This window comes from Toxotes jaculatrix, chromosome 6 (assembly GCF_017976425.1).
Source record: "Toxotes jaculatrix isolate fToxJac2 chromosome 6, fToxJac2.pri, whole genome shotgun sequence".
NCBI lineage: Eukaryota > Metazoa > Chordata > Actinopteri > Toxotidae > Toxotes > Toxotes jaculatrix.
Genome location: NC_054399.1, coordinates 23,885,081 through 24,027,920, shown reverse-complemented (window position 1 = coordinate 24,027,920; position 142,840 = coordinate 23,885,081). Strand labels below are relative to the sequence as shown.

At 42.8% G+C, this 142,840-nt stretch overlaps 1 protein-coding gene across 3 annotated transcripts; it reads left to right on the top strand.

Moving 5' to 3' along the window:
* Positions 1-29,728: 29,728 nt before the first annotated feature.
* Positions 29,729-142,143, top strand: mast2 (microtubule associated serine/threonine kinase 2). 3 transcript variants are annotated; one of them, XM_041039619.1, is made up of 32 exons: positions 29,729-29,834; positions 30,377-30,567; positions 83,852-83,883; positions 91,533-91,745; positions 101,417-101,508; positions 108,591-108,666; positions 110,291-110,311; positions 110,663-110,741; positions 111,682-111,818; positions 118,359-118,434; positions 119,007-119,216; positions 125,035-125,136; positions 126,927-127,059; positions 127,270-127,337; positions 127,657-127,760; positions 127,937-128,145; positions 128,234-128,372; positions 128,501-128,633; positions 128,930-129,095; positions 130,025-130,126; positions 130,665-130,787; positions 130,872-130,981; positions 131,350-131,504; positions 131,750-131,898; positions 132,230-132,409; positions 132,766-133,017; positions 133,211-133,437; positions 133,919-134,041; positions 134,311-134,447; positions 134,552-134,739; positions 134,863-135,416; positions 135,739-142,143. In XM_041039619.1, exons 1-32 carry the CDS (start codon positions 29,822-29,824, stop codon positions 137,299-137,301), a joined length of 6,057 nt encoding a protein of 2,018 aa, XP_040895553.1. In that variant the 5' UTR covers positions 29,729-29,821; the 3' UTR covers positions 137,302-142,143. The 3 variants fall into 3 exon arrangements, with proteins under 3 accessions (XP_040895553.1, XP_040895554.1, XP_040895555.1); XM_041039620.1 differs by lacking the exon at positions 110,291-110,311 and having other exon boundaries at positions 111,664-111,818; XM_041039621.1 differs by lacking the exons at positions 29,729-29,834; positions 30,377-30,567; positions 83,852-83,883 and adding an exon at positions 87,407-88,211 and having other exon boundaries at positions 111,664-111,818.
* The last annotated feature ends 697 nt before the right edge of the window (positions 142,144-142,840 follow it).

The window sequence follows — 142,840 nt, the reverse complement described above, 5'->3', positions numbered from 1 at the left end:
AGAAAATGTCACATTAAATAAATTACTTAGGTATAGAGCGTTGTTCAGGATATAGTACTATATTATAAAATATATAGTATCATCTTTACATATTCTGTGCTATATACAAAGTAAAATGTCTGTGGATAAATTAATTTCTTGTAAATCATTGGTTAATTACTCTTTGGCTGGTTGTATCATTCTCCCATCATAATAACAAATGTTACAAATACTCTGATTGGAAAAACAAAATGAAACAAACAAACAGTCACACTGAGAAAATAAGAATGAAATTAAAAAACAAAGCGTTGAAGGCATTTTTGTTACTGGTCAGCAGGTGGCACCAGAGTCCAACAAAACTGATTATTGTCATCGCTGGCACCTTCTCCCGCACAGACACACACAACAACCACACACAAGAACGTATTCAAAATAAACCCAAATAACGTTTTTTTTTTTTTTATTATATTTCATTTGTTTATTTATTTCTTATTTTTTCTTACAGGCCTCTGTCATGTTATGAGTGTGTGTGGAATTTAACATGAAGGAATCATATAGCACGCTGTGTCAGTAGATGAAGCTGAGAGCAGAGGGAGGAACAAGATTGGTGTGGTTTCAAAATAAAACGCTTGAAGATTGGAAATACCTGAGTATCGCTGAATGTCGATATTATCTGATGACGTCTCGGGGATCTCTGCTAATATTTTTAGAATAAATCTACCGTTTGTCAGTTTTTCTTTTTTCTGTCTGTCTTTCTTTCTTTCTGGTATCATGTAAGACACGGTACATCTGAATACAGTTGTTACATACTTGTTACTCCAGGACCCACCACGTATATTAAATTACTGCTTACACTGATAACATTTTTTTTAACCACTGACTTGCTTTCTGTGGTGTTCTGTACCATACGCTGTAGTTCCACATTTAACATTTAAATTATATTTCATAAACATCTCACAAAAGACTAAATAGATACATATATAATTTTAGTTGTGCTTTTATTCTGGTAAAGCTCGACAGGACGTGGCACCCTCGCTCTCGCTAACTTGACACCACAGTCAGCGAGTCAGAGTCAGGAAACAAGCTGCGCCGTGCCGTGCCGCGGCTGCAGTTTAACCCGGAGCTCGACCCGGTGTGTGCACACAGATCTCAGCCTTTATCAGATGATGGGAGAACACCTGAAGAGGACATTCACGGCCTGATTAATCACCAACACGGATAAAACGCCGAGGACTGCAGACGGGAGTCATCTGAAGCCGTCCGTTAGGAGTGACCTGTCATGGGTGTCACGGTGTTTCAGGGCAGGTAGCCCGGCTAGCCGCTCAGCTAGTCACGCAGCGGGAAGCTAGCTTAGGTAGCTAGCAGCTGCCTCTGCTCACTCACTCACTCACTAACAAGTTGTTTTGGATGAAACTGCACCAAGAACACAGCTCAGCATGGATCATTCTCACTGTTAAACTGTCCTTGTGAACGATCGTAAACCGCCTTTGTCATTAATTGTCTCCGAGAAGAAACCAGCCCTGCAAGGTTGATTGACAGCTTGTCACAACGGGTTTTCCAGATGTGGAACCAGCATGAAAAGTGCTGCTAGGCTCTGAGTTCGCCATCCACAGCCGCAGGACTGGCCGCTGACGGGGAATGGCTGGCTGGAACGAGCCCCTGAGTGGATTCTCAACTCAGCAAACTGCATCGACAAGCGATGAATTTCATTTTGGCAGCGAGGTGTCTCTGAGGTCGACGCCAGGCGAGCTGACACGTTGAGCCAGCCAGCTAACTGAAGTTACCGAGAGGATTCAGCCGCAGCGAAACGGGGGCTGTGAGCCGGGCCGAACCCACACACACCAGGAGGGGGTTCAGCGGCAAAGAGAGAGATGAAGAGGTCAGAGAATAAAAACAAAAGGAAACTCTGCAACATGGAGCAGCAGGAGAGCGGGGGAGAGGAGAAGGATACGGTGAGTAGAGGAGTCAGTCAGACACTGTGTCACTGTGTTTTGAAATCAGGTTTGGGCTGAAAACTGGGCGAGTGTGTGTCCTTGAGCTGCGATAAGCCTGTCAGCCCACGCACAGGGAATATGAATGATGATGATGAGCTGATATCTCATACACATACCAATAATCACATAGCAGATCTTAATCTAATTTAGGCTTGCTGATGTGCTGCAGCTAACCGTCGTTTTCATTGATCTGCAGAGTATTTACTGGATTCAGTGTTTTGTCTATGAAACGTCAATTAAAATAAATACATAAAAATAAAGACTGGAAAATGCTTGTCCTAATTTCTCACAGGCCAGAGTGAAAATGACCATAGAAAACGACACAGTCAGTAATTGAACAACTTCTTCATCAACATCTACCTGGAGACTGTTTTCCTTTCTGAAAGACATTAGTCTGTAAAACCAGTTTGTGTCTCACTGGGGACTCTGCCTCCTCCATCCTCTGCTGGTGCAGCCCTGCATATTCAGTTTATGAGCCCAGGGTGTTTTTTTTTTCTGCTGATGAACAAATCTTCAGTATTAAAACTGTTATTGACAGACTGAAAGTATCACAGTTAAATTAAACTATGTTTTTGCTCAGTCATTGTGGATGGGTAACGTAGTCAGCTGAAAGTGTGTGTGTGTGCATCCTCATTGATACTTTTGCCCTGTTTGTTTGTTGTAATATGTAGCTGGCATGGCTCGTTCGTTAGTATCATAGTGCTGCGGTACTGTAAAGAATGTATTTGAACTTGGCTTGACTGTTTACAAACAGATTTATCCTGATGATGTGTGTACAGAGCAGCTGCTTTGAAAAGGAAAACATCGAAAGTACAACATAAACACAAACTACCTCCAACATAGAAACAATTTCTATAAAGAAAACTACAAGTGCTCCACAGGCGGTGGAATATACACCAGTCGTGATTCATAATTTTGTTTACATACATCTGCTTCACTCTGGTTCCAGTTTTATCTACACACATTTAGCCGTGACCTTTTGAGTTTTGGCAGTTCAAAGAGCTGGATATCTTGCAAGATTTTAATTAAATATTTGGTGAGGAGGTGGGTTAAGGAACAGGTTATTAGTTTTTGGTGTGTCGTGGATCCAGGAACATACTACATAGATTTCTTAACCTTTTTACGTAAAAAAAATGTATGTAACAGCAGCTGGATTCTCTCTCTCTTCTCTTTCATTCTTTTCACTATCACCATGAAAATCAACTTGGAGATACTTCAGACTTGACATGGACAATCCATCACAGCGGACATCACGTCTGCTCTTGCATTTCATCAAATATAGCTCATGGTTGTGTAGTAATTCAGAGCAGACCTTTAGAATTATTTGGTGATTTAAGTCTCTGAAAGTTGATTTTCAGAGCGACTGTCGGGCATCTAATGCTACTCAGGACTCTCAAACACTGCAGCAGATGATTAGCATTAAAGAAACGCTTCGGTTCTGTGTAACTGAAAAGATTTAGGTTTTACTAGGCTCAGTTTGCAATAAACATGCTCGTGTTCCTTTAATAACAAGAGCTGCTTCCAAGGATGAAGTCAGTGCTGTAGCTCATAATGTCACATTTCTGCATGAAGTCATGTTCCCTGGTCTCAGGAAGTTTGATATGACTGACTCTGTCAGACAGTATTACCACACCACCCTGCCGCTTGGGATATTATGAGAATAATATCATAAAATGTGTGGAGTTAATAAGATTTGGCCTTAGCTGTCTTGTTTTATAACCTCTCCGGTTATTTTAGTATCAACACTTTGTCCTGAGATTAGTTTAAGAGGTGAAATTACTTTTTTTTTTTTTTTTTCAGTCAGTGTTGAGTCAGGGGAGGGAGGTGCTGAGTTTGAGGGAGTGAACTTTGTGGTATCATGGGAAGTCAGACAGATGTTTTTGTGCTGCTGCTGCTGCTTTATGTGTTTTTGTGTGAAACAGAGTAAAATGGAGGACCAGACTGGGCGTCTTCATCCAGGGTGACTTATCTACCTGTTGCTTACACTTTGCTGCGCTGAGTAATGAATCATGACCCTGTTATGGTGCTGTAATACTGTCTGTTGGGGGTTTTGCTGTAAATTTGTCCAGCTGAGTTTTCTATGTATTGTGTAACAGTGGAGTTAAGGCTACAGCTAACAATTACTTTCATTATTGATTAATCATTTGATTCTGTTTTTGATGAAACTGTCCAAAGAAACGTCCTCAGATGTCTTATTCTGTCCAGCCTTTGGTAGAGTCAGAGTATGTTTGGCATTTTTTTCTGATGACTTAAAAAAAACTAATCATAAAACCTTAAGTTGTTTTTGATCAATTTTGTGTCTATTGATAAATTGTTATGGCACTAAAGAGGATTCAGAAAAATGTGTTTAATATTGGTGGAGTTTGCAGACCAGGCACTAAAATCCCAGCAGCGACAGCAAGTCGCTTCCCTGTAAACAGAACTTGTATAAACATCTGCTGTCTAATTCAACTTTAATTGCAGTTTCATTTTTACCATATCTGGACCTGAAGGTTCACACACCATCACGTCTGACTCGTCCAACACATGTCGCACACACAGTTTTTCCTACAGGATCCGCTGGTGTAGCAGCTGTGATCAGAGCTCGTCTTCTGGGACCTCCTCAGGTTCTGTTTCAGACCACTTTCAGAATAAGTCAGCTGTTTGTGTCCAGGGACCCTTTGTCCCTGAAAGTTGCAGAACATTGCGTGTAGCCTGTTTGCAGTCAGCTGATTGATCCAAGCAGAGGAGGACAGTGTCGGATGTTTTAATAGAGTGATTTAATCTGATTCAGGGTCCCCGTGTATGTGTCAAAAATACTGTGTTTTTGTTTTTAGTGTTTAAAAAATATTTGTGAAAAATGTTTTATTTTTGTCCACTGTTTTTATTATTATTTGTTATTTATGATTTCTTTTTTTTTTTTACTTATTCTTTATTATCATCATTATCATTCAGTTTTAACAGCTCATACAAAATAGATATGTGCTTACACATTCACAGTGTGCTTCTGCGCATGCGTGTTCCTACATATCTTGTGTTATGTTAGTGTTTAGTTCAATCTCCCATCTTGTCTTAATTTTGGATGTATCATCAGTAATTTGGTGCAGGAATGCTTTGTAAAGGAGGAACATAAAATTCTGAATCTTTTCCCCCAGTTGAATTTTTATTAAAAAAAAAACTGCTCAACTGGTGAGAGCTCCAGGACTTTGTTCCAGTCTTCATGTTTGGTTAAGAAGCTCCTCAATTGCAAATACCTAAAGAAATCTGTGTCAGGAAGTATTCCTCTCTCAATTGGTCAAATGACATCAAGCATCCTTTTTCACCGAGACTATGTGTATGTTGACCAGTTCTCAAAGCCTGCATCTATAGAAGAGGGTACAAAACCTTGCATGAAGCCAATATTTGTCAATGCACAATATTCCTTAGGAATATTAAAAGAAAATTTTACTCCAAATTTTGAGTGTGACTTTTGTCCATTTGCTCATTTGGGTGTCACTTATTGGAAAATCTGAGAAGTGCTGGGCCCTCAGGGGTTTTCCACACAGATATTTTTCAGTATTGAGCCATCGCGTATGAGAAAGGTCTTGTGTCCAAGCCGCCAGGGGTCTGAGCTGTGCAGCCCGGTAATAGAATTTAAGACTTGGGACTTTGAGGCCCCCTAGTGATTTGGGCAGCTGTAATGTTTTTAGCCTGATGCGTGGCCGTTTTCCTTGCCATATAAATTGTAATTGAGATAAGCTTATCTAATTTATTAAATGTGGACATGGGAATTTCAACAAGTATCATTTGGAATAAACAGAGAAGCCTTGGCAACACATTCATACGTATATTTTCCACTCTTCCTAGTAGAGACGGGGGAGTGTTATCCATCGATTCAGATCCTGACTGTGTTTTTATAATTAATGCTATATACATTTTTTAATAATGGGGGGTTGTAATGCCCAGGTATGTAATACCATCTGCAGGCCATCTAAACCCAGTCTGAGTTTTAATGGATTGGGAGATCCCTGCTCCTATGTCCATAGCCAATGTTTTATCCATATTTAACTTATAATCAGAGAAATGTCCATATCTAGTAATAAGCTCCTTTAAATGTGGGATTGTTGTTGCAGGTTCAGATAAGTATAACAGCACATTGTCGGCATATATTGAAAGTTTGTGTTGTTAGCCATTTATTGTTAATTCCTGTATATTCTTGTCATCTCTCATTAATTGAGCTAATGGCTCAATGCTGATGTCAGTCGCTTCAGTGTGTGAAACAAATATTGCCAGGAGACCTGGTCAAATGCGTTTTGGGCATCGAGAGAGGATCATTACATGTTTGTTTTTGACTTCTGGGCGTGTCATTAAATTCAGCAGTCTCCTAACGTTGTCCCCATAATGACGACCCTTTATAAACCCCGTCTGATCGGGGTGGAGTTGTCTATGAATGTTTTGAATAAACTTGAAGTTTTAGCCATAAGAGTTATATCTGAAAGTGTAAAAGTAAAACTGAACTCACCTTAGAATTATGTGTGGCCTCGGAAAGTTGCTCTAATAGTTATGTATTTTGCTGTTACTGAGCACAACCTGTTGAAGTAACATACTCAGAGCTGTCTGTTTTAGCGTCTCCTGAAGAAAACTTCTTCTTCTCCTCTACCTGAAAGTTGCACTTGCTTGTTAAAAACGTCTCGTCTTCCCTCCGTAGGGCCCTTCACAGGTTCCTACCAGCTGATTGGCTAATACAGCTATTCTTCCTGTCCCCCAGGGACAGTTTCAGACTTGTATTTCTCTGGTCCTGACCCATCCCTGTTTTACAGGTCACACGTGTTCCCTGACATGGTTAAATGGGAGCAATAAAAGCAGTGCAGTCCTCTACACACAGTAAACTCTATCAGACAGTGTTTCTGCAGAGCAGTGACGGGCATTTATTGCAGCTGTATGGACAGAAAGTCTGCTTCCTGTTCCTTAATGTTTACTTAAAAAAACACCCTGTGATTTCTACGTTGAACTATGTTTTTTGATCAATGGGGATAGGAGGATAATCTGTTACATCGCAACATGTTGGAGAGAGGTGGTTCCCAGTTGAAGCCCCCCGCCCCCCAACAGGATCAGGCTAATTAGGGCAGACTGGAAGTAGACTGAACTCTTCAGTGGATTAACAATGTACTGTACACCACAGTGTTAATGGGGGTGGAAGAGAGGAGGGAGGGCTGTTGTGCTAAACACTCAGAGGATTTTCACTGTAAGCTACAGGCTGCATGGTGTTGTTATACTGTTGGAAACAGGTTCAGGTTCTGTGCCGTCCCACAGTACAGTTGTGAGGTGATGATGATAAGATTGGAATTATGTATGGCTCAGGTGTTGTGAGTAACGGCTTTCTGTGTGTAAAATATTGACAGTATTCCTGATTTTCTTGATTTAAAAAAAAACATGGAATGTATTAGAAAGAGTGGACTAAAAGATTAAACAACAAACAGCAAACTAAGAGTTTTTGCTAATCAGCTGTCCATGTCATTTAAAGTTGGATGTGGCTCGGGGGGCTGCAGCTCAAACACTTACTCTGCTCTTGGCTTGGCAAAGCAAATGCTCGAGACGTACTCTGGTTCCAGCTTCTCACGAGAGAATTTGCTGGTTTCTTGGACAAAACAATAATACAACTGTTTTTGTGTGTGTGTGTGTTTCATAGATTAAAACATTAATTGGAAAATAATCTGTACAGCTATTAGTTGCAGCCCTAAAATTCACCTTGATCAAGAATAGCAGTTAGTGTTTTGGTTGAAAGCAATTAAGTAAAATTAAATGAGGTTTAATTGTGCCCAGGACCAGAAGAGAAGTGTTGCTGTGTCAACACTAACACTAACATCACATTTTAAGGTGATATTATTAGCAACCAGTTTACACATGTAACAGATAAGAAGCAACATTAGCTTTCATATGGAGTCATGTGCTTTTCCACATGATGAGCACTGGTACACAATTCACTGTCTTTTAGATCTGGTTTTGCTCTCCACCTACTCCTGAGAGAAATACATGGCTGTTTGGTGCTGAGCAGGTAGTGTAGAGTGTTTTTTTTTTTTGTTGTTGTTGTTGTTAAATACAGCTCTCTGTCTGAAAGCAGCTGCAGCTGAGAGCAACGCTACGAGAGCGCTGAGAGTGAACCAGTTGTGGTCTGTGAAACGAGAACACTGGGCTAAGAGACGCTGTGAAGCTCAGGAAATTTAATTCCGTCCACACACAGTCAGTCATGTGATCCACTGTTAAAATAAAGATGCTGATCCTGGCAGGTTTAGGTAAAAAGATTTGACCTTTTTCGGGGGGACATTGTGATGAGGAGTGTATCATTGATGCTTGAGCTCGGTTACATCAGTGTGGCAAACAAAAGGAGGAAAACGGCTGAGTGGATGAAAAAAGATGAGACAGAAACTGAAATGGTTTCTTTTCTGCTTGGATGTTCCTGTCACAGAAACCTAAGACGCTTTTATGGAATGATAAGCGACAGGACTATAACACTCACACTGACAGAGCAGATGGCTTGAACAGCCCTCCAACTGGCCTGAACAGTGTTATCTAAACATTTCATATTTCCTACATCAGCTCTCACATTTATTTGGCTTTACAGTTTATGTGATCAGCGTTCCCTCCTGCATTCGTTGGATTCCAGCCGAAGCTCAGAGGGGTTTTGGGTAACAGCAAAGGAGGCCCTGTCACAGCAGATTCAGTGCGCGTTCCACTGTACAGATCACATCCTCTGCAGTCATTGATAAGTCACGCTCGCTATCATGATAGACAAATTAATCACAGGTTGTGTGCAGCTTTGTGTGCTTATGTCGACCAAGCAATTAAAGTAAAAACAGGACAGACAGGATTTGGGTTTAAGTCTTACATATGTTTTATGTTGCTGACTCGTGACATCCAGGAAGTGAGTTAGGAGACTTCCTTGAGATGCCAGTTTTGTTTTAAATAATTCATTTTAATCCTAGAAAAGGATTCAGTTTACCCCAGCGCAGGTTTTTTAAGACACTTCCTCAAGGCGGCAACACAGTTGTGTAATTAAATGAGCGTTGATAATACATCTGTGTAATGATGTTTTAAGTATTGTCTCTGTTAAACACGTTATGACTGGAATCAGTATCACTTACATCACGTGTGAGCAGGAAAAATGACAGAACCATATTGTAAAACAAACCGTCACTAACTGAAAGCTGGTCTGTGGGGAGAAGTATTTTATTATCCAGTCCATAATATTTCAGTTCACCTCAGCTGATGTTAATCTCAGTCTGATTTTATAGATTTTATGTCTGTAAACTGTCTCCCCATGATCAGTGTCTGTTACAGAGGATTTCAGTTGTAGTCTATTGACACATCTCTAATCAGTCTAATCAGTCTAGTTCAGGGTATTAACCCTTTTATGTACTCTCAGTATGTCACCCAACATGTGCTCCCTCTTGACCATCAGGACAGAAACTGTCTGTGTGCGTAGGTGGAGACAGTTGTGATGTATGTGATCTCCGGTCTTTAAGGCGGCATGGTTTTGGGTGTGTGCACCTCAGGACTCACTGAAAGCTGGCATCTAATGTTGTTCACATTTGCATTCTTGCTCGTTCTTCTCACTCATACTTTGTCATTTAAGTCATAAAAACATAGGTATAGTACTCAGTGTGAAGTCAGTAAGTGAAAGGATTGTTTTGATGACAGCACTGAACCCAGCCAGATTTTGTTTCATGCTCTTAAAATCTGTTTCCAACAGTAGCCTTGGCTCTTTGCTCTTTCTTGCTCATTAAATCTCTCTTAGGTTAACCAATAAACCTGCTCCCCTCCCTCGCAGTGATATGGGAGAGTGATTTCCTCTCCATGCCATGAACCAGCTCTGCGGTGATCAGAGTGCGGCTGTGGAGGCGCTGAGCCAGAACGACCTCTGGGACTCCCGGCTGATGTTTGTCCCAGCAAAGCACAGACCAAAGGGCTGATTGATGGAGCCCAAATGGCTAATAGGTGCCATTTTATGGTGACTAGAGGGGCTGTAATGGGGAGGCACAGATGCAGGAGGGTGAATGATATTAATTATAAAACTCACATTAAGCAGAATTATAATCTAGATGGGTCCTATATATCAGTCCATGGAAATGGCATATATTACTGTGCAGCCTCCGATCAATCTGTGTCGAGTGATCGAGGCAGGAGAAATTAAATCTCACACATGATGACAAAGGATTAAACCGTGTTCCTGAGCAAACAAACAAAGCTGTGCTCATGTGTTGTCTGGTGGTTTTCAGCTCACCTTTGTCACCAGCTTTAGTTTGAAAGAAGCTCCAGAGGTGAGGTAAGGTGAGACGTATATTTGTCCCCAACCTTTGTGGCCTCTGTTTTCTTTTTCAGGCCTTGATGTGGTTTCGTAACCAACATCTTTTCACTCAAAGCTTTCAAATGAAGCTTTGGTCTGTTAAATGCTGAATAAGTGAGATTCAGAGTCTCAGCTTCCAACACAACATCCTTAATGAACAAGATCCATCACCCTGCCCCCGCTCAGTGCCACATTATGCCTCCCTGTTTCACCTCTCCCTTCCCCCAGTCATTAGAAGTGATATGCTGATTTCACACTGAGCTGGATGCCACATTACTCTGCTGATCGCTGAGAGGACCTTTACTAGATGCTCCTTGCCCGCCCCCTCTCTATTGTCTTTTCCTCCTCTCTCCTACCTTCATTTCTCTGTATCTTATTTTCTCTTCCCACCTGCTGTTCTGGAGTCCTAGTCTGACACACCGTCCTTTTTGTCCTCATGTAACAATAAAATTTGGTTGTCCACCAACTTCAGTTAAACACCAAAGTTAAATCCTTGTGTCTGTTGCTACTCGCACACTGAAGACATCATTCTCTGTGGTGAAACCACATCACTTCTGTAACCCTTCATTTGTAATCTTGTTAATGTAGGGGCGTGTGGAGTTTGAAAGCTGAGATTAAACTAATAAACATGACACTGTACAGGATCCAGTAAGTTTATGTCCTGTAGGCTCAGTGCTAATGTTGAACCCTGGTGTGTGTGTGTGTGTGTCTGTTGACTCTGCTGAAAAGCTGACCATTAGAGGCTGTTGATGGTTTTATTTGTCCCCCCCCCCCCCCCCCCCCCCCCCGCATTAGTGACTGAGGAAATTGAGATCAGTCACTCTGCCTGTGTATATTTACTGCAGTGTGCTGGTTGTCTTGTTTTTTTCTGTGGGTGTTAGCTGACAGGGTCAACATCAGGGTGCAGGGTCAGGACAGATGCAGAGACACTGACTTCTGCTGCTAATCCAGCAGGGCGCACACTGATGGTCATGGAAAGAAAAAAAGATTGTGAATGAATGGTCTTTAAGGAACAGGGTTCCTGTTTGACCTGATACATGTGACTGATTTAATCTGTGGCTGAAAAAAGAGAGAAAAGCTGAAGTGTTCTGTGAGGATCTCTAACTCTGATGGAGAGAGAGACACAATAATGAAATCCACCGTCAGCCACTTTCACTACTTCTTTCAGTCAGTGAAATGAGGTCGACCAATCAGCAGCCACAGTCTGCTCAGCGTTTGGCAGGTGTTTGTCACTCGCCTGATTTCCTTCACAACATGTGTGAGCGGTCTTGTGTGTGTGCACGTTGTGTGTCTTGTGTGTGTGTGTATGGGTGTTGTGTGTCTTGTGTGTGTGTGTATGGGTGTTGTGTTTGTGGAAGTCACCACGGCCGTTCCCTCCCTGTCCTGATTGGGGGTTATTAACCTTTGGGCTGTGGCCAGCAAAGGAGCTTCCATCAAAACATCCTGCTTCCTCCAGCTCAGCAGCTAACTATAGGAGCACAAACACAACACTCAGAGTCTGAAACAATCACAAAACATGGACGCTTATCCACCTAAATCCTTTCAGAACACACTACTTTGTTACTTTGAACATTTCAAAGTAGTATTTTATCTGGCTCAGTTTAAAGTAGACTTGGTTCTTATTGTTAAACCAGAATCCAGAACCAGTTTAACTCTGTGATGAGTGAGATGCTGAGTTGCAGAGCAGGTATGATGAATGAGGTCCCTGTAAAAAGCAAAAAAACAAAAAAACTTGACATCACCCAGTTTCCCTTTGAAGTTATTCAAATAATAATGAAAGCCCACATTTGAGAAGATAGTGACGCTAACTTGACCTCATTTCTCACATTCTCTCCTCAGTGCTTTCAATGTAAACGCACCCTGGCCTTCTTGGTTTTTTTTTTTTTTTTTTTTTCACCAGAAGCAATCTGGGCTTACAGATGTGACAGAGCTGAAACGTGTGATTATGACACACACACTCATACACCCACGGCAGGAACACACCCGGGATTAAAGCTTTCAAGTTCAGATATCCGTTTAATCCGCAGGGAATTAAACAGACGAGCAGTGAGGAGTAGACCAGCGAGTCACAGTACCGAGTGTTTCTCTGAGAGATTTTGTTTGGTTCAAACCTGCTACATGCTAAGACCTGTTACTGACATGTTACAGTGTTAGATGGATGGCAGGTGTAGCTGCAGAAATGACTCACATAAACCACTGTAGACTCACACACTCACTGCAGTTAAATGTTATGATATTTTAGAGGTAGGTGTGTGTGTGTGTGTGTGTGTGTGTGTAGGATTCACTAATGTCTATGTGTGCTAAGCCTGCTAAATCTAAAAACGTGTAAAAATCACATGCAACCACAGAAAAATGTACATCCCAGCCAACACGTGTCCATCAGTGGGGAAAGCAGTTCAGTTCCTCTGCTACATCTCAGCTGGTTAAACGTCCATTGTGTCCCCTCCTGTCTCTCTTATCAGCAGATTGTGATTGCAGCTCATAAAAGCTACCTGTTACCCAGGTAAACTGTGTCTACTTCACTGCTTTACTGACATGTCAGTCAGATCACTGATGGCAGCACCTGTGTCGTCATCTACGTTGGCATTTTCCGTGAGTGATCAGAGGAGACAGAAAGTTGGCCTCGTAACTTTGCTGACACACAACCCATGAACATGTTTGAGCAGGCTTAGTTGATTGTTTTCCAAAAGCTTAGTTTTGATATTTTGATTCATGTTCTGTGCAGCCAGTATGTGTGTGTGTGTGTGTGCTGCAGGGAGGCAGCCTGCTTGTAAACATTTGAGCGCCAAGGCATTAAAAAAAACTGGCAGCGCTGCAGAATGCATATTGTTTTATTGATTTACTGAAATGATCTCATAAAATCATATCAAAGAGGCGTCCAGCTGAGAAAGCATGCAGTTGAATGTGGAAGCTGTGATCATAACTTTTGTGAGTTCAGCTTTTGTACACCATTACTGTGGTTCATTTTTTTTTCTGTCAGAGTGGATCAGAGAGGTCTCTGAGTGTCTGTTTCAGAGACTGTGACAGACACTGATTTTCAGGAAGGTTAGAGCTGAGATCCTGTGGGTTGATTTGAAGGCCACTGAACTTCTTGTTTGAAGCTTTAAGAGGTTTCGCTTCTCATCCGAGATGCTTCTTCACAGACTGATTAGAGAGACCGGACATTTAAACCCATTCTCTTAGACCTGAGAGCCTGCCACACACACACGCACGTACACAGCCACATGTACATGAACTCACATGAAACAATGGGCTGACACACACACACACACACACGCGAATACACAACCCTCAGAGTGCAGCACGCAGCTTTGGAGGTCGTTCCATGGCTCAGGTGGTGGTTTTGGCGGTGCTGCTGCAGCTCAGGTGGGATTATGCTGCAGACATGTAGTGGCATTGCTTCCTGTGGCATTGCTTGTGTGTGTGTCTGCAGCTGAATTATAAAGGAAAAATAAATACCAGATCAGACTCTGTAGCAGTTAGTCACTATTAAAAGACTTGGTTTGGGATCAGGGATACATGATCAGGATGTCCTGTTTTGGAGGAAATGTCATGCTGCCAAATGTTTACTGGACACCTCTGATCATGTTCAGTGACGATGATGAAAGCCAATGAAAGAAGCATTGTCTCAGTCTGTGTGTAGCAGAAAGTGTGTGACATTTGACTTTGACACCCATGGACACCGTGTTCATAGTGTCTCTCCAGAGCCCAGCAGGTGTTAGGATTAAAGTGTAGAGTTAGACGAACAACAGAGTTGTTGTTATTCAGGTCAGTTAGGAAGGTGAGCAGCTATGTTTGGCCATCGATGTGACTACAAATACTGAATTCATTCACTGCGTGCATGCTATTTCAGCAGTGTTGGCCAGCTTTAGCTGCTGTCTCTTAGGTGCACATATACCACTGTGTAGCCTAATGAAGGACAACATAGTTGCACCATTTTATCATGTCATATATTTAATGAGTGCAGCTATTGTTTAGATCATCATCTACTCACTAAATAGCTCATGAGGTGGATCCATCAGGATGTGGGTGGCTTACCACCTTAGCTAAACACTTTCCTGGGGGAAACCATGGAATCATTTTCTCCCCCTGAACTTACTGGGCTCTGCATGTCTCATACTGTTTGACAGCGATGACAGCAACCACAGAGGCGCTCTCCAACCTTAAAATCATGGTTTTAGTTTCCAAACTTGAACCATACTCCTGTTGTCACATGTATGTTGAAGAAATATCCGACTGAAAAATACTGGCAGTGAATATCTTGCAGCAGCATTACATGTCCTCCAAAACACAATCACCGATTCAAAATGGTTTCATTAGGAATGTCCCCTCAGGGGTAATTGCACTTTTATTGTACCTTAATTACAGCAATCTCAGAATTAGGACCAAACTCCTACATACCCTTTGTGTGTGTGTGTGTGTGTCTACACCTGTGTGGATTGTGGTGTGTGTGTTCGTGTTTGTTTTCAGACTGCTCCACACACTTTGCTGACACTGTTACAGTTTATGCTAATAACCTCCATGTTTGTGTTCTGGCTTTGCTCTCCATCATTTTGTTGGCTCGCCTCCCACCAGCCTCCTCCTCCTCCTCCTCACCATCCCTTCTTCTCTCTTGCTTCTCTCAGCTTCTGTTTTTCCATCAGTTTATCCTGAGTCACAGCAGAGCTGTTTGGGAACTGTATGTGAACTGTAAAAAAAAAGCACTGATTGGATTTCAGGTAGTAGACCACATTGTTTTCATTAAAAAAATAGATTTTCATTTTAGGTTTATCTTGATGTCCAATATAATCAGACATCCTGCATTTTCATTTTGTGAGGAATTTGGTTTACGTAGACTGTGGCCGAGGGCTGTTTCGCTTTGCTTTGTCCCGGGGTGATTGTGTCAGACGATGAATAATCACTGTTATTGTTGCATTATTTATGAAAAGACTAATGTTTCATTAAAAATTTCACCAGCAGTATTTCCTCTTGAATAATATTATCAGATCCTTGTAAAGGACGAATCTGCTTTTTTCTTACAGCCAGGACATGAAAAGACCCCAAACAGCAGAGCTTTAGTTCATCTCTCAGCAACTTCACTATTCAGTCTGTGGCTCTCAGCTCCAAGTCCATTGGCTCCTACTGAAGACTTAGGTCTTCATAGTCACAGACAAACATCTTTGTTTGAAAACCCACTCCCACAGTACTTTTCTAAAACTGTGCATTTGTCTGGGACTATTTTCAGTGGTGGATTAATCCACATTTGGTGCTGTGGTGAGTATTTGAGTCAAAATAAATGACAGTGTGTGTGCGTCTTAGTGAAGGAACATGTCTCAGTTCAACGGTGATGCGTTTTGAATAGTCTTTGGAAAACAATGGAGCTCTGTGCCTCAGAGTAATAAGATATATCAGGCTGTGATACACTGAACCAGCAGGACCAATTCATTTTTTGTTTTGGTCTTTTCATGGGATTTGTTGACAAGAAGAAAAATATGTCACCAGACTTAACCTTTAACCTTTAAAAAGCTTTCATTTCAGTTTCATGTGAGGAACGGAACTGAAAGAACAACATTTTTGACCCGAAGTTCAGAAATTTGTAAAAAAAAAAAAAAAAAGAAAAAAGCCTGACATTAGCTTGCTGAAATGCTGAGCAGTTTTAAAAACAAATGGAAAACTTAAAATATATGAATATGGCCAGAAAGGTGTAACAATCTCCACTAAAATAACATAAAGGAAATAAAAAGAAAACTCTCTACGTATAAACTAAAGTGAAATCAGGTTGATATCTTAATGCTATTGCTTGCTCATTAATGCAAGTTTTATTTGGCATAACTTGAAAACCACCGCTGCTTACCCTTCTTCACATCTAACAATGATCTGGTGGATGAGGGGATGGTAGGGGATGAGGGTCACATCACCTCAGGACCTGTGAAAACACTCCGTTAGCCGCATGCTCACTGATGTTTGACAGACAGCCTGGGCCAAGAATGAAAACAGAGAGCGCTTGGTTAACCGCGCCAACCCAGCGGCCAAACCACACATTTCTACTGGCAGTCAGTGCAGCAGGACCCCCATGGGAATAATGCAGCATGCTAGCTTTGTATTACGTAGCCGGAGAGAGGCTGACTGTGCTTTGGAAAAGTAATAGCTTGCCATGGCAAATTTTGAAGATGGATTCCATTCCAGCAGTCTGCTGGATACAGTAGTGGAGCTTTTATGAAAGGACTTGATTGTTGTTCCTCTGAGTAGCGTGAGAGGCCAGTGTCATCAGACCCAAAGCCAGACCTCTTGTGTAAGTTTCTGAATATGATGATTAAAACGTGGAATTCTTCATTGATCTCATCATACATGCGCCGGTTTTTCTTTGTCCTCTTTTTATCTGCTGAGACAGATCAGGTTCAGGTTCAGGTTCAGGTGCAGGTGCAGGTGCAGGTGCACCACAGCGGAGTTCAAATTCTGGATCATCAGACAGAGTTTGTTACTGATTTTGGTTGGAGGTTTGAAGTCTTGTTCTCATGATTTGATGCAGCTACTAGAGAACAGCACCCCCCTCCTGCTTGACTTGTTGTTGAATCCACGAGCTTTATGTTTCCAGTTATAATGCTGTGTAATCCTCAGAGTCCTGGCAAATGAAAGCCTGAGTTAACGACCTGGAACTCGGCCCTGAATCCGCCGATCGCTCTCGTCCAGGCTGCAGCAGTCTCTGCGTACCTCTCTGTCATTTTTAAAGGCTGTCTCTCTGACCTGCTGTGCTGCCAAAGTCCATGTTGTTTCTCTTGTTGAAGTTCACATCTCACAGCACGCTCAGATCTCTAGAGGTTGTTCTGTATTTCTGCATAAGATTTAAAAAAAAAAAAAAGTTGTTTCATTTGGATCAAATGATGCGTTTCACATCCAGCTTCTTCACTCATCAAGGTACCAGCATGTCCCAGAAGGAATACATGTGGACACAATGTAATCTCATGACCAGTAAATTAGCTATAATTGTTATAATTGTGTAGCACCTTTCATACACAGACAATTTGGAATGCTTTACATAAGGGAAAGAAATGCATTGGAACAACATCAATGAAAAACACAATGAAAGAAAATGAAATAAACCAAAAATACAGTTCAAGTGCAGTTACACTGTAGCCGCAGATTTAATGAACAGATTTATTTTAATTAGCAAATTTGATTCAGATCTATCTTTGCCTCTTTTTGAAACCAGTTGTACATTTACTCTGTCCAATATCTGTATGAATTTCAAGTGTTTTGTTGCCAAAATATTTTGTATATTTTACACATAAACACAAAAGCAACAGAGACTGCTTGCTAATTACATTCTGTGAGTGAAAGAACGGTTCAGCTTAGTGGTTCAAGTTTTGTGCAGGAAGAAAAGAAAATCAAAATGTGGTGGTATTTAAACAGAACCACTGGTTCAAGAAGTAACAACATACCAAAACACAGCACACGGCTATAATTTCGTAGTTCTGGTAGAGCCATTATAAAAAATGTTACACTGGGACAATCAAACAGGCAATTTGCCTTTTAGTTGTATAAATAAACTATGAAGTGTTTTCAGCGTCTCCACCACTTCCTCCAAAATCCTCCTTTTATCTACGGCAGAAAGCCTTAACGAGGCTACAGCTCCGGGCCAGAAAAGCACCCTCTGCCCCAGTTGTGTGTCTTTGAAATCCCAAGCAGACAAATTGCATCATGAATAGGAAGTAGCATGGAGTTTATGCTAAGCAGAGTGGAGCTGTGAAAATCCAATTTGCTGGTTCCTCATCCTCTAAACAAGGAGCTGCAGCTGAAGGTGTCTGAGTCTGAGTGCTACACACACGGGGGGGGTTGTGATGACCAGTTCAGTGTTTGGTGGCAGTGTTGTCTCTGTTTGCTAATTCCCCTGATAGACAACCCACCCGTCCTGCTGCTGAAGGTGGAGGTGGGCAGGGGAAAAAAAAGAGCTGGTAAACTCAGACCTGAGCTACAGAACATTACAATATTAAGAAAATTCCAGACATTATTTCCTCTGGCAGTGAATCTCATAGACAGGTAGACACCCCTTCCAGGTGTCTCTTGGCATGAAGACTGTCTCCAGCTGTTGACTAAGTCATTCTGTTCCTCTGCTGCAGACAGTCAAAACACCACACTCATATGAACCTGCACGATTACACACTAATTTCCTCATCGCCCATTTTCTTTTGGGTCAGTGCCAAACATTTAATGAGCTTTATCTCTGTGGCAGAGCAGCTGTATGAAAAGCCATTTAACTTCTCAACCCACTTTATTATTCTCTGGTCTAAATGCTAATGGACGTGTAGTGTGTGCGTGCCTGTGTGTGTGAATGTGTTTTGTGTTGAAGGGTTTTCTTGAGGGACTGTGGGATTTTCAAGCTCACTGTGTAACTAAAACACAAAAACGAACTCAAACCATATTTGATGTTGATTATGTTTTGTTTGTGTTGCACATGATTCGTCTGTGTTTATGAGTAACAAAGCTACTGTCTGACAGGAGCTTTTGTTTAGACCGAGACTGGATACTGGCTCTGATCTTCTGGTTCCATTCACTTTCAGTCCACAAAATCCCAATTTGATTAGATTTGATTGGATTCTTGAAGATTAAATTAAATCAGCAAACACCAAAGCTACATAAATATAAAAGAGCTTTGCAGAATTTATGTTCTTTTCTGTTTATTTTTATTCTACAGGCAAGCGACACTGATGTTTTCTTGTGAATATGAAATTACGTATTGCCCTAAATTTACTCATGATTGTACTCACATTTTCCTGTGATATTTTACAGCATTAAAAAAAAAAAAGGAAACTGTCTTAGCCTCCACACAACATTTTGCACAAATGTGCCCATGTTCAAGGTATGACGTGCAGATGCAAAGATTAAGTTTAAGAATTTGAGTGTAAGAATAGATATTTCATGATTCGGCTGAAAAGTCCCAGTCTACACATGAATTCTTCATGAAGCAGTGCTGTCTTTTGAGAAGGGCTCTGGACTCTGATCCATCTCTGATCCTCTCTCTTCAAAAATAATGGAATTCTTTAAACAAACTGATGTGTGGAAACTGAAATGACCGATCGGCTTTTCTCCGTGTTCTCATACACCAGCTCTGGCCCTTGTTGTTATTTTCCTTCTCCCACAACAATATGTGTTTGTATTTGAGGGCAGAAAAGGCAAAGTCCAACCTTTGTGAGCCTCTCTTGCGTCCTGGCACAGACGATTTGCTGAGTGCAGACATAGGGAGGAGGATGAGGATGAAGAAGGAGGCGTGACATTTCACAGAGTGACATTTTCTGAATGCGACCCACTGTTCACAAAGAAGCCTCCCTCCCCGTAACATTTCCACCCCTCATTTCTGTCTCCTCTCACTGTACTCAGCTCTCACTCACTGCGGCTGCCTCCAAACCTTTTTTTCTTTTTTTAATGAAGAGATCCACAGCAACCATGTTGTTATCTGGACTGTGGCTCAGCAGTGGTTTATTTACCTCGTGTCCCCTGGTGGGACTGAGCTGGCCAGTGAAGGTCACCTCACACTGGGAGACGGGGCATTAAAGGAGACAGGCTGCAGATGACCTGCTGTGTCTTCTTTATTTTTTTTTCCTTTTGTTGTTTGTCTTTATTTCTGCATGTCTTAAATTTTTGTTCAGTCTTTGCCTTAGTCTCTGTCTGTAGCCCAGTATATCAGGCTTCAGAGTTTTGTTTCACCCCAGCTTCCTGTCCTTACTTGCATCTACCATATAGCAGCCTGACTGAAGGTGGCTAAATGACACTGTGACCGCACCATACTGTAGCTGCTTGAGCTTAAGGCTGCGATTTTGAGCTTTCACCCCTTTGGAACAAGTCGATGAACTTCCCATCAATAAACAGGCCGACAGGTTCATCAAAATGTAAACATGTACAGCCTGAAGACTTGGGGCTGAAGACTTGGGGCTCAGGTGTAATGAAAACCGAGAACACTGACACCCTCCTTCATTCATTCATATTCATATAGTTACCATGTCTTGGAGACCTGCAGACACATGCAAGAAATGCAAATAATTTCAAGTTTTGTAAAACTTTTCATACATATTCTACCAGAGCATATGTAGTACCACTTGTTTGAAGTTTAATTGTCTGGCCACTTGTCATTTGCACACGGTTGTTGCTTAGCAAACTACCTGGAAAGTAATGTGACACAGTCAGGCAAATTCGGTCCAGCCTACATAGTCCAGACACTGTCATGTGGATGGGACACTAAACAGACAATGGTCTCCTCTTTCATCTGTTCTTTACCCAGCTATGGAATTAACACTAATTAGCTGCAGCTGAAAAATGACACCAGCAGTTGTTGTTATTGCAGTAACATATTCATGGTTTCTGGCAAAAAATAAAAAGCAGACAAAAAGAATAAAAGCCACACAAACTGCAGTGGCTGTGGAAAATCAACACACTTGATGCAGTGGACACCATGTTTGACTACAGAGCAGCATACATGGACCTTCACTGTCCTTCACCGTTGTTGGAAGCAGTGGTGGAGCTCAGGCCTCTCTCAGCTCCTCTTTATGGGTTTCATAACATGACACAGTCAGATCGCAGAGCCCAGTTTGAAAGGTTGTAGATATGGAAAGTTTAAGGTTGGCGTTTTGCCCTCACCCACCCTCTGTGTGTTTGGGAGGGCACACGTGACCTCATGGTGACCCAGTGGTGGAGTCTCCCCAGAAGGTCTCTTATCTCTGCCAGCCGTTCCTCGGTATCAGCTGACTGTGGGCGTGTCTCTGCACCGACTTTTTAACTTGTGGCTGTTTTCTGTAGCTGTTGTTGTTGCTGTAGCTGATGGACTCACATTTGTCTGTTTGCAGTTTCACACAAAGGCCAGAGAGCCTGTTGGTCCTCGGAGCACTCCTCGGCAGGGTGGGTGCCTGCTGTGGAGTTTCACTTTAAAGGTGACATTGCTGCCTGCCATAATGTGATCTCTGCTCTGACAGCTGCCGCACACAGATAGAGACAAAATATTAGCTGCAGTCAACCCACTGAAAAATGCATAAAGGACATACATATCAGGACTTCAGCTGCATTTGTGTGCGTTGAAACACCTCACAAAGCCGGCTGATAATGTTTTGCTGTAGTCACTGTGGTCTGGCAATGGCTCGTTGGGTATTTGTTTGGACTGTCGTTTCAATTTTTCAGACAGAAAAATCCTGGCAGCTGTTCTGCAAAAGCCAGATTTCTCCTTCAATTTTCAGCCAAACAAGTTTATGAAAATTAAGAAACAGGCCTTGTAGTAATAGAGTTAAAGACTCTTATTTAATTTTATGTAATCATGGCTTATTTGATGTGGCAGCAAATCCTTTCATCTTCTAAGCAGTTAACATAGTTTGCAGATTGTCTGGGGTTTATTGATTGGGACATTTTTTTTTAGACTAAAATGTTAAATAAAATAAAATAAAATAAAAAAATCCAGAGAATTTCTTTAAAGCTTTAGCAAACCTGAAACAGCTGAGATATCTTCAAGGCCACAGTTAGGATGTTTTCTAACATACAGAAAACATTCAACCTTATTAGACTATTTTAATTCATTGAGTCCCTAATTAACCACTGCTAACACCTAACCTTGATTTTAATCAGGCCCAGAGTTAATTCCCAGACTCTGACCTTTTCCTCTCTCCTCCTCCTTATTGAACGTTGAGTAGACAAAAGCTGATCACAGGCCGATGACTCCTGCCTGTGTTCTCTCTCAGCACAGTAGCACTGGTGCTCTCTGCCTCCATAAGATCCAAGTCTGTTCTTATATCTATAAAATGTGGTGCATTTTATGGATTAAATATCTGCACAAGAAAAATATGAGTCATTAAGACCTTGTGTTTTTCATAGTCACTGTGGTGATAGAGAAGGATGTGATGAGCAACACGGGCCTTGACATGAACCAGAGATATTGTCGCTTTATAGAACCATGAAATCAAAACCTGTCATTCTTTGTTTTTGTCCAGTGCAGACCTGTAACAGTGAGTGGCAGCATGACATCAATGCTTTGTCTACAGCAGATGACTAAGATGCAGGTACCACATTAAAAAAAAAACTTGTTTCTCTCAGCTCTTTTGCATTTTCTTCTTTGACTAAGCTCAGGTTTTTTTTAATTTTAATTATGTTTTTTTTTGTTCTGGTTTTTATAATGTGAAACCTGAACACAGTGTGTCCTGTTCTCTGAATTATACCTCCAGGGGAGTTGTCAGTTCTCAAATATCTCCCGGTCTCAGTTTGAGGATGATCAGTCTGAAGGTTTTCCTAGTGGTGTCTGCAGTGTTTTGTCAGAGTTTCTAACCTGTGAAGTTCACAGTTGGCTGATACAGTGTTGGGCTGGACTGTACACTGGGTCCAGTGAATGGTTCCACTGTTTTCCCTCCTCGTTGTGTGTTTCTGTCTGACGGAGTGTGAATGAACATGCGGTCGATTCAGAGGTTATAATGTGGTCAGACGTCACTGTGTTTGTACAGTTGCCGTTAACAACAGTGCCTGAGCTGTTACCGATTAACCTTAAGACGGTGATTCTCTGCACAGAAACCATCAGTCTGCCTCCTGTAGTGGTTCCAGATCCAAGTCACTGACGAAACAATAATAATCTGTCATCTGAAATCTGGAGCCGGTTTTACCGTGTGCCTTACCAGCTTCCCCAAACAAAACGCTGCACGCTGAGATCATTTTAATGTACTTGAAGGAATTTGAAGGAACATTTAGCCCACTTAAAGTGTCATTAAGAAAAACTGGTTGCTTATATTGGAGTGAACAGACTTAAAGCTCGCGTTGCCGAGAGCCAAGTGCAGTTTTGGAGCTGTTTTCTTTAGACGGATTTGAATTTGACCTGTGGTTGTTTAATGGAAACACACAAAACAGCACAATAACATTCCTCACAGTTTTCTTTCATGTCACATGTTCATGTGAATGAACCACACTAAGTCTTCTGATTGTGCTTTTCAGCTCATTAAAGCAATTTATCCTCCTTGGTGTTATTTGAGGGACTGTGGATTTTGTTTTTCTGTTCTTTCTTTGCGTGTAGACGAACAGTTTTCCTCAAACCACAGCTGAGGATAGGCAGCATTTGTCCTGGCTCACTTCACACTCCTCCCTGCATTCTCCCTCCATCATTCACATCCATCTGTCAGACCACTTTGCTCCTTTTTTCTCCTTCTTTTCCTTACATTTGTCTCTCTGTCATATCCCTCCCTCCTTTTTTTTCTCCCAAAGCACCTTGTTCCAGCTTGAACACAGCTGGAACACATCAGCACATGTATCAACTCTGATTAACAGCCATATACTCTCTCACACACACACACACACACACACACACACACACACACACACACACACACACACACACCTCTGACGCAGCATGACAGGAAGCAAGTATGATGCAATGTAATCCTGCTCAGACACACATGTGATTAATCTCATGATGTAACAGGCTGAATTCTCTCAGATTGCTCTGAGACTGTTAACCTGTTCACCTCTGACAACGGCTCCAACATCAGCAGGGTCAGGTTCACTCGTGTTTCTGGGTCCGTCTCTACATTTCCCAGAACACCTTTGACTTCTAGGCCTGGGTATCAAACGGTTTTGGTGTTGTATTAGTACAAGTGTCGAAACATTTCAAACAATGCCCAGACAGTCTTGACACACAGAAATAATCTTTTTCATTTATTTGAGTGGAGAGTGAATGTTTGTCAGCTCACCTGAGAAGCTGGAATCACTGAATGTTCAGTGTTTTCTGCTTGATAAAAGAATATATAAGTATACCCTTAATTATCAAAAGTGCTTTTGGTTAAATTTATTTCGGTTGTTGAACCTCAGTGATTTTTTTGGTACTGACTGAAATGTGTCGGTACCAAATATAACATGTCTACAGAACTTTGAACTGTGAGCAGGTGACGCATGTAGATTGTTCCTTAGTGCAGGACTGGTGAAGCAGTGGGTAGAGTGTGTACTCTGAGCGTGCTGTCTCCTCGTCACTGTGCTGACAGCGAACACCGGCCAGTTCAGTAGCTGGAGGCCAAACAGCAGCAGAACCAGGTCTGTAAGCAGCAGGTTGAGACACTAACAAGGATCCACCGTGCAGATCTTTTTAATGGAATTCTTTCCTAAGCACATGGCTGAGACATGAGAGGTTGACAAAAGAGACACACAAAGGTAAACAGTGCTATAGGTACGTAATGTACCTTTAGTCTGCTGACACCGTAGGGTGACTGAGACATGAGACAGGCTTGAAGGAACACATGATGATGATTCCCAGAGCAGAAGCTGCTGCCACCAGGGTGTAAATTACATTTGACACATATGCACCATATACTGTCTTTGAATAGTATTGTAGTGTGTAGTCCAGTGACCTGCTGGGGAATGAGAAATCAGCTGTGGTGATGGAAAATTAAACTTAGAAAACAAACAAACAAGTCACGGATGTTAAGAAAATTGTGAATTTGGTTATTTGTAACTGTACAGTAGCTCATAGGACTCATTCCAAAACAGTTCCTGTTTGCAACTGCACTGCCACATGACTAACATACTGGAAGTAAGTAAATTTGACAAAAATAAAATACACAAAGTGTTCACTGTAGTTTTTCTTCTGTGTGTCAGGTGTTTCAGTCAGTTTCTGGCTCCGTCGAACTTTATTTTGGTAATGCCTTAATGTTCCTGGATTTTATTCACCAGATACTGTTGTTTTGTTTTGTTTTTAACCCATAGAAATGATATGAAAACCTACAAAAATAAGGTCCAGGTTTTATGAAAGCAAACAGTGAAGAGCTCCAGGAACATCTTTCTACTAAAGCTCATCATTTTTTGTGTTTTTAGTGAAAAATACATAGATTTAAATGTTTGTGTGTAGACGTCTTAAATTTCCTCTTTCCACACATGAACGGAGTACTCTGTTAGCAAGAGACAGAACCGCTGAATGTGGAAATCTGCCTTCCACTCTCTCTAGTGGTCAGCCTGCACACCCGACGTGTGACTGTTTCCTCACAGCACCGGCTAACCAAAACAAGGATAACCCCAACAACAACAAACCTCATTCCTTCATCCCACATGGTGCACTTTGCTGTGTAATGTCGAACCATCTGTCTCCCTGTGCTGTGCATTTGCATCCGCTGCATTAAAGTTCACTTGCAAGCCAAAGGGGTGATTTTGCAGCACTTCTTCATCCGTCAGCTCATTGGATCAACAGTCAACACACTCTGGAGCCAAGAGAGTTTTTAAATCATGTTTTGGATCGTCAGGCCTCTTCTGCTGCCAGAAAAACAATACACAAGATTGACTGAGGCTCTTTTCTTGCTGTGTGGGCCTGAGCTGCAGTGAAATGATAAGACTGTGGGAGAGCTGCTGTGCTGACGAGCAGGTCTGTCTGTCCACTGCCTGTCTGTCTGTACCGTCAGAGACAGAATTCAACCTGATGCTCCAAACGGCCACTGACGAGATCTGTGTCCATTGACTCCATTAGTGCTTCTGTGAGAGAACCTGAGCTCAGCTGGGAGCTTGGGTTCAGCTCCATGCAGTGACAGATGTGATAGATTGTACATGTGCATGTTACATTAAAGTGGTGTGGCTCTCCACAGGACGTGACAAAAGATGAATGTCGGTCCACATGTGATGAGGGGGTGAGGAAGAGGGAAGGGAGAGGGAGAGGAAAGGAGAAGAGGATTATGAAAACCTGGTTTTACTTCCCTCAGAGTGTTAGAGCAGAGATGACTTGCTCTGCATGTTTACATGACTTTCTGTCCTTTCATTGTGTTCTGCTTGTTAGTTTGGTTAACTGACGGTAGCCTTTGTCATAACTTTTTAATCAAATCCCTTTGTGAAAGTTGATGTAGCCTGATCTATTTTTGTTGGATCAGAAAGCTGAATTGCTGTTCTGATCTTCATCTTGGTCCAGTTAAAAAACTGCTGGGTCCAGATTTTCTATCTAAATCATATTATTTAGGAAATCAGAATTTCTTTTCTTTTTTTTTTGGCTAGAAGAAGAAGAAGTCAGTTTTTACAGTTGAATGATCTAATTAACCTTTCAACAGCTTTGACTTTGAGGATGACCAGTGCACAGTCACTGTGTGTTTGTCCTATTTTTAATCACATAGCCATGGTAACAGCAGTGCAGCAGGGTTCACTGGCCATTGAATTAAGTTCATTAAATGAAAACCTGTCTCGCAGGGAGGAAAAGCAAAGCTGCATCAATGTCTGCGGATTGAAAATCTGTTGAACGTTTGACCACATGGAACATGACCAGATTAATCTGCAGTGCGAGCAGGATTATGAGACTGCAGTTACTCTTTAAGGGCTGTCTGTGAATGTTCTCATTCATCCAGGTCATTCTTCTCTCTCTCTCAAATTGAATCGAAGGCAACTGGACTTGTATTTGCCTGGGAAGACGTTTCGCCTCTTATCCAAGGGGCTTCATCAGTTCGTATGCATCGGTCTTTCTAGTCCGCACTAGTCCTCTTTAAGGGCCTTTTTTAAGGTTCTCATTTTCATATGAGTCTGTGGGAAACACTGAAAAGCCAGCCAGAGATAGAACTAAGAAAGTTAATGTTAATTAGCCACAGCTAATATGTTCTGACAGCTAATGTTGTCACTTCAGTGGAGTTTACAGTCATCAGTCCGTCTGAAATCATGGACCCATTGCTTCAACGATGATGACATTTAAATAGTGGATTAACTGATAAGTTCAGCAGAAACAGTTGATTAATTAAGTCATTCTTCAAGAAATAATGGTTCCAGGTCCTCAAATGTGAAATGTGCTGCTTTTTCTCGTCTTACATCAATATAAATATACTGATGTGTACTTACTGTTGTGTGTTATGAAACACAGTGCACTCCTGTCACCCTGTCTGTGCTGTGGAGATTGTGTTGTAGACTTCAGGTGTGTTTGCTCGTCCCTCCTCTGTGGGACCAAGAGGAAATAAGATGACTGAACACACACATCACAGTGTGTGTTCTAAGTTACTAAATTTGTGTGTCTGTCTGCCTGTGTAGAACTAGAAAGACGATGTTTGGATGTGTGTGTGTGAACATGTTCTGCTGAGTGTGAATAATGTTTGAGGTGTAACGGGAGTGTTGTTTACTTCCCACTGTCACTTCTCTGCTTCTATGCTCTCAGTTGCACAGTGTGTGTTGATAGCAGCAGTCTTGTAAAGCTGACTCGTTGACAGTGTGTGTCTGTGGTGACAGCTGTGATACATCACAGCCCAGTGCACGCACACACATACGCTGGTCTTTATATACTTGTGTGGACATTGACTTAATGCACTCCCTATTCTCTTACGCTAAACCTAGTCAGAATGTATTCAGTCTGTAAGGTCTGTAACTCAAACTGGTCCTCACAAAAACAGAACACGCACACACACACACACACACCCACACACACACAGGCACGCACACACATCTCTCAGCCATCTTCTGTGTTAGTACATTTCATTTTCATTGCCTGCTGGAGAAGCTCAGATCAGCAGATTGTTGGTGATCACACACTCCCTCCACAGATTGTTGTCAGTTTGCCACCTGCTGGTAAAACATGGAGCTGCAGCAGGCAGACAGGCTGCTGCAGCACTCAGCATATATCACACTGAGCTTGCTTCCTCCAGAGACATCCCATCATTTGCTGCACTCAGTTTAAATGGATCAATCAACAATAACTCAAGCCAATGTTAAAGCTGTTAAGTTGTTATGTGTGTAAGGTTTATACTGTGATGTTTTCCATAACCTTGTTTATTATTATATATTAAATGAACTTTTATATTGTGATTGCTGTATTTTGTCACTGTAGTATTCTGAGAATAGATCAGTGAATGACACTGAAGCTGAAGTGTGGGTTTGGTGGGCTTTAGGCAAAATAACTTCATATACACTGAGGTGTTTTTCCCTTTGATGTCTCCTGTTGTATTAGAGCAGTGCAGACACTCAGGCCGTGGTCGTAGACGAGTAGCTGCTCTGACATGATGAGAAGCAACACATGCCCACTGGCTTCATATGTTGATGTGATGTACTCACTGAGGTCCTGTGGTGGCTCATTTACTCCAGCCTGAGTTAGTGGATGCAGGTTGCACATGATTGCACTGCCTGTGTGTGTTTATGGGTGTTTATCACTGTGTTTCAGCGGCTCTGAGAGGAGCGGTTGGTTCTGGTTTTGCTGGCGAAGAGTAACGGAAGCTTTCACTAAAGTTCTTTCATACGTGCAGCCATCTGGGAGCTTTGTGTGTGTGTGTGTGTGTGTGTGTTAATGTGAGCTGTCCAGATGTTTCTGGAAAAGTCTGGTCAAATGCTGGGAGGAGAGAGGAGAGGAGGATATGAGCCCGGCCAGGCCTTGTTTCCATGACAACAGCAGATGTTTCCAAAATCGTTTGAACCAGAATCCCACACGCATGCCTTCTGTGTGTGTGTGTTGGCTGTACTGTTTTCTCTTAGGAAAGCTCTGAGACTTTTCCTTTATCACTGGCAAACTGAATAATAAATCAGACTCTCCACTCGCTCTGCAGCTGTTTGATGACGGAGCTTTCGGAAGAGAGAGTCAGTTAATGACAGAGAGAGCAGGCATCGCCCTGCTGAGTGCCTCTTACACTGCTAACTGCCGTCGTTGCATACCTTGAACAGGTGTGTGTAGGTTTTACTGTTCAGACAAATGTGTGTGTCCTATTAGAGTGTGTGTGTCTGTGTGCAGTGACCATGTGAGAAGGAGATGTGGTGTCAGTGAGTGGTTAGCGTTGTGTTTTATGACTTTGTTTTGGCTCTCAGCCCGCTCACAGGGACCCTACGCAGTCTGACTGCAGTTCCTCACATTTCTCTGCGTTACTTGAAACCAGGTGCAGAGCCTACAGTACATTTTGTTTCATACAGTCAGGACCGACTCTCTTAATGTGTCAGTATTTAATTACATCAGTGAGAGGAACAGCAAATCCTCACAACATCCTTGTTTGTAGCACTGATCATATGATAGGAAACAAAAGGCTGCATTCTTGTACCTGACACAGGAAGTCCTGAGATCACTTTCCTTGCATCAGATTATTCTCACACAGTGTTTACATTTCGCAGTGTCACCACTGCTCTGATCTGACATGTTGTAAATGCCACAATAAACCGTGTGATGTTGGAAGAAGATCAGCTTTTCCAGGATGCAGCACAGAACATGTGTTCAGGAGGTGATGGGCAGTTTTCATATGTCTGGAACCGCTTGTCATTGTCCAGCCCTACTGTCAATCATGTTTAGGGGCTTCAGACTTATTGCAGCATGAAATTATGGCTAAGGAGACACTTGTCAGGTCACCTGTACACCTGTCCATTCAGGTTCTTGCTCTATTTTTTTTGCACCTGTTGGTTTTGATGTCCTGCCTTGATGACATATCGTTTGTGAGTAAAATATGATTTAAAGCATTATATCAGAACAAAGTTTGACGAGTCTTCTTCTTCTTTCTATTTATGTCTCCAGAAGGACTTTGCAGCTCCCCCGCCTCTCCTCTTCAGGAAGCTGAGTAATCCCGACCTGTCGCCCGCAGCAACCGCTGCTACAAAATCCAAACTTCACCGGCAGCTTAGCCAGGACGAGAGCCGGGCCCGACGCAGCAGCATGGCCATGACCGGTAACACATACGGTTGTTCACATATCTACACACTGGGATGGGGAAAAATACAAATAAGCTGCTAAATCTTTGACCTCATCATGGCGTAAATGTGATCCTCCCCAGTCTGAAGAATTCACACCCTCAGTTTAGTTGTGTTGAGCTTTATTCACACAGGACTGGTTGTGCTGGCTGAGGTCGGGATAGCTGCTCAGATCTTTTATGTTCCTAATCCTTTGCCAATCTGCCAAGTCCACAATCTGTAAAGTGAAAATTCCACCTCAGATTAACTGCCATATTTCACCAAACAGAGGCCATTTGATAATATTAATCCTGTGTGAAACAGCAGCTCAGAAATGTGGGATTGGTTGTATTTTTCTTTATTGTAAACACCGGGTAATGCTTTGTGTTTGTGGACATGATTCACTAGACTTTAGAGAAACACAGACAGGTGATTCTGGTGCAGTGTGAACAGAACTGAGCTGTGTTTCCATGTGTAACTGAAAAGCAGGTTGGTTGGGTTTGTGTTTAGTCTCTCCACGTTCTCCTCCCTCCCTCCACAGGTAAGCAGCTGCTGCCTCTGTCCAGCAGTCTGCACGCCGGGGTGAGTCAGCTGGCCTGGCAGGGGCCCTCTGGAGGCTTTGGAGGGCCCGGGGCCATTGGGGGAGCATCCGCAGGAGGAGGAGAAGTCAACAACCTGGTCCGTATGAGGAGCCAGACCCTTGGACAGTCTGCCCCATCGCTCACCGGACTGGTCAGTTCACAAACCCAACACACACACACACACACACACCACACACTCACAGATTGCAGAAGTCCTCAAGATTTTAACAAGTCATTTCCTCTCAGATTCAGATCTGAAGACTTGATTTTCTTAAACAAATAATGCAGGGGTGACATGTTGTGTTTATCCACATGGGTTGTGTGTCGTCCTGTGTTTTGGTTTAGCCCAGGATTATATCATTTATTATATTATATACCCAATTTGTTATTAGAGATTTTATCTCTGAAAACTCCAGTGGACTAAAACAAAGTTCTGACCCGTCTGGTTCTTTTTACCAGGTAAATGTCTCACTTGACAAAAGGTACAAAATCACTTACATCATGGTCGTATAAAAAAAATTCCTTGAATTCGCCCCACATCTGCCACCTTATGTTTGAAGCTCTCCAGCATGATTCGGCAAGAATCAGGCTTAAATGAGGCTTCAGGTTTGTTTGAAAAGTATTTAATGTCGTCTGATAGTCTGATACCTGCAGACTCACAGGGAATCAGTCTGACTCCATATGGATCCTGTCTGTTAGCCTGAACTGCTGCCAGCTGAATGCAGGGAGGCAGACTGAGGATGACTCAGGCTTTTACAGCCACACACACACACACACACACACACACACGCACACACGCACACACAGAAGCACTTAATGTCCACAGAACCACTTGTTTACTCACAGCTGAGAGGAAGTAACGAAGCAGAAATTACAGTTTGTGTGATGTGTGTAGTGTGTGTAGTTTGGTATGTGTGTGTGTGTGTGTGCGTGTGTGTGTTTGCTGGAGAGTATAATGGGTCAAGACGCAGCACAGTGCAGTGCTGACCCCATATGACTGTAGTGTAGATGGATGCTGCTGCAGTGTGAGTGCAGCTCCTTGTGTTTGCTCTACGCTGCCTCCTGCTGGTTGTTCAGGGGATTGCAGAGAGAATCTAATCTGCTCCAACCTTTTTTTTTCCAGTCACTCTGACAGAAAACTAAACTTTTAGTTCCCCTTTTTATTATTCAGAGTTTGGAGGTTAGTACTTTCTATCTTTCTTTCTCTCTTTGAAACAGTTTCCATGAACTAGATCTAAGCTGTGTTTTTATCCGGGCTTTATAATCATTTTTTTAAATTGTCATTTCATGTTGATTGTTATGCACTTAAGGATTTAGTTTATAAAATGATGTCAGATGTCTGTGAGCTCGCAAAATTACTGATCTGCAATAAAAAAAACTGAAATAAATTGAAAAGGGAAAGGCAAATCTTCACATCTGAGAAGCTGATTTTGTTCTTTAAATTACTTAAATGATGAATGAAATGTAAAGATATTTATGTAGTTCTTTTATTTTAATATAGTTTCATTTCAGTTCCACTGGACCCACTACCAATTTCAAGTTCAGTCAGTTTAGTTGTAGTTATTGGCACCTACTGATGTCACCCAAAAAACCTGAACTCAGGTACCACTCAGGTGTAAATGATGTATTTTTTGAGTATGTTATATGATTGAAAATATCAACATATGTGATTCTTTGTCACATCGAGTGACTTTGCCCGTAAACCTTCAAATAATGGGAGTGAAAACCAAGTAAAAGCAGTCTGAGGTTAAAAGGGTTAAGAAATAAAAATAAAACCTGATAAAACAGAAGAATGAAATCCAGCTCAGAGCTCCGTTAGAACTCCCCCTGCTGAGTCCTGATCAGGTTCAGGATGAGAATAATCTGGATTACCTGGTCCAAGACTGAGACACCTGATAAACATGAACTGCAGCTGAAAGCTACCAGCAGGTGGCAGCTGTGTTTAACTAGAGGATCTTTACTGAGTGCTGTGTCTCATATCTGCAGTGTGCTACAGCAGCTGTGTGTGTGTGTGTGTGTGTGTTATGAATGTATGTTATGGTACAACACACTACCAGTGCTGTCGTTCATCTCACAGTTTACTCATATAATCAAACTCACATCCTGAACATTTCAATTGTTCCTTTAAGTTGCTCTGGATGTCTCCAGCCTGTAAAGCTCTAAACTCTATAAACCACATAGAAATGAGCAGCTGTCCATAGACTCAGCACAGAGTCACACAGAGTCCGTAAATATTGTTCCAGGGATAAAAACATGTCTTTTTCTGGGTGTCTGTGGTAGGGCTGGTTAAAGGACCACCGTCTGTGGTGAGTGTCAGTTGGACAAAAACCCATGAAGCTAAAATGAATTGTGTCTGCAGTTTGTTTTGGCCGGTTTGAACGGTTTCATAATTAGCTTTTTCTTCCTTCGGAGTCCCTGAGAGGGGTGGATGCAGCCAGCAGGAAATTGTAGCCTGGATTTAAAACGGAAAATATGATCTGCAGAGTTATTCTACCCGAGCATATAATCACAGGTTATTATATTTCTCAAGGGCGAGTTTATTAATGTGTTCCTTTTCTTTGGCAGACTCTTCCCTCTCTCCTGTTCACGGTTACTGTCTGTGTTTCAGTCACTCTCATTCTGTTTCTTAGTAAACAGCAGTTCATACACATCATATTTCAGTCCAGTGTTGTTCTCCTCAGGGTCACAGCTGTCAGAGTTTTTATATTACAGGGCTTAAAGCTCCATCTCCTGGTTTGAATTAACTTACATTAGGGTTTAGGAAGAACACCTGAGCCCCTGTGATTCTCTTCTCTGTTTTTCATTCATTTCATCTCTTCTGCTTGTCTTCTTACCTTTTGTGTCATATTTTGTGAAAACAAGAACATACAGTATGTTGTAGACGGAGGTTTCTATCAGGTTGTTTTATTGTCAATTATTCCTTTAATTGATCTTTGTAATGGAGTTTATGAGGAAAGTCAGTGTTGTCCAGGGATTATGTGTATTGATTATAGTGACAGTTATATTACATGTTGATATTATGGTTATATGATAAGGAGAGAAACATACATGTTGCTGAACAGTAAAATATCACTCATTACTTGGTCCTGGTTGACATGACATCACTTATAAAATCTCTTTAAGGCTGCTGTAGTCAGAGGATTAGTAGCTTAATTTATTTGTCTCTGTGGTGTTTGAATTAAAAAGTGTGTCAGTCCACCCAGGATGTTAATGGACAGAAAATGTCCTCCCTTGGGGTCTCTGTGTGTACGCGTGTGTTTTTAACACCTGTGTTGTTGATGTGTCCCTGTGTGTGTGTGTGTGTGTGTGTGTGGTGTGACTAAGTGAATTGAATGGAGCCCATGGAGCATGTGTGTGTGTGTTGGGGAAAACATTTGTGGACATCCAGATGGTGTTTACCTCTTGACTAATGGACAAGGTCTGCTAGCTCCTGCTTCCCTTCTCTCTGACACACTTCTGTTTAAATGCATGCGTGTGTGTTTTCCTCGGGTAACAACCAAGCATTGCCTGGTAACCCCTTCAAGTGGCAGGTGGTGTGTGTGTGTGTGTGTGTGTGTGTGTGTGTGTGTGTGCTTTTGTGTTTCCAGTAAAATCGCCCCTAAGTGCTCTGCACCTGGACAGTATATGGACACATAGAATATTTGAAGAAGAAAGAACATCATCTTTTTCTGTCTCGAGTCTCTTTGAGAGCTCAGTTCTTTCACCGGGCAGCTTCATTCACTGAAGGGGTGAAACTTCACAATAACACACAATCAGATTAGCATATTATTAGCATTTGTTTTGGTGGAAAAAGAAATGGACGACAGTGTTGGAATACAGGGCTGAACATGAAAGAGCAGTGCTGCTGTATTGTTGCAGCCTGTGTTTCGGCACATCATCATTAAACACAGTGAGACTCTGCTGGGACGGAGGCAGATTCATGAGAGCTTGAACCAAGCAGATCTCAACCAGGTCCAGGTAAATAAAAAAAAAAGTCTCTATTGGCTTGTTGTTTATCTGTTTACTCCACTGAAACTGACCCTCAGACAGTAAACTGAAGTTTTCCTCCATGCTCGCTGTCCGGACACTGACTCTGAGCACCAGATGCTTTACTCTGTTTTCACATTGAAAGAATTTGAGTTTAACTTTTTGAGAAAGAAAGAAATTTTCACTTTCTTTTTGAGATGAGAGGATCAATATTAATCATGGAATTTCTGGTTTCTATTGTCGCTCTCTTTTGCTCTTTTTTTCCCCATAAATGTTTTCACATCTTTGTGAAATAGCTTAAACTGGCTTCTCATTCCCATCATGCTTTAAGCAGGACATGTAATGAGCTCTTTGCATTTGTTTGACATATTTTTTCACTTTATTCTTCCGTGTTGTAAATTGTTGTGTCTTGTTTAGCCTGTAAGCTACTTTCATCTTGGAAACATGAGATGAACTGTCCTCTGTAAGATGTTCATCAGTGCAAACAGAGATGAATAGAACCTGGACCAGTCGGAGCAGCGTTCAGACACACAGCTCTTTGTGAAGATCACTTACTGTCTGCAGACGTCAGGCCTCGGCCTCAGTGACCCCGTCCCCCATGCTGCTGTGCTGGAACTGCAGAGGAACAGGCTGATGCAGCTGCCGCTTAAATATACATGAGAACATGTTGAATAATTACTGCGCCCGTGCATAGTCTCCTCCGCCTTTACTGACAGAGACAGTGTTGGAGACGGTCAGTTTAATGGCTGGAGAGCCTTTGATATCCAAACATTTTTCCACTGGTTGGACTGAGCACTGATAACACTGGGATTTGGACGCTTTTGTCTGTCTGTTGTTGACATGTTGGGATCTGTGATAACTGATCCCAGTTGTTTCCATTAGGATGATTCTGGCAGGTGGAGGTTTGTGTGACAGTAGACTGTAAATGTTGTCGCACCAGTAATTTATTAGTAAAACCACCAAGTGTAGAATTTGAAAAGTTCAGACTTTTGAGATCCCCGGCGGCAGATTCAGAAAAGACACAGAAACAGGGATGAGTGGGATGGAGCCACACACACAGTCGTTTTCAGGGAGATTGCCTCATTTTCTGCAAACAGAAACATATGGCAGCAAAATGTGATCCTATAATCCTTCAGAAATCCTGCACAAAGTGTTTTTAAGCTGCTGCTTTCATTTGACACCGCTGACAATCTTCTTGTTTCTCTTTCTTGTTTTGTAAATGAAAGTGTATTTATTTCTCAATAACACACAGCAAAAGTTACTAACACTCCATTGTGTCATATCCTTTTGAATAATGTTTTTTTTTTTTTAAGAAATTTCAGAAATTCATGTAAAAGTTCTGCAATAGTTTAATGGAAACAGCAACACTGTGGTGTTTTCATGTGCTTTCAGATGCCTCCTTGTTGTTTCGGGTGCACACAGCAGCTGCTGCTGTTCTCTAGAATTAAAATGCAAAGATAAAGTTTCCTGTGCAGCTGTGGTGCTGACGTGGTGCTGTTGTTAATTCTGGAGCAAATGGGGCCAAATGAAACCAGTAAACTCAGCACAGGTTTCATTCTGACTGAGAGAGACTCAGAGATTTCTCCTGGTAGAAAACACAGGAAAACCAAGACTGTAAAGTGCTGTGAGGGTAGATACTGTGCTGATGACTCATGCTGAAGGCCGGACGCTCTCCGAGGAGATGGTGAACAGAAAGAGCACAACGTGTGTGTGTGTGTGTGTATGTGTGTGTGTGTGTGTGTGTCCTTGCTTATCTACATGATGCCTCTCCTGCTTCTTTTCACATTCACTTCACACACACACACACACACACCTCTTCATCTTGCCGCAGGCTGTCGGTTGTCCTTGTCATCATCATGATTCATTGCTAAAAGAGGAAACTGTTCTGTTCTGACTTCACCTGCTGAGAGACAGCAGGACACACATTCCTGTCCTCCTTCAACACACACATATACACACTATACACACACAATATATAAATGTATGCACACATATATGCAATAGCAACCCAGGTTGAAATGCTATTTAATCACAAGCAAAAGTTAAAAAAGAACTTTGCTTGGTGAAATAAAACAAGCAGAATTTTAATTTAAATCGGGAACTGTCTAAACAAACAGGACTGCCGAGCTAAGCAGACATCCAGGGCCCGAGTCTGCTGCTGTCAACAGTGCCATCTGGAGTCTGTGTGGGTCAGGATGGTAACAGAAACCACCAGGCGACTGTAGCTGAGACGGATACGGTCTGCTGTTCTGTAGCCTGTGGAAACACAGGAAACACAGTTTGAGAGATATTCACTTGACAACATTTTACATTTTGTGGATGATAAAACATCTTCTTAAAACACCTGTTTTTAAAGCAGGTTCTGAAGATAAAGTCGGTCCTTTGATGTTCTCCTGAAGAAAGAGCCCCTATAAACCCACTCACCCTATGTTCAGTGGATCATCCAGGGTGACAGCGCCATGGTTTTTGACATTTGTGTGAACCAGCCCTTTAAATGGGTGACACTAAAATTGTGGCACCTTTTTTGTGTGCTGTTATTTCTAAAATGAGAACCACATAATGAAATCTACTCCCAGCGGATCATCCCTCACACTGTGTCCTCTCTGGTTCAGCGTGCAGACATGCCTCGTACATGAACACAGCGAAGCTTCCTCTGTCCTTCATGCTCAGATTAAAGTAGAGAGCATGTGTGTTGATTCCATTAATCTATAGGACAGAGAAGCAGTTCTCCCATGTGGATGACACGTTCCATGCATTCCCCTTTCTTCTATAATCCCCTCAGTTATGAGACAGGGCTTCAAAAAATTACCCAGCATTAATACTTACAGTTACCTGATGTAGGCATGTGTTGCAGCCAAGCTTTCCTTCCTTTTCGTGCTGTCTCTTATGGTTGTCTTTGCTGCTCTTTATTCCTTTATTTCAATCTCTTTCTTTTTTTTTATCTCTATATTGTTGCTGCCATTTTCTTCATTCCTATTCTGGCTCTATCATCTTCTCTCTGTCTTCACTTCAGTCTTCTTCCTTCCTTTCTCTCCACTTTCATCTCTTGATCCTCTTGAAGTTGAGGAGGAGAGGCTTAAGCTTAAGAGGAGTCAGTCGGTGTGTTGGTGGAAGAAAGTACAGAGCCGAGTCGAGTTGGCAGGCGAACAGTAACTTCAGGTGAGAGACGAGTCCGCTCAGCTCGGCTCCACACGACTGCATTGTCCTTGTTTGAACTTGGACTCCGCTGCAGAAGAGAGACGCAGCAGCGAGTGCTTTTAGTAACGAACAGCTTCACTTCAGACAGTGGCTCTCTGAGAAAACTCACCAGCATTTCCCACTGGCTGCGTGAAGGGACTCACTTTGTGAATTTTTTAGTGGAATAATCTAGCCGGGGAGAAGTCAGGGAATCTCACCATTGTCTCACAGGACTATAACAGAGCTGCCTCATTACTTTAACGTGAACTTTTAGGATCTTCACATATTATTGTGCTAAAAAAATATAAAAGATCATCCATATTAATTTTTGTTTCTGTTGCTCGCTTTCTGTTTTTTATTAGCCAGTATTATTTTATTTATTTTTATTTTACTTTAATTTTCACCATGAAGCCTTAAGATTAAGATTGAAAATTACAGTTTAAAAACTGTCCAGACCAAGACAGGCATCAGTAACAATGGTGTCACAGATAAACGACATGAGAGAGCTAACACAAAAAAGGTACCACCATTCAGTTAGACAATCATGAAAAAATTCCAAAACATACAATCCATCTGAAACCACAGACGTGAATGAAAACAGTAACTTCATGAGGCTAAAACATCGAGAATCTGAAAAACACCACCATCATGTGAGTGCAGTGTTAGCACTCTGACAACTGAGGTCATTTGAGATACACAGTTGTGTGCCATCAGCAAAACAGTGTAGTTGACATTGTGATGATAATGTTTCATAGAGGGAGCTTGTGTAGAGGAAATCTAATAGGACCCAGAATGCTTCCTTGAAGAACTCCAGAATCAGGTCTTCGGGTCTTTGTTCTACAAAATCGCCTACACTAACAAAAATCTGATCCAATGTAAGAACAAAACCAAACACTGCTCCAGAGGTCTGATGATGAAATTCAGTGATCAACCGTGTCTAAAAACACATGGACACACGCATTTTGAATGGCGTCAGTAGTTATCGTAAAGTGATTTACTGTCTTGACTGACACGTATCTGCTCAGACTGAGAGGATATTTTCTGTTATTGAATCTCACAGCTAAGGCCGGGTGTCGTTTGAAATTTTACATAATTTCTTTTAGACAGAAAGGCTTCTCAGATATTTTTATACATGTTAAAACTGTAATGGAAAACTAGATACAGAGCTAATATCTGAAGCTAATATCTAACCTCATGAGTGACACACAGACTATTTGTAGCCAAGCTGTTTGTAAGAGAAAAGAGAAGAGTGGCACATTGACAGTGAAGCCATGATACTGTTGAGACACACAGGAGTGAAAAAGTGAGCAGGGTTTTGTTTTGTTTTGTTTGACTGTCAAATGTGAAGGGCAGAGAGGAAGCCGGGAGGGTTACAGGTCTGACTTCCCATCTCACATCTCACACCTCAGCAGACAAGAGATTCAACAACTCCAGTGGAGCGTCCCGTGATGAGATGGAAAATATTATGCAGAAGGAGGGATGAGGGGAAAAGAGCAACGCTGTGATGGACAGAATAAATAAATCAAGCCAGAGTGTAATAACAAAACTCGCACAGGGGGGAAGAGGAGGTGAGGGGGGGTGGAGGGAGGCGGATGAATCAGAGATGGAGCTGAAGTGAGGAGCCCTGTCTGGCTTTGTGCACCTGCTGTCTGCTCTGTCAGAGGCAAGGAGCAGAAGTAAAGAGGAATGAAGGGAGAAACACGTCAGGTTAATATTTTTTTTTCTTGCAAATCTTAAACTTTTAATCAGTTTACACAAGTTTCACTTTGCCATGTCACTTTAACGAACAACAGCTGTGGTTGTATATTTTTTATCTGCTGCAGCACATCTTAAAAATACTGTATTGGCCCAAATATAAGACAGATAAGAAACATTTAATCAGACTAATCCTGCTGGGCTAGTTTCTGAGCTACTGCCAGTCTTATCTCTCATGACGAAAAAAAACCCCATTGAAGCAGAACATGAATGCCACATTTGTGTAACACTTGTGCAGCTAATTGGTTCTGAATGGTTCTCTTCACATTTTTCCTTCATTTTCACTTGTTACAAACACATTTTGTCTGTAGATTCAGTCAGAGACTCTTTATGGTTAAACTGGACGTCTTAAACAGATAAAGGCCAAACACACAGACTGTAAACAGACTTGAAGAGATAAGTCACATTATGGCTACAAACACCCCCTAACCTGCAGCTTTCTCAGTGCTTCAGATTCAGGTGCTCACTCCATTCGCAGAGAGCGTCTGAAATGAATTTGAAAATTTCAAGTCCTCAAATATAATACAATCCCCACTTTTTCAAATGTAATTTCAAGACAAAAAAGCTGAACTTCTTGTTATGCAGACTACATCTAGATTCGTCTTTTCCATGAGTAGGGCTAAGTATGAAAAGCTGAAACCAACTCTCTGCTCAGATTTGTCATCTTATTTTTTTATTAGATAGTTCCTGAATTTAAATCACTATGGTAAGGAGTGAAAAGGCTGAAGAGAGTTAACTGAAATTTCTGGGTTTGACTAAAGTTTGTTCTGAGCCTGGAAGTGAAAAACCACTGTGACCAACCTCCAGAATAAGACGTATGTCTGAAGCTCTTTACTGCAAGTTATTTTCACTTTCAGACTTTTGTCACTTACAAAGTTGAAGCAGCTATAAAACCGTATTTTATCTTTTATGATCTTCCTCCTAATGTGGTTCTTAATTACAAGATTTAAATAGACTCATAAATAATTGAAGCATGCGATTGGTCTCACATAATAAAAGCTCGTTTCAGGGGATTGATTTCATAACAAACACTTCCATTTTTGCAGGATGAAGCTGGTGTCCTGTTAACTATGCAGCCCCTGGGCTCTGTCTGCCGCTCCACTCCGCTCATTTGTCATCGTCACAACCTTTACAGTTTTTCCTCCCGGTGACAGACTTTAATTGGGTGAAAATGTGAGGAGTGTATTCAACAGTGCAGGCGCCCTCGAGTCACCGGTCAGCTGCCGCTAAAGCTGTAATTACCACCGACCTTCTCTGCAGATCTGCCAGCATTTCTTCATTAAGCCTCCTAAATTTCTGTTCTTGCTTTTCTGGTCTTTCCACTTACTTTTTTTTTTTTTTTGCCATATTTGTTCATTTTCTTGATCACTTGTTTTTTTCTTGGCCTGTGTGTTAACTGTTTTCTTGTGTACTTCTGTAACTCCTCTCTTCCTCTTCACACCCTGGATTTCGCCTCCTACCTTATTAAGCACCAAAGGGCTTTTAGCCTTCCAGCCAAGCGTGGAAAAGTAGAGCTTTGGATAGATGGACAGTGTGTGTGTGTGTATGTACTAATGAAAATATTAACCTGACTCCATTTCCAGCCCTGCAGATGTTCCACTACTTTGCAGCTAATGGGAAGAAGTCAGATGGTTCGTTCATTTTCTCGTTGTTTTCCATTTTTTTTTCTTTTCACTTTGTCTGTACTCGGCTCATTACCTCCTGCCTGCACATGCTCGTCATCCACAGAAACATGCTCAAAAATCTCACACTCAGACACACACCAGAATTAGGTTTACTGGTTCATTTGCTTCCACTTGATTTTTGACTATATTGAGTTAATTACCTGCCAATTCACACGTGCAAACACACACACACACACACACACACACTTTCTCATGCCAAAAGTCAGCTCCTGCAGTGAGTGCCAGCATGACTGACTGCAGACAGCAATTAGGGACAGACCATGAAAAATTGAGTGTCTGCGTGCGATCAGTGCACATTTGGAATGCACAGAGGGAAAACAAAGCACAACATCAGCCGAGGCTCCGGGCGACTAATTTCTCTGAAATAATTAGCCTGAATGAAGAGGTTTTTATTTCAGACTTTTCTGTGTTGGTTTTTCATGGCTGAGAAGAAGCTTGTTTCAAGTGGAAATTGAGACTTTTTTTTCTGCAGGAAAACTTCTTCCATTTGCTCTTTTGCCGACCAACATACATTAAAAGGAGAATAAATGTAGGAGAGGTCTGGTAAGAAAACACCCGGACGAATCCTACAGTTACCCACAGAATCAAAGTTGTCATTAGTTTGTCTGAAACTACATTATCAGCAGCTAATTATGAGTGATTTGAAGAAGTGAGGATAGATTTGGTTATAACACCCATCAGCTCAGCCGATAAACAGTGGAGCTTTTGCGCATTCAAGCCTTTTTCCTACTCTGGCTCTACGCTGTGCTCAGACACTGAAACCCTGTGCAGGTTCACAGATAACTGATCAGGAATCATGATGGGAATCAATAAAGAATATATAGGATATCTTTCAGTTCTGTCCTCAGACAACAGCTAAGATGAACACTGATTTTTATTTACTGTAATCACTTCCCCTGTTCATACGGCCATTAAACGATTCCTTCCCAAAGCATTTTTAATTCATTCATTCATTTTTAATTGATAAATCCACATTCCTCATTTTGTGCTAAAATGTGTTCAGAAGTTCATCTGAAGCTCATACGATGCCCTGTTTATCGAAGTTGTCATCTTCTGATGAGCTTTTTAGTACAAAACTCCCTCTTTGTGTTACTGTCCCTTCACTGCAGCTCAGCAGGAAAACACAAAGAAAAAATCTGCTTCAGTTTTCATTTGACAGGTTTAAGACAAGCCTGCAAATACACAAACCTTTTTTAGCCTTGTCATTAGCCTGTTAGCAGTTAGACTGTCCCCTCCTCTCTCTGTCACACTGATACACACAAAAACATACATGTACACTTGCCCACGCATAAACTTTACAGAGACACACTGTCCTTGTCACCTTGGCAACTGTGCCAGGTTCAGAGATGTTGTGAATGTCTTTGTGGTTGTCTCTCTGTGAGATGATTCACTCTCCTCTTTCTTTTTGTTGCTTTCTCTCCTCCTGTTCCGTTCAGCTCTGAGCCTCCTGTGCAAATCGATAGCTTCATCAAGCCTCAGTTGCTTGTTTTGATTAACTTTGGGGATGTAGGCAAGTTTGGTTTTACCCAGAAGGATCTGTGTGTGTGTGTGTGTGTGTGTGTGTGTGTGTGTGTGTGTGTGTGTGTGTGTGTGTGTGTGTGTGTGTGTGTGTGTGTGTGCGTGCGTGCGTGCGTGTGTGTGTGTGTGTGTGTGTGGTTAGGGGGGATTTGGGGGTAACACAGGCTTTATTTATTCCCATACAGCAGATAAAAGCAGAGTGGAGATAAAACGTAGTTCTGCTCTCTGGATTCTCACAGGGCTCTGCTTTGGTCCTGCCACTGTTTACTCCAACAGAAAACACTGTTAAAGAAGAGGGAACATTTGTACACACACATTTTGACAATGTTCGCACACACAACCTTGTGAGAGTTGTTGTGGGTTTGGTTATTGGGCTACACTTCAGTCGTCATTGTCAGTTTGTTTTCACCTGAATCTTTAAACTGTGGATCTATTTTCTGAACCATGTCCATGACACTGCTGTACATAGGGGTGGATGGTATGAATTCTCCCTGTGGATATTGACTGTACAATATATGACTGTACTATAGCAATGCCCTTCACACCTGGGTGTGTAATATTTCATAGTCCAGCACCAAACACGATGCATTTTATGATGGGGTTAGTAGGATTACAACTTGTTCATTAACAGCTAAAGTGTTGATTTTTTTTTTTATTAAATGAAAAGATGTTTACTCAATAAAATGCCAGAAAATAGTGTAAAAAGCTCTTAATGGTTTCCTCAGATCCCAAGGCTTTTTCTGTCCAGCCAACCTCTTAAAACCTGAAGGTATTCAGTGACCTTGATGGACTAACCCATGAATCAGTGTCAGCTCTGTTTTGTGTGGGTTTATTCAGAGTCTGCGTGTGTCGGAGCTTGTTGCTCATTGCCTGAATTGTGACTGATTTTTATACCATAGCTTTATTTAACCTCCACAAAGATCAAGTGGAACATCCACTCTTCAGCTGCCATGACTCTTACTGTAGTTAAGTATTTTTTGACTTATCACAATACAAATTTATTATACCTGGTTTTCGTGTTTGGTATGCAGAGTGTGGACTGAGAGTTTGGCCCGTGTTCACACTTCATCAGGCAGATCCAACTCTCGGAGAAGACAGCCTCAGGTCCAGAAGAAGCACTCCCATTGTCCCAGGTGTGAAAACACCTTTAATCACGACTTCTTGCTGGAGAAGTTTAGGGGCAAGTTTCTTTGTCTTTGTATTTTTGTTGACTTCTCTCATTTTCCCTGGAGAAAAGTAGCAGCACACACACAGACTAACACTTGCTTACTGTTTAGTTTTCATTAGCTGGTGTGTGTTTCTCTGCTCTCACTCTCTCTCAGATTAGTTTCCAGCTTCCAGGATACACTTCACACTGTTATGTTTCCTTTTGTCTGACTGAAAATGTGACTGGAATTTTCCTTCCGGTCACTGTGTGTGTATGTGTGTGTGTATGTGTGTGTGTGTCTCTGTTTGTTAATAGTGAATTACCCTGCAGAGTTCTCTCTCCATCCAGATCTGTCTGTTTTCCCTCCCTTCTTTTCAGGTAATTGAATTCTCAGAATAAGCACAAGTGCAAACAGCAGGGCACACATTTTCCACACACGCGCACGCACACATGCACGCGCACGCACACCTACGCACGCACGCACGCACGCACGCACGCACGCACGCACACACACACACACACACACACACACACACACACACACACACACATACACTTATTTACAGAAGAAACACTTCTTATTGATCTCACACACAGATTCTGTCCTTCAATCCAGACTCACTCAGACAGCTCTTAGTGGTTAGTGTTTTGTTTATTGGACTGTATAGAACACACACACGCACACACACACACACACACACACACACACACACACACACACACGAATCTCTACCTGTCTTTGATAAGCGGACTTGACGCTGTGGCTGAGCCATTGATTGACAGGTGGGCTGATTGCGTTCAGGGATTGATTAGTGAGATCTAGTGAGGTGGAACTTCCTCCTGTCAATCAAAACAGGAAGCTGACCATGTCGGTTCTAATTACAGAGGATTTTATTGGCTTTTGCCTGGTGTCAGAGTGTGTCTGTGTGTGTGTCTTTGCGTGTGTCTGTGCGTATTAATGTTGCTTGCTCTTAACAGACCAACATATAAAACCGTGAACTGAGCTAATTGGAAATGAAAGGTTTGATGAGCATGAGATCCATAACAGTATGACCACTTTCAGAGAGAGAGAGAGAGAGTGTGTGTGTGTGTGTGTGTGTGGGAGTGGGAGTGTGAAGTTTGATTTATGTGGGACCCATGTATTTGGTACATTTAGTACCAAATACATGTTGATCTTATGCAAACACAGCGTACAGTACGCCATTCGTTTCATTTATAACAATACATTGATGATGCTGATATACAAAATGAGTAGCGCAAACAGATCTGACTTAATTTGAAGTTTAAGTATGTTGTTGAAATTTATTGAAATCAACTAAAATCAGATAAATAAAAAATTAGCCTAAACCTACAAGAACAAATAAACCCCACAATAAACAACAAGTAACATGAAAATGTTACATGAGGCCCAGTGTGTTTTTAATGTTAACTGTAGTTTATAGTCTGTGTTTAATTTAAGTGTGATTGGAAATGTGTGAGAGTTTCATAAATGTGGACAATAACAAGGACTTAACGACAGAACTCAAACCACAAGACTGTGTGTGTGTGAGGGAGGGGTGTGTGTGTGTGTGTGAGGGAGTGTGTGTGTCTGTGTCTGTGTCTGTGTCTGTGTGTGTGTGTCTGTGTGTGTCTTGCTTGCACCCTGGGAGCTCTGGTTAATGATGTTTTGAGTGCAGTGTGGTTTTCTCATTTGCACTTTGAGGCAAGTGTGTGTGCATGTTTGGTATGTTACACAGAGCAGAGAGTGACAACCACGCCGCATGAGGTAGAGGTGTTGGGGCGGAGGGGATAGAAATACACACACACACACACACACAGCTTCATATCCCACTAGTGAAGTATTTCTGCCACTGGTTAACCCAGAGAAGCAAGTGTGTTGGTGCTGTTTGAAGTTTAGGCCGTTGATAGGGCTCATAGTTTTTATTTTTTTATATGTTGTTTATTGTTGTGTTGAAAACTGGAATCAATTTGATTGAATATTTTCCTTCCGACACAGCGTAGGATGTTGGCACTGGATTTCTTATTTACTTGAGTGTATAAACACATATGAGCACTTGTGTTAATCTGCTGTCTGTGTGTGTCTGTGTGTCCCGCACGCGCACACACACACAAATTCACTTAAATGAATAGTTGTTAATTAGGAGAGTGAGCTATTGCCTCTCTAATGGAGCAGGGCAGGGACATTCTGTGTTGCAGTGATGTATGGGTTTAGGTCTGAGCCGACCCACTAGTCTCCTCTGGTCCAAAACCTAATGTCCAACATCAATCACACTAACAGGGTTACAGCACGCACAACACTTGGTGCCTCTCCATGGTTTTTCTTTCCTCCTGCTACCGTTCTTTGTCTCTCTCTTTCCTTTGTCCTCCTCTGTGAACCCTGCTGTTCATATGCTGTAGCTTCTCTGTTCAACCAGGGTCTTCCAATTAGGTCAAACCTGTCTTATTCTTATAGTCCTGGACTGTAACAAGTCCTGGCCTCCGAGTCCAACCACAGATCTGGGGTCAGTCAGATATGTGATCTCCATCGACCACAGCAGTAGAGAAGCAGATCCCATTACTACTTCTTCCATCTCTCTCTTTCTCTTCCCTCCCTTTTTTTTTCTCTGTGCATTATGTTGCCATCCATCCATCACACTGCACATGTATTGATCTGTACTGTAGGCATTAATTATGAGGAGAGATGCCTGTTCACTCTTTAGAGTGTGAGTCTGTGTGTCTGATGGTGTGTGTTTTACTGCAGCCTCAAAAATATCCATAAAGTTTAATCAACATCTGTTGCCATCTCAACAAACACTGAACATCACAGAGGTTGTGTTTGTTTCTGGCCTGTTGTTTTCTGTACTTATAGTTCTGGGTACAGGTTTTAATTAAAGGGACAGAGCATTTTTATCTGGTCAGTATCAGCCAGGAGCTTTAGTTTATTCAGCTCTAATCGAGATACAGTCACAATACAGGTAGAAGCCAAACGAAGACTTAATAATACCAGGTGTACATGTAAAGACCTGTGGTCACGGTCAGATGTCTTTATCCTGATGACTTATCCACATACAGACTGCAGAAGTTAATACCAGGTGGAAATAAGGTCAGTGAGTCCAGCTCCAGTGTGTCTTTCTCATTACACAGAGAAACTCCTTTGTTCCTTTGTGTCACATCTATCTGCAGCAGAGAAATCATCCTGTGGGAGATTTCAGAAATGACTCTTTCCTGGCTTGTTTTCATGCCTGACTGTGAGCTAATGGTTTCTGCCTTGTCTGGCTCACACAGCAGACATCTGAAAGTGTCCTGAATCCATGAGTAGTCATTTAAATGCCACTTGGAGGACACTTAGAAGGTAAAGTATTCATCTCTCAGAGCTGTGAGTCTCATAGAGCGATGCAGTGCTTCAAATAGAGGAGGAATTAAGGACAAAGGGACCTTTTTTTCTGTCTTACTTCTAATAAAACTGCATCTTTGAGTGTTCTCAGACTGCGGTGGAGTGCAGCTTCTGAAACCTGAGATACAGTTGTGTGACAGAACAGCATCTGTGCCAGGTGAAGGATCTTGTAAGTCTGGATTGGAACACAGTCTTCCTCAAAAAATAAAGTCAACACAAGGATACTGATGGACATTCAACACCTGAAACCAGTAAGACCTTTCTGACCAGTATGAAGAGCAGCAAGTCTGATTCTACTGATTCCACTAATTCTACTGATTCTACCGATTACTGCTGGTTGGTCTGTTCGCACTGTGCCAGTTAAATCCAGCATTTTTTGGTAGCTAAGCTGTAATGTTCCCAAATGGGATTTTGTTGGAAGAATACTGGGAACTTGGCCCGATGAATGTGTTCCAACTCATTTTAAGAGAGCTGTCTTTTTAGTCGGCCTGTGCCTGAACCTTGGTGTTATCTTCTTCATCTTTTTATCCCAGTAACACTGTGCTAATGGCATGTGGTCACTGTAGCGTGTACGCGGTGTCTTTGTGTGGTTTCCCTGGAGTATTCCCTTCAGCATCGATCACTCCTTTTCCTAATCAATGGCGACCTACAATACAGATCCGCTTCCAGCATCCAAGGACATCCTGCCTTACCCCCTCATGACCTGAGTACCACACAGTCTGTCATCAGTGTAAAATATACCATAGCTGACTGTTATATACAACACAAAGGTATATATGGAGGGCAGAGGAGGAAATGTTATTGATTGAAATCAGACATTAGTCTTACAGGGTTGTGGAATCATCAGATTTATAAGAATCTTCACTTTAGTTTATTTCACTTTTGCAGTTTTACTTTTTAGTTCAGTAACTTGACAAAAACAAGTAGCAGTACAAAAACTTGTCAGAGGTAAAACCAGTCCAGACCTTTGATTTAAACTATAAACTGTTTGATGGCAGAATAATACGAACGTAAAGAAGAATTCTGTGGGAGCATTTACTGACAGCATTCAATAGCTCTCAGTGCAACAGGCACATTTATTTAGGTTCCAGGAAGTATTCAGCAGACATGTAGCACAGGTACAGCTTCCTGTGTGGGTTACGGCAGGTGTGTTTTTCACTCCCTGAAGCCTGTGGTGATAAAATCTGTGTTTTGGAGCATAGATCTCATCGTTCAGTATGAGATGAGAGCTGACGGAGTCCCCACAGATCAGCTGTGCTCTGCATTATTTGAGATGAGTGTGAGGTGAAGGGAGAGTTAGGCTGAGTTTGGGAGTTCAAAAGTTGGGCACAATGTAGGAAATCAAAGCAGGTAAGTCACAGAGCAGCTCAGAGGATCCCAGGCTGACTGCAGATCACAACAACAGGACCAAAGACTGGGCACCATTCAAATCTCAGATTCAGTCTGATGCAGCAGTTGGAGTAGTCTGGTTTGTAGTCGTCTTTGTCCTTAATATGCACAACTATACATTTTTAATGAGCTGAATAACAATCAAACCCCTCTCCGACATTGAAGGACAAGCTTAAAAATCTATCTAAGCCTTTAAAATTCACTTTATGCTGTTTTTACTGAGTTCAAACTATTATAGTTATTGCATTAGAAAACCTTGAAATACCTACCAGCAACAAACTGCCAGGTTTGGTCAAGGTAGAATATAAAGCCATTAAAATGCTCCTTTGCCTTCTATTAAAAGAGACTCCTCAGTTGTTTTTTGTTTTTTTGTCGATGCAGTCTTTTGGCTTCCATTTGCTCCTCACGGTCATCTGTTTTCCTCTCTCGCTTCACTCCTAATAGCATTTTTCATCGTTTGCCAGCAGCTTTTATTGGATTCACAAGCCAAAATGTATAAAAGGAGGGTGAAAATTTAAACCACGAACCCCAAACAAATCTGTGCTTTGGCAGCTGGATGGCAAACACCATTAATTCTCCTATTAGGGTTTGATTAAAACCAAAGATGTTTCTAAAAGGCTTCTAATGAAACTGGATTCTCATCAGAGAGCTTCAGCAACAAAGAGAAATAATGCTAAAATGCTTTGGCAGCAGCTGGAAAACGGCAGCCAACAGTTTTGATTTTGAGAAAGTTCAAAATAAGAGGAATAGCCACGGAGTCATCACCTCAAAGGCTCCCTGAATTCGACCAGACCGGTCTGTCTTCCTGCGGCGCGCAGAGCTTCCTCCTACGCTTTGATCTCTCTCTACACTTCCCATGATCGTCTTAGGAGAACGAGCTGAAGAAAAGCAAGCCATCAGGATATTGAGAGGGAGAGGAGGAACACAACTACACAGCAGAGGGATTGTTATTGAGCGTTAAGTGGGTAGTCCACACTATGTGTTCCTTAAACAAGCTGAGGGAAAAGGATCGATCGGGCCATATCAATACAAAAACTCTCCTTTAAGCTTGGTAGATGGTGCGTCCTCATTTGTTTCCTCAGTGATTCACAGAAAACTCACATATCTAGAAAATCACCTGTGATGAAGATTGTGATATTAGACTCTTTGATTTTTGGTAATAGAGTTTCTAAATGTGAGCATCGAGGTGAGCTACAGCTACACAGGTGATCATATATTCTGCCATATCCATTAAGAGTACTAGATTCTGATTGGTCGTCTGCTGTGCATTGTTTCTGGTCTGATTCAAAGGCTGTCAAAGATGTTTACAACAGATTTTTAGTTTAAAGCTTAAAGGACCAAAGGGAGGTGAGCGTTCATTCAAAATTTGGTGAATCAAATAAACTCTGCTTTTCACATTCACAGCACACCTGGATGAGTCAGTACTAAATTACCTGGTAATAAACGTCTTTGTCAGGTGTCACCTGTCCATGCATCCAGCAGAGCATTGTGTGAATGACCATGATGCCCTGCTGGATGCATGAACAGGTGACAGTATTGTTTGTATCCACCTGATTGATGTGAGCCCAGTGTTCACTTTCCTTTTGATTGAAACCACTTTGACTTCAGTGGAGCACTACAGACACATACAGACATTCAAGCCCTGTCCTGTTCTGTTTGGGATGAGCTCCTCCACTTCTCTCCTTTGTGTCTGTGAACCACAGAAAATCATCCTACAGTAAAACCTGCAGGTTTGTGTTTGCAGTCGGTTTTCTCTGTTATCAGATTGTGGGCTGGCTCCCGTTCACAGCAAGTCCACATGGACTGTAAAATATCAGTCTGCACCTCTCCAAATATTAGACTACACTGATCATTGTAAGGACAGCATGGCCTTCACAGTTTGTTTATGTTAATAATATCATGGAAACATCAGCCTCAACCTCCAGCGTTTCAGAAACAGTGTAATTTGATTTGTGTGCGTATCATCTGGGTTGTGTTTACTTCCTCCTGGGACAGTGTTGTGCTCAGTGTTGATGAGGATCACACGGTGGCATCATGTCAGCTTCTCTTTGTGTGTCTGTCTCATGCAGTGTTACCAGAAGCCAAGATCACGCTGAGGCTCGAGATTTGATCAATCAGCGTTGAGTTTCTTAGATTTTATGGACTGACACACTTCTCATCATAAAAGTAGTCAAACACCATTCCAGCACTTTCTGGTTATAAGTGCATGTTTCCTTTAATGGGCTCAGTTTTCAGATTGCTGCAGATTTATGCACTGACAAGTGTAAGGTGAAATTGTCTGCGTGTTCTTTGTAATGTGGGTAATTCTGAAAATGGATCTCTTTCTGTTTAGGTTCTTCTTCCACAGGAATGAAGAACTAATGGACCATTTTCCAAAATCAAACTTTTTTTCTGGTTCATTATGTGAACCACAGAATCATTGATCAGTGTGTTCTACAGCCATGTTCCCACTGGGTTCTCTCTGTTTCCTGTCCCATATTTGTGTCTTCACTCTCTCTTAGATCAAGCTACAGGTCTCTCTGCTCGGTCAACTCAGCTGTGTGTTTGACTGAACTCCAGAATAAAGCTCAGTGTTTGTGCAGAGGAAGGAAGGAGGACAGAAAAACAGCAGCTGTCTGTCTGTCTGTCTGTCTGTCTGTCTGAGCTCACTTTCAGACAGGCTGCATTGTTTGTTGCTACCACTGAGGAGTCTCCAGTGTGACTCGACTGAACACACAATAAAAACACACAACACAGAAAAGCACTGTCCAGGTCCAAGATCCAACAGCATTGCCAGCAAGGTTTTGAACTGAGTTTGAACCCTGCATTTGCACACACACACACACACACACACATATTTTACACATCGCCATTGTGAACTTTTTGCAGTTAAACAGCAAATCCAACACATATTTTCCAAGATAGAGATCAAGTCAAAGCAGGATGCAGAGAGAAGGTGTGACTTGGCCAGCTGTTGTAAAACAGCCTTCAGCAGCCGTTTTAAATAAACTCTGGCCGTGTGTGTCTGCGTTGCTAGTAGAAATGGCTGAGTTGAGCTCCAGACTTTGACTTCCACTGCTCTCTGTGATCAGACTCCACTTTACTCCTCCAGTGCTGCTGTAGAGCTCTGAAAAGACTCAGAGCAGATACTCCAGCATTTGCTCTCAGTCAGTGTGTTCACCTCCATGCAAGTGACCAGGTCACACTGATTTATAAAATATCATGTATGCAATTAACCTGGTTTCAGTAAGTGTGTAACCTGATGTCTGATTGTAGACACATGATCTGCTTTTTCACATGACATCAGCTACTGTAGAAAACTACAGTAATACAACAGCTTCAGTTTCAGTTAGATGCACACTTCCTTTTGTACACCTCATATTAACAAGCACCTTGCTCCAAATACTGGAGTCCTGACTCAGACCCGTCACTTTAGCTTATGATGCTGATGCAGTTTCAACGAAGTTGTCACAGAGGTGAGGAAGAGAAGAAATGGGACACAGCCTTAGTCTCTGTCCTCACAGTTTGTCCTCTGTTTGTCTCTCCACCCACATTCTCTCTCTCCCTTCTCTTGCCGGTTCCCCATCCCTCCCTCTCCCTCACTCTCCCTCCCCTTCCCCATCCCTCCCTCCCCATCACTGTGTAAAGCTCATTCAGGCTTACTCAGCGTTTTCTTATCACCCCCCTCTCTGATGGGGAAAAGCTTTATGCAACGCCATGTCCTTTTCATCCCCTTCTCCTCCCCTCTTCTCGCCTCTTCTCCCCTCTTCTCCTCTCCTCTCATTTTCCACTCCCCCCCTTTCTTCTCTTTAGCTTTGATCTAGTCTGAGCTTCATCGCGGTTTTACAGCCTCGATCTCCGTGTTACTAAAAATGGGAGCACAGCCCTCTTTACATGGCTTTTAGCAGCAGAGTGAGAGTGTTCTGGGGAAGGCAGGCGCATCTGTGATAAAATGTCTTTTTAAGGGGCAAAGCAATAGAGAATAGAAAAGTGAGCAGAGCAAAACAGAGCCTGTTTTCCTTTGGCATGATGTTATAGATAAACAGGTCGAGTAATGCTTGTGTAATTTTAGTTGTATGATCTACGGAGTTGTGACATGGTGATGCAGCTGATTATAAAATCAAACTGCTATTATACTGCATCATCATGCAAAAATAAAATAACATTAAGAACAAGCAAGTGTTCACCGTCATGGATTACACAGCTCAGTCGAGCTTTAAGAGTTTACAAACGCATTTTCAGCTGTGCAGAAATGAATAGAAATTGATGGCTGTGAGGAATTTATTCAGCAGACCTTAATTTACCTGGAATTACTTTGGGTTTTACCTCCTGAAATATGAGCACCTTTATGGGATAAAGTATTCCAGATTCATTTCACTTCCCATGGCACCTGGGCTCTTACACTGGCATTAAAAATCTTCTTTTTGTTTATTATGTAAGGTCCGAGCTCTCTCCAGTGTGTGTGTGTGTGTGTGTGTGTGTGTGTGTTAGAGACGTGTACGTGCTGATTTAGCGTTTTTCCTCAGAATATTCACGTCCCTGTGCCGCCGTGGACGGACAGGACTAACACAGCATCCCCGTCAAAGCTTTGTCGGTGTGTAACAAACACCGTCATGTTTAATTTATTCAGGCTCTCCTGCTGTTCTGTCTGTGAGGAGGCTGACGCGCACACTCAAACACACCGTCAGCACAATACGCAGACAGAGCAGCACGCAACCTGTCAGCACAATGCAGAAACACACACACACACACTCACAGCTGTCATCTCACTACACAGGCCTCATGTTCTTCATTTTCAGACTGGATTCTTGCACAGGCCTGTTTGTTGTCTTTCTCTCAAGCCTTCTTTAATTGACTCCTTTTCTTTTTCTCACAAACGTCTCTGCAGTTTTCTTTGTGTTTGTCCGTCTTTGTCTTATATAAACACGTCATCGGGCAGTTTTGTGTTTGTACGATCTCTGCTGCGTTCGCCCCAACACTTCAGCTATCACCCCAAACCTCATTCACCCGTGTGGTTTGCTCCAGTTGACTGTATCTGAACACACACACATGCGCTGAGCTGAATTATCCGCCGGGCTTTTGTCCAGACGGACGGCCAGCTGCAGGACAGTCACACTAACAGGAGACCATCTCATCAAGCTGATGAATGAAGTAACACAAACAGGAGCTCTTTATCTTCTCCTTTATTACACAATGAAGATGACGGCCTTGTCTGGCACAGCACTGTCTATTCATGTTGCCTTTCTTTGTGCATGTTTGCATCTGTGACTTGGCCATGGCTGCATATCATGGTGAATGTGAGTGAGCGTGCATGTGAGTGTGCATGTGTGTGATTTGGGTCGTAGTCAATAGTCTCCAATTAAGCAACCAAACAGTAAATAAAAGGAGGGCTCTATAAAACATGTTTACAGCTCTAAAGGACGCAGAGCACAGCAGCACAACAAAAAAACACTGGCTAAGTCAACATCTATATTCATAAAGATTTAGATGAGATACGACCTGAGTCTCCTCTGTCTCATTAAGTCTATAAAATGAACAGTCAAGCAGTGGCGCCGTCAATATGCTTGTTTTATTCAACAAACAGTTCGAACCTTGTGATATTCAGCATATTACCCAACAAGACAAAGAAACTGTGCAGGTCCTGACAGTTTACAGTCAGGATCAGGATCAGGGACCGGTTTTTAGCTTAAAAGTTACTTTTAATCAATCGATAATCAAAATAGTGTAGAGAAAAATGTTCTTCTATTGATTGACTGATAGATTCAGCTCTTTTACAAAGTGCTTTTCAGACACAGGCGCAGATTAAAACAAGCTCATAAATACTCAGAAGAGTATCTACATAATAAATGAAATACATAATAAACATGTAGTTTACAAGAGAAACTATGTAAAAACAGCACAGAGCCTCTGAGCTACAGCCAGGTCTCATAAAGTCACTAACACCTGCTCCAGTTTCCTTATGAACTGTCAGATGATAAAATCACTAAAATGAAGTTGGATCCTTTTTCAAATGAAGCCTTAAAAACAGTGAAAAGTGAGCTTTGATTTAGTTGATTTGATTTGATTTGATTTGATTTGATTTGATTTGATGTGATTTAGCTGTGATGTAGTTTGAGTCCCTCCAGCTTTAGAAGGATAGATCCAGATAATAGGATATAAAGGTCATATTATTAGTGTGTTCTGTTTTTACATTCACATTATTGATTTTCGTGGTCTGAACATGCAGCTCATACAATGACAGTTTGGACTTCTAGTGCATTATTATTATTATTTTATTTTTATTTTTTTATTTTATCCATGTTGTGCAGTGAAAATACTCATGATACGTTCCTATACACAGTGTGTGTGTGTGTCTGCTGTGAGTTGACAGTACTTTGTTTTCGTATCGACAGGCTGTGACTGTGGAATGTGAAATGATATCATGTCAGAGTAAACTCTCATATGACTGTATGTATATCAGAGTGTGTGTCAGTGAGTGTCACCCTTGACCTCTGACCTCACAGGCATGTGACTTTGCCAGACCTTGGTTCAGTGCTTCAATAAATCACGCTGTGTTTTGTCTTTATGAACTGACACGTGTGTCCACATGCTGGGCTGCGTCCATTCTGTCTGGGCATGTGTGAACTCATCATTTCCAGTTTTTGTTCAAGCTGAATACATAAATAAAGACTGGTTATTATTAAAACATAAAAAAAAAGAAATCACAAATCTACCTAAAACTGTGTAAGTACAGTTTGAGGCACAAAAAACGAGTAGTTTCACATTTTAAGGTTTTGTTTAACATACAATCTTTTACTGTTTTAGTAGGTTTTGTTAGTTAGTTCTGTTTGTACTAAAGTAATATGTTGGTGCTGTTTTTTGTAAGACAGAGAAATTACTGGTGAGGTTTCATCTGGCTGGAAGCAGATCGACAGAACAGGCCAGGCCTCCCTCTGCCCCCCATGTCCTCAGTCTCTTGTAAAGACACGCAGAAGGTCAGTAACTGGGCCCCTGGCTTCGACAGGGCTCAACAAGCCTGACACTGCTGGCTAAAAACAGACCTTCTATTATCTGAGTGCTGAGTGTTGCTCCGGTCAAAAACTGGCTGGGATGGTGGAGTCAAAGAAACACGAGTCCTCTGTATATAAGACTTTGAAAAGATTCAGAGAAACGTGGGAAAGAAAATGCTGTTGTTGGCAGTTGGTCCTTGACAGGGACAGTCGGAGCCACTGCTTCAATTAACCTGCAGCACAACGGAGGCATAAAACAGAGCGGGGACAGGCTTTTGCTTTAATTAGTTGTCCACAAAGCAAAGAAAAACACTGCTCTACCTCTCTAATCTCTCTCTCACACATTCCTCATTTCTGTTTTTTTATTCCTTTTCCCTCCACACTCTGGTCATTTCTTGGTACTTGTATGTAGTTTTAGGTAAGAGTAACATAATCCAGTCCAGTGGTTCCTGTGTTCAGGGATGGACATGTATAGCAGAGGCTGAGCTCATGACCTGGATCTATCAAACTGCTAAAAGATAAAAGGAAAGTTACTTCACAGTGACTTAATTACAGGTGTTTATAGCAGTGACAGTAGTAAAGCTGCAGTGATTTTGTTTGGATTATCTATTTTGTCTGCACTTATGAATGTGCCTTTGGATTCGTAGTATTTCTGTGATCCATTTCCTTCACCTCATTCGTGATCTGTAAGCAAACACATGCTCTTAAAGATTAATTCTACGTTACATCATTTCTTCTCTGCTAAGTTGTTTCCTCAGAACATTCTTCAAGAGCAGGACTATTTTAATATTTTATTTTATTTTAATATTCAACCAACAGTGAATGTGCTGGTACTAACAACAAGCATTGTGGGTGTATGTTATTCCTCTGTGTCACAGAGCTGCATTGTTGTGTGTTACACTGGGTGACATGTTCCTTCACTGTCATTAATACACACACTAGTTTTTTTTGACTCAGTCCACACACACACACACACACACACACACACACACACACACACACACACACACACACACACACACACACACACACACACTGTTCTGCTGCCACAAATACTTACTAGAGCACCAAATGTGGATTAATCCGCTCCTGAAGATAGTCCCTAACAAATTCACTGTTTTCTCCTGTTTATTTAATAGTGTCCAGCTGTTTTAGAAGATTACAGATCCTTTTTTAATGAAACTATATATTAGTGAGCTAATTAGTTTTTAAAGATGTATGTCCTCAGTGGGAACAGGTCTCACACACAAACCAGCGACTTATCCAGGCCTCTTTGTGTTTTTCAAATCCGACAGAAACCAGTCAGTGGACTGCTCACACAGTCAGTCAGCGAGCTGGTGTCAGTCGGCCTCTTTGTGGCTGTGTGAACATTCCTCTCCGTGGCCCCTTTGGCCTTTGCTCTCATTAACACAGAGGCTCTGACCAGAAGCCGGGGGCCCGAGCCGAGAGGGGAGGGGCCTCAAACTTTCTCACCACCACCATTAATCTGGGTCTGGTTTCCCCTCACAGAAGACAGATCAGTGAGGTTCTGGACCGACTGATCTGTCCATAGATGCAGAAAATGATGAGTTCATGCTGTACTATCACGGTGTGTTCACACGTGCACCAGCAGACAGACACAAACCAGCTCCTTTCCTCTCCTGTAACGCTTACAGAACTGGTGGGATTTTTTTCTTAGTTATTTGACCCATCCATCCCTCCTCATTAACGGTGTCTCATCTCTCTGTGAGTCATCAGTACATCGCTCTCTGTGGAGCGTAGGAGGACACCAGACACTCTGCCTTCTTTTCCTTTTCTGTATCTCTGCTTCCATTTCCCCATGTTTTTCTGCTCCTTTTTTTTTCTTCTGTCGTTCTGTCTCTGTGTGTGTGTTTAATGAAGAGGAGGCTCACCAGTTAAAAATAGTGTCTTGGTTTTCAGTGCACAGAGGCTGTTTTTCATAATCTCTGTCATCATGTCTATATCAAGTAGGAGAGTTAATCAACTCCATAATTATTAAGGAAAAAAAATATAACATATCTAATTTTGGTCTATAAAATGTCAGCAGGTAGAGAAACGTCCATCACAGTTTCACAGATACAAAGGTGACACAGTCTAAATGGTTTAAAAGACCATTTCAGTGTTTTTGCGTATTTCAATCCATTTACTTCAAAACATATATGCTCCAAAAGTATGTGGACACCTATATCCACATGCTTTTATGTATTTTTGGTCTTGTACTGTACTGTACTGTCTTTCCTGGTGTGTAAACCCCTTAGTTCCATCAAAGGGAAAACCTTGATGCTGCTGTGTACAGTGAACACTTAGTGTTTATCCCTTTCTTTTTTCTAAATGACGACGCCTCCGTGCACAAAGCAGCTTCATAAACATCCAGAACCTTTAGGATGAACTGGAACCTTGACGGTGAGTCGAATCTCATCACCCAGCATCAGAGTTGGACCTCACTCATGCAGCTGGCTCAACATCTGGTGGAAAGACTGTAAACAGAAGAGTGGAGGCTGTTAGAGCAGCATCAATGTGGTTTTGGAGTCAGAAGATCAGCTATTGCATTTAGCGGTAATGTTTGCTTGTCCCCATACTTTTGGCCATCATCACATAGGAGAAGATGGAGCCAGTGGATGTTGAAGAAGAAGAAGAGGCCTGCGTGTGCTTAAATTCATCGCTTTGAATCAGTAATCATTCAAAGCCTCTGATCATCGCCCTCATGATTAATTCATCCAAACACAATAATAAAACATGAACCACACGCTGTGTGTGTGTGTGCTGTGAACACACCCTCTTGTTTTGATTAGAGCGAGCGAGGCTGAGGCGACGGGCACACAGTGCGGAGGAGTGGAGGCAGGCGGGGTGGGGGGGGTTCGGAGGCGGAGCACTCGTCCTCCCTCCATTCATTGCGAGCAAAGTCTCTGTCTCCTGCTCGCGCCTGATTGGCCACCTCTGTAGAGGGAGAGCGATCGAGGTAGAGAGAGGGAGCGTGTGATGAAAGGACGGGGGAGGAGACAGAGCATGTGAGCATACTGACACATCAGAGAGAGCAAAGAAAGCAACAACAGAAGAGACGGAGAGATTCGAGGAGCAGAAGAAAGGAGAAGAGGAAGGAAGGGATCTGCTCATAGGCCACATCTGGTCTTTTCTCAGAGGAAGGGAAACCGTATCTCTACTCATCCTTCCTCCCTCTTTCCTCATTTCATCGCTCTCAGCTGAGCCACATCTCCTCCTTCCCGTAGCCTTTTGGAGTAACACCAAAGACCCAGAGATGCAGGAGAAGACGCCGAAGACGACAGTGGAGATGAAGAGATGACCAGTGTGCGACGGGCTTGCACGGGGTGTGAAGGAGTGTGTGTGTCTGTGTGTGTGTGGGAGTCCCTGAGCTCCAGCTGTCTTTAACCAGATGGAATCTGGCCCTGCTGGTTGGCATGGAGATGGATGCGAGGTGCCTCCTCGCTCAGTGGACCGCTGCTAGCAAACAAACAGCCTCTTGTTTTCAGTCCACTCTCTCTGTCGCCCGGTGAGTCCAGCAGCTTTCAGCTTGGCCAGCGTGTGTTGTTGTTTTCTCCCTTCTCTCTCTTTTTCTTGTCCCAAACAGAAAAAAAAAGTTATTGAGAGGCCTTTTTTTAAAACTCTGTTGTCATCAGTCCACACACACACACACACACACACTCACCATCTGTTTGTCCTGACTGACACCCCTGTTGAAAGAAACTCTTAAAAGCTGGCTGCCTGCATTTCGCAGTGATCTTGGGACCCCGCTACAGATTGACTCTAATTAAGCCAGAGGGCAGCAAGCTGGTGCCTTCCTCATTTATGTTTCACCTCTCTACAGTCCCTTTCTCCCTCCATCCATCCATCCCCTGAGGCCCCATTACCATCATTAATTTCTATCGCGAGCCGATCTTGAATAATGGAGGGAGCAGAGTCTCCTCTGGACTAGTGCCTTAAGGGCGGGAGGCGGACGGAGAACAGAGGAGAGAGAAAACAGCTAAGAAGAGCCGAGCACCGGAGTGTACTCCACCTCTGTGTGTGAGAGAGAGAGAGAGAGAGAGAGAGAGGTGGAGGGGTGTGTCCAGGGCTGAACGGATGAATGAAGAGCAGCCATCAGATTGCGAGCCCAGGAACAACACATGCTCTGACGAGGAGAGAGAGGAGAAGACGATCTTCACGTCCAGACCACACCTTCCTCCACAACGAGCTGGAATAAACAACAGAGATAAAGGAAGGAAAAACAGAGGAGTGGTGCTCTGAACCAGAGCCAAAGCTAGAGGACTGCACCACTTTCACTTCACAATTTTCTGTCTGCTTGTTTGTCTCTGAACATTTATTGAAACTATTCAGGTGACGAGATGGAATATCCCTGAAGCTTGGGATTGTATGTTTTGTTTTTTGTTTTTTTTTTAATCCACGTTAATAAGAAACTGACTTTATTTGACACTGGTTCTCTTTAACTGAACAGAGACACCTTTGAAGTGTGTACAGGAATGCTCTTCAAAGAATCAAACCAGGTCTTCTCAGCTAGAGACACATTTGAAGATGTGTCAAAGAAGAAACACGACTCATAGACCTGGAGAATGAACAGAGAAGACTCCTTAAAAAGAAGCCACGCTTTCAAGTAGTGGATTAGTTGTTGGCCTCTCGGCCTGTTTTCGGATGGCATGGGCGTTTGTTGACAGTTGATGGACAAAGAAAGAACGAGCGAGGAGGCTGTGATGTAACTTCCTCGCGGACGGACTTCCTAGAAAGTGCCTGAACTTTGTAGCTTGTAAACAAATTAACCAAAAAGCAAAGTAAACCTGAGTTCACGGAGTCATGGATGACTCGAGTATTTTGAGGCGCAGAGGACTCCAGGTAAGAACCAGTTTGTTGCTCAAACACACATCGAGCCTGAGATTCCTCTGTAGTTCACAGGGTTCAAAGGTCACAGGTTGAGAATTTGACGTGAAGTGACTTATTCAGCGAAGGGTTAAAGGAGAGAATGTAGGCAGGAAAACCCGTCCAGCGTTTTCTCTTTGGCAGATTTCTGATTGTCTGCTGCTCGCTGAGATGTTTTCATACAACATCATTGTTCACTCACACACTTGAATATTCACACTCACTGGCCTTATCACATTTCCAGTTGGTATTAGAAAAGAAAGCATACCAACACACACACACACACACCATCTGACCAGGCCTATCCAGTTTCTCTCCAGTGGTAATCGGTAAATGACACCACAGCCAAGTGAACAACACCAATCCATGACAATTATTTACAGCTTAAATGACACATTTGAAGGAATATACCAGAGTTTTAGCACCTTTTACCTCCTTTTCTGCTCAGTTCTTCTGTGTTTTTTCCACCTTTGTGTTGTTTAGTTGCTGCCAGTTGGAGTCACATTAAAATCAACTTAAAAATCATCTTAACACCTCATTACAGCTGTAACACATTCCCACTCAGACGTGCAACAATGCAGAAAGTTAGAAGGACAAAACATGCTTTTCACTTTCATGAAAGCGAGCCGTGATCCGAAGGAGATCCGAGCACATCAGGACCAGACTGTCGGTCAGACAAAGCAAGCTACGCGAAGACGTCACCACTGGCTCTTTGAACGTGCGACGACTGATTTTCACTATTTTCAGACGTTTTTAGACCAAATATTCCCAAAAATAATCAACAGATTAATAAATATTTACAGTAATCTTAACTTGCAGACCTAGAGTTAAAACTTCTATTATAAAATTAATCTTATTCATTTAAGATAACTTTAACATTAATATCAACAAACATGATGTTGACTGTGACAGATTAGCTGCTGTAGAACGAAACTACTTCCCCCTCCAACTAGACTGAAATGAAGAGTCTGAGGAACACGTGACAGGCGTGATAAGAAAAACGTGATTAAAGTAAATGAACTAAAACATACGAAGGCCTTGGACCAGTTCTTTTAATGTGAATGTGAAAGAAAAAAAAAAGCCAGTAGCACATTTATCAAATGTTTATTGTTCCTGCGCACACACACTTCAGATGTTGTCATCCCAGTTTCATGCTCTCAGGGTTTCAGGGCTATAGATGGAGAGGCTTCAGTAATGTTGAGTCAGCAAACTCCAGTCTACACCCCCTCAACCCCCTGATCCGCCCTTGAGAGTGGGTGGGGAGAGATACGTATGCTTGAGTCAGATTTAGTAGTCAGCCTCAGATAACCTCTTTCCCATCATCCCTTCCCTCACGCTCTGAGGCCTCCAGAAAAATCAGGATACACGGTTCTGCCTACAGAGACACGGAAACACTGTGTTCTATATCAACTATTTACAGGGTTTAAATAGCTTTGTGTGGAGAGGAAGTAGGACTCGAATGAGGACACCAGGCAGGGAGAGATGACCTGGATTTGCTGAGCTTAAGTTTAGATTCCAGGACTTCACTGCACCTGCTCTTTCTCAGGCTTTCATTTGCAGATACAGGTCTCACAGTGTGAGAGTTTCACGCTCCTGCATTTACACAAAATATGACAAACCCCTGTTTTCGGCCCTGCGGTGATTGGCCATGAGTATAAATTAAACAGCTATGTTCCACTCCGGAGTTTGGACAAGTACGGATAATCTGACGGAGCCTGGATGCCGTGCTGTAGATGAGATAATGCTCTCCTACAGCTGTTAACAGCAGCCTGTTTTTATCAGGCGTCTTCTTCAGCCACGTCTTTTCATGCACACATGCTCAGCTAATGCTTTCTGTGAGAAAGTTCAGAGGCTTCACTCTGAAACTAGAAGCATAAGACACGTTAGCTTCATAACTGACAAACTGCGTAATAGGAAACCTATCAGAGGAGAGAGGATCCCTTAATGGGAAAGCTTTGCCAAGTAGACAAACTCAGACACTGATTGACAACTACACATTTGTTTGTCTGCACACAGCAGTTCTGTCTGGGCCCGGCGTGTTTGTGGGGAGGGATGTCGTTTGGCAGGTTTTGTTGCTGTAAATCCCTTTTTGTGGCCAGAGGCCCACAGTTGGCTACCCATACAGATGGCTGGACGGATTAAAAACACAACCGACAGCCTGAAACCTCGGCCTTTAGAGGCTACACGGTTCGTTACAGGCCGCAGCATGAAAGTGTGGAATTGAACAAACTAAATACTGGTAATTAAGCTATTCTTAGAAGCTTTCCAGTAATGGAGCTAAAAGGTAAAAGTTTGTACTGAGGTCGATGCTAGAAGAAAGCCATTAAAATCAAAAAGGTGTAATTCTCCAGGGAACAGTTCACTTTTAGATTGTTTGATTAGATTTCTGATGGACAAGTGGAAATTACAGCTCAAAGGTCAGGCAGCCAAACAAAGTCATCATCTGAAGTCCGAAAATATCTGGAGCAGTTTTCATGGAGATTAGGTCAGAATGTTTCAAAATAAATTCTCGTGCATCAGAGTGTTGGTGAAAGGGACAAGCCTAATTAAGACGCTAAAGAAAAGGGGTTCGGGGGAGGGGACATTATAAGTGATAGGATTCAGCTTCAGTCCACACTTGCCATAACAGCCGATCCAGTGTTTAGCTCACAGGGTGTGTGAGTAGCTTCTGTTTTTTTTCATGTCCTTGAAACCCTGTCAGGTCACGTGCCCTCTTATTAGGCTCCCGGTCAGATAGACCCTATAGCCTGGGGTCAGAGGTTACTACTCCATCAGGACTCTATCAGCCTGCTCTGATGGACCGAGGAAGACAGAGGATGTGAGGCAGTGTGGTGTTTAAAGACCAAACATGGAGCTGAACTCCCCCACTTGACCTGTTGGGTCAGTGAAGAGAAAATGTGGTCAGGGCTAAAGGGTCAAACAGAACGGGACTGTCTTTAGCCTCGGGGTCATTCGCCTGGAGTGAAGGGGGGGCGAGTGTTTTCTATTTGTAGTTCTCAGTCGTTTCTATTATAGGATGTTGAGGTAAGAAGGGAAATATGAAGGGAGGAGGGGGCGAAGGCACAAACAAATGACCGCATGCTGTTTGGACAATACACGAGACTGAGAAACACAAAGGGCTAAACCATAAAACAGCTCTGTTCCAGACAAGAGTCGTTAATACAGTGCTGTTAAGTGTCTGTACTAATGGTGCTGGCTGGGTTTGTACTGCCTCTCAGGGACTGTGGCTGTGCTCAGCGGCTGAAGTTTAACTCTTCATTGTTTAGGTTTAACTACAGAATGAAGAGTGTCCATAAAGTGTGATACTTTTCCTCTATACTGCACACACACACACACACACACACATGATTGCCTTCATACTTCACACCATAACATACTGCCCCTGCTGGTCACGTGCAGTTTTGTTTAGTAACTGCTGAGATGTGAGAGGATTGAATCTGTATTCAGATTCTTAGTCTCTTCATGATCAGAGAAGAAGAGAAGAAACCAGAAAGTTTAACTGAAACTCAGAAAACCTTTCATGTTGAACTACTACACTGCTGAGTCATATTAGTATTGGAGCTGAAACTTTACACTGGCTCTGAAAAATGAAATGAAACTGCTAAATTTAAATTGTTTTTGTGATCCCACCTCCACGGATCTGTTTACCACTTTATTTGTCCAGCTCCTGATCACAAAATCATACAGTGCTGTGCGTGTGCGTGCGTGCATGTGTGTGTGTGTGTGTGTGTGTCCTGCTGTAGTGTGAGAAACAGGATTAGCGCTGCCATTCACAGCTCCAACAGCAGCAGGCGTTTTCTTTCAGAAACAAAAGCCTGTCTGTTCCTGACCATGTATTAAATCCAGAATCTTTATCCAGGCTCTGTGCTGACATCAGCCTGTCTGGGTACCAACACACATGTGATCGACTCCTATCAGGTGGCATCTGCTTCCATCCCAAATTGCTGTCACATGGATTTAGAGACAATTCCTCACTGGCATACCCTGCGCTCGGTGTGTGCTCGCTCAGATTTCATGGAAATGAAATACAATCAGGTTTCCTGAACTCCTCACTCCTTAGGGACTATTTCCTCTGCATAAAGAAGTCACTGGCTGATAAGGCAGTCTGCGGGTTATCCAGAGTAACAGGGACACTGTTTCTGAAACCAGCAGAAATGTAATTTTTCAGTGCTGTGAGCTTTACAAATCAAATTTCCATTCACTTACATTTTGTTATGGTGGATGCAGAAATGTCACAGATGAATGTCTGGACACATAAAACCTACATAAAAATGTCTGGATGACCGAATACGAAAATATGACGCTACTGTAAAACCAGAGTGAAAGTTTCTGTACAGTCAACACTGACAGAGGCTCACAGGAGGAAGACCACAGTCACGCTCAGCCTTTAAAAGCCTTTAGTCTCACAAAGTTTAATGTGTTCCTTTTAAAAGCTGAGGGAAATGCTGGAAGCTTCATTAACATGATCATCATGCTGAATTAAGAGACGCGATCAACAACAGTTTAATAAATGATTATTAATTTATTTTGTTTAACAAGGAAAACCATCTGGTTCCTGTTTTTAAAATGTGAGGGAGTTTACAGCTTCTCTTTTTTTTATCAGTCTAAGTTGAATATTTTGTTGGACTCTTTGTTTGAGAAAAGTTGACATTGAAGTGTGAGGGGTTTTTTCTCTAACTGTAAATTTGCATTTCAGAGTTTGTTTTAATGATCTCTTTGACACAGAGACAAAGTATCCGCCCGACATACTTTAACAATGCTGTAGGTTCATTTTATGACCATCAGTTTGAACTATTTCCGGTTTGATTTTGAGAAATCAGTTTTTTTTTACCATCAGTGGTTCAGTGATTTGCTCTAAGTACAATTCCCATGACCCTCAGCTCTCACTGTTATCATTTAAAGCTCTGATTGAAAAGCCGTTGGGAGTCCTAGTTGATCAGCTTCTTGTACCTTTGACTTTTTTTCAGAGAACCTGACCTTTTCTAACACAGTTGTTCGTCTTTTGTTGGAGTTTCATGTTCATCCAAGACTCACTCACCAAACATTGTCAGTGAACACATGAACCAGACTACTAGTGAAACTGTTTGTGGGACATAATCAGTTTGTCCACCCAGTAAATGCCACAGTGCTTGTAGCCCAGAGGACGCTGCAGTTTATCTGTAGTATAGAAGTTTAATAACGCACATACATCACACAGTGACAAACCAGACCACATACAGTCCTGTTTAATATGTTCAGCCTCCTCATGTTTCCCTCTTTTCCTTTCTCTCAGCTTTTCTCTTTCTTGCTCTTGTTCATTAGCTTCACTAATTTTTCTGTCTGACTCCTGTTTCATTTTATTGATCTCATTGACTCCCGTCCCTTTTCCTGCTTTCTTTTAATAACACACTGTATTGGCTGTAAGTTATAATGGTGCCCTGTGGAGGCAGCGGCTCTCAGAATGATTGAGAGATTCTCTTCCTTCCCTCCTCCACCTCCTCCTTCCTTCCTTCTTTCTTCCTCCTCCTCCTCCTCCTCTTCTGGCCACAGTTGGCCGAGTGTGTCGCTCTCCCTCTTTCGCTCTCAGCCTTGTGAAATATTGATAACCCTGGTGTGCCCAGGCTTTGTGAGGGGGAAAAAAAAAAGAAATTTCACTTTTCCTTCTTTGGCTTTAACCCCTGAACGCCCCATCTCCTCTCAGGGTTAGCAAAAGCACAGCATCTCGGGTTAATCTCATCTTTTGGCAGAGTAACAGAGTCAAAGCGAAATGGGCTGAGGAATTCATGATGGGTGAGGGTATGACAGAGAGGTTTAACAAACAGAAGAGAGAAAAAAAACTCAGATCTGGGTAATGGACAGCAAAATCCAGCCAATTAAAAGCAAACAAGCAAATCGTCTTTATGGATTAGGGCTTATTAAAAGTGTTAGGTTCACTGAAAGTGGACCACAGTCCTGCTGGAGCTCCTCGGAGAGTGTTTGATTGTGTGTGAGTGTGTGTGTGTGTGTGTGAGTGAGTGTGTGAGTGAGTGTGTGTTTGCAATGGCATGTCCACATGTGCTGCAGACCAGTGAAGACATGAGCAGAGACAAGAGGTCTCTGGCCTGCAGACGGTCGGTCAGCTGGTACGGTTTAAGGTTGAATATTATCAGGGAGACCAGTGAGACAGTCTCAGCGCTCTGCCAGGTAAGACTCAGCACAGGTGGGCTGATTCTGCTGATGTGCCTCTAACTTGCACCCCTTCCTCTCATCGTGGCTTAAAGCTGACGTGGGGAGGAAGCAAAGGGTTTTTTTTTTTTTTTTTTTCGGTGGGTGAATGACTGATTGTCACAGAGACATAGGAGAAGAACTTTAAGATTTTGTTTTCTTTTTAATTCCACTTTAGCTTTAATTACAGTTCTGGAGTAAAGGAAAGGGTTTTGGTTATATAAGTTCACATGAGGTTCCACAGTAACATCTTGTTCCCTGCAGTTGTTGATTATCCCCCTCCAGGATAAAACCTTGTGTTTCTCTGCTCTCTCTGTGGTAAATCGATGTTCTGCTCCTATTAAGTAGAGCAATAACTTGTGACCTGCTCCACTGTTCTGCTGAAATCACTGCAGCTGCTGCTTATCAAGAGCCCAGAAAATCAGCCACTATGGCTGCTCAGCACTATCTGACAATTCAGAGAGCTGTTAATGGACTGTGTGTGTGTGTGTGTGTGTGTGTGTGTGCGTGTGTGTGTGTGTGTGTGTGTGTGTGTGTGCTGCAGGAAAAATGCACCTAATCTGTGCCAGCTTCCTGTTTGTCTGTCAGGTAACTGGAGGAAGGCGGGAGAGTATTAAATACTGTCACAGCAGTGATTGATTATTAGTAATTTAACTGTATAGATTAAAAAAAAAAAGATTCTTCTTGAGTGTAATCATTGATGAAGTCTCTTACCCAGGTCTTAGTACCTTGTTAGTATCCAAATTTCTATTGATATTTGACAAAGCAATCTCAGTTTAAGAGTTAACTCAGGATGGAGCTTTCAGTTTTATGCCATGATCTTCATCCTCTGGTGGAGTTTTCCCTTCTTCAGTGTAAGAATATTTTGCCAACTGCAAACTCTGTCTGCTGAGGAAGATTGTGTGATGTGATCGAAAGCTCTTGAACAGTTACTGAATGGCTGAACCAGACAGTCACTTAGAAGACATCATCTTTGGCTTTGAGAACATCCAAGTGATGTTTTCCGTGTTTTTTAAACCATTGTACACAGTAAACAATAAAAAACAAAAAAGAAAAACTAATCAATAACAACAAAACTAAAGAAAAATGGGAGATCAGATTGGCTCATCTCTGAACCCATGTTCAAAAACCTTCATCCTTTATTGTATATTATTATTCTCTCATCTTCTTTTCGTGGCTGAACCCTCAGACCCCTCCCTGCACGCCTCCACAGCCTTCCTGCTTTTTCCTCTTTACCCTCCTCCTCCTCCTCCTCCTTTCTCCTCCGCCTCCTCTTCCCCCTTCCTCTTCCTTTTATCTGTTGTCCTGCGGGCAGACATCTCTCTACATGATAAAAGCAGAAGCCCAGAGGGTGGCAAGCCTGCTGCCATCCCAGTGTCGAAGTTTAAGAGAGAGACAAAGGGAGGGAGGGGGGGGTGGGTGGGAGAAAAGGGAGAGCCTGAGTGTGAGAGAGATGTACAGCACTGTTTGACTTACTGTAATCACCCACAGTAACCTCACTGCTGAAAGAAAAGACGAGAGCAGGGCAGACAGCACAGTTCTCCTTTGTTTGTGAGCCGTGTCTCTGAAATTGTTCCTCAGACACTGAACATGTACTGTACCTTCTGATCAGAGCTGAGCTTTTTAATCCTAATGCTAATATGATGCCTGTGTTCTGGTGTTGATACCAAGTAAGGACATGTAAAGATTTAGTTCCCTCTGGACCTGACAGAGAAAACAATAGATCTCAGAACATTGTATTTCTTTAATGCAGCGAAGAAACAGTTTGACAGTGGGAGATAACAAAGCTGCAGGTTCTTTACATTTACTGACACTGACAATTTAATATGATCGATCAGTCGATCGCTGTCATCTGCGGAGCTGAATCTGATTGGTTCAGATGCACCTTCGGTCTAGTTACTAGATGACTGTGTAAACAGTTGGTGTAATCCTTAAATATTTTAACTTTGCTGTGTAACATAGGGCCTCTGCTGCTTTTAGTTCTTGAAAGTCAAAGCTTTGCAGGGACGTTGCAGGAAACCCTGAAGTAGTTTAGTGTTCTCACAGCTTTTTGTCCAGAATGAGACTGAACCTCTTGTCACACAGTGACCCAGAACCCTTGTTTGTTCCCTCTTTGGTTTTATATTGTCAGGCGTGCAGTGTGATTGATCCAGGACTTTTCTTTATTCAAGGCGTGTTTGGGCCTTTGTTAATTTCAGCCCCTGAACTTGAATAACAGAATTTTTCATTCTGTCATTTTCACCTTAATGAAAAGTTTCTCTCACAGAGTTTTTTCTTCCCACAGTTGTTTATGTAACCTCTCAGTTTAGGAATGCACCACAAATCTGGTAATTAATTACCCATGGCGCATTGCGTCAGCTCAGCAGATGTACCCCCGCTCCATCCCGGGGGCTGTGAGAGCAGCCAGTGTTTGTGGCCAATCAGGATGAAAGATCGTACAGCTGATGCAGCTGGAATGACACCAGGAGCTCGCCAGGGGAAACATTTCCTGACTTAAATATCTGATCTGGAAGTTTCTCATTGCTAACATAATCTGACATGCCCTCCTTCTCCAGTGTGGGTGGATTCAGGATTCATACAAGAGCCGTGGCTGCACACAGAGGGTTATTGTCAGGAAATAATGGCAAATGCCAGGATGTGTGTGCATGGGTGGTTGGGGAATGAGAATGGGTGGAAGTTTATGGCATTGTTAAACCCATTTTCTGCTTGACTGTCAGTCAGAAAACTGTCATGTTCTCACTTATACAACGGCCTCTCTACTGTTTTATTATCGTCCTCTCTCTTCCAGATGTGATGCAGCAGAGCCTGAGCAGACAGAAACAAACAAAAGGCTGCACTGCAGCACATCTCAACCCACAGCCCTGTACATCATGAAGGGCCTGAGCCTTTTATAAGATGTGTAGAACAAAACTGACAAACATCAGCCCTCCTCCTGCAATAAATGTAACGTTGACGTCTCCAGCACTGACACCTGGAGGACACTGAGTCAGTTGTCAGAGTGATAAACTGAGGAGGAGAACAGTGTGTCTGAATGAGGCCAACAGTCATCAGTCCCACTCAGAGTTACCTACACTGACACCTGGAGTCAAGCTGACCCCCTCACACTGTCTTCACTGTTTAAACCTTCAAGGTTTAAAAAGATATTCACATGAAGAAATGGCCTCGTTCTCATGTTTTCAGTGTAATGTTTGGACTCTTCCCACGTGTCCTGCTGAACATTTTTAGTGAAAGTCTTTAAATGCACATTAGTATTTAGTTATTACAGGGGTTATGTTTCAGCATATTCTTTCAGTGAATGAAATATGTTGCTAAAGGGTGTAAAATTTGTCTGCATGCAGACAAGAAAACAAAACTCTCACTCTGTAAGGTGAAGCATAAATTGTATTATTGATCTCATTTTTCATGATGATGAAATTAGAAAAGCTAAATCCAGGTTTTCAGGGATCCAGAAACCAAACTGAGTTCTGCCCAAAGTCCTGAGGTGACTCAGTCTGTAAAGAAACGTCAGACTTGCTGGACGTCAAAGAGCCAAAGCCTCCAGATGATCAGAGACCAGGATAATGTTTAAATCATGGAAGCAGAAGGGTGAAAGCCTGGTTTCTCACATTCCACGTAAACATCCTGTGGAAAATGTGATCAAACCTATGATACTCAGTCTAACCCTAACCTCAGACAATACTGATCTGATAAGCTGATCAAGTCTGAGATGAAACTTGAACAGTTTGTGAATCTTCTCAGAGAAGCTGTGCAAGGTTCCACTCAAGGTTCAGGACTTTCTTTAGACGTTGAGTTAGCAGATACTGCAAAACCACATTCAGCCCCAGGAGCAGGTTAAACACAGCTTAGAGCGCTTAGCTGGACTTTGGCTGCTGGCTGGGTCTCTTGTTGTTTGTTCTGGAAAAAGAAAGGGATGGATGGCTGGATATTTGGATGGATCGAGGGAATGAGAAAGAGAGAAGGAGAGTGGGAACAGAGGTTCTGTTGTTTGTTTTCCGTCCCACATCTACAGGCTGGTGTGCTCAGGCTTCTCTCACTTTCTCTTAATCTCTCTTCTGCTGCTTTCTTTCTTTTTTCTTGTCTTTCTTATTCTTTCTTGCTTTTGTTTAAGTCACACACTCTTCCTGCATGTCGCTCTCTGTCTCCCGCCAGCTGACTGAATTAGCCAATTAGAAACCAGCTATGAGCTCACCCGGTAGCCACGGGGACCGCTGAGAAAATAATATGAGCTCATCCTCTGAAGAGAGTGAGAGAAGCTGAGAGAGTGACCTGTAACCATAGAGGCACTTCACATCAGCTCTTCAGCCAGCCGGTCAGAGACAGACGGGCCCTCCTGTAAATCGGTACAGACATTACAGCTGATGCACACGTTGGTTCTGATACGTCAGCGTACTTTCATGCTAAAAACTGATTGGACAGTTCACCTTGACTGAATTAATTAAGCTGAATTTTCCAACGTCACTGTCCTACATCTAATAGGACAGGAAACATTAGGAGAAGTATGAAATTCAGCGGCCGTCCTCTGCCGGAGTCAGACTGGAAATGATCAGTCATATTGGTACATTTGTTTGGGTCCGTTTTCATTATTTGGTGTGTCGTCTAAATCAAATAGCTGCTGCTGAAACAGTCAGATACAGTCTGATTAGTAAATTATAGCAAGATCTTTGTCATATCAGTTTATTTCATGGGTGCTATGATACAAAGAAGAGCACTTCAACAGTACACATATTAAATTCACAGAAAAAAAATGCAAATATTTTTATCCAGCATTTTTTTTCCAAAGAACAAAGGAAAATCAAACTCAAAGAAAATTAATAATAATAGAATTAAATAATTATAAAATGTCCCATTTATTCACAGACAGGCTGCTGGTAACAACATGAAGCAAAATTCTCCATACACAAAGATAACACACACACACACACACACACACACACCTGTCTACCTAAACACACACATACTGTACCCAGACCATGATCTTGACGCCCTGCTGTGCTACCAGCTGTACTGAAATCACAGGGAAAATGAAAATCCCCCTCTGCTCATGAAATAGAAGAAGAAAAGGAAAAATGTAACGTCCCTCCTCACACCCTCCTCCCTCTTTCCTTCCTTCTTGTTGTCTCTTCGTGTTGAGTTCATCCACACGGATGCGTTTGGCCAGCGGGCAGCAAACTTCAAAGAGTGTGAAATTGAATGTCTAGACGCCACCCCCGTCCTCTCTCATAACACACACACACACACACACAGGGCCTCAATCCTACTGCCTCTGGACAATTTCTTTTCTTGCCCTTTTATACTCAACAACAACAAACACAGCACCGTGCCGTCTGTTTGTTAGAGAGCAGTTATTTATTTCTTTGATACAGGGACCAGAAAAACCCCAGTGTTTTCCTTTGATTTCAAACATTCACTGGGCTCCAGATTGATGTTTTACACTGGTCTCTTTGGTGTTGGTAACATTTTCATCAACAGTCTTCACTATAAACTTTTGTGTCACTCTTTAACAAAATGATCCATAACTGCCTTTTTCCAAAGCTCATACGTTTGCTGTTTCATCACAGCTGGACCCAACAGTTAAAGTTTCACTAATCAATAGTTTTTCATATTAGTGAGTCAAAGGTCTTCATGTAATGTAAAAGGGATCATTCAGCAGCTTTACAGAACCCTTTGGCCTCTTTGTCACATTCACTGATCCAGTGTCAGTGTTGCTTTCAGCTGCTCTGATAGACCCACTGAACCTACCTGCTCAGCATCGAGGCTGTAACATCTGAGAGCTCTGTCTTTCTCAGCCTGTTGTGCTGCTCTGCTTGTGGCCCCACGTGGCTCTAATATCAGTCAGAGGGAACCAGCAGCACCTCCCAGTATGCCTACAAATGAATGTCAGTTCTCATAGTTGTTAACATAAATGATAAATTCACCAACATGACAGAAAATCAATTCAGATTATACAGCAGGGGCATCAGGTAAGATCAGCTTTACTCCAGAGCTCAGCTTATCATGGTATCAGTGATTGCACTGAAATGAAGTGACCTCAGACTCAGGTAATCCAGGTGTCCAGTGCAGAGACCATGTCCTCTGGTTTGTGTGCACAGTGACGATACGGCAGGATGAGTGAACCACCTCCAGAAACAAAGACAGAAATCAGGTGCACATCAACCAGCTGGGTTCCAGTTGCTCTGAGAACATGTTAATGATTTTTAGTCCCATAAGTGAGTGAACTGCCTTGATTTAAATGAGAACTAAAATCAGTGCTTTTTGTCAAATTGATGATGATAATTACTGAAGTCCTCTGTGGCCGCCCGCTCTCGAGGGTGGACTGATGTTTGCCTCTCCTCCAACCTAGATACTTCTGATCTCCGTGTATCATCCCCCACCCCATATGTAATATTCAAGTCTGCCCACCCGTCCCTGAACCCTCACCCGTTATAAGCAGATCAGCTCTAGCAGGGAGGACGAGCTGTGAGTGGGGTTGTCTGTGAGCGCAGCGGGGGAGGAGAGGGGAGGAGGGTGAGGGCAAGGCAATGAAAGAGCTCTCGCATCCAGACAGATCACGTCACTCTCTCTCTTCGCCACTTTCCCTCCAGGGAGTCATCTCCCTCTTTAACTGTCGATCAAACTCCTCTTTGTCTCTCTCTCATTCTCCTCTCACCATCTAATCATTGCTCTTCTTCCTCTGTTCACTCTCATTTTCCTGCAGTGTGATTAATCCCATTACTGAAAGTTTTCATCTAATCCCTCAGATTTTTTTTTTTTATTCCTGCTCTGTTGCTTCAGTATTTCATCATCATTTTTATTCTCCCTCCATCTGTTTCTTCTTCTCTCTGCTGTTATTTTGATGAAAATCTGAAATTTTATTTGCGGAGTATAAGTTGGGTTTTGAAGTGTTGTAGATGTGAGAAAAGTTTGCTCAAGCAGCTGAAAGTGCAGCTGAAATGTTTCAAATCTCAGAGGCAAACAAAAAAGTTTGGAGCTGGAGAAGAGAACAGTCAAAAAAGGCTTTTAACTCTTTTCCCCAGGCATTGGACATGTGGCTTTGATTAATTACTGCACAATGTGATCAATCAGTCAGTGTCACCTGCTGAGCTCAGCCTTTGCTATGTGATGTAGAGCCTCAGCTCTCCGTCCTTTCATGTTAATGTTTTTAGAATAATGTGAAAACGGTGGGACAGAGTGAATGGCCTCTGGTAGTGGCCTGTGTCCTCGACCTGCTGAGCAGCAAACAGCAGACAGACTCAGTCAGAGAGCAGCTGGTGAACATGGTGGAGCATTTAGCAGCTAAAGAGACAGATATTATCCTCAGGAGCTGGTGGAGACCAAACACAGAGCTAAAAGAGAGGGAACACTGGACTGAGAGTCATCAGGTGGACTCAGAGACCACTCTAGATGAAGGATCATGTTGATCTGTAGCTGCTGGATGTGGAAACAAACTTTGTCATATTAAGTTAAAAGATGATGATGATAATGTGTCTTTGCTGTGTTCACAGTCAGTTCACAGTAGTTATTGTAGGTTTTCTGTTGAATTACAGTACAATGTAAATTCTCCTGATGTTAGTGAGGTAGTTTTCCTCTGCTGTAACACGCCGTGGGAGAGTCTGGAGACTCTGAGACAGTAAAGACCAAAGAGTTGTTGAGGCGTGGTGTTGCTTGAAAGGAGAAATATTATTAGCTGCATCCAGTGTTTTGGTTTTTTTTTTGTTTTCTTTTTTTCTAAAATCCATGTTTGGGTTGATGTTGTTGTGAATCCACTCAGCAGGACTTTAACAGCCTGTATTGTCTTTGTTAGCTCCAGCGCTGCAGGCAGCTGTACCGTAGACTGATGGGGCGGCAGACAGGATGGGGTTTGCAGCAGAAAGGTGCAAATTGAAGCAGTTTTCCGCCGAATGAAGACGAGATGACAAGTGGAGCGGTGGAGCCAGCACGTCTGGTTTCCTGATAATAAACTGAATCTGCAGGAGCGAAGGAAGGCAGACAGAGGGGTGAAGAGAGAGAGAGAGAGAGACAGAGAGAGAGAAACACAAAGGAACAGAAAATGACTTCATTTCTTTCCATATGTATAGATCACAGTGTCGGTGCCATACATTTGAACACACAGCCGTCTGATGCCTGCTGCAGCAGGCAGCGTCTGAGTGTGAGAGCTGAAATCTGGGTCACACACATCACACCGCGGCAGCTTCACCTCTTTTTCAAAACCACTTCTCACATTTTTATGGAGCTGCAGCGTGTGTCTGTGTTTGTTGTGTCTTCTCAAACGAGCTGCACAAGCGCATCACGTCTTAGCCTGTGAGCGTCGGTGGGAAGAGAGGGAGGTGAAATCCCACCTCTGTCACTCAGGAAGAATTCCCATCAGGCCACTGGAGCAAGTAAGCGTTAACACCAGGCCACAGCTCAGTGCTTTAGTAGCCCTGCAGGACAGACACCGCCTGCAGGCAGAGACACTCATCTAATCAAGTCGTCTTATTAGAGTCATTTAAATTTTTATTAAATCTATTTGAGATGTTATTTTACACCTGCTCACATCACAGTTTTCACACCCAGTGTGATTGTTACTCCATACTGTTCCTGTAAGATCTTCGAGGAAATTGCATTTCATCGTTTCCTCGACCTCTGGTGGTTAGAAAACTTGAGTGGCGTTCTCTTCTCAGAATCATTTTTAGGCCTGAACCTTTAAAACAGCATTTCACGAGAAAAAAGGCAAAGACTGGAGGAAGATCCCCTGAAATGTTTAAGAATTTTTAAAACTGCTTTCTACAGCAGTAATTACCTTACGAGCCCTCAGGAAACATTATCCCTCTCAGGTTGGGAACCACTGATCTTAGATATGTGATGTGGAGGAGACAGTCATCCACTGCCTTTAAAAACTGTTTGGGCACATAAAGTCTGGATTATTAACTGGATAAACCTGGACCTCCAGTGGCCCTGAAAGACCCACTATAAGGACCTTAGAAGGTCCTCCTTCGTAATGTGATCCCAAGCTCTGGTCTTTTAAGAGGGACCCTGTGTCCAAATGTAGTTTTAATACCTCCAATATTTCAGTGTTATTCTGTGTATTCCTCAATTCATCTGTTTGAAATTAAATTAGAGACATTAAAAATATCTTCATTGACCGGTTATTGTATATTAACAGACTTTTCATTACTGTGCATCCCTAAGGGACGATTCTCTGTCTCTCTTACACACACACACACATTCACACACACTCTGGATGCTGAATAAACAGTCCCAATGGGGATCAGTTCATCTCAGCATGTTGAAACAGACACCAGACTGCTCTTTGTTTTAATTGTTGAAGGGAAGCTTGTTTCAAATCCACCTGCCAATCACACACACACACACACACACACACACACACACACACACACACACACACACACACACACACACACACACACACACTCCTCATCCAACCAGCCGCTCCCTCTCCATATTATCAGCAGATAAAACCCTTCCAGTGAGGCGTTGCAGATTTCATTTGAATGTGTAAATTCCAATTAGGATTAGCTTATTTTTTCTGCCGACGCTGATAGCGGCGTTAGCATTTTGCTAGAGGAAGTGTTGGCCTACTGGAGCTCATGATAGACAAGCTGATGAGGCCAGATTAGCTCCTTTCAGCTCTGTGTGTGTGTGTGTGTGCGTGTGTGTGTGTGTGTGTGTGTGTGTGTGTGCGTGTGTGTGTGTGTGGGTGGGTGATGTTCTACGTATCTGAAACTAATTAGCAGGTTGTCTCTGCTGTGGAGGGGACGAGCAGAGACACGCTGCCCGGGTAATTGTACACTTCTGGATTTCCGTTTGATAGACCCCACAGCTGCATGTGAGATGTCCCGCAGTGTCACAGGAAGTGTGTGTTGAGTGATCTGATGAGTGGAAAGTGCAGCTGTAGAGAAACAATAGATGGACAGAGATGGATGTAAGAGGTGAAAGCTCCTTTAAATCATTTTCACCACACAGAGGGAGAAAAAGCACAACAACGACTACCACTGGTCTAAATACCAGGTCTGTATCAGCTTATCATGTCCTCATGGCTGAGTCCCGAGACGTCAGAAACACCTGCCAAATGAATGTCATTTGGAAGCTACTGTAGTGTTATTTTTGTCCCTGCACTACCGCCCAAGATTTGACATGAACCAGTGTTTTGTAAAACACAGCTCAGTTTTTTTTTTTTCATGATATCCACCTTTTGTGCTGTTTTTACTAAGACTGGCTGCAACTGCAGCTCTGGAGTATTAAAGTAAAACCTGATGATGACGTGGTGATGACATGAATACTGTAAGTGCTTAGATAGTTTGGTTCTGAGAGACCAAGACTGGAACCAAGGAGGTGGAGAGGAGATGAGTTGTTTCTCTAAAATTGAATTAAATATCCGACTTTTATTTCTCAGCCTTGGATCATCTTCTGTATACTCTAGGTTTTAGGGGCTTCATCTCTCCTCCCCCGACGAGCTCAACATTTTTCTTAAGTCCTGATTAAGGAGAGTCATCTGCCTCTTCCCCCGACATTATGTCACCTAAAGGGTTTAAAGTTAGTGTGTCACAGCTGCTCTCTTCTTCCACAGCTCCACTTATCTCAGCTAAGAGTCCCACTTCCACTTCACTCAGTCATATTAATGATCGAAAACACACACACACACACAGACACACACACACACACACACATAGACACACACACACACACTTAATGACTGGTCCTCTTCCTTCATCTACACATTCTTACTGAGTGAACACACACAATAATTGGCTGTTAGTGGCATTAGTGTAGGAAGAGTTATATCTGCTCATTTGGAAGATTAAAAGCCAAACCAAATGGATGTCATCCCCCCGGCAACACACACACACACAAACACACACACACACACATACGCACACACACACACACACACACACACACACACACACACACACACACACACACACACACACACCACTTTTACCCACTAATGAAGATTAGTTGTGTTAATGTGTTAGTGTGTGGCCCAGGTGAAATGCAATGCTCTTTGATAGTAAAGTGTGCTGTTCGGGGGCACAAACAGATTCCCCCTTGTGCACTCTCAACCAAAATACACACACATACTAAAAGAGCCACATATGCACACACACACACACACACACACACACTCACACACCCCTCTATTAGAGCCTTACTGTTCCCAGTGGGCCTCTCTCTGAGGCTCAGAGTCTCTCTCCTGGAGGCCGTCAAACAGCGGCAGAGCTTTCATTAGGACGCTTCTCGTGTCCTCAGAACGCCACCAGACAATTAGCTCATTGACTCAGAGCAGCTTCATGTTGCTGGTAAAGACTCATTTCACTCCAGCACCACATTTTCTTTGTGTGGTGCTCTCACGTGAATCTCCAGCACCACGGCTGTTGTCCATCACGCTGCTGTTGATGTACGGGACAGTATTTCTTTTTAGCAGAAATAATGTTTGACTCCACTAATTAATTACACTTGTACTGTGCAGTGTTTGTTTTTCATCAACACTGAACAGTTCCTGTGCAGGTGTTTCACATTAAAAGCCATACAGCAGTTTAAGCAACATAACCACTTCCTTTCCAGGAAAGTGTTTGTGTGTTAGTGCATTAACTGCAAAAAGTGCTGATAATTTCACTGACCCTGACTTAACACCGGTCAAAAGAATGACAAAGTTCAACCTAGTAGGAATGATTTGAGATATTTAGTGACTGAAAACAGTGGAGCAGCTCAGAGCAGCAGAGGGGTGTGTCTGATGAAAGTAATGCTGTAAACATGTACATTACACTGAATTTACCATGTGAGTTATTAGAAGCCATTTCTCTTACCCCTTGTTGTTGTTGTTTCTTTTTTTTTTTTTTTTAACACTGCCTTTAAATGTCAATTAAAGGCTTTTAGCCACCATCCTTTGTTTGTTCCAGTAGTTTAATAAGTAATTTGACTTCATGGTTCTGAACTTGAACTTTTGACATATTCACACATTAGAAGCATATTGACAAACACTCAGCTGTGTGTGTTTCACATATGATGCAGATGATGGTATTTAACTTTGTGATGGTAGATTCAATTATTCTGCTTTTTCAAACTAAAATTTAATTTTATGACCATATGAGTGTAGATGAATAAATCCCACAGGACGGTGCGTTAAGTCTGCATTAGATTTAATTTACTCAGATAACATCAAAGAAGCTGATTTATGTAATTAATCTGCATTATTTATTTATTTTTTATTTAATAAAACGGTGGTACCAATGGTAATTATGATTTACAGTGCTAACACAGTTTTATACACACACAGTTTAACCTTATTATCAACAGTCCAGATTAACCAGGATATTAAGTCATTGCTCCATTCTGTACCAGCCCACTGAGAGGTTAATACATCTTACTGTAATTAATGCAGATTCCTTTAACGAATCAGTCTCAAGTCCTTTTCTAAAAATATGCCTCTGTTGTGCTGCTGTATGTGGGGTTCTGTGTTAGTTTACATCCTTACAAAACGTCGCATTGTTCCACTGCTCCGCTGAGATTGTGTTTTTTTTCTGAATCTGAAGCCAAACAGGGTCAGTTTATCATCGGGAGCTGAGCATGTTTGATTACACAACTTTGCATTAGGACTTTGGGGCTTTGTGTGTCAGAGTGATTATTGCTGTTGTCATGTTTGAGAGACAGAAAGGTTGTACACTTCTTGATGATTTAAGCAGCAGACTGAGACGTTTGAGACTTGAGAAACTTTCCTTTAAAAACAAACCACTCACTTTGTTCTGCTCCACGTGGATCATGTGTTCATGTACTGGATAATTTACACAGTAAATATCAGTGTTTTTCATTAGTGTGTGTGTCTGTGTGCGGCTCTGCCCTGTGTTTTGTGTCGATGCACTGTGTGTGTGTGTGTCATTGTGGAGTCTCTTTGTTGTCACTGTTTTCTCATCAATATTCACAGTGTTGATAATGAATTCGGGCTGCCGGCTGCTGCTGCAGCTCTAATTGTCTCCGGTGGAGCTCGGCTTCCCTGCATCCTCCTGTTAATTGCATGTTTTTAGCTCAACTAAAACATGTTATTATGATCGGGCCCCTGGGTGGAACAGCTAAATACACCCACACACAAAGGCACACACACACACACACACACACACACACAAACATATAGATTAGTTAGACACAGGCATTTTGTAGACATTTACACACAAATACACACTCTGTTATACACACTCAGAAGAACATCTATCTCATGTCCGTCTCGAGTCCTGAAGGCCTGTTTCTTAGATAAATGCTGCTGAATGTGTTTGTGCCTGTTGGGGGTGCATGAGTGTGTCACATAAACAAGAAAAAGTGTGTTCAAACTGCTGTTGCAATCCCACTTCTACTGTCATTTCACAAGATACATTTAATTGATTGATTGATTAGCTCTGTTTCATGAATATACATCAGTGTGTTTGGTTCACAGGGTTGGACAATGCTCTGTGGAAGTTTTATGTAGGTCGTTAACATTAGGCCGTTATACTGTATACTCACTGTATAGTGTAGTTAATCAATGACTTAAGTTCAGAGCAGTAATCAGTGAGCAGGTCAGGGTGGGTGTGGTGTGTGTGGTGATGTCTGACTGTGTGTGGTTGGTTATTTGTCACCTCTTCCTGTCTGTTGTGGGTTTGTTAGAGAATCTGGACTCTTTCTTCCTGTCAATCATGCTGACAGTTGTGTGTCCGCTCAACCACATCTGTCCATCAGTTTGGACTCTTGTGTGTGTGCGTTTTTTTTTTGGGTGTGTGATGGTTTTTGTGTTGCTGTCTATCACAGCAGTGTGAGGTTACTGTGCACAGAGTCGGAGTGCCTGGCTCTGCAGCAGCGGGGTCACTCAGTGCAGCCGATCAGTGAAGAGATTTTCTTTCTGTTTATTTCATCATTTTTTAAGCAGAAATGTCCAAAATTCACCAGTTGAAATTTCTTACACGTGAATTATTGCTGGTAAATGAAAAATCTTTTGGGTTTTGGACACAAGACATTTGAAGACATCACTTTGGGTCTAATTTTTTTAATAGACCAAAGACTGACGATCATCTCTCTGCACTTTTGTCACAGTTAAACTTTCCCTGTCTGAAGTCTTATTCCTGCTCATTCTCTCTTCTAAACAGCAGATTAAAAACCTGGTTACATGTGTTCATGACCAAGAAATCGTCTTGAGGCTCATTGGCCTCTGGTCCTGGTTGGTCCAGCTTCTAATCTTTGCTGGGTTCAGGTTTTCATAGCTCTTCAGGAAGAACACACTCTTCCTCTGATATCACATCTTTACCTGTTTAGACTGAGCTTTTTCCTCTTAGCCTACATCTCTTTACCCCCACTCACCCTCTCCTCTCTCACTCCATCTCTCTAATTACATTAGCCTCCCTCTCTCCCTCCCCCCCTCCCTCCCTCTCTCAGCCATAAAGCATATTATCGATGCCTGTATTCCATCGGACAGATTGCTTCAGGCTTTGTGTTCTGCTGCTCTTATCCTTATCCGTCACTGGGGATAATTTCATCACAGTCCTCTTTGTGCCTGTTTGGTTTGTTTAACATGAGCAGGCTGCTGTGTGTATCTGTGTGTTTTTACATTGAGCATGAGCTTTTTCCCCCTCCTGGGTTATTTTTGTAGGGTGGCGTTGGGGTGAACATCCTCCCTCAGGGCTCAGATAGCAGCTGCAACACACACACACACACACACAAAACACACAGCATAATGCAATAAACTGTCAGATGAGGGTTTCAGACGAGCATCATTTCACATTACAGAGCCCTGTGTGGGCGGATAGATGATAAGAGCATGAAGTACTTAAACACACCAACACTCCTCTCCTCTTCCTCCATCTGTACTCTTTTCTCTTTGTCTGCTCTGCAGTCAGACAGGAGAGTCAGGAGGGGGGGCAGGAGGGAGAGAGGGGGGAGACAGGTCATGGGTGAAAAGTTAAGAGGTTAGTGAGAGTGAAGAACGGGGTGAGAAAAGGTTTAAAGAGCCTGCTGAGGTAACCTTTTTCTTTTTACTGTTTGCTTGTAGTTTTTATTTCAGTTTGTGATCAATATTATTTGGATTATTTTTATTTATTTTTATTATTATTCCAGATTTTATAATTATTTCTCCCGCACAAATGGTCTGTAACGATCTTCTCCAGACCAGTTTAAAAACCCATAAAAATACTTTAGAATAATTTGATTCTTATATGGATTTTCCACAAAAATATTCAGTGACCTTACACCTGCTTCTTCTCATTTATTGAAAAATCCAAACAATAAATATGCAAATATCTTCTCTCTGCAGCAGATGACTGTGAAAACAGGCTCTGCACATACATGACTCTGCACATACATGACTCTGCACATACATGACTCTACACAGCGAAGATCAAACATCACAGTCAAGTAACAAGATGGAGGGAAACTTTAAGACATGCAGCTGTTTTCACAGGTTGAGTACGACTCCACGGGACTTGTAAATTGACAAATATGTGTAAAACCACTGGTCAGTGCATCCAAAGCACAGTAATAACAGGCCCAGGTTTTGAAACATGTGTCCCTGCCTCTGTACCTAAACCTCACCTTGCCCTCCAGTGTCTGTCATTATCTCTGTTGTGTTTGTGTTTTGGTTGTGCTGAGAGGTTCGGCTCTGCTCCGGCGTGTTGTGTTGTTTTGAGTGGAATCAGATTTGGCATTTTTTAAAAGCAGATTAACAGGTGGATCAGAGGAAAACTTGTTCTACTCGAGGGAGGCGTCGAGACCTGCAGCGTAAACACACAGAGGGGAACTAAATAAAAGGCTGAGCCATTTCCTTTCTATCTGGGTCTGGGCAGGATCTGTTCACAGGTCTGATAGAATCACTAGGTCCAGTCTGACTGACGGGAAGACACACACACACACACACACACACCTAATTGGTAATTTTTTGGCTGTTTTGTTTTAGTGAGGCTTAAATGAAAACTAACAAAATTCTGACTGATCTCATCAGAGCACACACAGACACACACACTAAAAGCGCTGCAGACCTCTGCCCCACACCCACACACCCACTCGGTTTCAACTAAACTCCATTATGACCATTAGCTAATCTGAACAGAGAGATATGAAGAGATAGAGAGAGTTTATCTGACTCTGATGACACAGCCGTCCCACGCAGGAACACAGTGTATGACAGACAGAGTGTGATGGAGAGATAAAAACAGGTTTGGAAGCAGAGCTGAAAGGTGAACGTGTCGTGTGTCGAGAGTCGTATATATATTTTTTTAAACATCAGAGTAACAGACATTTGACTGTTGATGTTTTTCAGCCATTTTCTGGTTTCAGCTTCTCAAATGTGACAGTTTGTTGTTTTTCTGTCGTGTGACAGTAAATTGAAGAAGAAGAAGAATTGATTATGAAAATAATCCTTAGTTACTGGGTGTATGTGTGTGTTAATGATGGTTCAGTCTGAATGAAGTATTGCTGTAGTCTTCGCTCTGATGGACAGCGATGAAGGTGTTAACGAAGTACAACCAGCTGTTGACCTACTTTGGGAACCTGGCAACACACAGTTTCAGTATCCATGTACCTTACATACACACACACACACACACACACACTGATTAGTGCTTTGGGCCATATGCTTCTCCATGGTGTTGGCTGTGATGTTGGTGGTCTGTGTTCTCAGACAGATTCTCAGAGTTGTCAGGTCTCAGATTTGGAGCCTCTGTGTGTCTGAGTTCTGTTTCAGACTCATCAGCGTTCAGAGTACGAAGCTTCCTGTGACCTGAACTCCTCGTCCACACATTTCAGATTCAGCAGTATCAGACTGCTCATCAATCACTCTGCAGGCCAAGCAGCTGAGCGTTGTCATGATTGTGGCCACACTCATCTGCCCCCTGGTGGTCGCTTGTAGGAGGTGCAGCTCAGGTGCAGCAAAGAGACTCACCTTCCCGTACACAGTCATATGGTCGAGTCTTTGTTTAAATTCACAGAGAAGAAGTTCAAACAGGGTCTTTACACGTCTGTTACAGACTGAGTTAAAGGTCACCTGACTTCTTACAGTTTCACCTTTGAGTTCAGGATGTGGAACTGAGGCGAGTACGTAGCCGACTGTCACTCAGAGAGGAGGGAGAATCTGTGAGTGTGAGCTCCAAGAAATTCATTTCATTCTCTGCTGTCCTCAGTGGACATTTTGTTGTCAGTGATTGTTGGTGTAACTGTATTACTCACATTAAAGCCTGAACAGCAGTGTGTTCATGGAGCTGTGTGTGTGTGTTTGAGGCTCTTGAGAAGCACAGTAACAGACTTTGAACTCTTTATTATGCCACAGTGCCACCTGTTGGTCAAACAGCTGTATGACACAGGTGCTGCACTGTAAACTGGAGCAAAGTGACCCCATCATTTGATTGTTTTCATAAATCAGCTGGATACTGATGATTCAAATCATTAAAAAATGTTTTTTTTCCTCTTCTCTCTTTCAGAAGGAGCTGAGCCTTCCCAGGAGAGGCAGTTTGTAAGTACCCAGAATCCCTTCTGCTCCCTGTGTAATCACAGTCTGCCCTGTCTGCGCTGCTTTTCTTCAAGGGGTGTAGTCTGGAAAGGTTTGGAAACTTTTAAAGGTGCAATGCAATGAACCAAACAGAGAGACATGCATCATAAGGTGGAATGAAAGAGGAATAACATTCGTCAGCTGTGTGTGTGTGTGTGTGTGTGTGTGTGTGTGTGTGTTTAATCAAAGTCTGTTCTGAGTTTACTTGACTGGATGTCTGCTGTTGTTTGCCTAAAAATTCACTGACTAGTCCTTTAAATGTCACATGGGAAACAATATCGTCAGCGTTTGTTTGTTTGTCTCAGCTGTTAATTCATATCAGGTTATACAGAGAGCTTCCAGTAATGGGTTAAAGGTCAAAGTTTATAGGCCACTGAGTTCTTCAGTGTGTGTGTGTGTGTCCCAGAACAGCTGAGCATCCCACTGATGATGAATGCAGACCTATTTATAACAGCATGTGTGCGTCCTGCAGCTGATTTATTATCCTGCTCCAGAAGTTCAGGATGTTTGGAAACAAAAGTCAGAGAGAGATTCACACCTCTGACAAACCCGTGGAACAGGAGGTTTGTCTTTGCAGTGGAATCATCATGACTAATCAGAGAGGGGTCGTCACTCGCTCTGGAGTGACTCTGTTTCCCTGATGTGCTGTGTTGAAGCATTACTCAGGTTCCTGATCGTCCATTGCAGTGCAGGCACAGAAACCAGGATCTGATGTGAGTGCATAATCAATAAAAGCAGCATGTTACACATGAATCTGAGGAAATTAAATTAAATGAACAGAACTTGAAGCACATATTGCAAAATAATGAAAAAAAAAACAAAACAAAAACATAAATGTTCTGGAGGTTTTCTTCACTAGAAGGACCTAAACCTAAAATCAGCAGTTTTTATATTGATCATCCAGGAGTTTGATGTGCTTTGTAGGAATAAACCTATTCCGATCTCTTAGCTACTTTAGGATTTTAAATCACTGGAGAACCACAAACAAAACAATAACCAGAAACCGTAAGAGTATAAATAAATAAATAAAAATAAAAACAATAAAAACAGCCAACTTTTATCTCCCATATTTCCTCTCTTTCGTATCTCTTTGAAGATGCAGAGCTGCATCATCAGATTCTTAATATGAGACCAGAGCCACAGGGGTCGGATGGTTTGTGTGTGTGTGTGTGTGTGTGTGTGTGTGTGTGAACTGACTGGTAGAGTGTGTGATCTTCAGGCTCTGCTGTGAAGCCTCTCAGAGAGGGTGAGTTGGCCGGCGGCGGCGTCCTGCTGTCTGCCGAGCGCTGCCACAGCTCTTTTTAATGGACACAGTTCAGGAACTGATGGCACTGAAACGAGCCTGTCTTCTGTCTCTGATTGTCAAATCAGAGACAGAAAGTCCTCTCAGCTCCATCTGTCATGTGTCTGCAGAGACACTCAACAACTTTTTTTTTTTTTCAGTTTCTTTCTCCGTCTTTAATCTTTGTCTGATTTACTCACAGAACAGATGATTTTTTTTTAAATATGTAGCCGCTGCATAACGAGAAGCCTTTACTCAAGACTGAGAAAGAGACAGAAAACAAATAGTATAGGAAGTTTATGGTCCTGTGGTCAGATACTTTGATAACTGTCTTACAACCATATGTTTGATGAAGGGATATACTTTTATTAATTACTGTTCCATCTCTGTTGTGACATCTGTGTCTCCTCAAAATCAGGAACCAGGAGAGTCGTGTTAAAATGGACACAAATCTTTGGAACGAAAATGGAAACTGGGACAATTTTCTGTAAATTATTTAATTAATTATATTTATGTTAAAATGATACTGTTGGTGACCTTCATAGTATTAAACATCAAAGATGATCATATCTTTTATTCCTACATGAAAATCCCTTCAGGATTCATTACATAGATAATAGATAGATAGAAACAGGGACTGAACAAGATTGAATCTAGTTGTTGAACTAAATTGAATGTAAATGTTTGACTCGTCCAGCAGCTGAACACACACCTCACCTTCTTTCTACAGTGGAAATCAAACATTGTTCAGAAAGTTCGTCCCACAAATGTGTTGCACTTGTACTTTGCTTTGCTTTCAACCTCGGTCCAGTTGATCCCAGACCAGCTCCCTGTGGTTTAGGTCTGGGGACTGAACCTCTGACCAACCAGTCTGTCTTCCGTCTTACTTACAGTAGTACTGTATAACAGCATACGGTCGTACTTCTTGCAGCACAGTTATTGTCCTGATGAAGCATCAGAGGGTGTAGTAACAGTTTGTTCTGCTCGATGTGTTTGATAAAAATGATCTCAGCTCTAATTCCTCTTATTGGTGTTTCGGAAACTTTCAGGTGCATCTAAAGATACAAGACATTGTGTCACACACACACTGATCCTGAGTATTTTACCAAACTTTAATCATATTTAATCACCAGCTTACTCAGTAAAAAGGAAGATATGAGCTGTTTACTTTTTACTGATCAGTTTTTATTGTCAATGTATTTGTTGACAACAGCCACAGAGTTGTCCACTGAGAGAGACTCACAGAGGACTCAGTGGAGACGCAGACAACACTCGTTTGCTGTTGTGCATGTTACCGACTGATCAATAACTGCTATCATTTTAAAGTCAGCTGAATGAATGAACTTCAGTCTGTGGGAAAGTCTCTGCTTCAGGGTTTCATCTTAAACTGGCCACAGATCCTCATGACACACACACACACACACACACACACACACACACACACACACACACACACACACACACACACACACACACACACACACAGAGTTAATGTGGAGTGATTACTGGACTGACGCAGAAGCAGCCACAGGACATGAGATGTCATTATGCACCAATCTGGACCTGTGATCCAGTCCATTGTTTATGAATTAGCAGTCTGGCATGTGAGCTGCATTTAGCCCATCAGGGTCAGCGGTGTCCCCGGGCTTCTGGGAAACCAGAACAGAGGCAGAGGGAGGACAGCTGCAGCTCCTACGTGGTCTCGTAATATCAGTACAATGTCCCCTGTGTCAGTGTGTCAGAGACGGACAGAGAGTTTTCCCTTTAAGGTTTGAATGGGTGATCAATGCTTGAACATTTCAAAGCTGCCAGCTGCATGATTTCATGAACTGGAAACTGACTAATTACAAATCATTGTCCAGATGACACCTTTAAAAGTTATTAAAAAAAAGTAATGAACTAGTATTTGTTATTTACTACAGTGTCACTTCTACATGTGAGACAGTCTGAAGTTTACTTTTTGTCCTCATGTGAAAACACAGATAAATTGTATTTCTTCATAAAAACAATAACAAGTAATACAGTGACCATACGGTGACAAACTTTACAAAATAATGGGAGTGAAGCAGTGAAGAGAACATCCTCCCACCTCCGCCCTCCCTCACCCTCCTCCCTCCTTCTCTGTCCCTCTCGCGGCTGTTTGTCTCTGATTCAGTCAGCCCTCTGGTCTGACAGCGGACAGTGCGATCACAGCCATCAGAAAAGCTCAGACTTCCAGGAACTAAGGCGGATTAACCGGGCAGACTGTACCCAGGGTAGACACTCTGTTCCCGGGGACAGGCAGACGGGAGCGTCCCTCTGAGTCTTTAGTCTGGTTGATCGGTGGCAGGAGCTGAGGGGTCCTCTGTGGGCAACTAGTCTGAACTGGAAGGATCAGTTCCCTGTTTATTATCTGACGTGATGGAGCTGCTCAGAACCTGGGGATTATTTTCATGAAAGAAGAAGGAGGAAGTATTTCTATTCAGGATTTATCACGTGTTGTTTTTTTAAACTTACTTTGGATTATTCAGAGGAAGACAGCATGAGAAGGAGGAAATCCCAAATGAGCTGCTGTGTCACATACGCCGAGTTTGTGTATTGGGATCAGAGAAATGTGTGTGTGGTCTGCACGTAGCTCCACAGACTGTGTGTGTTTGTGTGCGTTGTGAGGCAGTCTGTTAGTTTGTGACTCAGCAAGTCCGTGCTTGCTGGTGAAGGAACACTCTACCCCAGATACCTCACATAACTGTGTGTGTCTCTGTGTGGAGATAAGAGCAGGTGCTGACGTAACACACACACACACACACATACACACTCTGGTCATTCCTTTATATATAAAATTGTTGTTGGAGGACTGGCTGTAGGACAGTTTCTGCTCCTTAGTGGAGTCTCAGTGCTCAGGATGTGTTTGACGCACAGATGAGTCGATGCAGTCCGGTGGATTATTAAAGATTACAGCTGAGCCTTTTGTCCCGGGACACAAGATGAAGAGGAGGAAGGAGCGAGCAGGAGCCCCACACCTCCGCCTCCAGTAAGAGCATGTGTACACTGGATGTGTGTGTGTGTGTGTGTGTGTGTGTGAGAGACAACCCAGATCAGATTTATATCAGGGCAACCGGTTGTGTATCTCACTTCATTCCTTTTACCATTTCCTTTTCATCGGTAGCCTCAGTGTGTTTACATCTGATTGTTTTTATGCATATTTTAGAAAAAAAAAAGACTTTAAAACATCACAAGTTATGCAAACAAACAAAATGAAAATAATATTTTTATTAATCTGTGCAGTGTCTGTGGTCATAGCACAGGCTGACAGATACGGTCTCTGAGCTCTGGTTTTTATTGTGGTTTTCACAGTGGTGTCCGACTCGACAGCCTTGCCAGTCTTTATGCTAAGCTAGTCTAACCACATCCTGACTCAGCTCTGTGCTTAATGGAAAGACAAGAGACTGACAGAGGTTGAAAGTGATTTTTTTTTTTTTTAAGTATAACTGTTCCTCAAAAAATAAGAGACAAAAACACCAATGTTTATGTACTGTACATACACATAAATGCCCTGTTGCGTGAGAATAGGCTACAAAATGCCTGTAATCAAATCTAAATATAATCGAATTTATTCATAAAGCACATTTAAGACAACCAGAGTTGACCAAAATTCTGTAACTAGGTTTAAAGTTACCGTTGCTCTGGCTTCATTATCTGCTTTACCTTTTCCTTTAATATGTTTTTGGAAATTACTTTTAAAATGTTTAAACATTTTTGGTTGAACATACCTTCTGTCTGTGTTCAGCTGTCAGGAAGTATTATTTAATGTTATTATGTGTGGAGTTAAAGTTGTTGTCCACAGGCTGTGACACCTGCCCAATAGAAGAAAAGTCGAGAGGGAGAGAGTGTTTCTTGTCATACATCGTCACACACTGTAACTCCGCAAACCACGTCACTGTCACTAGAAATAAAGCTGTGAACATGGGGGCATGTTTCTCTTATGTTACATACATGCATTGATAATACAGCACACACATAGTGCACATGCATTCTGAGTCACTGACACTCTCTGACACTCGGGTGAGATGGAAAACCAGGAGGAGACAGAAACCTGAGACGGTATCAGAGCAGGAGACCAGCAGGGAGGGAAGTCCTCCAGTTATTCTCAGAGTGTGTGTCCCCCCCTCACACCACAGTCACACACTCTGCTACGCACATGCACACAAATGACACGTCAGTGTTCCCCTTAGCTGTGAGGCTCATCTGTGAGGGCCATTAATACATGAATAACTATGACTCTAATGTTTAACTAATGAAATAAGATGAAAGAATATGTCTGTAAAAGTGCACTGTACAGAACAAGTCATGAGTTTAATTAAGTTCCCTCCAGAGGACACATTCCACACTATTAAGTAATTTTACTTCTGTTCAGAGTACACGTGTGTGACTTCCCCTCCCTTCTCGCGTATTAATCACAGCCCCAAACACCTGTTTAGTTGGTCCACAGGTGATTAAAGTCCCTCCCAAACAGAAACATTGTACTTTAAAGCAAATCTCTCCTTGTTTATTTGTTGCTGTCGCTGAGTTCAGTCAGCTGTTCACACCCTCTGAGAATATAATGGAAAAAAAACATGGTGTTTGTGGTAAACCTAAACCATAAGAGCCCATTCATTCTGACCCAAAAAGAAACATTTCTATGACGTATCTATGATTGATTTTTTGACTGGAGGAGTGCATTGTCTGTTCAACAATCATTCAGCAGAGGCTCATTTACTGCACTGAGCCCCTGAAAACCTTGTCCAGCTGCTCCTCATCGCTGCCTGTGAACGCAGCACTGTTTGACCAAAGCTATTCAGCCATTTTCCTCACAGAAAGCTTTATTAGATTTTTTTTTGTGGTGGGAAAGCTGCAACTGTGGCCACAGACGGCCCGATGTGCGTTCTGGAAACACTTCACATACTAAAATGTGTGTAGCCCTAGACCTCCCTGCATGTGGTCTCACCCACTCTGTCCCACCCAGCAGGGGGGAGGGGACATGGAGACCACCACCATAAGGCCCTCATGCCCTGCAGGTCTGTGCCAACTGCTGACTGGACTCTGTCGAGCAGAGGCAGATTGACGGAGCGAGTGATTATTGGACAAAATGAAAATGAGCCTGACTGCAGATCTGTCTCACTTTGACAGACTTATCCTGACTCCGCTCCCATAAGTCTCATCTCCCCGGGTCCTGACAGGGCTCTGTGAAGCTGATCCAGAACTTTCTGTCCACCCGTTTCCAACTGTGATAGTTTAGTGCGTGAGGTTTTCAGCCTGCTGTGAGGGGACATCTGCAGGCAGGCAGACAGTGTGGATCAGCGGGTTAAGCCTGGCACTGCTGCTGCCTCTGACCCTGAGGACTGGAGCTTTACTGCCACACAATATGATCTCAATACTCTGAGCTAACAGTTCAACAAAAATGTAAATAATAAAATAATAACTGAAAGAAAACCAAGCAAGTGAAGTGGCCGAGGACTTAATGGAGCTGGCTTTTTATGTGATTATAGCATCTGTCTTATCTGATATTGGCACTGGAGGTCACCCAGTCAGAGATGTTCCAGTCTTCCCAAAATCAGCTTTACTGTTCTATCAATGATTTTTTTTTAAAGCTTTACTCCACCAATTTAAATATAATCTACATGTCTGAAGTGTTGTGCAGCCTGTCAGGTCAGTTCATCTGTGGCTGTCGTGTCGAGTTTAGTTTTGCCAAGTTTGAAAGAAAAAGAAGCAGAAAAACAGACTTCACAATGACTTAATCAAAGGCCACAAAGTTTGTTTGTGGGGGCATAGACTTTATTATTATTTATGTCATTATTAATATCCCCGTCATTATTATTAAAATTCAGAGCTTGACCCATACCAGGAAAAAAACGTCAGAAACTTCACCTTTAAATCTCTGTCAGTCTCACAGAAGCCTCCGAACTTTAGGGAAAAGTAATGCAAAGTCACTACTGCTCATGATACTACTGCTCATGATCAGAGTTCAGTCAAAGTCATTTTAACATTGGTGTGTCTCTGTAAGTGGTGATTAGCATTTCTAATGAACACTACTGAACACAACAAATGATTGTGGTCAAACCTAAAATGATCTGTACATTACTCATTAAGTCTGGAATAAGCCACAGACATAAAGCAGAGAGTGGGGAAGAGTTAAAGAGCCTTCTGTGTTTTAATAGGCTTTTGTGAACGAATGTTGAAATATCTCATCACACACACACACACACACGTATCCGGTTGTGCAGTCCTCATCACACATCCCTCTATCCTCACCCTCCTTCTCTTCCTCCTCTCTTCATCCTTTCTTCCTCCCCTCTCCTCCCTCCTCTGTTGGCAGAATCTGGTCGCCGGCTCAGCTGCGTTGCCACGGCAACAGCAGCCTCCTCCAGCACCTGCTGTCCCCCACTTCCTTTCATCCCTCTGTCGTTCAGCCCCCTGTCATCACCCTCTCTCCCTCCTCTTCCTCCTCCTCCTCCTCTCCCTCCCTCTGTTCCTCTGACGGCCCACTGTCAGCCCCTGTTCACCAGCGAGGAAACCCCTTCCTCTGGAGGTAAGACTCTGCTGCGTGTCGCCCCATAACACGCCTGTTTGTTCGTTAGCGTGTTGTCTTTTATGTTTCCTGACCTTCTGTGTTTCTGTCAGCCAGTGTTGGTGCTCAGCACTAATGAGCGGGTGTTTGTCTGATGACACTAGAACACAGGCCTCTGTCAGAGACCTGTTCTGCCTTCTTTTAAAAACTCAGTTTGTTTTTCGAATTTTTGTAGTTTTGGTCGTAATTTTTCTCATTAACAGCCAATTTTGCCAAGATGGTTCAAAGTACTTAGGAGTGTAGTACAGTAAGAACTAAACTCAGGAGTCAGTATGGAGAACCATGGGAACCATGAGAACGATAGTGGACTGAAAAACAACATTGTCCGATGTCATTTTTAAGCAACACAAAGTAGCAGCAGTGGATTGGGTTTCTTTGCAATTTGCTGTTGTTGTGCGACTCATGTTGTAGTGAAAACTAAAGCGATGCTGCTGAGTGTTTTATGGTTTTGCATGTTCAGTCATTGCTCTTTCTTGTTCTCACACTCTAGTGAGGAAGTCAAGGTGCAGCAGCTGTGTTTTTATCCTCCTATCAATCAGTCAGTCAGTCACTCAGTCAGTCAGTCAGTCAATCAACCAATCAGTCAAACTTTATTTGTATTTAACAGTGCCTGTGGTGTAAAATGGCTCAGTCAAGTGTCTGAGGAAAATAAGCAGCATTTACTCGTAACATAAGGAAGCACCAGCCAGCTGTGTCTATAACAGGAGAACAGAAGATTGGTGGATAAATCAGTGATATGTTCAGGATGTGTTCAGGATGGAGTGAAACATCTGGCGATAAACATCTGTAAACTGAGAACCAGCCTGTCCCAGCTCCATTCTGAAGTCAGTAAGAGCTCCAGTCAGAAAGAGAGGGGTGAGAAGAAGAAAAGAGCATCAGAGAGGGTGGGAGGGGGACACTGCTGTGAGGAGAGAGAGAGAGAGGGAGAGCGAGAGGATCAGAGGAGAGAGAACGAGGAGGGAGGGTAGACACACCAGCAGCTCTCACACACACACTCGCTGTTGCTGGTGTGACAGGTGGAAGCCAGCGTCTGTTTGCTAACCACGTCCTCTGTCGAGTGTCGCCGTGTCAGAGCGATGGTCGAGCGTCTGTGTCAGTGTTAGCATGTCTGACTCCTTCTGGACGGTGCTCTCCAATTTCTCGCTGCCTGAGAGAAGCATGCTGCGGCGCTCCAAGAGGTACCCACTCATACCGCACACGGCTTTTTCTCATTAGTTTATCAGATTTCTCTGTTAGCCTGCGTCTGCCTTCCTCTGCACTCTGCCAGGTCCCTCTTTTTGTCTTAATTTGTTTTTTCTTCCCTCTGCTGCATGTATCCCTCTTTTTCATTTTCCACCACTCCATCCTCGCTTCTCCTTCAGTTCCTCTCTTCTCACCTTCCTCCTCCTCCTCCTCCTCCTCCTCCTCCTCCTCTCTGCATGTCTCAGATGCTCAGCAGGAGAGAAGGTCAGCTAACTAGATTTGTCTTTTGATGGATGAACAGGTTGCTCTGTCTCTGTGTGTGTCTGTGTGTGTGTGTGTATGTGTGTTTGAACGGGAGTTTCTGTGACATGTAACACTGCTGGCATGTATCCTACATCTACAGTGTGTGTTCTTTTTTACTAAATTTCCTCTGCGCACAGTTTGTGTGTTTCCAGGTTGCAACACACGATCTGACATTTGTGCACGCTGTCATTTGTCGTCATTTCTGCTTCCCTGTTCCGTTGTTCCTCCAGTTGACCTCCTCTTCCCCTCCTCTCTCTCTTCTGTCTGTCAAAGCCAGAAGTGGCTTCTCCAGCAGAAAAGAGAGGCAGAGACAGAGCTGTACTTATCACTTTGAAGCAGCAATTGTCTTCCTCCTCCCCGTAATAACCGGGGTAGCTCTCTCTCACACACACACACACAAAAACAGACACACTCATGGACAGATTTCTTCTTCTGTGCCTCTTGTCACCGCCCCCTGTTGTGTGTGATTGTCTCGGCAGTGTTTTGAAAAGAGTGCGAGGTTGTGGTGTGAGACAGGAGGGACTCCTGCATAGCAACAGGCTCTGGCAGTTTTTGGATTGGGGTGGATGGAGTCGACAGCTTGTGTGGAGCTGTAATCAAGACAAAACCGATGCATCGCTCGCACAGGATGAGGGTGATCTCAAGGCTTCCTCCTTTTTAACACTGCTTACCACACTCAGATTAAAAAGGAGAATAATTAAAAACCTTCCTCTGACTTTGTCTTAATATATGTCAAACATAGTTTTTCTCACAGACTTATTTTTTGCCTCTTCACTGACTTTTCACAGCCTTTCTTATGGAAAAGGTTTTGAGATGTTTATCTGTTTATGATCTGTGTTTGTTTATTGTTTGTGCTCCAGGTTAGAAATCTATAGACAACGTACTGTAAAAGACAAGTTCATTGTGTCACGTGTTATTGTGTGTTTCTCCACTCGTTTTTGGATTTTAAAACAACGTGAACACAGTGTGTTTCCTGACATAGTTTGCTCTTCACTGTCTCATTTGTCGCTGACAGATGCACAAGTGCTTGGTTTAAATGGAAAAAAGATTCATTAGCAAGATCATTGATTCATAAAACACACACACACCCTCCTAAATCTTAACATCATGTCAGACTAGCTGGTTAGTTCCACCCTCCTGTCGGTGGGCGGGTCCCAAATGGAGAACTGGACTGACCTGAACTGGACACATTAACGTTACACCCAAAATCTATAGACAGATAAAAGACGTGTGTGTTTGCTCGTGTGTAGACAGAGAAGCTTGATCACTTTATGCCTGTGTTTCATTACCTACACGTGGAGGCTCGTCCCGTTAGCAAACGTTCACCTCAGGTCTGACATCAGGTCTGTAAGGACACAACGCTGACTGGTCTGCTTTGTGTTTCAGATGCTTTTTGATGATAATAATGTTTATGTAGCTGTTTTAGAACAAGATGGTTCATGTTTGAATTAAGGCTCAGTAATGTTAAACAAAAGAGAAAGTTCTCAAATGTTAAATGTCTAAACACAGTTAGAACTTTGCGGAAAAAAAAGTCTAAAAATGGGAAACAATTTCAGACAGAGTCTGTCTGAGCACAACCAACACACACAGACACACATTTCACTTTGTACCACAGAAGGATGAAGGATCAGGACCTGGTCCTGTAGCAGCAGCAGGTCGTTATTTTCTGTTTTTAAGATAAAAATTTATTTAGAAAAAGGAAAAAGACAAAGTGTCACATCATAGTCGTTGTTTGTAATGTGTTTTTACTCAAGGGCGTCAACCTTGTAGCTACTTACACAAACTCACCGCAGAGCAGCAGAGATAAGTGAATAGAGAGGGAACACATACACACACACACACACACATACACAGCCTCACACTCTGCTGTGGGTCGTCACATTGATTTCCTGTGGTGGCTGTTACCCTCAGACCAACATTATTGAGTGGACTGTGGGAAATGAGTTTAGCTGTAGATCTTATCCACATACACTCACCTGCTGTCTGATGTGTGTGTGTGTGTGTGTGTTTGTGTTCTGTGTGTGTGTTCTGTGTGTGTCAGGTGGTTTAGTTGAACGCCCACACAGCTGTTTGCTCATCGCTGGTTTTCTTTATCTCTGCTGTCAGTGCTGAATGTCTGCTTCTACATCGACTGTGTGTCTTACGAGTTTTACAGTAGCAAAGTTATTACACTCTGAGGTTATATACAGTTTCTCATATTGGAGGTAAAAGAGAGAGTAAACATGTGTGCAAACATTCAAATGTACCTGCCAGCTCTTTCATTTCACTCAGGCTTCTGCCCTTTACCAACATGATGCCATGTTGGTAAAGGTGATGCACACAAGTTCCCCAAAACCTCAGCGTCATTTAGCAAACATCATGGTTAACAGATCCATCATCTCTGTTTGTGTCGGACAGACAGGACCTCAACGCTAAACACTACAGCTCTTTGAACGGGCTGAAATCAACATCACAGTGACAAATGATGTGTTATACAATTTCAGAAAACTCACTGTATTGGAATATATCGGAACAGCTTTTAATTAGAGCTTGTTTATAATTATTAGATGGGACAACAAAATGTTGTAAAACAATAACACAATAAGATTGTATCTTCACAGTATGATTCCTAACAGTTGATTATTGATAATACATTTTAAAGCACTGGTTCAGCAAGATGGGAAATATGATAATTTGCTTTCTGTCCTGGGAGATGATCAGATCAATAACTCACATCAAGTCAGGACGTGGTTAGTCTAGCTTAGCACAAAGACTAGAAATAGGGGGAGACAGCGTGGCTCTGTCCACAGTGAAGAAATAGTCATTAATTAACACGTTAATCAATATATGTCATTTGTTTAAGTTATGCTTAACACACAGATATGAGATTGACATCTTCTCATCTCACTGTCAGAAAGTAGGTGCAAATATGTATTTCCTAAAATGTCAAACTAGTCCTTTAAATGGTTGGAAACTGAGAGCTGCTGCTTTGTGTCGCCACAGAAACTACAGCAGTGAAAAGCTCGAGTAGACAAAAAATATTAAAAGAGTAAAAATAATAAAAATGCAAAAATAAGACCAAAGTAAAATCTTCAAATTCTCATAAAACAGGAGGATTTTTGGGTGAAACTGTGACAGAATCTCGTTTCAGATTTAAACTCTAAACTAAAACTGCTTCAGTCAGAAAAAGTCTGAAACTGAGGAGCAGAAGTTCACCTGCAGCTCTCGTTCTCTGTGCTGTCACCTGACAGGCTGCTGCTTTGATGGTGACAAGAGGCATGCAAAAGCACACATACACATACACACACAGACACACACACACAAAGACACAAAGACACACAGTGAAATATTGCCTTCAGTCAGTTCTGCATAATGGATACATGTTTCCCAGCAGGGAGCCAAAGTGCCTGCAGGAGAAAGAAAGTAGAAAACAATACTTTCCCAGAGAGAGAAACTTCAGCAGCTACATTTGTGTGTAAAAGTAAGAAACAGGTACACAGCGAGTTAGTGTTTGTGTTGTGTCACCTGGCAACAAGGCAGTGGAGTTGTCTTGCTTCCTGTCTCCACCATCCACCCAGACACAAAGTCATCTAGGTGTCGAATATTTGGAGAATTTCTTTTTTCTACTGCCCCATATATTCAGTCGCCTTTTTGACCGTCACCCCTCCCTGTCTCCTGCTTGTCTTTGTTACAGACTCTGAGTCTGGTTTCTGAAGCTCCGTCACTTCTTCTTTTCCCCCTCAGACGTTTGACAGGTGCATTTGATGCCTTGAATTGCCTCAGATGAAAATCCATATTCATGAGGCAGCCGCTGAGCTTTGTTCATTAGCCTGTGAACAGCAGCAGAGTGAGCGACAGTCGCTGTAAATTAACCTACACAAACTGAGCCGTGCTTTAGTCTCAGTGGGAATATCAAAGTGCTGCAGGCTCCGAGTCTCATCTTTATGTCCTCTCCAGTTAAAGGTTGTTCATTTGTTCTTTTTCATGCACTCCTTTTCTCTTTCGTCCTTTTTACTTTCCCCCTTCCTCTGTCTGTATTGTGTCCTTTTGCGCTGCTTGCAGCGGAGCAGAAATCTGACAATCCAACCTGACCTTTTCTGTAATGTCACTGTCAGCCTAGAGTTTCCTCTCCTTTAACAAAACTTCAGCTTCTAACAAGGTATTTCAACAGCTGATGTCCAGATTTCTTTAAAGTTTCGTTTGTAATAGAAATGACCTGACACGATGCAGCTGCAAGTTCCTAGAAATTTTCCATCAGAGAGTCGATGGCATTTGGTGAAAAATGTGAAAATCTAATGAGCAGATTTTGATTGAATTTCCTGATCACACTCCTGAACCCCAGAGGAAGAACCCTTTACATTTTGGGCACTCAACTATTCTCAGTGCCAACATCAGGTCAGAATGTCAACTTTGCATTCAACATTTGCGTCAGCGCAGACTGATGTGACATTTACCGCTCCCCAGAGGATGAACCCTTTTGATCTGAATGACCCAATTACCTTTCCTCTAATGCCACCCACAGGACAAACTTCGTCTGTTGTTTGTTTCATCCAGCACAGTTGTATTATGGGCTGTGAGGAGTATGGCAGACTCTGGGAGGGGCTAACAGGGCTTGTTTCTGCCCATTAAACACACTTTACCCATCTCTATTTCATGCTGACCTTGTCTGTCTCCCTTCAGATTTTACTATTCCCATTATGTGCTACTCTTCACCTGCCTGCGGGCTCTTCGTGTATTTGTGTAGGTGTGTGTTTGCAGTGTGAAAAATCCCACGCTTCGCTTCCAAGCCCTGCTCTAAGAGTTCAGACAAAGTGCACAATTCCATCACACTTCCCCGGGAAATTGAGAAAGAGGTAAATAGCACTAGGAAGTGTGTGTGTGTGTGTGTGTGTGTGTGTGTGTGTGTGTGTGCGTGCGTGCGTGTGTGTGTGTGTGTAGTGTAGGATGAAGAAATTCCCTCAGCACACATCACTGAATATCCAACATGGCAGCTCGTCCTTCATACAGGTGTGTGTGTCTGTGTGTGTATGCGTATGTGCGTATGTGTGTGTGTAGACCACATGCTATACTCAAACTGCTGATGCTGTGTATCTCAACAGATGGCAGGAGACACAAACATGAACACACACACACACACACACACACACACACACACACACACAGCATGCCATATCTACATTACATGCAGTAGTTATCTGTCAGGTGGGTATGTGAATTGGACACAATCATACCATATGTCAAACACACACACACACACACACATGCCATAGTACATGTGCTTGCCCCTAACTCTGTTTACCTTTACCTGAATCTCATTCTAATTTTAACCCGAATCCTCAAACAGCCCTTTGAAGAAGTGAGGACCAGACTAAATGTCCTCACCTTCCAAAAATACCTTCAAACTCAAAGCCTAGAGGTCAAACTGGTCCTCACAAAGACAGAAATATCAGAGCACATGAGCAGCAAAGATGAAGAGTAAGACAAAGCTGAAAAAGAGACATCACACTGATCATTGGTAAAGATTTCAGCCTCAGTCGCTTTGTGTGGGTCACGTGTCTCATAATGATCCAGGCAGGTTCAGCCTGTCAGAAACGCTGCACTACACAACTACATAATCACAGCCAGCAGACGTGATGAGCCAATTAACACAACACACACACTTAGTGTGCCGACACCTGCCGGCACAGCCTGTCAGAAACGTCCATGTGTGTCCATATCTTCACTTGTGATATTTTCTTCACATTTACAAACATTAGGACCTGAAGGAAGCACATGGACCTGTTTAAGCAGTTTAAAAGAGCTGATTCGTATGCAAATGATTCAACATTTCAATTACTGAAAAAGGCTGACCTGGACAGAGAAACAGACGATATGAATATAGAAAGAAGAAAGATATCACCAAAAATACACTTTCTCAAATTTCTTGTTGAAACAGTGACTGTAGCTGGATTTAATTTCTCTTAGAAAAACATCTGTCAAATGTTTTCTGTTGAATTATTGTCTCGGCAAATGAGCACTGCCATAATCAAGAAATCTAAAGTCTAGGGGGAAATATCTTTTTTCATATTGTGTAATGCTTGGACTGAGGGTCAGAGAGTTCTGCGTTTCACTAGTTTACCAATTATCTTTGAAGCTGCAAAACCAACTGTTATAATATGACAAGAGCAGGTGTCAAGGGATGTCAGCCTGGATTAAACTGGAAAGTCTGGGAGAAAAGTCTGGACATCCAGAAGGCCCCTAAATTTAAACTTATAGTGTAAGAGTGTGTGATCATCAGCACAGAGATGTGTACTGTCAGTGTTGTGATAAAGTTAGAAACAGGAGAGGACCTGGAGTAGACCCCTGGGGAACTTCTTTTAAATACACTGAAAATAGCTGCAGTGGCCTCTGTCTTGGACTTGTACGAACTTCACAAACATGTTACTTTGAAAAGACATCAGATCAGTGCGTACCTGGAGGTCTCACCACAGCCTCCTCTTCCATCTGTAATTTCCTCTGAGCATAATGAGCCTCGCCTCGAGCCATTACGGACACGCTCGCCTCTGAGTTTCAGAGCGAACAACAGAGTGGAACAATCCTGTGAGCCCGACCTGTGGGTCTGTCGCAGCCGTTAGGTGTGAAGACTGTCGCTTCATTTCCTCCTCTTCCCTTCTGTCTGGGGACGGATGTCACAGCTTTAAAGAAGATTGCTCTTTTCTCTTCAAACATCTTTTGTGCAGCATGTGCACACACACACACACACACACACACACACACACACACACACACACACACACACACACACATATACACAACAAATACACAGTCATCTGAGCCCAGAGGGGAGCTGAAGGCCATTTCACTGCAGGATCAACCTCATAATGACTGTTCAGCCATTAGCAATGGAGCCTGGATCGACATTTTCTAATGTAACTCTCTGGTGGAAAGTGATGTTTTCGAAAAGCCTAAATTACTGACAAAAACCAAAACCCATTTGTAGCCTAAACATTTAACGCTTTTTATTATTTCAGATGAAATGAAATTTATTTCCCAAGCTGTAAAAACCAGACAAAACATAAAAACAACATGCGTATAGGTACATCCAAAACCTTTGGGAAATAAAGGCTAACAGACACTAATGCACACATTTACAAAGAAAGAAAACAACTAAGCAAAATTATGATGTTACCTTGGTTTAATTCTGTAAACATTCAGGCTTTGGAGTAGAGAGTTTGCAGTATTATCTGTGAATAGTGTGTTATTAAAATGCCATTTTTTAAAAGGGATTTTGGAATTGCTACTGTTGTCTCCGCTTGAAGATCTGTGACAATGAGCAGTAATTGTTGAGTCACTGCTGCCTCACGTAGTGTTTACATCGGTCCATTAGAAACTGATGCCTCATCTCCTCCATATTATTACCAACTGTGGACAAATTGGCTTCGGCAGATTTAGTTATTTCTTGACAGCACAACAAATACACATTTTTGAATTAAAACACTTACCCTAAGTAAATGTAGAACTAACAAAACATCTATTTTTGTTATGTTAGAGCGGCTGAATGTGAACTAAAATGCTGCTGCTTTTGTTGTTTCCGTCAGTGTGACTGTTGGTTGTGTGTTGCGTGACTGCAGCTGTGATTTTGACTGATGTCTTTGTGTGTCACCGCCGTCCTCTGGTGTGAAGGACAGAGTGTGTGTAGCAGCTCTGGCCTGAGTGAAACTGTGACATCTGTGAGCTCACCAGCAGCGCACACACACACACACACACACACACACACACACACACGTGCTGTCTGATGTGTGCGATCATACATGCATTTGACGGCCACAGTCGGACACCTGCTGTTATCGACACAGAGCTGCAGGGAGTGTTCTGCCATTTTTGGAACCAGTACAAATGACTGACTTTTACATTCATGGCACCGTGTGAGGTGAAAGTGTGTATTCCTGATGTGCGCCTGAGTGGTGACTGTGTGTGTTGATTTTACAGCCTGGTGTGTAGAAAGACAGCTGCACAGAATCAGTGAATGGAAAACTGTGTGTGGTTCATTGCAAAGCTCCACCGTTGTAGATATGATGCAGACAGAACAGGTGTGATGTGACCTTTAATGTGCGACTTTATTGATCTTTGAAGTCTTAAAGTGAATCGAGTTGAATTCACGTCACTGTTTTTTTGTTTTTTGTCCTCAGTTGTCGAACGAGCAACAGGAAGAGTCTGATTGTGACGTCCAGCACCTCCCCCACCCTACCACGACCACACTCACCTCTGCACGGACACACAGGTAACACGCACACATATGTGCTCCCTCCCTAAGGTGTGTTTTTGAAAAGGCATAAACATAAGAAGCATCCGGACAAGCAGGCGAAACAAAGAAAAAGCAGAAGTTTTGTTTATTTGAAATGGATAAACTAGCAGCTTTGGACTAAACAATTAATTCATCCTCTGGAGACAATGAATACCCACATCAGTTTTTATAACCCATTCTGGACTGAAGTGCTGGACAGAGAGATAAACGAACTGAGGCTTTGTACACAGCACAGCAGTAGTTTATAAATAAATAACAACAACAAAAATGAGTATGAGCTGAAGTTGATTTGCTGTTCATTTGTTCCTCACCGGCTGAAAGGTGTGTGTCGAAACAGCAGGTGAGGTGTGTTACATGGAGTCGTGTTGTTTACTATCACACACCAACAAAGCTCAATTAACACTTCACACTGCACACTGAGCACAGCAAAGTGAGGCTGACTGACTACAGGCTGCTGCTCAGAGAGTCTGATGATGCTGCACAGGAGAATGGAGACTTTATTTGTTCATTTACTTTTTCCTGTAACTGTCTAAGGCAGTAAAACTATCAACATATGCTCTTTTCAATTGATGTTATTGACAGGGGCATGTGGGTGTGAGACAGGTCAAATAAACTCTGCTCAGGACAATCTGATCCTTACACTGATATATTGGCAAAGCTTTGCTAATTCTGCAAAATATCCTGCTCAGTTCATATCTCACAGTGCTTTAAAGACTAAATTTAATAGATTCTTATGCAAAATGCTTGTTTGTTTTATGTGACCATATAAAAAAAACAAAATTATACCAGATCAATATCTGACCCAAACACGCAGAATTATTCAGGCTGTAACTGTAAAGTCACCTGATCTGTGCTTGATCAACAGAAAATGATTTGTAATGTGCAATAATGAAGCTCCAGCTTCTTCACAGTGAGGATCTGCTGCTTCTTTCCTTTTTTATGTTGTGAACTGACAGAAGAGTCTGTTTGATTTTTGAAAATTTATTTGATTTGATTTACTCTGTGAAATGCTGCAGAGAAATGCAGCCATGGGTCCTTTCACAAGCAGTGGCAGATGAAATGTGCTCTGACAGCACTTTTGTTGAACACCCTTGGCAGCCTGTAACGCACAAAACCCCCAAATCTACCACCAGCGTCCCCTCCACACCCCCCAACCACCTACCCGCCGTTCAGATGTAAAGAGGGATGGAAAAGAGATGAATAATAGTGATACTGATTGATGGCGACTGAAGGGGAGTGAGCAAGAGAGTCAAATATAGATTGGAAGGGCAGAATAAAAATGGATTGGACAGTGACTGAATGGGAGGAGAGAAAGACGACAGGGTAGATATGAATGACGGGAAGATGGTAAAATATCGACAATTATATCGGACTCTGTGGAGAGAGAGAGAGAGGGAGAGAGAGATAGAGAAAGAGCGGGGGGAGGAGGGGAGAGAGAGCACCTCATTAACGCTGTGTGTTTGTGTTCAGCTGACAGACAGTCGCACATGTCTCATTTCCTGCTCAGGAAATAATAGAAGTCGCCAACCTGTCAGTCACAGCGCCTACACACACACACACACACACACACATACACACACACACACACATACACACACACACACACACACACACACACACTTTCTTTTAATAAGTGGTTTTGTTGAATTGGCTTTTTATCCAGTTCAGACCATTTTAAAAATACAAAATACATTGTTCCACCCACTGTTTAAATGCAGCTTTTGTGTAAACCAGTAGGTGTATCTCGCTGTCAATCAAATAATCAGTAGTCCATTTGGTTGATAGTTAAATCAGCTCTCATGCTCAGTTATAATCTCTCTGTTGTTTTATAGAAAACCATACAACGTGTTTGCATCGAGTCTGGTTCAGTCTCACTGTCCTACAGTGAGTATGGGGCCGTTTCATATTGCCTTTATACCAGAGGTGTCCACATGGCCACAGCCACATTGCCCTATTGGTTATAATGCTGTTGTAAACACATCTAATTTCAGGTGATGACCCCTGACCCCAACAGAATCTTAAGCTAAGGGTGAAATCACTCCCTGTTTACATTATAGTGCTTTGTATTTACTGTCTCCTGTTTTATTACATTGCTGTTTGAAACCCATCATTGTTCATTTAACCAAAAACCTCTTTACTGATCAGCTGGGTTAGAAGTAATGAGCCATCACATTTGACACCTAAAGAAGTCTACATACATACATTTTATAAATTATTTTTTCTCTGTAAAACTAAATTCTGTTTTTATAATCCATCATAAACTTTCAGTAAATCTGATCACATCAGACAAATAAAATAAATCACCAGTACCTCAATATCTGACACTAATGAGATTTTGAGAGGCAAAGTCTAGTTAGTGTCAGTGTCACTCATGTATGTATACACACACACACACACACACACACACACACACACACACACACACACACACATATATATATATATTTATATTTATTTATTTTTTTATTTTTTTATTTTTTAACAGGGTCTGAGAGAGTTAAAACATGTTTGGAAACTTTGTCATTCATGTTTCATCTCACGCACGCAGTTTGATTTCAGCATGAATATATAAACTCCAGTGAGACTGTTGGCCAGACTGAATAAACCATTTCAAAACATGAGGAACTTAAACTTTATTTTGACATTTTGCAGATTAAACATGAATTTAATGCTCAGTAATGACAGCAGTCATTAGCTGCAGCCCTCGAGATGGAAAAAGAACAAGAACGTCTCTGGTGTTCTGTTCTTCATTCGCTCCATTCCTCCATCTCTTCCTCTTTTCCGCTTTCTTGTCGTCGCCGTCTTCATCCACCAGACTGCTGTGGCTGCTGTGTTGCCATGGTAACACTGCCACCAGCCTTGCAGTCGGTCTTACAGTCCTGTCTTCTCTGTTTCTCCCGGACCCAGCCGAGGAAACAAAGACTGCTAATTAAATATCACTAATTAATGTTGCTGTTTTCATTTTCTCTCCTGTTGCTTCAGAACCACCCACCCAGTGAAAAAACAGATTTTTGGTTTGTTCTAATCAAGATTAAATGTTTGAATAAGAAGCTTGGATGCAGTTTCTGTCTGATGTTGAGTTTACCTCCACAGAAACTTACGCTTTAACAGAAAGCTTTATCTCTAAAGCCAAGCCTGTGATATCTCACTGTTGGCTGGTGTTTTACTGATTAATATGCACCGCTGGGGGCCATTAAACCTTTCCCTTCATTCCTAGAGACCATCTTTATACATAGATGATTGCTTTTTTTCCTCTTCTCATTCTCTCAGTCTCTTGCTCTGGCCCTAATCATGAATTTCATCATGGTTTCAATCATGCAGCCATTTACTGCTAATCACATGGAGATTTCTCAAAGTCTAATATCCTAAGGGGCTGATGAGGACCAGTCCTCTCCAAAAAGGGCTTTTATTAAACGTTGAAAGTTTGCATAAATTCCTTGTTTCCTCTCTCGTTACTCCTGTCTCCTCGTTCTTGTCCTCTGCATAACGTAACAATATCTCCTTTCATTTTCCTCCCCTTCTCTCCTGTCCCCCTTTACTTCTTGTCAGTATCTACAGCTTCTCTCCCTCTCCCTCTCCTCCCACCCTGAACTCTCCTCTCTCCTCCTGGGCGATGGCAGGCTGTTATTTGGTAAAGGTCAGGTGATGATTGGCAGCTCTGTGTGCTCTGACTCCTGATGAATTCTGTCAAACAATCCGCCGCTCGTCTTTGTAATTGTATTGAAGGACAGAAAGAAAGAATCAAGCTTTTCTCTTGTTCAGTTTCTTGTCACACACTCCCAAGAAAATAGAGGGGGTTTTTTTTTCCCGTCTTTCCGCCCCCTCCCCAATTATAGTTGTATTTTGTTATCCCAACCACACTCTCCCTGGAGAGGCAGCGAGGCAGCGAGACTGAAGAGGCACAAAGCAGATATTACATTTGCATGTATCTCATATGCCGGTATATTTCTTGCTAAAGTAGGTCAGTGTCACTGCAGTTTGCTACACAAACCCTTCTAAAAATGTGACAGCGCAGCAGCTTCTTTACCTGTTGTGACGAGCCCCCCCCATCAGGTACACTCAGCTGTAATTTACATTTCACGTGGATTCATTATTCAGTCTGAAAATACAACCCACTGTGTTTTTCTTGACAAGAAATGCAAAGCATTTTTCAAATGTATTTTAATAATGAATTTTTTTTTTTTTTTTTTTTTTTAAACCAGTTTGTTGATTTGTGACCAATCAGAGTCTGTCAACAGACTGGATGTGGATATCACATGACATGTGTTGTGTGCTATGAGACATACTGGTGTTTCTAGCATCAGTTCAGTGCTGGAGTGAGTGAGTGACCTCTGTGACTTTAAAATCGGGGAAAAATGGGAAATAACCATCAAAAGTTCCTAAAGCCTGAGCAGCAGATCCTCTGATTGGAGGAGCCAAGACCCGAGGATATGTGATGCTTTCGCTCTAAACATTTATTGATTTACTTTATGTCCCAGAAGCTTTGCTGACATTAAGCTAAGAGCAAAGACACATTATCATACAAATATATCTGAGAAGCCCTGATAGTCCTATACACACACACACACACATTACACATCACTGCTGTGTGTGATTTTTCTTGAGAGAGATGGATTCCTCCGTCTGTGAAATCCGTCCTTAAATTGACGGATGGCCCACACACACACAGACACACACACACACACAGACACACACACACACACACACACACACACACACACACACACACACACTCAGACACACACGCAGCCCTGAAGTGTGACAGTGCAGTGAGTGATCCTGGTAACAGTCCCAGTGAGACCTCTGCTTCCTGTACATTTAACTGCAGCAACATCCACGCAGGAACACAAAATCACGTACGGGACATTTCACACAAGGACGATGGACACTAACAAGCGTCAGTTTGACTAATAACACGCGTGTTCAGTGGAGCGTGTGCATACATGTTCCGCTGTCACAGCCACAGACAGAGATTCCCATCTGACAAGAAGCAAATTCTGGTATTAATATTTGAGTTCCTGCCCTGTCCAGACGTGCTGCTGAGGAAAATGCATAATTGATGTGGAAATGTCCGACTACTTAATCTCTCCTCCTGTTTCTGAGGCCGCCAGCCTTTCCTCTCCCATCCATCTGTTTGTGTGTGTGTGTGTGTGTGTGTGTGTGTGTGTGTGTGTGTAGTACATGTTCACCCCTTCACCCTTCCCTCTGCTGAATTATTAGTTACACACCGACACTCAGAGCACTGTGTTTCCCTTTCGATAGGCTGGCCTTGAATATTGGTATCCATTATGCTGTGGACTTAATGGATGTGTCGGCATGCTTATTAAATAATCTCAGGTTTATTCAAAAGAGAATCATTTCTATTTTCTTTTATAATACGTGGAAATGTTTTTCTCTGTGCCAGACCTGATTGTAAAGTCAGTGCGTCAGAGCTGTTTCATTTTCACTTAATAACTTCACTTAAAAGCACTTTCATGTTAGACTGTTTTTGTTGGACAGACTTATCTGTCCTGCCAATGTGAATTTCAGTCATATATGTAACACATCAGGAGCAGCTAGTATAAGCTGTTTACCTGGAGTGATTACAGTGTTAGCACTAATGCTAACCACCTTGAATTAAAGCAGTAAGCTGTGATTTACAGTGATTCTAGAACAATGTGGACTTTACTACCCACACCTAGCAAGGTTTTTACAAAAATAAACACACAGCAAAAACAAATTCAATAATTAATTGATAACAAATAATCATTCTTCGCTGCGTATTTCTGTAACAGGTCAGTCCCACTGACGCTCTCTGTTTGGCTGAGATAAATAAAATCACATGCTCGTGCACTTGCATTAAACAGCATATTAAATTTCTGTAATACTGTATAACAGTAACAATATTAGCATGAGACATGTCTCTATCCTTCTGTCTTTTCTTCTCTCCGGCTCTGTCCATCCCTCCTCTCTCATGTTTTTCAGTTGTGCAGCAGTGGGTGTAAACACAGTTTCTCCTTCTCTATCTGAACCCACTCAAATGAAGGAGACAGATTAGTCAGCCCTCTTATTTCTCCACCTTCCTCCGAGCTCCCCTTAACTTAATGAGACACTCCATCAAACTCAGAGCATCTGTGTCCATCTCCCTCTGCCCTTTTATTGCAGCCTCTTTCTCTTATTTTTTGTCTCTTACAATTTAATTCATCCTCATCTCTTGAGATTCTTCATTCACATTCTTCTTCTCTCATTCCGCTCTCGTCTTGTTGAGGGCCAGAGGATGGAACGTGGAGGGAGGATAGAGCAGAACACTTCATACATACACTCTGCTTTCGTAGCCAGGCTCATTAGTTTCTCCTCTGCCTCTCAGTTTGTCAGCTTTGTTTCACACAGTCAGAGAGAGGAAGCCTGTTGCACCTCAGATGGATTCAGCCTTGGTGTTTTGTGGTTTAACTATTTGGGGACAAACAGCTTCGTAGTTACTGAATTCATCTGAATCTGACAGTGAACTGATTTCAGACTGCTGAATGTTTTATCAGTGATCTTCAGCCTCAGCTCACTGTTAGTGGAGAACACGACAAGATTTCAGGCTCTGATTGATGTTTTTTACTTAAATTCACCTCCAGATTTGTAGTTCTTCTCTCCTTCAGCCTTGTACCTTTGACTTTTTATCAAACAACCACATATTTTCCAACACAGTTTTCATCTTTTGTGCTGATAATTTTCATCTCCATCCAAGCTTTGAGGAGCTCTGTCAGTCACCTCACTGAGCAGCTCCACTGGACCAGAAGTCTCTGCAGGCTAAATCTGTTATTATGAAAATGACAGACATTCATTTAAATGTGTACGACTTTGCGTTCAGTCCCTTCTGTTCACTGATCAGCTTCTAAGCTGTTGTTCATCATATAGTGATTCTTTCAGCTCATTCTCTGTGTTTTTTTTCCTGAGCTTGCTCCTGTAGAATGAAGCCTTGCTCCTGTGTCATGTCACAGTATCAGACCATATTGGGTTTATGTTTAGTGTTCTTACCTGTTTCCTTTCTCCTCCTCCTTTTGTTTCCGTCCCTCTTTTCTGTCTCTCAGGTACCAGCCCACTGGACAGTCCTCGCAACTTCTCCCCCAACACAGCTGCACACTTCTCCTTTGTTCCTGCACGCAGGTGAGACACATACACACAGGTGTGTTTGTGTGACGCACCTGGAAGTCAGTGAATATTGATGAAAAAAAAATCTGTCCTATAAAAACCTGGGTGAAGTGTGGATTATAAAAATAGTATTTGCCACACAAACACTCTGTAGTTTCATTGTTGGCGTGTTTTTTTATAAATCACTTTTTGGCTGCAGCACAGTCAGCTGCCTGAATAATCGGAGTGTTTTTAAAATCCTACCTCTGGGCTTGTTTATATTCCTCAAAGTTAAGTATTGTTTTGGTATTCGGGAGCACACGTATCATCTTGGCACCACATCACTGAAAAATTCGAAGAGGTTTCATTTCAAAATCAGCAGGTTCTTCAGTGTTTAGCATGTCTAACAGTACACTTGATAGTAATTTCTGGGAAATAAAATCAACTTAAAGCACTGCAAACTGACAAGAAGTGCAACTGTGCCCAAATGGATGAGCTGTACTTAATGTTGATTGATTTTAATGTTGATGTCTTTGAAACGCTGTGGTTCAGTGGCCTCGGCGTCTTGAGTGTCAAGCTGCTGCTGATGAGACTGCGTGAGCTGATGAGGGGGCAGATGATCTCTCTGAGGCAGTCACTCAAACCAGGATTAATAAACCTCTTATCAGTCTGGGCTCTCAGCACAGATAGCAATTACAGTGAGGGAGGGAGAGACGGTGTGTGTGCAGTGTGAGTGTGTGTGTCTCTTGTGTTTTTGTGCATGTACATGTGTTAGATAGATGCATGCACGAGGCACTGGTGTGATTTTTAAAATCCAGTGCCAGGATAAAAGTGTTAAAGTAAGCTCATACAAAAGTTTGATGTTACAGAAGAGACATTCTCAGCAAGCCTGTCTCTGAAGTCTTCATTAAGATGATAATGTTTCCATGGTAACACATCTTTACTGACGCACTGAACCGTCAGGTTATTTCCATGACAACATAATCAGTCGGTGTACGGAAGCCGTGCAGCAGCCAAAACGAGCATGAATTGGAAATCCCTTGCTGTCCGGCTGCTGACCTCAGTGCTGCAGCAGCACAGCAGATGCTGGGACAGCAGCGACACCATGTGGTGAAGTTTGATATGACAGATCAGACACTGGAGCATCCGTGGTTGGTTGCACTGAAGCTACTGTTTTGTTCTTTTTTTTTCAGCTAAAGAAATTCATACAAAAATCTCAATCATTCATCAGACTCAGCCAGAATAAATAATTTCCCTTTTTACGTTTTTTTTTTTTTTTTTTTTACATATACAGTTACAGTTTTTCTTCTTTTTCTTGTTCTGTAATCAGTGATTATTATTTGCTAAGTATTGAGATGTGTTTTGTTGGCCTCATTACTCAGCATATGTTATTTAAAATAAATGAGTCATAATAATTGTGTCTAAAAAACTGCTGGAATTAACCAAAAAATGGCCTGCAATAAAATGTTATATAACCAAGATATAAACAATTATATAATCAGATTATTTGTGCACAAGGTAAAAAAAAAACCCAGCATGTTTCTGGACTTCATGGCCTTTGTATAATTTTTAAAACAAGAGCAGAATGAGTGTGTTTGCTGTATGACTGACAGCTGCTAACAGCTATAAAAAGAAAACCAATGTCTTGTTTCCCTCACAGTCACGGACACAGGGCTGACAGGTAACCTCTGAGTTTTTGACCTCCGACCTTTTTCTTCCCTGTTCCTGCCGCCACCTTCCTGCCCTCCGTCCTGCATGGCTAAGCTCACACACTTTGAATGGCATCGACAAGTACCCCGCAGGGTCTCTTCTTCTACTGCTGCTGAGCTCTCTGTACATGAATCAGAGTCCATGTTGTCCTTGTGTTTGCATTTTCCCTCCTTCAACTGAAGGACTTTTTTGCTCTATGTGATGATGCTGCATCTTCTGGATGTGGCTGCTGTGGAGTATGTGTATGTGTTATTTTATTGAAAATAAGTATTGAGTTTTGTTGTCTTCATCTTTCTTTAATCAGTCTCTGTCTCTTTTTCAGGACGGATGGTAGACGCTGGTCTCTGGCCTCATTGCCTTCCTCTGGCTATGGCACCAACACTCCCAGCTCCACTGTCTCGGTAAATATCTTGAATATACTCTCTGTTTCTGCATGTAATTTTATAATGATCTGTGAACACTTAATGTTCCCTCTGACTTAAAAGCCCATAAAAGCTTGGCTACTATAGAAACCCTTGTTCCTCCACCTTTCTCTCATTGCTTCCTCCCCTTTTGCCCTCAAGCACTTCCTGTTCTGTTTCTCTTCTTTTTCCTTCCTTCATTCCCTGGGACATATCGACAGTCCCTCTGGTCCAATCCTCCTCCTTCTCCTTTTTCTTCTGCTGTTCCTTCATCTCCTTCCTTAATACCCCGGTGTGCAGTTCCTCTGTAGCTGCTGCCTGTAGAATGAGGCCCAGCACGCTTCAAAGGTAGTGAGCTGAGGGAGCTTGCTGTGCAGGCTCTTAACTCGGACATCCAGACCCCTAACAAGCCTGCTAGTTTACTGGACTAACAGAGGACCAGGTCTCTTTCTATTCACAGGTCAGATGACATGAATTTGGTTGAAAACAGAAGTCACAGGATTCAGATACAGTAAAATTTGATAAAACCCCGTCCATACAAATCATAAGTGACATCCAGTCTGAGTCCAGTCCCCGCTGCTCCTCATACTTCTGTTTTTTAGTGAACTGGCTCTGAATGGATGTGACAGGTGAAAGTTCAGGATACAGAAATGTTTGAATGACATTCAGTACAAACTAGTTCTTTTCGAGCGCCATGACCTTTGAACCAGCCTTAGCCCCAGTCAAGCTCCAGCCTAACACATAGTAGTATCTAGTACTGGATTTAAACTGCTTTCCTATTCCTCCCCTCCTTTAACTAGTAAAAAAGTGAAGACTAACCTGGCCTAGACCAGTCCCAATCCTAGCCTAGCTCCAGCCTAACCCCGCAGTAGCTCCAGTGCTGGTTGTAATCTGTGCTCCCTCTTTGCTCCTCCTCTCACAGTCCTCCTGTTCATCTCAGGAGAAGCTGCACCAGCTGCCGTTCCAGCCCACACCGGACGAGCTGCACTTCCTCACCAAACATTTCAGCTCTGAGAGCATCACAGACGAGGAGGGACGCCGCTCCCCCGCCATGAGACCGCGATCTCGCAGCCTCAGGTAGGAGATGTGAACCTATTATAAGTTCCAGTGAGGTCAAAGTGCATTAAGACACCTTCTTTGATGGCTCCTAAAAGTTTGTCGTGTGGCTGTGATGAGATGCTGAGTTCTGTGTGTGTGTGTGTGTGTGTGTGTGTGTGTGTGTGTGTGTTGGTGTGTGTGTGTGTGTGTGTGTGTTGGTGTGTGTTGGTGTGTGTGTGTGTGTGTGTTGGTGTCAGCCCTCAGAAAGGTCAGACTCAGACTGCTGACATGTCCATGACGGGTGGGAGCGAGTGTAAAGTCCTAACTGTTTGTATCAGTGACACTCACCTGTTCACCTGCCCACCTGCAGATCTGTGTGTCTTTGTGTCTTTCATTCATTCTGTCCATCTTCAGCTCAAATGTCTGTTGTCTCATTGTCTCTCCTGTTTTTACCTGACAAGAGCTGCCTTTAGATTTCATCCTCTTCACCATTTAATTTACTGATTTTCAGGCTGTCACTGCCTTTATATGTCATCCATCCATCCATCCATCCTCTACTACAGCTGGTTAAGCCAGGTAGTCCAGACGTCCCTCCTCTCCCCAGCAACAAGGCGTTCCCAGTCAAGACGAGATATGTAGTCTCTTCAGCCTGGGTTCTCTGAGCAGTTGGACGAGCACAGAACACTTGCTGATGCTGCACCTGTCCACGCTCCACTTTACCAAGATATTTAAACTCCCTCACTTTCTTCATTGGTCACCCCCACCCACCCCCCAGGCTGCACCTTCAGATTCTGTCCATGAAAATCACAAATGGAATCAGTGACAAGGGCCGACCCTGGTGGAGGCCGACACTGACTGTAAACGTTCTTGACCTCCTGCTGAGAATACAAACACAACTTTCTTTCCACTTATATGAGGATCGGATAGCTCGTAGTAACAGCCCCGTTACCCCACACTCCTGCAGTAGCCTGGCCTGAGCTTTCCTGGGGAGGCTGAACAGTGTGATACCCCGGTAACTGGAGCACACCCTTCGTCCCCCCTTATGGCATCCCTTCTTCAAATTCTCTCTATTTTCATTTTTTTCCAACCTCCATCTCTTGTCTCAGCAGTATTTTCCTTATCTTCATCTCTGCTCCTTTAAGGAGAGGTATTCAATTCTTTCATCCCTAAGATGAAAGAAGGTGAGACTGAGTTGCATGGTGTGTATCTGATTAGAGCCCCACTGTGTTGATTGATGTGTGTGTGTCTGTGTGTATGGAGCAGTGCCATCTCAGGTAATCTACCGTCACCCTGTGTCCTTATAAAACCTCTTTCTCTCTGGAAAATGAAATAGAAGTAGAAATCATGAACAGGTCAATTTGGTGAATTTTTCACACTCAAATAGTGAAAACATGGAGAATGAGATTTTCTAAGCTGTTTCAGCTTTTCTCAGAGATACCATTAGAGCTGACAAAACCAAAATGCTGTGATTACAGAGATGGAGTCGAGTGTGAGCAAGTTATTTTACGTGGAGGTGACTTTGAAAAGTGTTTCAGCTGTGGCCAACAGTCACCCCCCTCCCCGTGCAGGGTGAATGAGCCTCAGTGGAGAGCCTGACATGATATTATTCCACCAGCAGCGAGTGTCATTAAAAAGCTCTTAATGAGCCGTCTGAACACTGTCTGCAAGTTCAGATAAATAACCAACAGAAAGCTGTGGAGAGAGATGAAGTTCAGACTGTGGGGGAAAAGAGAGGGAGAGAGAGGGGGGAACAGCTTCAGCTCTGAAGAGGAGGAGGTGCAAAGACATGTAGTGAATGGGACAGACAATAAGGAGTAGAGAGAGAAATGAAGTGAGTGACTGAGAGAGCTGATGATGATGATGATGATGATTGGACCCAGGAGGAGAAGGGCAAGGGAAGGAACAAGGGAAGAAATGTGTCTGTGTATGAGGGAGAGTGGATAAATGAAAATGAGGTGCAGAGCACAATTATATGCTAATTTTACGACTGTGCCGTGAGGGATCACACTCACCCTTTTTTGTTGTTTAACAGTCTCTTTGTTCATCTCTAATTTTTTATTCCGTTTCGCTCTTTGGAGCTTTTTCTCTCCCCAGTCCATTTTTGGTGTTCAGTACAATGTATTTCCCTCCTGTCGTCCTGTCCACCGTCCAGTCTTCCATAACTGTGGGAATATATACGAACCCCGTCCATCCATCATCCATACATGTGTAACAGTTGGTAAAGACGGTGATGAATAGTCTTCACAGACACCTCATTGACTTTATGTCTGTAAAACTGCATATATCACATGGATGCAGTGATATATGATACATACCGCACACATCAGTCCTCATGGGATTGTATTGTCAACTCTTTCATATGTTGGATGAATATTTTCTGCCTCATACAGTGAAAGTCCTCAAACTACCACAGAATCAGGAGGCACTCGCCTTATCAAAATATTTTTATGTCTCTTCTAGACCTTCGGCAGCTGATGGCAGAGTACAATCTGCCAACATTAATTAATTCAAAATTGTGTGATGACTCTAATACTGTCATTAAAAAGATGATGTCTACCTGAGGACAGTGAATCTTAGCTGTTCTTTTAGTCAGTGTTAAACTGCCGTCAGTGGATCTCCACACTTCCTGTACACACATTTTACATTAAACACTTTTCATCCTGTCAAAGGACATAATCTTCCCATGAACTTGTAAAATGTCTGCAGGTAGTTTTACATTTAATTATCAGTGATCGACAAAAAAAAGCAAAGTAGAAGTTATTGGAATTAATTAGTGACTGAAACAATATTTCTGTTAACAAGAAAGTCACATACCAGCAGACCGTTAAACGTGACGTGACCCTGATGGAATTAGTGAACATCGTGCTGAGTTTTGCAGAACAGCAGGGGAAACATTGAGAAAGTAAGAAAGAACGTCAACAGCAAATTCAAATGGGAAGCAGATTAGCAGACAGAGAGATGTCTTACTAAAATAAAATAAGATATACTGGTGTATGAAATAGAATTATCAGGCATGTGTCTAAAATAAGCCTATTGGAAATGAAGGTCTGGTTTTACCACTGTTATTTTAGAATAAAAATCTCAGAATAGCTTCTTTCTGAAAGTGTCAACACAGGAGATTTTCTACTAACATGTTTTCACCGAGATACTGAGGTGAACACATACACTCATAGAGCTCATCTCACACACACACACACACACACACACACACCTCATCCCCATTCTGTCCAGCTCTCTGTCACGGTCAATTAGACCTCTCATTTCCCAAGTCGCCCTCCTCAGTTGCGAAGCATCAATGTTATTTTTCTCTCTCTCACACACACACACACCCACACACACTCACACACACCCACACACATCCTCCCTCCCCCCTCCTCACCTCTGTCTCCCCCCTTGCCTCACCACCACCATCTGATTCGCTGTCTCGACTGATTTACTTCAATTACCCTCTCCACCAATAAGATCGTTTGCATTTTGAGTACCTTTAGTCACATGTGACATCACCACTTAGCTGAAAAGACAGAAAACGGCCTTCCACCAATGTTTTAATTTTCCAAACACCCTGAGGTTGAAACACATTTTGTCTTATATTCCATTTCATAAATATTTTTGATCTTTCTCACAGTCCTAACTTTTGAACTGGCAGCCTCACACTAAATCAGAAGAACTCTCCCACAACTTCCTCCAGAGCTTCATCTCCAAGGTCATTTCTCAAAATAATGACGAAGACGTTTTTCGCAGGGATTGCCGCAAGGCAATTTTTATTTCCCATTACAGCAGAAATATAGCCGTGTTCTAATTAGCCTTTGTCTGGCTTCTTTGTGTTATTCATCCCGGGGATTTCACTCCGACCTCCGCTGCAGCTCGCTCTGAACGGGAGCTTTATTTTAATAAAGTCTCGGCTGCTCAGAGCCACGAGTAGACAAGAAAAATAACACGGAAAGAAGAAGATATTCTGTGAAAATTAAAGAATGCACATAACAGCCTCTGGCAGTGAATCCGTCTCTGTCAAGGCTAACCTTTACTTACTGAGCCCACTGGCAGAGCCGGCCAGGTTTTGATTGATTTTTCTCTTTTAAGAAACACTGGCATGAAAATAAAGTCGAGGGTGTTAGAGCTTCGGATGATTGACGTACATCAGTGAAGGCTGAGTGCATGTGTGCTTTGTTTAAAGGGTCACTTCACCCACATTACAAATAAACAGTTTCCTCCCTTACATTTAAAATACTGCTCTGAATTATTTTTTAATGGAAATGCTGTTTTCCTTCACTTCTTAATTCCTGATGTTTCTTCTTTGCTGTTCTTTCAATCTGTGTTTAGTTACTGTCAGTGAAACTCAACACAGGAAGTGTTGACTTTTGGATGTTTAAATTAAAAGCCTATGAGGAAGAGGAGGGATTATGCCTAGTGAGCCATTTGAAGACTTTAATGATATATAAAAATGTGATTTGTGAACTGACCCTTTAAACAAATGAAGACTCCTCAGCTCCTCAGTGCACAGGTTAAAACAAAAGAAACATGGATTCAGCTCTGTACTGTATTCTCTGTGTGTGTGTGTGTGTGTGGTTACCTGTCACTGTATGCGCTGGCGTAATGATAAACAGCCTCCATGACGTTTAGCTCATATGTCACATTCAGGCTGCTCTCATTCCTATTAAGCTGGTAATTGGACTTTGAGCTGTCGATGGATGACTTAAAGCATTACCTCATTCCACAGGTCACGTGTGTGTGTGTGTGTGTGTGCGGGTGTTGCGTGTTGCGTTTTTGTGTGTTCGCCCCGATGACTCATACGAACAAAGACATCTGGAGCCCAAATTCATATTTTTACCTCATTCACCTTCAATCTCTGCAGGAATTTAGTTTTGTGCTCTTTGTTCTATTTTTTAGATATTTTGTGCAATTTATTGTATTTTATTTTGTTTTTAATTTTAATTTAGATTCTTAATTTAGTGGTTTTTTATTTCTTTATTATTATCTTTATGTTTATTATTAATTCTAATTTTTTAGTTTTTGAAAAAGACTGTTCTTCTTTGTCAGCTTAATTTCAGGGTCAATATTCACATGCTAGTTTTTCTTTTTAAAAAAAAGGATCAAATTGGGCCATGAAAACAAAATCTCTTGACTGTTGATCGGTTTTACTTTTGAAGTTTTGGTCTTTCATTAGCTAAAATTCTGTTTGTAAAAAGAGAAAAATAAATAATTGACAGTATGGCTTATTTTTTTTCCTTTGGAGACAGAATCTCACCTGTCCTCAGGATAGTTTCCTTTGTTTCTGTTATTTTCTGAATACGATGTTGGTAACATGAAAAACAAGACAGAATCTGATAGAATTAGTATCAAGAAAACAAAACCTCGTTCTTTAATCTGAAAACATTTATTATTTATTAATATGAAATAGATTTTCATGTGCACCAAACACTAAGAGTGCAGGTGCAACATTTAGAGGAAATGTTTTCAGTCATATGTGAATAGACTGAATAATACAGCAGGCTAACAAAGCCTGAACTCAAATGGAATAAAATCTCCAATGACTTGTGTACACAAACACACACTGCCTATCACCTGTCACCGCTGCCCATTCTCCTGTAAGTGAGACACAGAAAGGTCAAGGATATTTCTGCTGTCGCTGTTTTGTCTCATCGTGGAGAAAGGTTGGGGTTGAGGGGTGATTCCTGATAGAATAAGAACAGAGACGAGTCCCTGGAGGAGGGAAATAGAGAGAGAACGGAGTCCACTGAGCGTCTGTTGGAGCTGGTGTGGACTGAAGGAGACATCACTGTCAGTCTGTCAGGTCATGAAAAGCCCCTGGGAGCTGATGGACACTCGGCTGAGTAGTGGGCAGCTCCAGTTTATTACTGACATCTGCACACACACACACAGACACAGCCTGTCGGTCCACTGGTCCACCGGTCTCCAGAGGCGTTACCTTTGTGCTGTTCTGTGTGTGCAACCATGCGAGTCCAGAGGTTGTCATGGTTTTCTCTTTACACCACTGAAGACACACATATGATAAAGACCCCAAGGTCCCCTTAGTGTGTGTGACCACCATCCTACTTTTATTCCCTCTGTGCTCTGGTCACCTGACCGACCCTGTCTGTCACATCCAGTCTGGTCAGTTCTGCTTCTGCAGCTCAGACGCAGGCAGCGCTGCCTCCTCTAAAAGAACAAAATCCACAACAAACCTTCATTTTGGACCTTAGTCATTTTCTTTACCCCCTGAAATTTAAAAAGTACATTGCTCCTGTGTTCTGAGCTATAAATTAAGTCAGAATGTGGTTATATATTCACAGAAGCTGGTGATCTGTTCTGCAAAATACAGAAAACAGTTTAAAAAGAACATTATTGTCAAGATCCAAATCGTTTTCTAAGCTTTGAGTGTGGACCTAGGCTGTGTGAACAATTTGATCCATGAGTGATTGACCCCTCTCAGAATGAAAGATGCTAAGTGTTAAACGAGAAAAAAAAAGAGTTTCCATATTTGTGGGTCCACGGTACGTTAGCTGTCGAGTCCTTCATTGCCAGAGCAAAATTAAATTGAAAATTGAACTCGTCTGAATTTGTTTGTCCTTGTTGTTTCAGCCCCGGGCGCTCGCCTGTCTCCTTTGACCATGAGATTGTGATGATGAACCATGTGTACAAGGAGAGGTTCCCCAAGGTTTGTACTACACACACACACACACACACACACTTCCTGTACAGAGTAAATACACTGTGAATGCAGCAGATGTGTAGAAGGAGGAGGGAGGAGAATGCACAACGATGGACAACAAAAAAAGCATTATTTACATTGTCGTGTTTGCAACTTGTCAACTTAAAACACTCACTGGCAGTTACTCGTGATCTGTAACTGTTCAGTCACTGTTCACATGGTCTCAGATTTCCATTCTGTGCCTCGTGTGTAGAAATATTTGGTTATTTGTGTTAAATGGTGTCGTGAAGATGTGATGTGATAAGTGTCAGGTTGTGTATTTTATCATAGTGTGTCCAGTATTCTGTTTTTGAATGATTCATCATTTTATTTGAGGGGATTTTCTCTTACATAGAGCATTGTCCCGTGCATATGTGCTTTGTGGTCACGTGTGTGTGTGTGTGTGTGTGTGTGTGTGTGTGTGTGTGTGTGTGTGTGTGTGTGTGTGTGTGTGTGTGTCTGTGTGTACACCTCCTCTGTGACTCATCCCTCTCCCCCTCCTTTGATTGTCTCCCCCCTCCTCCCCCTCCTCCCCTCAGGCGACTGCTCAAATGGAGGAGCGTCTGGCTGAGCTGCTGTCCTCCTCGGCCCCGGATAAAGTGTGCCCGCTGGCCGATGGGGTCCTGAGCTTCATCCACCATCAGCTGATAGAGCTGTCCAGAGACTGCCTGGAGAAAAGCAGAGAGGGCCTCATCACCTCCCGCTATTTCTACGAGCTCCAGGAAAACCTGGAGAAGCTGCTGCAAGATGTAAGTCGAACCACAGTTTATTCACTGCCCTGCACACAGCAGTTCTCACTTCCAGTCCAGCTGTTCTCCAGAAACAACTTAAAAGGAAGATTACAGATTAACTAAGATATGAATGATAGACATTCACTTGCAGCTTGCAACTTGTACTCTTTCCCTTAAAAATTAAGGAAAAATATTTATCTCTTCGATTATTTGATGGACATGGTTTATTTAATTTTGTTAAAAATGAAAGTCACTTTATTAATGGCTTCTTGCAAGGCAAACTTATTTATATATCGTCTTTACTACACGAGGCCACTGGAGACACACTGTGCTAAAACAATATTTAAAAGAAATAGAGGAGAAAGTAATTAAATTAAAAAATAAATCAGAAAACATGCAGCACTGATGAATATTCAAATGTTAGTCTTTAAAAAAGCTTTATTTAACAGTTAGTTCTTGTTTTAGAAAGATGCCAAACAGATGAAACTCCAGTTATTTTTGTCCAAATTGTTTATCAAAACACACAAACTGCTCCTGACCCATTCAGATTATATCCATCTCTCTACAAACCTCTGTCTTCCTTTCACATTTTGACTCATCACAGCAGGTAAAGCAAAGGTTTAATGATTCACATTCGGGACTCAGGCTTAGTCTCATTCAGCTGTCCCAGAAAAACAATGTCATGACATACAATGTCAAAATCATTCCCTCCTTTACTCATTACCAGTCCTTATTTATGACCAATTTTCACATCTGTAAAAGGCGGAGCATTTTTGATGCTGCTATTTCAATCACAAACTTTATGAGAATCAAGACAATTACAAAGGTTTGGAGCAAATATATTTCACTAGGTAACAAATTCAGGCGGCTCTCACAGTTTCCAGGCAGGTTCCTGGAACGGATCGTGCAACTTGCTACTAATTACAGGGAAAATGGAGACAGTGTTCAGTTGGAAAACTTTCATTAACTAATAAAATCCAGTTAACATCTGGCATAACATCTTTCAGTCAATACAAGGCAGGTCAGCTGGACACACGTTTCAGCTGATAAATTAGTAATTACTGCGGTTGACACGGAACAACTGATGAACTTAAAGCAGCTAACTGTCCACCATAACTGCTTCAAAACCTTTTTTTACCCAGCAAAAAGTACCAAACTCCATAGAAACTTTTTAGGATTTAATAAACCACTAAAACAAAGAATTTCCACTTTTACTGCTATGAGATGTCAAATGTCTGCTGTGGGAAAAAAAAAAAGCCTACTCTGGACTTTTGATGAAGACATCATGACTATGGCACCTTCCCAGTCACGCTTGGTTTACCGTGAAATAACTCACGGTGTGACTCGTTTCTTCGTTCACCCATCGTGGCTACAACTGTCGGCGCCGTGTGATGTCATACGAATGCACAAAGACTATGGTCCCAAACGTATAAAACCTCCCTCATCACTCACACGTTCCTTCACACACAACTGCTGTCTGTTTATTACTGACAACCAGCTCTGACCTGCTGATCGCAGCCTGGCATGATGGGATGTTTCTGGCGGTATTTGTGTATTTCTGCTCGTATTTCTGTGTGTGTGTGTGAGCGTAGAAATATATTTACATGTGTGTGGCAGTGGTGACATCTCTATTAGCTCAGTTTTGCAGTGCCTGGGGGCGACATTATGGCTCCCACCGGCCTCTTATTGACCTTCTGTTGTACTGGGACACACACACACACAAACTATCTCTCAATCATAGACACACACACACACATATGTGGACGAGCACGCACACACACATCCTCTCGAATTTTAATTTCACACTCCAGCAGTCACCAGGGGCTGACAGATGAGTCTCCCAGACAAGCAGGAGGGGTGAAGGAGGTGCAGTTGGAGGGTTTTGGGATGGGCGGGAATACAAGGGGATTCCTCTGCCTCTGATTGGTCGGGGGTGGTAGTGGAAGGGGAGGTGGACGTACGTGCACGAAGCCTGTTCGAATGCTTGTGGAGGGTGTGAGGAACTTGCCTTGGACACATCTGGAGAAGCCTCAGACGCCGAAGCTGCAATGCGGGCTGGACGATGACATCACCGGTTGGGCGGCGTTAGCCTGTTTTTTTTGGCGGGCGGCCAAGTACGGCAGCAGGTGGAGCAGACCTACAGAGGAGAGGAGAGGATGAGGCCGTGAGCAGGTGGACGGAGGTGTGGAAGCATCCTCCCTCCCTGCATCGTGTATGGAGATTGTTTGTCGTTCTTGCGGCTTTGGTTCTTTGGAGGAGACATGTCACTCATCTCGTGGCAGAGGAGGCTGGAGAAGGAGGAGGTGCTGGAGGAGGTGATGAGGTGGAGCGAGTGGACGGTGTTCACTCACAGCTGGGAGGAGGAGGAGGAGGCGGACTTTGCAGTTGAGTCAATTTCGGTTTGATTTGGTTGAGCTTTATTGGCACACTGATGATGGTCACTCAGACTCACTCAGACTCAGGGCAGATTGAGACATGTTAGTTTTTGATGCTTTTTATTGAATAGTTCCAGTAAATGAACTCACTCCAACTCACTCCACTCACAGCTCTGGGTGGTGTAATACGATGCCTCAGGAGCTGCTGCTTCACCTTTTTCTGGTTTTGGCGGGTTGTAACTTCCTGTCGCTGTAACTTCCTGTTGCTCAGGCGAAATAACAGTGACATACACAGAAATGGCCTGGTTCCTAATTATTGATTATTATTGATATTTCATTATAGTTCATTTGCTGCTGTCTTTCTTTTAAGTTATAATTAATTAGAAAGAAAAACAGCAGTGCTTGTTGTTGTCGGTTTTCTAAGAAATGTGGCTGCTATTGAAAATATTTAAAAAAATAACTGAGGATGTCCCGGAGTCACTGACAAAAACATTAATTATTAAATCTTTGTGTAATCAGTCGGCTGCTGTGGGTGTTTCTTTCTGTAGCTTGTTAATAATTTAGACTTTTTAACGAGTCATCAGGCGATTTTTACTGATGGTGACAGAGTTATAAATTGTATTTTGATTGATTCTTTTGGATCAGTTAATAATTAAGTAGTAAAGAGACATTTTGCTTATTAGAATTTAATCAGAACCTGTTCTGTACTTGTCTAGTGGACAACTTTGTGTTTCATTTAGTGCCTTTGCTAGAACTTGCTCATAATTAGTTTTCCTTTAAGTGTTGCCTTCACTGCTTTTGTGTGTGAGTTTAAACCCTGAGCACTGAACTGAAATGTCAGCTGTCGTCTGAGTTTACCTGAAGTCTCAGACAAACCCTGCAGGGTCTGGACAGAAGTTAAAGTCTCTCTCATATGCTGCTTTTCTGTTTAAAGGCTCAGTTCACCCAAATCACCAGAGAAAGAAAATACGTTTGCTGACTTTCCACTTGTTGTATTTAATTGTGAAGACATTTTTGTTTTCATGCAGGGTTTGGCAATATAGATATTTTATCTATCATCAATTATAATTTATGGAACTTTATGTCATCATATTTATATGAAATTCAGTTACCAAATGTGCCCCCCCCAAAAAATCCTGGTACTTCATCACTATCCTGCAAATGCAAATAACCAGAGATTTTAAAGGAATTCATTTGAGAACTTAAGTTTTTCACGTTTTTGTGTCACGAAATCGTCATAAAAAGGCTTCACACGTCCTCATCAGCTCATGTTTTAAAATCTCACCTGTGTTTTCAGTGTGTGAAACCAGCCTTCCTCTAACATTTATTTTTCATCAGTTCACTCCTTCTGGTCTCGACGGGTCTTAGTTCTTTGCCTTTGTCCTTCTTGCTTATCCATTCCTTTATTCGTCCATCCGCTCTTTCTTCTCCTGGTGTCATGACCCCATTACAGAACTTGCAGGAGGCCGACTCACCTCTCCTCCTTCTGTCCCCCTCTGCTCCTGGTCTTGTCTTTTATCTCTCCTCCACCTTTACCCCTCTCCTCCATCTCTCTCTTTACTTCCACCACTCGATCTCACTTCCTCACTCTCATCCATCCCTGTCACGGGCCCTTAGTGACCTGCCTGGCGGTCACCATGGCAACGTTCATCCAGGCCATCCTCTGCTGGAACCCCTGGGAGACCCCGTTAGACTCCAGGAGGTCACCTGAGGGCGGGGGTGGGGGGGTCAGAGTGCTAACTCAGCTCCGGTGATCGGTCACCAAACGTTGATCATTCGCTCCTACCCTTCAGCGTTGTCATCAGGGCTCAGATACAGCTGCAAACATCTGGTTTTAATTGGCTTTGTGTTGGACTGGAAACACCACCTGCTTGGAGAAAATGATGAGTACTCTTCAGTGGACTCGATGGGTGACATCACCTCCTGTGGTCAACCCATTTATTCTTATTCTTATACTGAAGAATTGCACAGTTAAATAACAAGAAAAACATCACATTCTTTCTTATTTTTAGATCAGAATATCCAGAAAAAAAGTTCCTTATCAAACCATGTTTTTAGCATTTCTGTGCTAAAGTTTGTTGTTGGCCAACACAGTAATACAGAATAATAACAATAAACTGAAAGATGTTGTTATAAATATAGATAAAAATATATTGGTTAGTATTTTTATCTTAAATATTAATATTTAACAAATGTTTTCAATAAGCGTCACTTAAACATGCTTCTTAAAGAACTGTTAGCAGCACGTTCCCTTCAAAATGAACTATGTAATGGAGACTCTGTTTCTAAGTTATCCGTATCTTTGGAAACCTAAGTTAAAATGAGTTTCATACACTGTGAAACCACCAGGGGACTCTCTGTGACATGAGACCTGCAGAGTGAATGGACAGTCTGTCTCACACACTCTGTTAATTAGCCGCTGCACAGTTGGAGTCCGTCCATTACTCACTGATCACTGGTCTGTACAGTCCTCACACACACACACACACACACACACACACACACGTTCAGTCTCCTTCACGCTTACATGTACGTATACACACCCTAATACATATTTAGTGTGCACATACAGTACATGGACCCCCTCCTCCCCCCGCCCCTCCCTTCCAGTTTTCATTACAGTTATAAATAATTCAGGGTTGGGGTCGGGGGCCCCCGGGGCCCCCAGCATCTGTCAGCACAGCTCTGTTAGACAAACAGCAACGAGTCGACCACGCTTTGTTTATGAACCACCTCCTCCACTCTGTTAGCCCGTCTGACACATGCACACACACTACATACGTTATGAATACAACATACATGCTGCATTCATAAATACATACACACGAGACTCCATCTGCACACACACATTACCCCCAGACTATGAAACATGTTTTACAGTGGGTGGTTTGTAACTGTTATACATTTCACTTTGCACACACACACACACACACACACTCTTCCACCCCATTTCTTTCCGGGGATCAGTGTTTGCTCCAGATGCGTTTCCAGTCAGTTACAGTGGATTGCTGGGTAAATTGCTCTGTCTTCACGCTGACAGACATTTCACGGTGGATATCAGGGAGCGAGGCGGCGGTCGTTCTGATTTAGATTAGCTCTCAGGTGTCACAGAGGGAAGGACTCCACCGTCCGTTTTGTCCTCAGCCTGCTCACTCTGTGTTGTTTGTGAAGGACAAACACAACATGAGACATTTTCTGCACAGCTTCAAGGTCATAGAAAAGTTCAGGACGATGAATTATTTAAAGAATAATTCAAAATAATGAATAGACATTATTAGGAAGGATGGGTCATCTCCAACACAGTGTGCCTTTGTTGTAGGTGCATTCAAATCTCATTTGTGTTTTTTCCATAAGCTGAAAATCTTTTGTCTTACATTGGTAGATAAAGACAGAAATGAACGTGTTTTCTCGTGTGCTACGCTGACCTTCCTCCTGTTGCTTTGTTGTCTGTTATTGTTCAGGCTCATGAGCGCTCAGAGAGTGTGGAGGTTACCTTCGTCACACAGCTCGTCAAGAAGCTGATGATCATCATCGCCCGGCCTGCGCGTCTGCTCGAGTGTCTGGTAAGAAAAACTGACCGTCGGGCAACTGATGATTTTCCTATACACAGTGACTGACCGTTGTCTGATGAAGGTGAAGGTGAAGCAGACTCAGTTCTGGGAGTCTGGAGGGACACACAAACTTCAAATTATTTTTTGAATCTATTGATTTTCAAAATACTATTTCCTTTTTAATCATAATCATAAGAAGCAAAACATTCATTGATATCGTTTATTGTTGATAAATAAGTACATGACTTAAATACATATTTTACGCACCTTTATTTACGTTTCTCTTTTCTGCCACTGTATAAATCTAGTCTGTGTTTCAGAATAAAAGCTTTATGCTTATGCTATTACATTTTCATTTGAAAATAAAAAAAAATTCACATACAAATATTATACAATAGATTAAATTGCTAACATGATGTAAATCAGTTAAAATGAGCTCCACCTCAACCAATTGCTGCTCTCAAATTCATGTATCAGTTGTAGTAATCCAATAATTAAAATCTAGTGATAATACTTACTTTATCTTTTGATGGAACACTTTGTTGATAATGCTGTTCAACATTTAAGATAAATGTATTTATCCAACACCAACCGGAGTGAAGTAAACAACAGAAAAATAACAACGTTAAGCAGAACAACACATGAACTGTAACTTTAAAGCAACTGACTGACCGATCAACAGACAAGAAGATATACTGCTACAAGAAAATACATGGGGCTCATAATACCAAAAAAAAACATGGTACTAAGCCTTATGTTAGACATACGTGTTAAAGTATGTTTTGATCACGTGTCATATCAATTTAATGTGGAAAATTTCCAGCCTTGGTTTCTTAAATGTTTTAATCAAAGCCCGTGCTGGTTGGTTATCTTCATCAGTTACACAGAGCAGGTCTGGATTTTGATCACACTGCTGCACAATGCTGTAAATTAGAGTGTGTTTGAAAGATTGTAATGAGAAATATGACCAGTATTAAGTGGAATAGCTTTTTCATATTGTACAGCTTAACTCCACGCATGGTTAATAAACAATTTAGAGCTTCCTGCTCTTCGGTGTGAAATGATTCAGCCGCGGCAATTCATTTATGGACTTCCTCTGAGAATTTTAAATCAGCCTAATGTACATGCACACACACACACACACACAGACATATTAACACCTCTCAGCTGGTGGTGCAGCGTTTTATGAATAAACTGCAGAGACACTTTCTTCACCCTCCTCACAGAGCTCCTTCAGTCTGGGTGATAATGGTGAATATCTGAGGTCAAACAGGTGAAACCATCCTCAGGTTGGTGCTGAAATGAGCCAAGGAAGGAGAAAGTAAAGAGGGGAGTAGAGATAAAGACAGACTAGAAAAAACGAGTGTAAAAGACAGACGGATAATTGGAGGAGCAGTGGAGGGTGAGGATGGGGGAGGGGTGGGGGCAGGAGTGGAGGCTGCCTGGGTTCCTACCTTGGTAGTTTTGACTAATCACATGCAGCTGAAGCTGTGACACCATACAGGATGGGTTTTTACAAATGGAAGCACACGGGTGGGTAGGTTGGTGGGAAGGGGGGGCGGGGGGGCGCTGGTGGCTTACTGTATGTGTGTGAGTTTCAGCAGTAGCCTCTACTGTGTCTTTGTCAGGGACACGGGGAAGTGTGTTGTTGTTGTTGTTGCTGTTGTTGTAGAGGCTGAAGCTTATTTTTCTGATGAGGATTTTATATTTTTATGTAAATATTCATCATTTTCTTTGTCTTAAATCTTTACCTTTCTTTCTCTCCCTCTGTCCATTCTGCCACCCGCTCACCCGCCCTGCAGGAGTTTGATCCTGAGGAGTTCTACCACTTGTTGGAAGCAGCAGAGGGCCATGCCAAGGAGGGCCAGGGCATCAAGTCCGACATCCCCAGATACATCATCAGCCAGCTGGGCCTCACCAGGGACCCCCTGGAGGGTAACGACATCACCACAATCTTAATTTTACTTTGTGTTATTTTATTTCAAGTGATGTAGTGAAGTGATGAACAGTAGGAGCAGGTGTATTGTGTGTTTGGTTCACTGTGTCAACCTAACATAACACATTTAAGAAGATTCTCTGTGTTTCTTTATTGTGGACGTCTCCTGTCCTGGTTCAGTTCGGTGACCGATCTCTGTGTCTCTGTAGAAATGGCCCAGCTGAGCAGCTATGACAGCGGGAACCCAGAAACCCCAGAGACTGATGACTCAGTGGATGTGAGTACATGAGCAGAAAACGTTGGATTCATGTAATGTCACTGTCACAGTGAATGTCCCTTTATAAAACATGACCTGCTAAAAGAACTGGTTGCTAACAGTTCAGCTGAATTAGATTCTCAATTATAGTTTTAAAAAAAAAAGTCAGTTTGTATATTTTTCTGTGAATATCCAAATGAGCAAAACAGATGAGCCACAATAATTAATTAAGAAAATAAAGTTGTTCCCCCTTGATAAATGACTTTGAAACGTTTTTTTTTTTTTTTTCTCATCCCTTTACTGGATGTAAACATTTTCTCTTTTTGTGTGTGTTCTTCAGAGCCGAGGAACCACAGTCCCAGCAGCTCCACCACAGACCAAAACCAAAACACCCAGAGAGGAAGACTTTGAAAACATCAAGCTCATCAGTAACGGAGCCTATGGGTACAGCAGCATATAATTTGTCTTGTTATTCTAATTCTAATGCCATCTGCATTCCAAAATAAGAGGGAAGACCTGGGCTGTAATATTAATTTTAAGATTCTGACTAATGACTAATTAGAGGAAAACATCTTACCACTGAAGTTTATAAATATCCCTTGGTTTCTTGTTTGCTGTAGTGCCGTGTTTCTGGTGCGGCACAAAGAGACCCGGCAGCGTTTCGCCATGAAGAAGATCAACAAGCAGAACCTGATCCTGAGGAACCAGATCCAGCAGGCCTTTGTGGAGAGAGACATCCTGACATTCGCTGAGAACCCGTTTGTTGTCTCCATGTTCTGTTCCTTTGAGACCAGGAGGCACCTCTGCATGGTGATGGAGTACGTGGAGGGTAAGATATTTATTATTACTGTTATAGTTTATCATTAGTAGTCGCAGTAGGCCTGTGTTGTGTAATCTTTTGTAATTCTGGTCTGTAGGTGGAGACTGTGCCACACTGCTGAAGAATATTGGAGCTTTGCCGGTCGACATGGCTCGTATGTACTTTGCTGAGACTGTCCTTGCATTGGAGTATCTTCACAATTATGGCATCGTACACAGAGATCTCAAACCTGACAAGTAAGACACACACACACACTTTTCTTCTTTGTCATCATGCTAAAATTTAAACACACAGCATTACTGTAAGTGTACTGTAAATTTTAAGCAGCACTTTGTGTTGTAAACGTTCATTTTCTCTCCTTCAGTCTTCTGATCACATCCATGGGACACATTAAGCTGACGGACTTCGGTCTCTCAAAGATCGGTTTGATGAGTTTGACCACAAACCTGTATGAAGGACATATCGAGAAAGACACCAGAGAGTTCCTAGATAAACAGGTACCAGCTCACATCTTCACCCTCTGGCACCTTCGTGAATTTTTTTTTTTTTTTTGCCATAAAATACAGTATAATGGGCAGTTATCTTACCAGAAAGTTAAATACCCTTCTGTAAATCATTTTTCTGCAAGCATTCTTCCACTTCCACATTTTATTTGCAGAACAACTGTGGGAGTTTGATATTTGATTTGAAATTCTGATCTAAATATTATGGGGTTTGACTGAATTAGCCTTTGTTCCTGCGACCACTCTGTCCGTGTCCTAAACTGATTTTCTGTGCGTCGATGCCTCTTCAGGTGTGTGGCACTCCAGAATACATCGCCCCAGAGGTCATCCTGCGTCAGGGCTACGGGAAGCCGGTGGACTGGTGGGCAATGGGAGTGATCCTGTACGAGTTTCTGGTGGGCTGCGCTCCCTTCTTCGGAGACACACCGGAGGAGCTGTTTGGTCAGGTCATCAGCGGTGAGTGGATTCAGTTCTTGTAACTCTGGTCATCAGTCACACATTTTACTGACCAGTTAGAGACGTTGTTAGAGCCCAGTCACACCAGCGTTCGCTGTATAACACAAACAGTTTGGAGCAAAATCAGCTCAGTTTAATGGATTTACTTGCAGAGGCAATATATATCAGCAACAACAAAGCCAGCAAGTGGACACGGATGAAAGACAAAAAGAGAGGACCAAGGATGAACTGAAAGTGAACTTTATTTTAAATGCAGGGGAAAAAACACTAGCTTTCATAAAGGCTCTTGGACTCCAGAAAATGAGTTCTTACATTATGGATCAAACACTTAAAAGTGGATGTCCTCCAGTTAAAGTATTGTTCTGTCTGTATTTTACTGTGAATGTTCAGTGTTTGAGTCTGGGGGCCTCCAGGAGACAGAACAGCAGACTGGATAGAATCATCAGAAAAGGACAGATAGAGATGTTATTCTTCAGCAGAGGAGCACAGGCCTGACTTACAAGGAATAAAATCAATTGTGATTTCTCCTCTGCGTCCTTTTCTCTTTTCACTTCCCTTTGATGAGCCGGAAAATCAATGATCATAAACCTGTATTGATCCCTCTGTATCTCTTTTATGATGGTCTGAGTCTGTCTCTCCATATTGATGCAGTGTGGTGATAAAGTACTAAGGGCCTCCTGATGCCTCAGTTGTGTTCTGTATTTCTCTTTTTCTCTCTGATATTTGTCAGTGGTTCTCAGACTTTGAGGGGTGGGAGGGGGGGTTAACACTACAGACAGGATGCTACAGACATGAGAGTATCGGAGATCGGAAATGTACTTTGCACTTTTCAGAGAACCAGTGTTCCACCTCGTGGTTTTTTTCTCTGTGGTCTCCAAGGTATTTAAGAGAATGACAGAAGCATGTGTTGATGTTTGTGTTTGTGTTAGATGAAATCATCTGGCCAGAGGAAGATGAAGCTCTGCCTCAGGACGCTCAGGACCTCATCTCCAAACTGCTGAGACAGAATCCACTGGAGAGGCTGGGCACAGGTAACACACACACACACAGGCAGCATGTTTAGACTCACAGGTAACACACACAGGGTCATATTAACGTTCCACTGGGGTCCTGGTTCGTTAAAATACATTCCGTGCATGTTATTGTGAAGTATTCTGGGTGTAAATAGTGTCTCAGATTTAACTGTCAGGGTCTGTGAGTAATTTAACTTTTACTTTGGAATCACTTGAACATCTTGTGCCCAAAAGATAAGACAGAATCTTGTGGGACCTCAGGGCTCTGCACAGTTCTTGTTTTTTTGCCCGATGATGTGTTCAGGGTAAATCACAGCAGTATTAACAGTGTTTTGCTTTGATGCTGACAGTTTATTTTTTAATTCACACTCAGAGTTTCATCATACCTGATAGAGTGAACAGGTTACCGATTGTTTCGCCCAGAGCTGGTCAGATCTCACTGATGTCTTTCCTCATGTGTCTCACTCACTGTTTCCTCCCCCTCTGTTCCTTTGCTTTTCATCCCCCCTTTTCATCCTCCCTCTCTGTCTTCTCCGTCTCTCCTTCTTCTCCACAGGAAGTGCCTTTGAGGTGAAGCAGCACCCGTTCTTCACAGAGCTGGACTGGAACAGCCTGCTGAGGCAGAAAGCCGAGTTCATCCCCCAGTTGGAGTCTGAAGACGACACCAGTTACTTTGACAGTACGTCTCTGACTGGTTTACAGTCTGAAAGTTCTCCGCTCACACTGTACTCAACATACAACCTAATCACTGTGTCTCTGTCAGCTCGTTCCGATCGGTACCACCATGTGGATTCAGAGGAGGAAGATGACACCAACGATGACGAACACGTGGAGATCCGACAGTTCTCCTCCTGCTCGCCTCGCTTCAGCAAGGTCCACACTCATACAGCCACACACCTCAACACCAATCATCCAAACACTGATTTCCTCCTGTAAAACTGCACCCTAACTCTTCTCTGTCATCAGCTGAAGAAGGCTAGAGTTTTTTCCGATTTTTATATGTTTTAACTGATTTAAAAATAGATTCAGTTAGATTTAAATATTCTGTCTCTATAAAGTATACATTTTGGCTAAAGGAAATCTGAGTCTTTAATTGTCACATGATGAGTTCAGTCCTAAACATGGACTCTCAGGTCAAAAGAGGTTAACAGGCTTTGCTGTGAGGTGACATCAGAGCTGAAGTATATAAAATGTTAAATGAAATATTAAATGTCATATCCCTTATGACTGGTTGTGTGCAGGTGTACAGCAGCATGGAGCGTCTGTCTCTGCACGAGGAGAAGAGGACTCCTCCTCCCACCAAACGCAGCCTCAGTGAGGAGGGAGGAGATCGTATCGACAGCCTGAGTGGACTCAAGTCCAGAGATCGATCCTGGCTGGTGGGATCTCCAGAGATGTGAGTTCTTCAGCCTCATAAGACAAAACAGACTCAAGCATTCATGGACTTTAATCCTTTATTCTTAATTTTTATTTTTTGAAGTTCCAGAGAACAAGAAGAAGCATAAACTATTGTCTATTTAGCATATTTTCTGCTGTTATGTATTAATTCACATAAGAAGCAAGCAGGAGATGTATCTCGTGTGTCAGCCTTATTTTGTACTTGTACATGTGTCTGAGCTTTCCTCGCCTTCTCCTCTCCAGCCTGAGGAAGCGTCTGTCTGTTTCGGAGTCGTCCCACACAGAGAGTGACTCCAGCCCACCTCTGACAGTCCGGAGGCGCTGCTGCTCCGCCATCATTGAGATGCCACGCTTTGCCATCTCCTCTGAGGAGGAAGGAGGTCAAGGACAAGGTAAAGGCCACAGGAAGGATCTACTGATGGCCTGTAGTCACTCGCACTCCAGAGCCTCAGCCCCGAAATAGTGGACAGAATAAAAGGAAGTTGTCGCTGTGGTACATTACAGTGTGTAAAATATGGCATGTTACACTTTCTCTTTGGTTTGTGGAAGTTGTCCATCCCCACCAACAGCAACACAGTGTGAGGGTTACAAGCAACCTATAGATGCCAGACGACCATGTGTGAGGCAAATTCTCTGAAACAGCCTCGTTTTGAGAATGGTTTTATAAACTGGATATAATGAGCTGTGACTAGGTCTTAACCCAGCCTGTCCCGTGTCTCTCAGGTGCTGCTGGAAGTCGTAAGAGTCCCAGCCTGCTGGGCCCGAGTGCAGTGAGGGGCCCACGGAGCGATGAGCTGCCCCTCGCCATCCCAGAGCTCCCAGTGGAGAGGGAGCTGAAACTGGACGAGTCTCCCACCACCCCGAGCTCCACCTGCAGTCAGCTGAGCAAGGCCACTCTGACACGTCAGTGCAAACACAGACTTCAGAGACACAGAGAGGATGTAACACAACAAGACAAAGCTTTGACATTAGTTTTTAAATTAGTTTTTTTTACAAATACTACACCCTATAAGTGTTTAAACGTTCTTTAATTGGGATTGATCACAATTTCAGTCACATAAATGTTTGTCTAATATTATATGTCTTATAGCATCGTCCTTTCCCTCCTGTCAAACCGGACTACAGAGGAAAACCACTTCCAAAATCTCTATTAAATGTTTGGGTTGTGAAAGTTGGGTTGAAAAAGTTTTTTTTAGAGTATTAAGTCTGATATTCACAGAAACGTTGACCCTGAATTCCATCTTCCTCTGTCAATGCAGCGGGCAGCTCAGGCGATGTGTGTGAACGTGGCAATGGCGGTAATGGTGGTGCCAGTGGAGCCGCTAAAGGTGCGGCAGACAGCGACTCTCCAGCGACTCCAAAAGCCATCAGTGACCTGGCGGCTCGCAGGGCTCGCCACCGGCTGCTTTCTGGAGACACAGACAAACACACAACGACTCCGAGCTCCAGACCGCTCAACAAGGTCATCAAATCGGCCTCCGCCACCACACTGTCACTGATGATCCCCGCAGGTCAGTGAGTCAGTCTGCTAAACACGAGGATCACATTTAATCTGTGTTGGAGTTTCTTTTACATCACATGTATCTTTCACTTTGATGGTAAAGATAAGATGCACTGATGATTTGATACATACAGGTAGAAAAAATAAGGTAGTAAATACGCCAAGTTCACCAACCAAAGTCTACCTCTTCTCTCGGTCCGTAGACCACCACGGAGCCTCGCCACTGGCCAGCCCAATGTCACCCCACTCACTGTCGTCCAATCCATCATCTCGAGACTCCTCTCCGAGCCGGGACCTGTCCCCGGCGGTGAGCAGCGCCAAACCCGCCATCGTGATCCACAGAGCGGGCAAGAAGTACGGCTTCACCCTGAGGGCGATCAGAGTCTACATGGGAGACTCTGACATCTACACCGTGCATCACATGGTCTGGGTGAGTCCTCAGATGTGTTAGCTGAGAAAATTCAGTAAGTTTGAGGGGTCACACTCACAAACAACATTTGTTTATTTGTGTTTAAACCAGCTTTTTCTGAATGAAATAAAATGAGGTCACATTTCAGCTGCTGCTAAATATGAAATGAAAAATCTTTATTTGACATTTAACCACAGTGATACAGGTATTAATATCAGATGGGTGCAGGCCTGTCAGGGTGTTTTTCACTCAGACTCGCTGTGTGATAGTGACAGTGTGGTTTCAGTGAGCTGGGATTCTTGTTGTTGACAGAAGATGGCAGTAAACAACAATACAACAGCCTCAACCCAGAGGTTCAGCTGTCTCACGCCACTGTCTCCTTCATCCTCCCTCTTCCCTGTCTCCCTCTTTCTTCCACTCCCTCTCTCATTTCCCTCTCTCTCTCTGTCTCTCTCTCTCTCTCTCTCTCTCTCTCTCTCTCTCTCTCTCTGTTCGCCATCAGCATGTGGAGGAGGGTGGTCCGGCCCACGAGGCGGGGCTGAGGGAGGGAGACCTCATCACACACGTCAACGGAGAGCCGGTCCATGGTCTGGTTCACACCGAGGTGGTGGAGCTCATACTGAAGGTACAATCACAGTATCACTCACAAGTATTACTCAGCTCTATTTGTGTGCATTAGTGATTTAAAGTGATTCATCACACCAGGATTATTTTCATGTTTGTTTTTAGTTTTCTCTTCTTCTCCCAGTGTTTTAAAAGTGTGAAATCAAAGTACATCTTTTTAACTGGATAAAATCCGTGTGAACAGAAAAACACCCACACACTGATATCTAAGTGAGCTGAAACTGAAAAAAAGAAAACAACATCAAAAAAACTTTTCCTGTTGTCCCTCAGAGCGGTGCTAAAGTGTCTATCTCTGCCACCCCGTTCGAGAACACGTCCATCAAAGTCGGCCCTGCCCGAAAGACAAGCCACAAATCCAAGATGGCGAGACGCAACAAGAAGACCAAGAACAAGGAGGGCCAGGACAGGTGAGACACACACCTGTCTTATCAGTCATCACTTTGTGTGTTGCATGGAGAAGCACACTTATGTGGATTCATGAGTTGATCCCTCTCTGTGTTTTGTCTCGCAGTAAGAAGAGAACATCTCTGTTCAGGAAGATCACCAAGCAGGCGTCTCTCCTCCATACCAGCCGCAGTCTGTCCTCTTTGAACCGCTCCCTGTCCTCAGGGGAGAGCGGCCCCGGCTCGCCAACACACAACCTGTCACCACGGAGCCCCACGCAGGGCTACAGGTCCACGCCAGACTCTGCCCACTCAGGTGAGAGGCACAGGCAGACACTCACCTGTGTACTGTTGTAAAAGTTATTAACAAGTGAAACTAACTAACTCCTCGCTATAACTCTTCTGCATCACTAACCCCCCCCCCCCCCCCCTCCCCCAGTTGGTGGAAACTCGTCCCAGAGCAGCTCCCCCAGCTCCAGCGTCCCAAATTCCCCGGCGAGCTCTGGCCACATCCGGCCCAGCTCCCTGCACGGCCTCGCCCCGAAGCTCCAGCGCCAGTACCGCTCTCCCCGACGCAAGTCTGCCGGCAACATCCCCCTCTCCCCTCTGGCACGAACGCCTTCACCCACACCTCAGAGCAGCTCACCACAGCGCTCTCCCTCTCCGCTGCCCAGCCATGCTCTGGGCCAGTCTGCTGCTGGCCAGTCGTTCCCTGTGAAGCTCCACTCCTCCCCTCCCCTGGTGAGGCAGATATCCAGACCCAAGAGCGCCGAGCCTCCACGCTCTCCGCTCCTCAAGAGGGTGCAGTCAGCTGAGAAACTGGCTGCCTCCCTCTCTGGCTCCCCCTCGTCTCCCTCTGGGGTGGCAGCAGCGGGGGAGAAGAAGCTGGCCGTGGGAGCAGCTGTGGGGAGTCGTAAACACAGCCTGGACATCTCACATTCGGAGTTTAAGAAGGAAATTCTGCAGCGGGAGCCGAGCCTGCAGAGTCTTCAGGTACGAGTTTATCTCACACCACTGCCTTCAGCACCCAAATCTGATTCAGATACTGATTCCATTATAGTGTCTTTAAATAAGAAGGTTTAATGATGATGAAATGACTTTAAAGACCTGATGATAGGGACCATTAAAAGTGTTCACTGTTAAAGCAGCGGTTCTCAAATGTCCCCCAGGGGACACAGAGGCGTTGCAGGGATAACGCAGGTTAACGACAAAGCTGTTCTACAGACTGTGAAGCTTCTCCTTTCACTGTGCATATTTTGGGATTTCTCTTATTTTGACGAGGCCATTCTGTGTCTTTTTCCTCACTGACCGTCAGGAATCAGCCAGCGAGGGCCTGCTGTCCTCAGCAGGACGAGGCGTGGAGAAGGGCAGCCTGCAGAAACACTCCTCTTCTAGGAAGTTAGGGCGTCAGGAAGGGGACAGTGCCCTCATCGCGGTGTCCGGCTCGCTGGGTCTGGCCCCCGGGAAGAGCAAACTGAAGGACAAACTATCGGCCATCCGGCAGGACAGAGCCGAGCGGAGGGAGTCGCTGCAGAAGCAAGACGCCATACACGAGGTCGATTCATCTGAGGACGAGACAGATGAGGGCTCAGAGGACAGCCAGGACGGACGCAGGGGGGCGACCTTCACCCCTCCTCCCCTGCTGAGGCCCACCACTGTGAGAACAGGCCCTGGAGGCACTCTGCCATCCCTCTGCCTTTCCCCCTGTACCCCTCATGCTACATTCACCCACACAGGGCCCTCACAGGCAGGCAGGTCCACTCCCACACAAACCCTCCCTTTGGTCACAGAGAGAAAGCCCAGTCAGAGCACCTCCTCCCCTGGACTAAAAGACAGAAGCTCTGCCTCATCCACAGAAGATGGTGTACAAGAAGAGAGGAAGGTTCAGGAGCACAGCGGTACCACAAAAACCACTCAGGGCCCCCTTCCCTTCTCCACTCCAGGCAGTGCATTCATCTCAGTCAGCAAAGACACTTTTCTTAAGCCGGCTTCTCCACAAGACTCGAAGAGCGTGAGGGGTAAAACTGGTCTGTCAGAGTCCAGGGTTGAAGACCGAACTCTGGACAGCCCTAGAACCACAATCCCATCTACCACAATCACTACAAGCACTCCTGACCACAGAACAACCACAAGTACTACAGACTGCCAAGCCACTGACAGCCGAGAGACAGCCCGCACCTCCTGCTCCTCTCCAGGCATCTCCAAGGAGAAGAAAGAGGCAGACAACCGGAGACTATGTGCAGCTGCTGCTGCTGCAAGTCTGAGCACATCGTCGTCATCATCCACTTCCAGCTCCAACTCAAGTTCAAGCTCCCCAGTTCCGCCCCCTGAGAGTGGCGTGGACAAAGTGGTGTCCCAGCTGGCGATAGTAGCTAAGAGCGTTCTTGGTCCTGTCAAACTCAGCACAGCTGCAGACAAGAGCCAGAAGGACCAGAAACCATCCAGAGGTGGCATCCCAGAAGTCCCACCAACTGACCCTCTTTCATTTCCCTCCAAACAGCTTCCGACCCCTCAGTCGCCTCACCTTTCAGAGTCCCCAACCAGACAGAAAACTGAGCGAGTTGCTTCACCCACCACCTCGCAGAGATTGGCCAAAACCTCAACCCAAAAAGACTTCCTAGCCCCAGCACCGCCATCCTGTAAGGATGTCCCAGAAAGACCCACATCAGGGTCTGCAGGTAGGGAGAACGCGTCCACCTTTTCATCCGCACAGCGGCTGGGTGCAGCAGCAGCAGCTCAGCCCATCCTTCACACGAGCCTCCCCACCTCTGCATCTGAGCCACAGCGCAGGAGGTCTGAACCCCAGACGACAGCCGCCGCCGCCAACGCCACGTCCACCTCCTCGCAGCAAGACAAAGCAACCAGCAAGAAGACGTAGCAGCAAGAACCAGAACAAAATGTACAGATCACACCACTCAGTGCTGGCTTGGTTTTAAGACTCACACAAACTGCATGTTTGGAAGAAAACAACATATTAGTAACTTCGCACTTACCAGAGAGTTTGACCTTCACAGCAACAGAAAGGTGTAGAGAGAGACAGAGAGCTATCAGAAGCAGAGACAGATGTGGTAGCCCTAGTTCCATTCCAGCTGTTCTGTGCTGTTTTTGTTCGTGTGAGTTATTTTGGTGTCCTGACGCTTTGGTTCCTGCTTTAAGACTAAACGCCACAAGATAAGGCGTCGGCGTTCCCTCTCTTCCTGCAGACGTGAAAGGGGCTAGAAATAAAGAGCTCAGTGGTCCGTGCACATACAATTTTAGAGGTGTAGAAACATTACACTCAACTTTCTCACCCATGGTCTTCGTCTGCTGCCTCATTATCTTTCACCTTGATGTTCAGTAGAGCCTGCACCCGTGTTCCTCACAGTTCAGGCCGTGTTTTACCGAACACACTTTCTTTCCTTGCCCAACAACGTCCACTCAGCCGTGACTGGAAAAAGATTGTATCTCAGCAATAAAGTCCAGCGTATGTTTAGCAGTCTGTGTAAATGCATTACCGTGTGTTTAATAGGAGTAAATCTGCACCGTCAATGAACACTCAGCACCCAGCTAACTTAGCCAAATTCAATTCTCCTCTCGCTGTACTCCCTGATGATCCGACTCTGCAGGTCTTGTGAAGGGGCGATGTATTCCCCGAGCACAGGCTCCAGGCGTGGTTCAGCAATGTGAAGAGATTCGTTTGAATGCCATCGTTGCGTTAGATAAGGTTTGTGTGGATGCATCAAATGGTGGAGACGTGAAAGGTGCAGCCAGGCACAGAACTGGAATGAATGAATCTACAGTTTAAATCCCAGATTCAAAGATGTATTTATGAGATGCAGACTTTCCCAAATCAGTCTGAACTCTCGACCTTCGCCTTGACAACAGGCTTGATGTAGCAGAGTTAGTTTCAGTTCTCTCCAAGTTAAATTTCAAATATCTGGAAACCACTGACTGACTGCCTGGAAAGTAGGGAGCTTTATGTGATGCCTCTGTCAGCAGAGTCAGACCAGGCTTACCTGGTGTGTTTTAACTCACAGCTTCGCCTGTGTTTTAGGTCCAAACACATCCAGTCATGAAGCCAAAGATTTAAACAATTTCCTGACTTTACACAGACTCTCGGCTGGAGTGAAGGATCCAACCTGACTGGGATAGTTTTAGAGACACTGCTCTGTCGGACCACCACCTTTTTATTTCTGGCCCCATCAGCCTCTGGAGGCTGCAGTAGTTTTATTTGGTATCTGGACCAACTTGCTGTGTTTTTGCCTCTAATCCTGTAAAGTTGTCCGACTTTACATTGTGTGAGTGTGTGTGAGAGGGAGAGAGCGTTTGTTAGTTTGTGCATGGTTATGTATATATATATGAGTATTTAAAGTTCTGTTGTGCATCTGTTTTATACCTTGAGTGTGAGAGTGAGAGTGTGTGCGTGTGTGTGTTTTAGGGTTAACGCTGTTCAGGACTCCCTGCTACCTGTGTATGTGTGCTGAGCTCTCTACATGTCTGTGTTGGGCGTCACGTTTGGCACAAATCCTTTACGTCATTTGTCTGATAAAAAAGACTAAAACTCACTAAAAGCGAAGCTGGTACAGACGTTTGACCACTGACTGCCGTGTGTGGAGTTGCAGCTCAGTTCTATTGTTGCTTCAGTAGGTAAAAACAAAATGCAGTTAGCCTGTTAAATTCAGTTCCACCTGTTTTTTTGTGTTGTTTTGTTGTTGTTGTTTTTTTAATATGCCACCTCTATTTTCCTTTGTTTCCTTCTGTGTTGTCCTGACGACATCTTTGATTCCTACTGTACGTTTGTTTCAACAGTTTTTATTTTGTTTTTTGGGGTTTTTTTTTTTTTGGTTTGGTTTGAGTCATATTTTGAAGAAAGTCACCTCTTTAAATTCACACCGAGCCCCGACCCAGGTGTGAGTCCACTCGCGTTGTACATTTAAACGTTGCCTGCAGGCTGACGTTGTCGTGCTGAGTTTTAGATGAACTAAACCTCCCTCAGTGTTTTGTGTCTTTAACGACAGCAGAGTTCACAGATTCCAGTTTAATTACGAGCCTACTGGCTCATTTAAAGGACACTGTTAAACTGACATCAACACTGTCTCTGTATTATGTTTACATGTTTATTTTTTTGTGTTTTCTTTTGTTGTTGGGGTTTTTTGTTTTTTGTCAATGGAACTTGTTGCCTGTAGCAATCAAACCTCCTCGGGCAGACTAGGATCATTACCAACAACTCGTCTGTGTGTTTAGGCGACTCCTGATCATTGCGTGGTGTGTTAGTATTTCGTGTGATGAAGAGGTCGTCTGTGATGGAGGAAGATTCAGTGCACATATGTCAAAATCATCTCCGCTCTCATGCACAGTGCTTGTGGTCCTGTGGCGGTGCAGGAGTGTGTTACCGGGTGTGTCTGTGGAATAGATCAGTGGTGCTGAGACCGGCACAGAGGAAGCAGGAGCTTTTGACCTCTTAGGATCTGCCTGCGTTATGCTTCGGCCAGTCGGGTGACTAACGACGTCTTTCTTTGGTGGTGTCAGACCTGAACAGAATCGCTTTTGGTCATTTAACCCTCTACATTAGATGTTATTCATACACAACCCAGACTCCTCGGCTCTCAGCGCGGTGTAACCAGATGATTGACTCAGTCTCAATGCGCTGCTCAGAAACTTAAGAGGTGGCACGAAAAAAGCAGAGATCAGTCTGCAGCTGAGACATGAGTGTGAACACAGACAGATTCATAAACACTGAAGCTTTACAGCACACGAGGACAGAACTGTGAGGTTCAGAAAAGTTTGGCGGAGAAAACAGAGCCGGACTTTGGTTCAGAACCAGGTCCAAGGTGATAAAATACCAGCATGAGATTCTCTAAACGTAATAACCCGAGTGTGTTTGTGTGTAATCATACACAGTCCAGCCCATCTGCTCTCTGCTGGTTTTCCTATTAATGTTACATGGACAGCTGCCACACACACACACACACACACACTCCCCTTCTCCTGTGTGTAAAGATGATGGTGCAGCCATCTGCTGGAGAGTGAAGCAAGTGTCAGTTTTCCTGGTGGAGTCATTAATCTCAAGCCCTGAGCCTGTTGACCACACATGCACACACACACACACTACCCAGCGTCCCTCTGGCTCCTCTGTCCTGTCCCGGTCAGTTCAGCAGTTACACTCAGCATTTTGTTCGACCTCCAGCTTGTGTTTACCCATCATGCACCTCTGCTCCTCTGTGGCCAGGGACCACAAACCGACACACACAGCTACAGCTATAAGTTCATTAAACCACAAGTCAATAGAAAATCCAAACGCTCTGAAAGTCAGGGTTTGAGGACGTGAGCTGTGTCGTCAGGTTTTATCGAGCACGGTTTGTTACTCATCAGGGTTCAGAGACATTTTTGAAAGGTTTCAAAGTTTTTGAACAGATAATTTACTTTGAGAAACATTAAGATATTTTCCTACAATCAACAAAGACTCTGAAGTTCTGAGATGTTAAATTTTGTACAAACACTTGCATCTGTCCAACCCTCACTTTAGCCATAAATTAGATTTTAATCAGGAACCAAAAAAATTAGGACACAAGATTCTAAATTTGCGGAGACAACTGAGTCAGTCAGTAACAAAAACACACAGAGCCTGTTCTTTGCACACAAGCTGAAACTCAGAGCACAGCAGAGCTCATTAGGTTTGACCTGAAAATGTTTAAGTAACATCAAGCGCTTTTCATTTAGCTCCATCAGTTTCCTTTAAAATAAATCCTAAAGAAACTGAAACCCTCAGATCCCGACTCTGGAATTTTCCTGTTAAAGCAAATCAGCCAGAAATGTGAAAGTCTTTTTAGTCAGCCAAAACAACTCAACATCAAGTTTTTCATTGATAAAACTCTGTAGATACAACGCAGCTCCATGTCGGTTTGTCCTGTTAAAACCTGTCTGCCAAGATTTCCCCAGTCAGCAGCTGCAAACTGAGAAAATTTTCAATTTAAAACGACAAATCTCTCGCTCAAGCTGAAATACTGTCAAGATTTTTCTGTCCCATTGTCAAAGTTTTCTCACTGATTAACTCATTGGCCTGTCCTGTGGAAGACAAATCTGTCAAATGTGTCCACTTATATTTAGTAAGCTTTGTGTTGCTGATACTGTCTGTACTTGCACTCAGATACCAAACCTCCACTGTCTGATTGACTGATTATTGTAAGTTGTGGGTTTGTCACTTATGAGCTTCCGTACACCTCTGACTCTGAGCAGGAACAGTTTCAGTTCTGTCTCTGAGGCACATAGATGATTTAAACATGTGACTTTGGGTATGACGAGGTACGAGGCCAAGCCTTTTTACCACTACGGCACACAGCACATATTCACACACACACATACACACACACACACACACACACACACACACATACACACGTTCTAAACCACCATTAGATGAGATTCAGTGATGTTTCAATGTGCAGTCCGTTAAGCTTGTATCTGTGTCTGAAGAGGCAGCAAAAACCGTCTTTTATTGACTTGTCTCTTGCAGACAGTCGCAGTATTTCCCAGCTGTGTGTGTTGTGTGTTTGATGCGATGAAGAGGAGGAGGAAGATTCAGGCGTGCACCGTAAAAGCTTGAGAAAGACGTTAAGAGAGAGAAAAAAAAACATTGCTAGAGTAAAACCAGTGCAATATCTTTTTATTTTTTATTGTGGTAAAAGCATGTTGTTGTCAATCTTACCTTACAACAATAATAAAGTTTTTTTTTTTTTATGTATGGATCAGAGTGCTGTGTGCTGATTGTGTTTTATGATGTGTTTTCTCTCGCTCTGCTTTATCATCATGTTTTGTTTGGAACATCATGCTTTTTACATTAAGGCAGAGTTTTGAGGGGAGGCTTCTGCCACTGAACTCACATAAAGTCAGAAACAATAAGTGATAACAGGCCCCAGGTTTAAACCGTGGCTCGGGCTGCAGGGAGCCGCTACACTGCAAAAAACTCTCTGCCTTATCAAGTTCTTTTAGTCTGTGACTCAGTCACCTTAAAATCCTGCTCTCATTTTTATACTTTCATATACCAGTCCTGTCAAACAATGAAAAGTTTTTAGTGTCAAAGTTAATTTCATTAAGTTAAGATCTGGAAACTAGAAAGAAAAATGTCAGCACAACAACAACAACAACAACAAATGACTCAAGTTAAAAACTGACCTAAAAACTCACCTTTGATGTTTGATTTTTTTAAAACAACTGAAAAATGTGAGAATATTTCATCTGGTTTCCAGAGAAAATGAACTTTTTTTTTAGAATTGGTTTCTTTTATTTTTGACTTCAGTGTTGTAAAGCCGCTTTGTTAAAATACATTTATTCGTTGAAGACAAAACATGTAAATATTTCTTCATTTCCCTCCATGCTCTGCCTTGATATATCACACATACATACACCTGGTCTTGATGCAGGATCCTGTTTGCCCAGAT

Bases quoted from the DNA above. Each gene is read 5' to 3' on its own strand.
- mast2 (XM_041039619.1), top strand. The intron at 111,819-118,358 runs GTAGGAGATGTG...TTGTTGTTTCAG, and splicing joins CCGCGATCTCGCAGCCTCAG to CCCCGGGCGCTCGCCTGTCT. The intron at 134,042-134,310 runs GTACAATCACAG...GTTGTCCCTCAG, and splicing joins TGGTGGAGCTCATACTGAAG to AGCGGTGCTAAAGTGTCTAT.